The sequence below is a fragment of the Balaenoptera physalus genome (genome assembly GCF_965194825.1).
Source record: "Balaenoptera physalus genome assembly, chromosome: 11".
NCBI classification, from domain to species: Eukaryota; Metazoa; Chordata; class Mammalia; order Artiodactyla; family Balaenopteridae; genus Balaenoptera; species Balaenoptera physalus.
Window position 1 is genome coordinate 2,775,932 of NC_138896.1, and position 143,511 is coordinate 2,919,442.

The following is a 143,511-nucleotide window of genomic DNA, read 5'->3' on the forward strand; positions in this document are numbered from 1 at the left end:
TGAGCTTCAAAGTCTTCCCCTAGGAACCCTAGGAAAAAGGATTTGGACATTATGCTTTCCTCTGATAAATGTCAGGATCACAGGAAATGTACTGGAATTTAAATTCAAATTCATTAATTTAACAACACAGACCTACCTATGAATATAAAAAAAAAAAGAGAAAAGAATGTATAAAAAGTTATTTTAAAAGGCTGGTGTTAAATCCTTTTTTTCCCAGTTTTATTGAGATACGATCGACATACAGTTGGGTGTTGAATTTTCACTACAAGGCACACAATTTTAAAAACAATCTATTGTAAATGTGGAGGGGAAAATGTTGCTGAAATGACATCTAGTTATCTGTGACTCCACCCTGTATACAAAGACACCCTCCCCCATACACTCACAACATACAGAGGTCTACCTCACAAATTCGATAGCTAAGCTTTTTAAAAAATAGACTTCATTTATTAGAGTTTTAGGTTTACATACAACGGAGCAGAAAGTACAGAATGTTATCGTATACTCCCTCTCTCCCCATCCTCAGTTTCCCCTACTATTAACGTCCTAAATAGGTGTGCTACATTCATTACAATTAATGGACCAATGTTGATACATTATTAACTAAAGTCCATAGTTTACTTTAGGGTTCACTTTTGGTGTTGTGTGTTCTATGGATTTGGACAAACGTACAATGACATGTATCCACCATTATGGTATCACTCTCGTAAAAATCCTCTGTGTTCAGCCTATTCATTTCTCCCTCCCCTTGGGCCCCTGGCAACAACTGTCTCCATAGTTTTGCCTTTTACAGAACGTCATATAGTTGGAATCATACAGTATTCAGCCTTTTCAGACTTCTTTTACTTAGCTACGTGCATTTAAGATCCCTCCATGTCTTTTTGTGGCATGATAGTTCATTTCTCACTATCTTGGAATAGTATTCCATTGTATTGATGTACAACAGTTTGTTTATCCATTCACTTACTGAAGAACATAGCATACAGAGATCTACTGCACAAATTGCTGTGTTTGCAACTGCAACATAAAAAAAAATTTTAATACAAAATGCTCTGACTTCTAGGCAGATCTTACCTAGAAGGTAATTTTATCTGAAAAATTAAATCAACTTTCCCTAAACTTCAAAAACATTCTAAAGTCACTGAGAAATGACATATACATCAAAATTCTAGTTTGATCAGTCACGTAAAGACCTATAGTGAAAATTACAAACTCTGGAGTACATCTGGTGGAGTACTTTGTAACAAAATGTAAAGTTGAGGGAGATTTTTTTTGCCTGGTATTTATTTATTTATTTGGCTACGCCGGGTCTTAATTGCAGCATGCGGGATCTTTTTCTTTTTTTAGTTGCAGCATGTGAACTCTTAGTTGTGGCATGTGGGATTTAGTTCTCTGACCAGGGATTGAACCTGTGCCCCCTGCATTGGGAGCACAGAGTCTTAGCCACTGGACCACCAGGGAAGTCCTGAAAGAGGAATTACTGGGGCAAATGGCATTGACATTTGTAAGGATCTTGAAGCACATTACTAAATTCATTCCTACCAGCAGTGTATAAGCAAGCCCATTTCACCAAACTCTTGCCAGCACTGAGTACAGGAATTTATATAAGTACCTGGAATTTGAGAAAGCAAGAATGTGTAGTTATCCAATTTTAAAGAATAATAGGTTGCGGTTGGAAGGTACAATGAGGCTCTCGTCATCACCTAGCTCCACTCCTTCATTTTAGTTGAGGAAACTGAGATTATACAACTCACTCAAGGCCACACGCTATTACTTAGCTGCAGAGCAGTTAAGGAAATTGTTAAGTGCCTCCTAACTCTTTATGTGAATTTAACGGTTTTTCTCTAATGGCACCTAAGTGATAATGCTTACTGCCAATCACCCTAAAATAAGCATGGCCTTTAAAACCTTGCCTACACTCTTCTCCATCTACCCTCTTGCCCAGAACCTAAGTGAGTTTGGTCAATCTCATTCTTAAAATGCATGCACACGCCATGTCTCCAGAACATCTGTCTCCGGCTCTACTTTCACCCTTGAACTCTAGACTTGTCTATCCACTGCCTACTTCACATCTACAATTAGACATTTAACTGGCATTGCAGTGTGAGGAGTTCCTTGAACCTGCTCCCCAGCAAACCTGATAAAACGTATTTAAAACAATCACTTATAGTCTCTGGAAATTATCCTAAGGGCATGCAGCAAATGAAGAAACACTCATTCAAGAAAATCTACTATAATTTGGTAAAATCAGTGAGAGTTTGTGGTATTTGAACCAACACCTGCTCCCTCCTTCTCACCCTCCCAAATCAGAGAGACAGAAACTCCACCCCACATAGAAGGATGTGCTCTCACTCCCTCTTGCGAGAACACCAGAATCACAACTAGTTGCTGGACAATCATCGACAGGAGGACACTGGAACTCACCAAAAAAGATACCCCACATCCAAAGACAAAGGAGAAGCCACAATGAGATTGTAGGAGGGGTGCAATCAGAGTAAAATCAAATCCCATAACTGCTGGGTGGGTGACTCACAGACTGGCAAACACTTATACCACAGAAGTCCACCCACTGGAGTGAAGGTTCTGAGCCCGTCAGGCTTCCCAACCTGGGGGTCCGGCAACGGGAGGAGGAATTCATAGAGAATCAGACTTTGAAGCCTAGTGGGAATTGATTGCAGGACTTCAACAGGACTGGGGGAAACAGAGACCCCACTCTTGGAGGGCGCACACAAAATAGTGCATGCATCGGGACCCAGGGGAAGGAGCAGTGACCTTGGGGGAGACTGAACCAGACCTACGTGCTAGTGTTGGAAGGTCTCCTGCAGAGGCGGGGGGTGGCTCTGTTTCACTGTAGGGACAAGGACACAGGCAGCAGAAGTTCTGGGAAGTACTTCTTGGTGTGAGGCCTCCCAGAGTCTGTCATTAGCCCCACCAAAGAGCCCAGGCAAGCTCCAGTGTTGGGTTGCCTCAGGCAAAACAACCAACAGGGAGGGAACCCAGCCCCACCCATCAACAGTCAAGTGGATTAAAGTTTTACTGAGCTCTGACCGCCACAGCAACAGTCAGCTCTACCCACCACCAGAGCCTCCCATCAAGCCTCTTAGATAGCCTCAACCACCAGAGGGCACACAGCAGAAGCAAGAAAAACTACAATACTGCAGTCCGTGGAACAAAAACCACATTCACAGAAAGATAGGAAAGATGAAAAGGCAGAGGGCTATATACCAGATGAAAGAACAAGATAAAACCCCAGAAAAACAACTAAATGAAGTGGAGATAGGCAACCTTCCAGAAAAAGAATTCAGAATAATGATAGTGAAGATGATCCAGGACCTCGGAATAATAAAGGAGGCAAAGATTGAGAAGATGCAAGAAATGATTAACAAAGACCTAGAAGAATTAAAGAACAAACAAAGAGACATGACCAATACAATAACTGAAGTGAAAACTACACTAGAAGGAATCAATAGCAGAATAACTGAGGCAGAACAACGGATAAGTGACCTGGAAGACAGAATGGTGGAATTCACTGCTGCAGAACAGACTAAAGAAAAAAGAATGAAAAGAAATGAAGACAGCCTAAGAGACCTCTGGGACAACATTAAACGCAACAACATTCGCATTATAGGAGTCCCAGAAGGAGAAGAGAGAGAGAAAGGACCAGAGAAAATATTTGAAGAGATTATAGTTGAAAACTTCCCTAACATGGGAAAGGAAATAGCCACCCAAGTCCAGGAAGTACAGAGAGTCCCAGGCAGGATAAACCCAAGGAGAAACATGCTGAGACATGTAGTAATCAAATTGGCAAAAATTAAAGACAAAGAAAAATTATTGAAAGCAGCAAGGGAAAAATGACAAATAACATACAAGGGGACTCCCATAAGGTTAACAGCTGATTTCTCAGCAGAAACTCTACAAGCCAGAAGGGAGTAGCACGATATATTCAAAGTGATTAAAGCGAAGAACCTACGACCAAGATTACTCTACCCAGCAAGGATCTCATTCAGATTTGATGGAGAAATCAAAAGCTTTACAGACAAGCAAAAGCTAAGAGAATTCAGCACCACCAAACCAGCTCTACAACAAATGTTAAAGGAACTTCTCTAAGTGGGAAGCACAAGAGAAGAAAAAGACCTACAAAAACAAACCCAAAACAATTAAGAAAATGGTACTAGGAACATACATATCGATAATTACCTTAAACGTGAATGGATTAAATGCTCCAACCAAAAGACACAGGCTTGCTGAATGGATACAAAAACAAGACCCATGGGCTTCCCTGGTGGCGCAGTGGTTGAGAGTCTGCCTGCCAATGCAGGGGACACGGGTTCGAGCCCTGGTCTGGGAAGATCCCGCATGCCGCGGAGCAACTGGGCCCGTGAGGCACAACTACTGAGCCTGCGCGTCTGGAGCCTGTGCTCCTCAACAAGAGAGGCCGCGAGAGTGAGAGGCCCGCGCACCGCGATGAAGAATGGCCCCCGCTTGCCGCAACTAGAGAAAGCCCTCGCACAGAAACGAAGACCCAACACAGCCAGAAATGAATAAATAAATAAATAAATTTATAAAAAAAAAAAAAAAAAACAAGACCCATATATATGCTGTCTACAAGAGACCCACTTTAGACCTAGGGACACATACAGACTGAAAGTGAGGGGATGGAAAAAGATATTCCATGCAAATGGAAATCAAAAGAAAGCTGGAGTAGCTATACTCATATCAGATAAAATAGACTTTAAAATAAAGAATGTTACAAGAGACAAGGAAGGGCACTACATAATGATCAAGGGATCAATCCAAGAAGAAGATTTAACAATTATAAATATATATGCACCCAACATAGGAGCACCTCAATACATAAAGCAACTGCTAACAGCTATAAAAGAGGAAATCGACAGTAACACAATAATAGTGGGGAACTTTAACACCTCACTTACACCAATGGACAGATCATCCAAAATGAAAATAAATAAGGAAACAGAAGCTTTAAATGATACAATAGACCAGATAGATTTAATTGATATTTATAGGACATTCCATCCAAAAACAGCAGATTACACTTTCTTCTCAAGTGCACACGGAACATTCTCCAGAATAGATCATATCTTGGGTCACAAATCAAGCCTCAGTAAATTTAAGAAAATTGACATCACATCAAGCATCTTTTCTGACCACAACACTATGAGATTAGAAATGAATTACAGGGAAAAAAACGTAAAAAAGACAAACACATGGAGGCTAAACAATACGTTACTAAATAACCAAGAGATCACTGAAGAAATCAAAGAGGAAATCAAAAAATACCTAGAGACAAATGACAATGAAAACACGACAACCCAAAACCTATGGGATGCAGCAAAAGCAGTTCTAAGAGGGAAGTTTACAGCTATACAAGCCTACCTAAAGAAACAAGAAAAATCTCAAGTAAACAATCTAACCTTACACCTAAAGAAACTAGAGAAAGAAGAACAAACAAAACCCAAAGTTAGCAGAAGGAAAGAAATCATAAAGATCAGAGCAGAAATAAAATGAAATAGAAACAAAGAAAACAGTAGCAAAGATCAATAAAACTAAAAGCTGGTTCTTTGAAAAGATAAACAAAATTGATAAGCCATTAGCCAGACTCATCAAGAAAAAGAGGGAGAGGACTCAAATCAATAAAATCAGAAATGAAAAAGAAGTTACAACAGACACCACAGAAATACAAAGCATCCTAAGAGACTACTACAAGCAACTCTATGCCAATAAAATGGACAACCTGGAAGAAATGGACAAATTCTTAGAAAGGTATAACCTTCCAAGACTGAACCAGGAAGAAACAGAAAATATGAACAGACCAATCACAAGTAATGAAATTGAAACTGTGATTAAAAATCTTCCAACAAACAAAAGTCCAGGACCAGATGGCTTCACAGGTGAATTCTATCAAACATCTAGAGAAGAGCTAACACTCATCCTTCTCAAACTCTTCCCAAAAATTGCAGAGGAAGGAACACTCCCAAACTATGAGGCCACCATCACCCTGATACCAAAACCAGACAAAGATACTACAAAAAAAGAAAATTACAGACCAATATCACTGATGAATATAGATGCAAAAATCCTCAACAAAATACTAGCAAACAGAATCCAACCACACATTAAAAGGATCATACACCACGATCAAGTGGGATTTATCCCAGGGATGCAAGGATTCTTCAATATATGCAAATCAATCAATGTGATACACCATATTAACAAATTGAAGAATAAAAACCATATGATCATCTTAATAGATGCAGAAAAAGCTTCTGACAAAATTCAACACCCATTTATGATAAAAACTCTCCAGAAAGTGGGCATAGAGGGAACCTACCTCAACATAATAAAGGCCATATACGACAAACCCACAGCAAACATCATTCTCAACGGTGAAGAACTGAAAGCATTTCCTCTAAGATCAGGAACGAGACAAGGATGTCCACTCTCACCACTATTATTCAACATAGTTTTGGAAGTCCTAGCCAGGGCAATCAGAGAAGAAAAAGAAATAAAAGGAATACAAATTGGAAAAGAAGAAGTAAAACTGTCACTGTTTGCAGATGACATGATACTATACATAGATAATCCTAAAGATGCCACCAGAAAACTACTAGAGCTAATCAATGAATTTGGTAAAGTTGCAGGATACAAAATTAATGCACAGAAATCTCTTGCATTCCTATACACTAATGATGAAAAATCTGAAAGAGAAATTATGGAAACACTCCCAATTACCCTTGCAACAAAAAGAATAAAATATCTAGGAATAAACCTACCTAGGGAGACAAAAGACCTGTATGCAGAAAACTATAAGACACTGATGAAAGAAATTAAAGATGATACCAACAGATGGAGAGATATGCCATGTTCTTGGATTGGAAGAATCAATATTGTGAAAATGACTATACTACCAAAAGCAATCTACAGATTCAATGCAATCCCTATCAAATTACCAATGGCATTTTTTATGGAACTAGAACAAATCATCTTAAAATTTGTATGGAGACACAAAAGACCCTGAATAGCCAAAGCAGTCTTGAGGGAAAAAAACGGAGCTGGAGGAATCAGACTCCCTGACTTCAGACTATACTACAAAGCTACAGTAATCAAGACAATATGGTACTGGCACAAAAACAGAAACATAGATCAATGGAACAAGATAGAAAGCCCAGAGATAAACCCACGCACCTATGGTCAACTAATCTATGACAAAGGAAGCAAAGATATAGAATGGAGAAAACACAGTCTCTTCAATAAGTGGTGCTGGGAAAACTAGACAGCTACATGTAAAAGAATGAAATTAGAATACTCCCTAACACCATACACAAAAATAAACTCAAAATGGATTAGAGACCTAAATGTAAGACTGGACACTATAAAACTCTTAGAGGAAAACATAGGAAGAACACTCTTTGACATAGATCACAGCAAGATCTTTTTTGATCCACCTCCTAGAGCAATGGAAATAAAAAAAAAAATAAACAACTGAGACCTAATGAAACTTAAAAGCTTTTGCACAGCAAAGGAAACCATAAACAAGACGAAAAGACAACCCTCAGAATGGGAGAAAATATTTGCAAACAAATCAACGGACAAAGGATTAGTCTCCAAAATATATAAACAGCTCACTCAGCTCAATATTAAAGAAACAAACAACCTAACCCAAAAATGGGCAGAAGACCTAAATAGACATTTCTCCAAAGAAGACATACAGACGGCCATGAAGCACATGAAAAGATGCTGAACATCACTAATTATTAGAGAAATGCAAATCAAAACTACAATGAGGTATCACCTCACACAAGTTAGAATGGGCATCAGCAGAAAATCTACAAACAACAAATGCCGGAGAGGGTGTGGAGAAAAGGGAACCCTCTTGCACTGTTGGTGGGAATGTAAATTGATACAGCCACTATGGAGAACAATATGGAGGTTCCTTAAAAAACTAAAAATAGAATTACCATATGACCCAGCAATCCCACTACTGGGCATATACCCAGAGAAAACCGTAATTCAAAAAGACACATGCACCCCAATGTTCACTGGAGCACTATTTACAATAGCCAGGTCATGGAAGCAACCTAAATGCCCATCGACAGACGAATGGATAAAGAAGTTGTGGTACATATATACAATGGAATATTACTCAGCCATAAAAAGGAACGAAATTGAGTCATTTGTTGAGACGTGGATGGATCTAGAGACTGTCATACAGAGTGAAGTAAGTCAGAAAGAGAAAAACAAATATCGTATATTAATGCACGTATGTGGAACCTAGAAAAATGGTACAGATGAACCGGTTTGCAGGGCAGAAGTTGAGACATAGATGTAGAGAACAAACGTATGGACACCAAGGGGGGAAAACTGCGGTGGGGTGGGGATGGTGGTATGCTGAATTGGGCGATTGGGATTGACATGTATACAGTGATGTGTATAATACTGATGACTGATTAATATAAAAAAAAAAAAAAAAAGAAACTCCACCCCAGCCTGGTGTCACCCAAAACACGGGGCTCCCTGTCCCCCAGCTCCCAGACAGAGGGCCATCTTCTGGGGCTGTCAGCCTTTCTCGTTCTGCCCCCAGCTCCCTGTTCCTCAGGCTAAGTTCCAGGAGGATGCAGCCAAGAGGAGAGGACTTTCTTCTGCCCAGCTCCCATTTGCGGACTGAAGGCTTTACACGTCAAATGTGGCACCACTGGGAATACTGGGGCCCTGACTGCCTTTGCCATGGTCCCAAGGCAGAGGCACTGGGAGAAGGAGAGGACCTGTGGCTACTCTTGTCCCCTTCCACCGAGCGCCCAGCTCCTAACACAAGTGTCACTCAGAGAGAGGCATGTCATTGCTCCCCTCCCAGCTCCAGAGTCCTGGATCAGAGATTCTGCCAGGAGGGTACAGGAGGCTGTAAAACAGATAGCTCCTCGTCTCTTCCCAAAAGAAATGGCTTCATTTGCAACAGAGGAGAGGAAGTTCGAGCTTCCAGATGCTCTCAAAAACAGTGGAGGATGTGGGGAAAGACAACCCGGAGGAGACTGGTAGAATCATTGCACATGGAGGTTAAATGGTAGGCCAGCCGTTTCTAACAGAGAACCAGCGATAGAGAGACTGCTGGTAGGAACCCACCTTGAGTCAGACCAAATCTCAGACAGTGACCTTAGAAACTATCCTTTTAAATGTCCCTGAATTTGATTGGTTTAGTCTGTGGACCAATTTATGCCCTAGGGTAATGTTTAAAACAATACAGCAATCAGCCAGCACCTAGTGGACCTTAACACCTGGGTATGGCCAGGACAAGAAAGGGGCAAAGAGAACCTTTACAAAACCACTGTCATCCCAGAGTGACTGTAGGAATCCCCAAGGCTGCACTCCCTCAGGAACAACATCAGAGACTTCGCACAGCATGGGGTGAGGAAGGAATAGACTTCACTAGAATAACTGGGTCACTAAACAAATAGACAAGCATAATAATAACAAGACTGGAGAAGGGTGGAAACCAGTAACCAGAGTTGCTAAAACATGCCAACTTCCAACAAAAGATTACAACGCATGCAAAGAAACAGGAAAGTATGACCCCATACCATGGGAAAAAAAGCAGGCAATAGAAACCGCCTGTGAGAGTAACTAGATGTTGGATTTAACAACAGATTTCAAAGTAGCCACTGTAAACGTGTTCAAAGAACTAAAGGAAACATGGTTAAAGAAGTAAGGTATGATGACAATGTCACATCAAATACAGAATATCAATAAAGAAAAATTATTTTTAAAAAACAAGTGGGAATTCTGGAGTTGAAAAATACAATAAATGAAATGAAAACTTCACTAGAGGGGCTCAACAGTAGATTTGAACTGACAGAAAAAAAAATTAGTAAACTTGACAATAGATCAATAGAAATTATGCAATCAGAAAACAGAGAGAAAAAAGAATTTGTGAAAAAATGAACAGAGCCTTAGGATTGTGGGACACTCTAAAGCACACCAACATACATGTAATGAGATTGCCAGAAAGAGAGAGAAGAAAAAGGAGCAGAAAAATATTTGAAGAAATAATGGCTGAAAGCTTCCCAAATTTATTGAAAAGCTATAGAACAAAGAACTCCAAGTAGAATAAATGCAAAAGAGATCCACATATAAACACATCACAGTAAAATTGCTGAAAGCCAAACACAAGGAGAAAATCTTGAAAGCAGCAAGAGAAAAACAATTCATCATTTAAAGGGGACACTGGGACTCCCCTGGTGGTTCAGTGGTTAGGACTCTGAGCTTCCATTGCAGGGGGCACGGGTTTGATCCCTGTTTGGGGAACTAAGATGTGGTGTGGCCCCAAAAAAGTTAACCTCAATGAGATTAACAGCAGATTTCTCAGCAGAAACAATGGAAGGCAGAAGGCAGTGTAATAACATGTTCAAAAGGGTCAAACAAAAACGTGTCAACCAATAATAGTATATCCAAAAAGTTATCTTTCAAAAATGAAGATGAAATAAAGAAACTTCCAGATAAACAAGAACTGAGAATTTGCTGCTGGCAGTCCCACCCTACAAGAAATACTAAAGGAAGTTCTTTAGGCTAAAAGAAAGTGACCACAGACAGTAATCTGAATCAACACATAAAAACAAACAGCACTGGTAATTAGGTAATTACAAAAGACAGCATAAATGCATTTTTGTTTCTTCTCTTAAGAGATTTAAAAAACAACTGTATGTATTCATACAATGAATGGAATATAATTCCTCCATAGAAAGAAATGAAGTACTGATACATACTACAATGTGAATCAACCTCTAAAACAAGTAAAAGCAGAGATACAACTGGTCACATAATATATTATTCCATTTAGATAAAATATCCAAAATAGATGAATCCATAGAAACAGGATACTGCCTGGTGGTTGCCAGGGGCTGTGTGGATAGGGGAATGGGGACAAACAGCTTACTGGGTACAGGTTTTATTCTGGGGTGATGAAAATATTTGGGACTAGATAGACGTAGTAGTTGTACAAAATTGAGAATGTACTATAAAATTGAAAAAGAAAAATACAATGATTGCCTAGAAAAGACAAATCCATAGAGAAAGAAAGTATATTAATGGTTGCTTGGGAGCAGGGGTGAGAATGGCGAGTGACGGCAAGTGGGTATGAGGAAATATTACAGGGGTGATGAAAATGTTCTGACACTGGATTATGGTGATGGTTCACAATTATGTAAATTTGCTGAGAATGACTGAAGTGCGCACTTAAAATGGGTGATTTGATGATATGCAAATTATACCTCAATAAAGTTGTTTTTAAGATGCACACATGAAAAAAAGCAATTGTATAAAACAATACATTTTATGTATATAAATAATAAAATGTATTGTTGGGGCTATAACATATAGAATAGAAATGTAACATATTTGCTAACAGCAGTACAAAGGAGGTGGGTAGTAGCAAGGCTGTACTGAGCTAAAGAAATTACTCCAGATGGTAACTTGGATCCACAAAAACAAGAAATAAAGAGAAGCAGAAATGATAAATAAGAAGGTCATACATAATAAAAGCTATACAGTCGACCCTTGAGCAATGTGGGGTTAAGGGCACTGACCCCCCTCGCAGTTGAAAACGTGTTATAACTTTACAGGTGGCCCTCCATAGCCAAGGTTCTGCACCCATGAATTCAACCAAGCACGGATCATGTAGTACTGTAGTATTTATCGAAAAAAATCCACGTATAAGTGGATCCACAGTGTTGTTCAAGGGTCAACTGTAAATATGTATTTGCTTTCCTTTCTTCTATCAGTTTCCTTAAAAGATATAAAGTAATCATCATAACAATGTACTGTTGGGTTTGTAACATTTATAGATACAATATATATATAACAGTTATACCACAAAAAATAGGCAAATAGAACAAAACTATATTGGAGTAAGGTTTTTAATCTCATTGGAATTATGTTAGTACAAATTTGGAGCTAATTCTGGTAAGTTAAGATGTATGTGGTAAGCTCTAGACCAACCACAAAGGAAACAACTAAAATAGTGGGGGGAAAAATCACTTAGAAATTAAACCACTACATTAGAAAATATTCACTTGATTCAAAAGAAAACAGTAAAGGAGGGACAAAGGAACAAAAAGACATGAGATATACAGAAAAATAAAATCATAGACATAAATCCAACTATGTCAATAACATTGAATGTGAGTGGATTAAACAATCTAATCAAAAGGCAGAGATTAGAATAGATTTTAAAAAACAAGACCCAACTACATGCTGTCTACAGGCGATATACTTCAGATTTCATAGTAAAAATCATGCAAGCAGCAACCACAGAAAGTGGGAATGACTGTGCTAATGTCAGACAAAACAAACTTTTAAATTTTTAAAAAGTTACTACAGAAAAAGAGGGACATTTTGTAATGCTAAAAGTGTCAATCCAATAGGATATAATGTTTATAAACATGCGTGAACCTAATAACAAAGAACCAAAATACATGTAGCAAAAACTGACAGAAATGAAGGGGAAAATGGACAACAATAATTGAAGTCTTTAAGACCCCACTTATAATTAGACATCTAATAGACTCTGAAATCATAATATGACTGAAACAGAACTCTTCATTCGCCCCCAATCCCCACCTATTAAATCTGCTCTGTAAGTGGCAATTGCATTATATCTGCTCAAGCCAAAATACCTTTAAGTCACCGTCTCTCACACCCCACATCCAATTGATCAGTGAATTCTACAGCTTGTCCTTTCAAAATATATCCAGAATCCAACCACTTTTCCCCACTTTCACCCTGTTCTAATCCACCACCTTCACTCACCAGGATTACTGAGTTACACTCCTAACTGGATTCCACCTTTCCTCCCCTGGTCCCTGGCTGTCTAGCTCCTTAGAGCAGCCAAGAAAACATTCTAAAATAAATTATGCCATTCTGCAACCCTGCACTTACTCTGTCCAATAAATCTTAAGTGAAATCCAAATCCCACAAACTCCCTTTCCAGCTTTATTTCCTACTCCTGTAATCACTGCACTCTCTCCACACTGACCTCTTCGCTATTCTTGGCCCGTTATGAGACTGGGTTCATAATGCAATTGCAGTTTTTAAAATGTCATTAATATATGAATGCAAGTATAAAAAAGGGAGAAAGGCTAGCTAGCCCTATTATAAAATGTGAATAATAATTATCTACAGGGAGTAGGATGACAATTTTCATTTTTTCTTACTGCAAAAAGTGCTTCTAATTTATGTATTATTTATGTGTTACTTATGTAATAAAACCATGAAAAGCTGTGTATAAAACCCCTTATACCCAATGTAGCAATAGTATGTAACTACATAGAAAATCTGGAACTAAACAAAAAAATCAGAACAAAAGAAACAAACTAAAAAAAAAAACCAAAAACCTTGCCTATCGAAATAGCTAGTATTTATCAATACATGCTCCAGGGCCTTTCATTCATTATTTCATTTAATTCCTGTAATAATCCTACATGATGGGAACTACTACCCTCTCGTTACTGAGGTGTAGAGTGAAGCTCCGAAGGTTAAACACGTGGTGAAGCCCAGGTCTTCCTGACCTGAACAGTCACGTTCTGAACACCACTGGACACACTGCCTCATCAGTCACACACAACAGAGCAACACTGACCCTACTGGACACCCAGTAACAAAGGAAAGGGCCATCGTGTAGTTAGGAAGACATTTACTAAAGCTAGAATTATGTAAAAATTGATAGGCATGTTACGTGGAAAAGCAAACTATCACATTCCATACAGGAGTACAAGAAATTTTAGTATTTCACGTGGAAATAGGCCCCAATAGACCCATACATTAATTTTGGTTCCGTTTGGGTAATGGAACTCTGGGTGGATTTCGTTTTGTTTTCTTTTGCTCTCTTGTATTTTCCAGATATTCGTGAATGCATTGGAGCTGCTTTAAAACAAAGAACAAGAAACTGTTTTCATGTTTTTGTTTTGTAATAAAGGAAAAACTCAACCCAGTGTCTTCCCAAGCATCTACAAATCCCAAGTCTAGATCTTAACTGAGTCAAACCTTACGTGTTACCTAAAAGGTCGTCGACATTCTTTGAATTGACATCTGGGGAGTCTGCGCGGGCCAGTTTTCCTCAAAGGACTTAGGAAGCTGTTTGTTTGTCTGCAGCCCAAGCTATAACGAGCCTATGAAGAGCCTGGCGCGATCGAAGGACGGGGTAGCTTAGAAGGTCCAAGTTTAATACATCGCTCGGCACGGGAGGAACGTCACTCTAAAGCACCGCACTATTTCGGGAAGGTGTGTCTTGCAGGAAACCACTAATACTTGGAAGACGGTAAGAAAAAGTCCAGTGTGCAAAAATGCATGCTTGTCCCCAAAACCTTGTCCTCGGGCCAGAGAATGTGTCCGGCATCCGGGCGCTGCGGTCCCGAAGATCCGTCAGCAGCACCGAGCGGCCCTCACTGGTTCGCTCGCAGGCGCTAGGCTGGCTGGGCTCCGAAGGGCGGGGAGGGGCGGGGCTGCCGCTCTCCTCAGCCCCGCCCACCCCTTCCCAGGCGTACGCACGCACGGACGCACGCACGCACGCACGCGCCTCACTGGGCCGAGAAACGCGCGCTCGCCGAGGCCCCGCCCCTCCAGCGACTTCCGGTGGGCGGGGTCACCCCTAAACTCTGCCGCGGCGCGGGTCAGACCCAGCGGCCACTACCGCGGCTGCTTTCCGGTGCAAAGGTTCCCGAACTAGGACAGGAAAAAGTAGCGAGGCTGAGAGGATGGGCTTCAAGTTTGAAAATGAAAAGTTGGGCTTAAGTTTGTCGCTTAGTAAACGTTTGCTGAATGATTAAAGTAATAAGTGGATGTTTGCTTTAACTCCGCCTTCAAAGAACCCCGTTTTTCCCAAAACTTCAACGGCAGTATATAGTTCGGGCTGAGTCCTTGACAAATCCTGTCCTAGTGCACCCTCCGAGAGTAGTACCGAGCGAGCGAAATGTGTTTGCCAGCATCATTTTCTGAAACTTGATTTTTACTATGTTCTTGTTGAAAAACTTGGTTTGTCCAAGTCTAAACTTGAGCCAGTCATAATCAGGCTCCAAGCCTGAACCTTAGTTCCTGTGTTCCCCACCTATCCTTCGCCACACTCGGTATGCTTAGTTTAATGTCTACATGAAAGCTGCTGCAAAGAAACGCGGAGGGGGGGGGGGCGGGGCGCGGGAGGGCAGGGAGATCACGTTAAGACTGAGGAAACAGATTGGTTTATGAGTGTTCCACGAATCAGCAACAAGGAAGAGACTACAGCTTACAGACACAGAAAAAATAAGGAATTTCTGGGTGCCAATCCAGTGCTCTTTCCGTTACCTTTATTCGAAAGGAGTTTGAAAACCAAAGAGCTGTGTGGGTGGGTGCTCAATAAGGGGATGTTAAACCAATGACATTTCTGTGGGAAGCAGCACAGTAAGGAAGAGCACAGACTTGAGAAATTTCAGTTCAAACCGTGGCTTGGCACCTAGGAACTGAGTCATCACAAGCAAGTCACCTTACCTCTGAGTGCCAGTTTGCTACGCTTCTTTGCCTTAAAGTATATCATTCTACTTTATATCCAAGGTGAGATCTCTTACAGGCTTGCCCTCAATTCTAAGAAGAGATCTGTAATAAGTCTGTTACACTGTTTATTTTCATTTTAAAATTATTTATTTAAAAATAATGTACTAATTTTCTGTCATTTTAATAACATATTTGAGCTATTCTTAACACAATGACACATGGCCTTGCCTTCGTGGGACAGAGAATATAATAAACTGTAAATACAAGGCTGCCATATACAAAATACCTTTGAAAAGATATATAGGGATGAGAATCTAGAGGTAGGAACAATTAGTGGAACTCTGAAATCCCAACCTACACACTATTCGTACATAGATAAATATATGGTTGAAAATATAAACCATTCTTAACATATTTCTGAAAACTATTTCCTCTGAAAGAAGCCTTCTAAGTTATTATACCTGGATTTGATTTGATTATTAAGGAGAGAGAAATCCTTCATAAGGAAAACAACATAATTAAGGACCATATAAAGAAATGCAACAATGGGGGGGGGAAACCCACAAAAAATCAATAAATATCCAGGGATTGATTTAGTGTTCCATGTTAATAAAGTCCATGAGGGGAAAACGCTTAACATTTTAACACGTTTGGGATTCCAGCCACCCAGGGACTTATTTTGTAAGAATATTTGTAACTCTTCCTCTCTGAAAATCAAGAGATATATAAAAAGCTCAGATATTCCGAACTCTAATTTCTAGGTCAAACCCAAACTCAGTGGGTTATAAGAATAAAAGTGATCATCACCCTGCTTTCCGGTTCCAGAGTATGGAGAAAGATATGTCTCTTTTGAGAGACAGAGAACGTAAAAACCTCCATGGTATTGAAAGCTCTCCAAGAGACAGTAAATGTTTTCTCATACAATGTTTCATTTAATCTCATTATCGTAGATTCCATTATTATAGAAAAACAAAGTCACAAAGTTATTCGGACCAATTACAGAACCAGCGAAACTAAACAGGAGTAACGGATTCCTGAATCGTTACCCCCGTACTTAGCAACAGCTGAAACAAAGTTCAAAAGTTTCAAAGAAATGTATCAATAAAAATAGTTCCCTATGTTCTAGGTACAGCCCTACGTTTCCAGTACTCCTGCCTTTCTACAAACTTTCCCTTAATGCCGTTTCACACTGACTTATCTAGACAGTAAAAAGGCATTTAAAAGCAAAGTCATCTTGTTTGCCCCAGTTTGAGAATTTTAACCCAACTGTGGGCCCCACAATGAAACCAGTTCTCGGAACCGCGCCCGCAAGGCAGACACCCCCTTTCTCCACCGGGGTCCTGGAGCGTAACGTCGGTTCTAACCCAATCAACGCGCGCCCTTAAAACCCCAGCCCTCGCTGCCGCAGCCCCGCCCCGTCGCGGAAGTGCGTCATGACGCTCGTGCGCCCTGTCCCCGGATGCACTTTTATATCCGGATTCTCCGAGCAATTCTGAGCTCCACGGTTCCCGACGCTGTCGGCACATGCGCGACGGCCCTGCTCCTTCTTCCTCCTCCTCCAGTGGCTTCCACCGTCCGGGCGGCCACCGCCACCGCCGCCCAGGAGTCAGGAAGTTCAAGATGGCCGCCGCGGAGGCTCAGTCGCTGCGGGAACAGCCAGAGTAAGTAGTCTAGGAGCGCGGAAGGCCGGCGCCCGGGGCTGGCCGAGGGGGAGCGGGCGGAGAGCTGCCCGGGCGGCGGGCGGGAAAGTTCGGGCCCTGGGGCCGCGGCCAAACTTTGCCTCCCGCGCGGCGTCGTGGAGCGCGGGCGGGCGGCCTGCGCGCTCCGCTCGCCGGGAGGCCGCGGCTGCTGGGTCGAGGGCGGCCGGGCCTGCCGCGTCGTTGCCCCGGGAGGCGTGGGCGCGAGCGGCCTCTACAGGTCCCGAGCGCGCGGCTCCAGCGGGGGCGCGCCTGCCCGCCTGCCCTCCGCGGGGACGAGCGGGGCTCCCGGCGGCCTCGGTGCGGGCCCCCGAGCAGCAGGGCGGCGCGGGCGAGCCCTGAGACCTTCCCTCCGCAGGCGGTTCCCCTGGTGCTTCTGCTGCCCTTGTCAGCCTTAGGACCCGAAAGCAGGGAGGAGAAGGGGTGCCGGGGCCGTGCTCCTTGACCACCCCAGAGCTGCAGTTTGCGGCTGGCGGGGTGCTTCCTCCTGCCACCCTGTACTCTGTACTCTAGCATCCCCCCGATATCCCACCCCCCCTCATCCCCCCGTCGCCCCCCCCCCCCCCGCCAATTGCAGCAATTTGCCAACTTGCAAACTTGAGACAAAGTAGGATCAAGTCCTCGGTTTTGAGGCCTAGCATTTTTGGCCTGAGTTTATAGTGCTTCTTTGGGAGTACGAGTGGAAGAAGTGGAAATTGTTAGCTACTTCCAAACCCAAGCACTTCTTGTCTGTAATTAAGCTAGTATAAGGATCGATGCGGCCGAGCAAAAACAGACTTGTACATGCTGCAAGGGTAACCGTTGCTTAACTAAAAGCAGTATCTTGTTTTTCGTGTGTTCCTTAGGAAAACTCAAGAACCTAGAAGAGAATGGATTTTAAAATAGTATTCCTATAGCGACCTTTTTTTTGTATCCGCATTATCTGATTTTGTTTCCTGCTGTCTTAGGAAAGAGGTAGATACAATCTCCCAGCAACTTTGGACTGAGAGAGAGGAGAAATCTTTGCCACCAGCCGGCCCATCGCTTCATTGCTGTGCGTCCAGTTCTGGACTGCTCAGTCATTTGCTTTACTTAGCTAGACAGAGATATTTATGAAGTTTTTCATTAAAGACCTCTGAAAGCTGCTTTATTATCTTCACTTCAATTTGACTTAAAAGAGAGCAAATGGATTCCGAAGTTCTGGGTAGACTTTGCCTCTTTTTGTTTCTCCTCGAGTTCACAGTGAGGCCCAGTTCCAATCTTCATGACAAGATGGTCCAAATCTTAGGCAACGCGGCTGATTTTTCTAGTAATCTGTTTAAAGTTCTGTAGTATTATGTCCATTTATTTGATTTCAGGGACAGTTCAGATTCCTTTTGAAGAGTGGCTCAGCCGGATTTATTTACATATTCAAATAACACTAGATTTAATAATAATATTTATTTTGGCCCCTGCAGTATGAATGACCCTGAGATAGTCTTTAATTCCACCTCCCCCCTCCTTGACACTTGTTTTGCATGGAATGTGTGATCTGTATGTGTCCCACTTTCACTTATTTGAAAATGTTTTGCCATAGAAAATGACAGTTTGCTAAGAAAGCAGGTACCATGTTGGCTGCCCGCAGTGAATGCTGGAATGTAGTGTCTGAATAGTTTTTTTGAGGACACACTGAGGAGTTCACAGTTACATGGAGTCTATTCCAAATGGAACATTTAGAAAAGGTAAACGTATAAAATAGTTTTAAGCTCCCTGAAGGCTTTTTAGTGGCTTTTACATTTGTCAGTCTCTTTAGCTCAGCCTTTTTCGATGGTTTTAAGCGTTTAAATTTTTATATGCGTTGACTTACTTGCACTTACCAAGACCAGGTACTGAACAAATATTACCTCATTCAGTCCTTCTAACAACCCAACGGAGGTGGATACTGTTATTTCCCACATTTTACAGATGAGGAAACGGAAGTACAGAGAAATTAAGTTAGCTTGCCCAAGGTCACACTAAGTGACAGATGCAGGATTGAAACCCAGGCAGTCTAGTTCTAGAGCCCTGCTCCTGACTTTTGTACTGTTTGGTCCCTCGCTATACAGTGTGGCTCCTTTTAAAAATAGCCTTTAGCATTTGAAATCATTTTTATTTATTTCCAGTGTCCTAGAAAGGTCCGTTTTCATGATATGACAGTTCTAACTCTTTGAAACTTAATATCCCACTTGGAAAAGGTGGGGGGCGGGGCAAGGTTCGTTTTAAGACTAGTTGGTCTTTTGAATCCATTTTTATTTTTACATCTACATAGTCAGAGAAACAGGCTTAATTATTTTCTTTATAAAATGCAGTGACATTCATTTTGCTCCCCCTTGCCCCCAACTGCAAAGCATGAATTGAATGCTTCCCAAATAAGATGTTATTGAGAATACTCTTTGAAAAATATATGTGAAAGAGGAAGTTAAAATAACACTAGAGGGCTTCCCTGGTGGCGCAGTGGTTGAGAATCTGCCTACCAATGCAGGGGACACAGGTTCGAGCCCTGGTCTGGGAGGATCCCACATGCCGCGGAGCAACTAGGCCCGTGAGCCTGCGCGTCTGGAGCCTGTGCTCCGCAACAAGAGAGGCCGAGACAGTGAGAGGCCCGCGCACCGCGATGAAGTGTGGCCCCCACTTGCCGCAACTAGAGAAAGCCCTCGCATAGAAACAAAGACCCAACACAGCCATAAATAAATAAATAAACCCAAAGTTTAAATTAAAATTTAAAAAATACAAAAATTAAAAAAAAAAAACACTAGAGGTTGGTAATTGGTCACTTTATTTTAAAGTTGTTACATGGCTGTTTTCATTGTGCCAGATGCCCCAAGACCCTGGGTTGTTTGAAGGGTGAAACTTGTACAATGTATTTAACCAAACACGTGAATGAATACTGTTTAACACTTCCATACTGTCTGCACTTTGAATTCAGCTTTGTTTCCAAGTGAGATTTGAAGGATGTTACTCAGCTCTCAGTGAGTACTGGTTTATGACAAACCTGTTGTAGACCAGTTTAGTGTAGACACTAACTAGACCTGCTAGTTACTAGACCTAGTGTAGGTAACTAGACCTAGTGTAGACCTGCTAACTGTGTAGTGTTAGGCTGCAAAATGTAAACGTTAAAGTATAAATTTATGTATATGGGATTTATATACGTGTATTTATTGTTAATATGAACCATCCAAGAAGATGATCAGGTTTCTTTACAAGAAACCTTTTCCTAAAGCTTTAGAGGAAAGTTGTTGCTAATGAACCTAAATTAACTGATCTAGCACAAGCTCGTGCATTGATACGTTACGAGTGTCACTTGCTCGTTGAGTTCAAGTTTCCCTGATTTACCTAGTCAGACTTAACTCGTTATTTTCTTTGAAATTTGCCTTGAGAGATCAACGGAAGAGGCTGAAGGTCTGCTCTCTGCCTAACCCCAGTGTAGGAGAACTCCGGGGTTAGTTATTGAGGTTAACCTGGCTGGCCCTAAGGCGCTGGTAGCGTTTCATTAGTAGCCTAGTCATTATTTCTTGAATTAACATTCATTAAGTTACAAGGAAAACTGGGGTCACTCATGGGAATGACTGTTTAGTAACATTGGGTACCGTGAGGTCAGTCCTGGTTCTCAGAAGCTTTAGGAGCTAGATTTTCTTTTGAAGGAAATTACTTCCTGTGTGGGTAAACTCTTAAGAATTTTGATTTGAAACTCCTTGCAAGACTTGTAAATTATAGGAAGCATTGAAAAAGGGTTAAAAGAGCAGATTTTTCTGCGGGAGGTGATTAAATTTAAATCGTTTGAGGGTATTGCCGTCAAGAAATAGGCGTGTGCGCCGTATGGGGCACTGGGGGTGTTAGTGAGCGAAAACAGTGTTCACCGTCCAGAGCTGCGAGCGCGCGTGCAGACAGTGTAAACCAGCTGTAGTCCGTGACACTCTTTCTGTGTGTTACTCTACGTAGATCGTTTCTTTGACACGGCAAATACTTATTGAGTACCTGCTCTAGCTTAGATCATCTTATGGGCCTCAGGGATAGAGCAGCCAGCTAGACAGATTCAGATCCTGCTCTCATAGGGCTTGTGTTACAATAGGGAGAGACGAATAAGAATTCTATGAAGTGGAGGGCAGTTAAGCAGAGAAAGCGAATCTGTGCGCGCAAGGGTGGGGTAGCAGTTAAAAGGAACTGGCCCGGAGACCTGGCTGAGGAAGTGTGATTTGAGCAAAGGCCTGAGGTGGGCGAGGGGGCAGCAGCGCTGTGTCTGGGGGAGGCGTGCCAGGCCCTTTGGTGGGAGAGCACCTGCTGTAGGAAGAGAGCAGTGAGGGTGGGAGGGAACGAGGGGTTCAGGGTGGTGGACGGGTTGGGCTGATAGTATAGGACTCATACAGAGTTTAAGTTTTTGCTCTGAATAAGGTAGGAAACAGTAGTCAGTTTTCACTCAGAGTGGCGACATGACCTGACATTTTAAAAGCATCTTCGAGCAACTGCAAGAGCTCTGACTTTGAATGTAATACCAGCCTTCTCACCAGCTTGAGATACACATGCCCTTAGGCGAGTCCCGTCCACCTCCTTGAATGTGAAGTCTCATCTGTCCTGGGGACATAGGCAGAGGCAGTACTTCTTGAGCACTTTGTGTGACAGTTTTATATGTATGAACTCATTGCTGCGACAAACCTGTGATTTGCCAGTACTGTTATGTCCCCCGTTTTTACAGTGGAGGAAACTGAGGCACAGGGGAGTAGCTTGTCTAAGGTCACACTAGAGGTGTCCCATTGCAGGCAGCATTGGAACAAGGCCATTTGACTCGAGGATCCTTGCTCCCGCCAGGATTCCTTAAAATAACATTCTTAGTGTCCGTCTGCAGCTCCACAGTGCCCACAGTGGGGAGCAAATTTATCCAGTGTCTGAACAATAAGAACAACTTACTTTTGGGGCCCTAGGGTTGTGCTAGGCCTCGCTACCCTTGATGCCTGTTAACCAGCACTGTGCCGTCCTTACCGCGTGCCTTGAGGTGGGTACGGCTCTTTTCTCCATCAAGCTTAAACTCACCTAAGGCCACACAACTGGTAAGTAGTGAGACCAGGAACTGAGCCCAGGTAGTCTGACTCTGGAGACTTTACCACCCAACTATCCTTTTTTTTGAGGATACTTAGAGGATCTTCAGATGGTCTGTTTGTTTTTTTGCCACACTGTGCAGCTTGTGGGATTTTTAGGTCCCCAACCAGGGATTGAATCCAGGCCCTTGGCAGTGAGAGCGTGGAGTCCTAACCACTGGACCACCAGGGAATTCCCTAGATCAGGGGTCCCCAACTTCCCGGCCGCGGACCGTTACTGGTGCGCCGGTGCATGGCCTGGTAGGAACCGGGCCGCACGGCAGGAGGTGAGCGGCGGGCGAGCGAGCGAAGCTTCACCTGCAGCTCCCCATCGCTCGCATTACCACCTGGACCATCTCCCCCGCTGCTCCGTCCGTGGAAAAACTGTCTTCCGTGAAACCGGTCGCTGGTGCCAAAGAAGGTTGGGGATAGCTGCCCTACGTTATTTGAGTTTTAGCTTATTGACTAGAATTTTGTACTTTGGACACTTAGGTTTTATATACCTGAAAACCCTTCCCGACCTTAAAAAGGTTCTCTGTACCTACTTCTGTATCTTGAATTAGCCTAGTTCTCTTTTTCTCAAGCTTTTTTCCCTGTAACTCAAGGTTCAGAAAAATCGACACGTAGCTCACCTTCTGGACTGTGGGCTGGGAGACTGTAGGGAAGGGAGGTGGTTACCTGTATGAGATTGTAGCCTATACAAGGATCAAAGTTGAAATGTCTTTGTATCTTCACCCTAAATCGGTGATTTTCCCCCCTCCTTGATAAAGCCATGTTGGTTTTTTCTTTTTTAAACACAAAAATTACACTTTGCTTTTCCAAGTCTCTGAGAAAATTTGATGATCCTAGAACACTACTTCATCTATCCTGTGTCTTCTTATACCCTGTTTGAGAAAAGTGAGGCCAAACTAAAACCTGACTCAGCTGAAGACTCGGCTTCCTCTGCAGCACTGTTTAATACTTTCTCCTTTCCCACAGCGCGTAGTGCCAGAAATGGACATTGGCAGTCTGGCGCCCCAAATTCAAAGTTCTTGCCATGTGGTAGTTGTGTGTTCTCCATGTTCTCCACACCCGCTCATTGTTGTGAGCTGGTAACTTCACAAGCACACTCCGCTGTGTTGTGCTGCTTGCCCCTCCCCTCCCCTCCCCTCCCCTCATCCCCCAAGTGTACTGAAGACGGAGACCTGCTGGAGGACCATAACAGCAGCATCACTGCAGACCATCCGTCCAGTAGCTTAACCTTGCAGTTCCTGAGCCTCTGACTGTCTCAACCGTGTGCTCCCAGAATCCCATGCTATATCTTTTCATCTCCTGGAATTGGTCCGCTTGAGATCTTAACCTCCGTTAGAGCAGTCTCTTCCACAAGTTTGACGCCCTGGTAACATTGATCTTTTTTCCTATGTCTAAAGTACCCCTTAACCCTTCTGGTTAATTTCTTACTCATTCTTTAGCACAGTGTTACTTATCCTATTTTTTAATCCAAGTACCTTGTCGCTAAATTTCTCTCCCCCCAAAGTCCCTGCTGAACAGAAGCTTGGGTTTTTCTGTGATCTGCAAGATACCTTCCTTGACTGTTTCAAATTGATTTAAAGTGATCCTTCAGTGTTCCCATAATGCCCTTACTCGGGTCTTTATCATTGCAGTTCTCCAGTGTTTCATGTGACTTTCTTTTCCACCAGAAATTTCCTTGAGAGAGGCAAATATTGATCTTGTACATTTTTATTTTCCTGTTTTCTGACAATGCCTACATTACATGTAGGTGATTTTCTTTTAAATGTTGAGATTGAATAGACTCATTAATTTTTAACTTGCAAGGAGCTATTTGTAGTATATGGCACAAATACTAAGCTTACTAAAAGTACGGGAGTATGTAATTCGGAGGACTTGAACAAAATAATCCATGTCTTCTTCCAAAACTAGCGTGATGACCTGAATCTAGATAACTTAAAGTCTGGCTTTGGTCTCAAACTCTAGGACATGATGCTTTAGTATGAAGTGATTTTAATGGGGAAAGTTAAGTAATGCTGGTGCAGCCTGTGTTTAACCTAGGATTACTGAAGAGCAAGGATTTAGCAAAATAATTTGGAATCATAAACTCTAACTCAGTCCAAACATTTAAGCACAGAAGCCACCCACCTTAGACTAAATAGCCTGCTGAGCAAATGCTTGGCTGAACCATATGAAATTGCTGAGATAGGCTGTTGCTGGCGTGTTGAAGACTCTGCCGTGTTGAAGACTAATGCAGCAGAGGCCCCCTTGTGCGAGGAGGGCACGTCTCAGCACCCCCAGTGGAGGCCTAAAACCAGGGATGGTACCCGGCCTGAACGTACTGCTTTTTCCTGTGTGTACATACTTATGATAAAGTTTAATTCAAAAATAAATTAGGCACAGTAAGCGAGTAACAACAGTAACCGATAATAAATAGAATAATTGTAACAATGTACTGTCATAAAAGTTACATTTATGTGGTTTTTCTCTCTCAGCATATCATGCTGTACTCTCCCTTCTTTTGATGATGTGAGATGATAAAATGTCTGTGTGATGAGATGAAGTGAGGTGAATGACCTAGGCATTGTGACATAGCGTTAGGCTACTACTGACCTTCTGACCATATGTCAGAAGGAAGATCGTCTGCTTCCTGTCATCCTGGATTCTCAGCCGTGATGATGTGGATGGTTGGATGTCAGGAGCAGACGATGTCCATGGTGGGGGAACCCAGGCAGGATGGCGCAAAGATTTCATCGTGCTACTCAGAACAGAGCAGGGGTACTGCTGTACTACATGGTTGCGAAGTGGCCACTTATAGGCCTAGAGCCTAGAGTCCTAACTCCTGTCAGTTCACTTTGAAGTTTTTAACCCTCGGGATGTGTTGACAATATCAACATCAGCCATCAGCCGCCTGTGCACATTGAAGGGACTGCTGCTTTTGGGTGTAGCTCTGTATTGGCTCTAGAGATTTAAATATATATATATTTCTGAATCCAAGTGGAGAAGGAGATGAGTGTCCCAATATATGTCGTTATTAATGTTTTACGGAGGAAGAAAATGGGGGGGGGGTCCTTTGGTGTTGAGTTGTGTGGGAAATGCTGGTTTAAAAACCAAATTACTTGAGTGACTTTAAGAAAGTCAGCATTAACAATTTGTTGCACCTGGTTTGGATTCCCTTATTCTATTAAGTATAATTATGTTAACCTCCCGCATTATGTATTTCCTGTAATACTTTTGGTATTTGAGTTCAACCGTTAGAAACAAATTAAAGTTAAATCACTGTTCAACTCAGTTCTTGCCGTATACCTTTGAAATAAAATATTTCAGTGACTAATTTCATGTATCTTATTGAGATGTATTTTATCATTGCTATTATTTTGTTATGATTCTGAATGCTTGATAAATGATGTGACTTTTAAATGTGTTTGATACATTTATAGGATGGAAGATGCTGATAATTCTGAAAAGAGTGTAAATGAAGAAAATGGAGAGGTATCAGAAGACCAATCTCAAAATAAGCACAGTCGTCACAAAAAAAAGAAGCATAAACACAGAAGTAAACATAAGAAACATAAACATTCTTCAGAAGAAGACAAGGATAAAAAACATAAACATAAGCATAAACATAAGAAACACAAAAGAAAAGAGGTTATTGATGCTTCTGACAAAGAAGGTATGTCTCCAGCAAAAAGAACTAAACTTGATGATTTAGCTTTGCTGGAAGACTTGGAGAAACAGAGGGCCTTGATTAAAGCTGAACTTGATAATGAGTTAATGGAAGGAAAGGTCCAGTCTGGGATGGGGCTCATATTACAAGGTTATGAGTCTGGCTCTGAAGAAGAGGGGGAGATTCATGAAAAGGCACGAAATGGAAATAGGTCTAGTACTAGATCTTCAAGTACGAAGGGGAAACTTGAACTTATGGACAATAAAAATAGTACAAAAAAACGAAGTAAAAGCAGATCCAAAGAACGGACTAGACATAGGTCTGATAAAAAGAAAAGTAAGGGAGGTGTTGAAATAGTTAAAGAGAAGGCAACGAGGAGCAAGTCAAAGGAGAGGAAAAAGTCCAAAAGTCCCTCCAAAAGAAGTAAGTCTCAAGATCAAGCAAGAAAGTCAAAGTCTCCTACCCTTAGAAGGCGGTCTCAAGAGAAAATTGGGAAGGCCAGATCTCCTGCTGATGACAAGGTTAAAATTGAAGATAAAAGTAAGTCAAAAGACAGGAAAAAATCCCCAATCATAAATGAAAGTAGAAGTCGCGATCGAGGCAAAAAATCTAGATCCCCAATTGACTTGAGAGGTAAATCCAAAGACAGAAGGTCACGGTCCAAAGAGAGGAAATCGAAACGGTCTGAAACTGATAAAGAGAAGAAGCCAATTAAATCTCCCTCTAAAGATGCTTCCTCTGGGAAAGAAAATAGGTCACCCAGTAGAAGACCTGGTCGTAGTCCCAAAAGAAGAAGTTTGTCTCCGAAACAACGTGATAAGTCAAGAAGAAGTCGATCTCCACTCTTAAATGATAGAAGGTCTAAGCAAAGCAAGTCACCTTCTCGAACTCTGTCTCCTGGTAGGAGAGCCAAGAGCCGATCCTTGGAAAGAAAACGCAGGGAGCCTGAACGGAGACGCCTTTCTTCGCCAAGGTAACTTGACTGCAAAGCTGTAGTGCTGCAGATTTCAGAGGAGAAACTAGAACTTGTGGACAATAAAAATGAGATGGTAATGAGTTTTATAGTGTTACTTATAATCCTGTCCACTAACTATGTTAATGTTTGCACTTTTGTCAGTGAGTCTCTTGACTCTAGGTGATTTTTAAATATTGAACTTATTGACATTTTTAAAGCTCTTAATTTAGTATCTAATGTGCAGAATCACTCCTTTAAATCCAAGTAATTTGGCTGATAAGTCTCCGTATGCCCATTTTACGGGAAAGGAGATTGTATAGTTTCCAGAGTAGGGATTGTTCTTTGAGCAGTATGGGCTGAAATTTTTAAAAATGGAGGTATCAGTTTAAGGATTGTGATCTGTCCATTCTTTTGAATTGGCATGATTTTGAATTCTGACAATATGATTGGAACTACAGTTGTCTTTTTTGGTCCCCAAAATATAATTAAATTAAAAGTGGAAGTTTTTTTCTGTTACTAATTCATATACTTGTAATCTCATTGAAAAAAAAAATACCTCTTAAGTTTAGGAAGAATAGTGTAAGAAGTGATTTTATTTTTTATCAATAATAATGAAAATATTTCATATACATTTGGTCCATCAATTTTTTTCTCTTAAGTTCTCATGATTGTCTCTCATGAAGTGGAGTGATCCTCATACTTAATTTTTTTTTTGTCGTCATTTTTTTTCACATCTTTATTGGAGTATAGCTGCTTTACAATGTTGTGTTAGTTTCTGCTGTACAACAAATTGAATCAACTATATGTATACATATATCCCCATAATGCCCTCCCTCTTGCGTCTCCCTCCCATCTTCCCTATCCCACCACTCTAGGTGGTCACAAAGCACCGAGCTGATCTCCCTGTGCTATGCGGCTGCTTCCCACTAGCTAGCTATTTTACTTTGGTAGTGTATATATGTCCCTGCCACTCTCTCACTTCATCCCAGCTTACCCTTCCCCCTCCCTGTGTCCTCAAGTCTGTTCTCCACATCTGCGTCTTTATTCCTGCCCTGCCACTAGGTTCATCAGTACCGCTCTTTTAGTTTCCATATATATTTGTTAGCATACGGTATTTGTTTTTCTTTTTTTGACTTAATACAGAGTGAAGTAAGTCATACTTCATTTATAAATGAGAAAGTAGATTGAGAGGTTATCTAACTTACCTAGGGTCATAGAACTGATGAGTAAAGGCACAGAAGGGATTTTGCCGGGGAGAGGAGGGTGTTGTTTAGATTAGTCCAAAAGCTACTTTAGAAACTGATTCTTTAATGTCTTTATATTCAGTAATTAGACGTGCGAAATTACCAACCAAGTTTCCCTTAAAAGAATGTCGGCTTATACCATGCAAAGATATTCTGAATTCCTAGCCATCTACTGTTGCATGTTAATGTTTTCTGTGTATGGGTATAAATCTGAACTGGCCTTGAAGTTTAAATAAATCATCCTGTGTTTTGAGAAGCTTCAAGAATGCTATTTTCAAAGTGCTGTATCTTAAGAGATACTGTTGACTCTTTACTTCTAAGCAGTGTAATGAAACGGCTCTGCCTGCAGCTCTGTGGAGACAGTGTTGCTGGTGTTATCTGACGTCGTTCTTAAGGTCCTGTTCTCTTTCAGTTGCTTTCAGTTTGAAAAGGAAATTCTGAGGAGTTTATCAAGGACTAGAGTTGAATATTTGAAACAAATTTTTATTTTTAGTTGCAGAAGAGATACATGCTAATTAAAGAGAAATTTAAATCGTGCTGGAAGCCTGTAAATTCACTTTTTCCATCCCTCCTCTGCTGCCACTCCAAAGAAAACTGTCTCTAGCCCCTTGACTATGCACATACGATTGTATGTATGCGGTTTTTCTTAAGAATAGGATTCATACTATTTATGTTAACAGTGATTTTCTTTTTTCATGAAACACTTCTGTGACAATACATAAGGATCATTTTTAATTCTTCCTATATCAATAATAGCAACATGATATTTCACAGTGTAGATGTACCATAATATATTTAACCATTCCCTTGTTGAAACTGATGAAAGTTGAGGTTGGTTCCAGTTTTTCATGATTGTTTGCAAAGACATCCATTGGTTCTGTGTAAAGTTTCTTTTAGAATAGATTCATGGAAGTGGAATTGCAGTCTGAGATTATGTACATTTACATTTTAGAAAGTTAACTGCCACATTTCCTTCCAGATAAGTTATACCAATATTTACTTCCATGACTAGGTGGACTGTCCTTTTCCCTAAACTCTTACCTGTATTTCCTCTTCTGAGGTTAATGTTGATTGTAAGGGGGTTTTATTCTTAATTGATACATTAAAAATAAGGCTCTTAATTGCAAAGATGTCAAAAATTTAGAAAGAAAACAGTCTTCAAACCAAGGGAATGGAATATTATTACTTACTTGGGCAAGTTTTATTTGTTTATCTGAAATTAAAATCAGTAGCTTTAACAATATGAATAATCTTTAATAATTCTTCAAATTGTGAGACCAGCGGAAATAGACCTTCTATTGTGTGTCTACTATAACACCAGATGTCACTGTGATCATCTGAATTTTTGTTAAAAAACATATTAATCTGTGTTTACTAACTTTAGGTTAATGTGCCCTTTCTTAAAGTGTTCTTTACATGTAGAAGAAATTCATTTATTCTGATTTGATTTATTCTTCTTTGAACTTGTATTTGGTCCCCTTAAGAACACGACCTCGAGATGACATCCTCAGTAGGCGGGAAAGGTCAAAAGATGCCAGCCCAATCAGTAGGTGGTCTCCAGCCCGAAGAAGAGCCAGTAGATCTCCTGTTAGGAGGAGGTCCCGCTCCCCCCTCAGACGGAGCCGATCTCCCAGAAGAAGAAGCCGGTCTCCTCGGAGAAGGTAAAGATACCCGTTTGATCCATCAAACTCTGACTGTTTTTGAAGCTCAGTTGGTAGGTTTTCTTAACGAACAGTTTTCTCTGAAAAATTGTAGCTGTGACGCCATATAGTTTCCTGTTACCAACATGTGATATTTCACACACACTGATTTTTCTTTAATAGAGTTTTCCTTCAAATTTATATAAATCCGTGTTCATTAAAAACACAAATCTTTTTTTTTTTAAGTAGGACATTTTTTTCCCTCTGTTTTAAAGAGAGATAAATACTAAATGAGCTAGGCTTATGATTTTTCTTTTAATTAGCAGGCTAGATCACAGAGTAATAAATAAGTATCCTGTCATTTCATAGTTGCAGCTCTGTATTGATTTTTCTGTGAACTTGTATTTGGTCCTCTTAAGAACACAACTTGGAGATGATGTCCTCAGTAGACGTGAAAGACTCTTTGGGTGAAGATCTCTTTTAACTCACAGCAGTAGAAACCAGTCTTTATGTATGTATCTTTGAATGTTTTTGTATACTAGATTCTCAGAAGTGGAAATGCCTTGACAGTGTGTTTGTCTAAATTTTTTTAAGTTACTGCCATATGTATTGGTTTCATTAGTTTTTTTAATACTGTTCCTCACACGTTTCTGTTCTGCCCAGTTTCATCACATTTCTTGCAGATGGACATGGTCGAGGTTAATGTAATCATTGTGATCGTATACATACCGTTCATTCCAGAGCGAGCAGTCGGTGGGAGAGGGGAAGAGAGGACTTTCATGCTCCTAGCCTTCTGGCTCCAAGCTGACGGTAGTTTGCGTAGGATTTGCTTCCCTTTTCCAGAGTCCCTTGTTCTTCTCTTACGTTGTGATTCCGTTTCCTGTATCCAGTTTCGTGCTTTACCTCCTTGTTTGCTAATGCATCTCCAATAGCTTTTTGAGGAAAGTGAACAGAAAGGACAATCTTGGAGACCTGTGTCTCTAAAAAATGCCTGTTATTCTCATTGCTGATTTATCAAGGAATAGAATTCTAGTTTGAGATCATTTTCTTAAGAATTTTTAAATTGTTATTCCACTGATTTCTAGCTTCCCTTATTGCTATTCAGAAGTCCTCCTCTGATAAGTGGGCGTTTCTTTATAGGACTTGCTTTTTTCTCTCTCTTTTTATAAGAAATGTCCTGTGTTCCAAAATTTCACTGTAATAATGCCTTGATGAGCAGCTCCTTCTTTCCATTTATTTTGCTGGGCACTAGATAGGCCCTTTAAAGCAGGAAGATTATGGCTGCCTGTACCGGGAAATTTTCTCATGTTTTTGTTTGCTTTCTCCCCCATTTTCTGGGTTTTTTCCAATTAGACCTTATAAACTGTTACACTGACTTCCCCCTCTCATCTTTTTTTTTTTTTTTTTGAATTTTATTTTATTTTATTTTTATACAGCAGGTTCTTATGTTATTCCCAAACTCCACCACCACCGCCCCCCGTCGCTTTCCCCCCTTGATGTCCATACGTTTGTTCTCTACATCTGTGTCTCTGTTTCGGCCCTGCAAACCAGTTCATCTGTATCGTTTTTCTAGGTTCCACATAATATATGTTAATATACGATATTTGTTTTTCTTTTTCTGACTTACTTCACTCTGTATGACAGTCTCTAGATCCATCCACGTCTCTACAAATGACCCAATTTAGTTCTTTTTTATGGCTGAGTAATATTCCGTTGTATATATGTACCACATCTTCTTTATCCATTTGTCTGTCGATTGGACATTTAGGTTGCTTCCATGACCTGGCTATTGTAAGTACTGCTGCAGTGAACATTGGGGTTCATGTGTCTTTTTGAATTATGGTTTTCTTGGGTATATGCCCAGTAGTGGGATTGCTGGGTCATATGGTAATTCTATTTTTAGTTTTTTAAGGAACCTCCATACTGTTTTCCATAGTGACTGTATCAATTTACATTCCCACCAACAGTGCAAGAGGGTTCTCTTTTCTCCACACCCTCTCCAGCATTTGTTGTTTGTAGATTTTCTGATGATGCCCATTCTAACTGGTGTGAGGTGATACCTTATTGTAGTTTTGATTTGCATTTCTCTAATAATTAGTGATGTTGAGCAGCTTTTCATGTGCTTCTTGGCCATCTGTATGTCTTCTTTGGAGAAATGTCTATTTAGGTCTTCTGCCCATTTTTGGATTGGGTTGTTTGTTTTTTTAATATTGAGCTGCATGAGCTTTTTATATATTTTGGAGATTAATCCTTTGTTGATTAGTTTGCAAATATTTTCTCCCATTCTGAGGGTTGTATTTTCATTTTGCTTGTGGTTTCCTTTGCTGTGCAAAAGCTTTTAAGTTTCATTAGGTCCCATTTGTTTATTTTTGTTTTTATTCCCATTACTCTAGGAGGTGGATCAAAAAAGATCTTGCTGTGATTTATGTCAGAGAGTGTTATTCCTGTGTTTTCCTCTAAGAGTTTTATAGTGTCTGGTCCTACATTTAGGTCTCTAATCCATTTTGAGTTTATTTTTGTGTATGGTGTTAGGGAGTGTTCTGCTTTCATTCTTTTACATGTAGCTGTCCAGTTTTCCCAGCACCACTTATTGAAGAGACTGTCTTTTCTCCATTGTATATCCTTGCCTCCTTTGCCATTGATTAGTTCACCATAGGTATGTCGGTTTATCTCTGGGCTTTCTATCCTGTTCCATTGATCTATATTTCTGTTTCGGTGCCAGTACCATATTGTCTTGATTACTGTAGCTTTGTAGTATAGTCTGATTCCTCCAGCTCCGTTTTTTTCCCTCAAGACTGCTTTGGCTATTTGGGGTCTTTTGTGTCTCCATACAAATTTTAAGATTTTTTTGTTCTAGTTCTGTAAAAAGTGCCACTGGTAATTTGATAGGGATTGCATTGAATCTGTAGATTGCTTTGGGTAGTGTAGTCACTTTCACAATATTGATTCTTCCAGTCCAAGAACATGGTATATCTCTCCATCTGTTTGTGTCATCTTTGATTTCTTTCATCAGTGTCTTATAGTTTTCTGAGTACAGGTCTTTTATCTCCTTAGGTAGGTTTATTCCTAGGTATTTTATTCTTTTTGTTGCAATGGTGAATGGTATTGTTTCCTTTATTTCTCTTTCTGATATTTCGTTGTTAGTATATAGGAATGCAGGAGATTTCTGTGCATTAATTTTGTATCCTGCAACTTTACCAAATTCATTGATTAGCTCTAGTAGTTTTCTGGTGGCATCTTTAGGATTATCTATGTATAGTATCATGTCATCTGCAGACAGTGACAATTTTACTTCTTCTTTTCCAATTTGTATTCCTTTTATTTCTTGTTGTTCTCTGATTGCCGTGGCTAGGACTTACAAAACTATTATGTTGAGTGGTGAGAGTGGACATCCTTGTCTTGTTCCTGGTCTTAGAGGAAATGCTTTCAGTTTTTCACCATTGAGAATGATGTTTACTGTGGGTTTGTTGTATATGGTCTTTATTATGTTGAGGTTGGTTCCATCTTTGCCCACTTTCTGGAGAGTTTTTATCATAAATGGGTGTTGAATTTTGTCAAAAGCTTTTTCTGCATCTATTGAGATGATCATATGGTTTTTCTCCTTCAGTTTGTTAATATGGTGTATCACATTGATTGATTTGCATATATTGAAGAATCCTTTCATCCCTGGGATAAATCCCACTTGATCATGGTGTATGATCCTTTTAATGTGTGGTTGGGTTCTGTTTGCTAGTATTTTGTTGAGGATTTTTGCATCTGTATTCATCAGTGATATTGGACTGTAATTTTCTTTTTTTGTAGTATCTTTGTCTGGTTTTGGTATCAGGGTGATGGTGGCCTCATAGAATGAGTTTGGGAGTGTTCCTTCCTCTGCAATTTTTTGGAAGAGTTTGAGAAGGATGAGTGTTAGCTCTTCTCTAAATGTTTGATAGAATTCACCTGTGAAGCCATCTGGTCCTGGACTTTTGTTTGTTGGAAGATTTTTAATCACAGTTTCAATTTCATTACTTGTGATTGGTCTGTTCATATTTTCCGTTTCTTCCTAGTTCAGTCTTAGAAGGTTATACCTTCTAAGTGGTAAGAAGAGTAGCTATGGTTTAGTTGTCATCAGTTAGGCTGGGTATCTGAATCTTATTGATGGTATGTTAATTTTGTTTTAAAAATTTAACTAACTGTTTTTAAAGATTTGACTTTTAGAACGCTTTTGGATTCACAACAGAGCTGAGCTTTTGAAAGGTACAGAGAGTCCCTGTACTACCCCTACGCCCAGCAAACTCACAGCCTCCTCAACTTTAATTGACCTTTAAAATTTGTCTTCTCCTCAAACAGGGACAGAGGTCGAAGGAGCAGATCACGCCTGAGAAGGCGGTCTCGGTCACGGGGTGGTCGTAGACGTAGGAGCAGAAGCAAAGTAAAGGAAGATAAATTTAAAGGAAGTCTTTCTGAAGGAATGAAAGTTGAGCAGGAATCTTCATCTGATGATAAGTAAGAACGGAACTTTCCTATAATTTCCTTTTTCCAAATCAGAGAAACACTGTTTGACTTGGAAATCTTTAATTTCCATCTGAATATTTTAAGCAAATCCATTAACTTGACCCTGAATTTAAGTTCATCTTCTGTGCAGGTTTTATAGGTTATGTGACAGAGGTCATGGTTGTCTGAATTTTGGTTTGGCTGGAGTGAATATGGGCCGTCACTTTATCACGAGCCTTTCCTTCTATATTTTCATTAGGAACCATAGAGGTATCCTGCCAATCTCAGTTACCAGTTTTGGTGGGGGGATTTTTATACTAAGTTTAGACTTTCCGTTTTGTGTAAACAATACACACTTGCTATGCCTGTTACAGTGTGAAAAATGCAGAAATATTCAGTGCCTAATAAAATAGAGGGGAAATTTTTTTTAATGCAAACTTCGTTGTCTAAATGGCACATCTCAAAAATAAATGAGACGAATTTAGAGCAGTGGTTCTCAGCGGGGGGAGATTTGCCTCCCAGGGACGTTTTGGCGATGTCTGAAGACCTGTTTATTTCCACCTCGTAGCGGGAGGCCAGGGACACTGTTCTGCCCCCTGCAGGGCCTAGGATACGCCCCAGCACACAGAGCTGTCGTAACGTTAGCCGCGCTTGCGCTGAGGAGCCCTGGTCGGAGCTGGGAGATAAGAAAGTTGAGTGGAGGGAAAGTGTCCTGCGTAGACCTGGTACCTTCAGAGTGCAGGTCGCTTATACCTCTGCAGTGAACGTCCAGCAGGTTGTAGAAAAGGCTGCGCTGGGAGGGATCATGAAGAGGGCGGGGGTTCTCTGGGGGTACCATCTGAACCGGTCGGGGGCAGTGTTGGGAGGCAGAGCCACTTTCCCTTCAGATTGTATGCAAATGTCTACCTGTGCATTTTTGGTGGGGAAAGGATCTATCTATAGCTTTCAAAGGCTTCTGTGACCCAGAAAAGGTAGCAGTTTACTAGTGTGTCCCAGCCCCCCTCTTGTTGTATAGGTGTGAGAACAAGGGCTGCAGAGGTGAAATGACTTTACTACAGGGCACAGCTAGTGATGACTTTTAAACTTAGGCATCTTTCTTTTGTTCCCAGTCTCTGTGCTGTGAAACAGGTGAGGAGAAAAATGAGACATAGAAGGTTAAATTACTTGCCAGGATTCCAAACCAGGATAGTTTAAAAGCAAGGATAGAGTGGGGTGGCTTAAGATTTTTGCTCAAATGTACTGATGACCTACATTTTCCAGCTTTTATTTCTTTAAATGTATAAACGTAATGCTTTTGGAGTCTCTATGTTTGAAGTTAATTACACGGATGTGTGTGTAATTTTTTCTAAGCCTTGAAGACTTTGATGTTGAGGAGGAAGATGAAGAAGCCTTGATAGAACAGAGAAGAATACAAAGGCAGGCCATTGTTCAGGTACATGGTTTCAGTAACATTTTGATCAACACTCCTTCACCACTATTTTAACAAAATTAAGGATTTTTACCTTGACAATGCAGTGACAGTAGTAGCAATTGAATAGGTCTTGAAAGGAAGGTGGTTCCTTAATAAAATTGAAATAGTTAATCTTTTTTGTTATACATGGGATTCTGATATAAACCTCTTATAAGACAAAATTTGGAGTTTGCTTTCTTTTTTTTTTTTTAAGTTGATGAACAAGAAAACCCTCATAAGTGAGTATAAATAGGAATTTCCTTTAGCACAAATTTATAAATAACCTGTTAATATGTGGAAAAGATTTTTTAATGCCTTATAAAATGGCACATTTTCTAACGCAGATGTGAATGTTTAAATGGAACATCTCAATAATTGTAAGACTCCTTGAGAGCCGAGCGATGCAGGGATTGGGTGGGAAAGGGTGTCAGACTCAGGCCTAATGGTAAGGTGAGCTGCCTGGGAAGGGTGCCGGTTCTCCCTGCCATCCTGAGGTGAGGCCTGGCCACTCCAACCTTGGAGGATGGTGGTCCCTGTAAAGCGCCTTCTGTCACCATCATGTGATGGGGGTGAGTGATGGAGCTGAGAGGAAGAATTCTGGAAGATATGAAACATGCTTGGGTGCTGTTAGGAGGACAGCAGACAAGGAAAGGACAGTCGTAGCAGCTTGGGTAAACAGAGAGGGCAACCACAGCATTTCAGAGTGAGGGAAGGAATTTGAATCACCTGAGTATGTAGGGCATAACTAGAATTCCATAGGAAACTTACCTTTGTGGGGCACTGATGAAACTGGTATTAAACTGATATCCCTAAAGACTTGGTTGAATCTTTTTTTGTTCTTACCCAGGTCCACAATCCCTTATCTCCAACCTTTGGGGCCAGATGTGCTTCAGAACTCAGAAATATGTGAATTTTAGAAAGGTAATGTGGTGCATATATGTATGTTCCTTTGCCCCAACAGTGGGGTCTAGCACAGCACCCCATTATCAGCCCCTAGGAGAGTTGCAGTGAGCGAGGCGCGTCACGTTCACGCTGGGGAAGCTCAGACCGCTCAGAGCGCCACGTCTCTGCAGCGCAGATCTTGCCGCCTCATGAATGTGCACCAGACATAGGAAAGCGTTCAGAGTTTTGTGGATTTGGAATTACATATAAGGGATTGTGGATCTAATTCAGTTAAGACTTCAATACCTTTAAAACTTTTTTAGCATTCCTTGACACTTAACTTTTCAGTTCAGGCCCTCTTAGCACCAGATGTTGTGACAGTAATACTCTGTGTCGTTACCGCAGAAATACAAATACCTTGCTGAGGACAGCAACATGTCCGTGCCGTCTGAGCCCAGCAGCCCCCAGAGCAGCACTCGCACCCGCTCTCCGTCTCCTGAGGACATTCTGGAAAGGGTAGCTGCCGACGTCAAGGAGTATGAACGGGAGAATGTTGATACGTTTGAGGCCTCAGTCAAAGCCAAGCATAATCTCATGACAGTCGAACAGAATAATGGTGAGTCAGTTACAGTTTTGTTTCGACCATGCTTTTCTCTGAATTTGCACCCCTGTTACTTCATAAGGAGAGAGGTTATTTGGGGATGGGGACGGGAGGGGGACTAGGAAAGCTGTAAGCAGGACCTGAGTGTCGCCCTGAGCCCCACATGCGTGTTCACCGCCTTTGGTTTGGCTTGCTAGGCTATTTTCAGGCAAATCCCAGCCGTGATTTGATTTCATCTGGGAATACTTCAGTTTGTATCTGCTAGATAAGGACCTTTTCAAAAACATTACTTACACTTGATAAAATTGATAATTTTTAGATATCTGATGTCTAAAGTTGGTTGGTTGGAGTCAGAATCCAAATAAGATACACGTTATGTTTGGGGTATACATCTCTGAAGTCTCTTTTTTAATAGTTTTCTCACTGTGGTGTGGTCTGTCCCCCGCCCCCCAACGCCCCCTTTACTTGTGAAGGTGCTAGGGCCTGTGTCCTGTGAACTTTTCTACTCTGATTTTGTCTGGCCACATTCTTGTATTATTTATTTCCTCTCTCCTCCGTATTTCTTGAAAACTAGTAGTTAGTGTTAGAGACTTGAATAGGTGTCGGTTTAATTTTTTTGGCAAGAATGCTTCATTAACTGGCGGTGTACTCTTACATCACATCTGGTGGCACGTGCGGTGTGGTGTGGCTGTCCTGTTTTTACTGGCACTGAGGTGGTGTGTTAGGTAAGATACTCCACTGAAGTTTCTGTTCAGCTGTCCGCCTCACGCTTTTAGCGGCCGTTGATGGTCCCTGCTTAGATCCGTTATTTCATTGGGGGCAGCAGGGTTTCCAAAGTGGTGATTTTTAAAATCTCTATCATTACTTTTGAATTATTAGCTCTAATTTTGTAAAAGAGGAGGTTTCCATTCTTTGGTTACCCTGCAATATAGTTCGTATAGGAAAGGCAGGTTAAATACTTGATTATTTTCGCTTATTGACCAGTTTTTAGCATAGCATAGAGTTGGTGCCTGAGCAACCTCCAGAGGTGACCAGTGAAATTTTGGTTTTTTTGTTGGGTTTTTATTATTTGGTGTCATTATGCTCTTGTGTTTGGATCCACTGCTGCCATTTTTCTTTTTGAAGCTTAGATTGTTCTCTCTTCACCCTAGGAGGGAGCCCCCCCCCCTTTTTTTTTTTAAATAAATGAATTTAGGAACTAAAGAGAAGAAAGATATTCGCCGTGTATTTCTTCTTTAGGTCTTTTTTTTTTTTTTAACTTATTTTCATATTTATTTTTGGCTGTGTTGGGTCTTTGTTTCTGTGCGAGGGCTTTCTCTAGTTGTGGCAAGCGGGGGCCACTCTTCATCGCGATGCGCGGGCCTCTCATTATCGCGGCCTCTCTTGTTGCGGAGCACAGGCTCCAGACGCGCAGGCTCAGTAATTGTGGCTCACGGGCCCAGTTGCTCCGTGGCATGTGGGATCTTCCCAGACCAGGGCTCGAACCCGTGTCCCCTGCATTGGCAGGCGGATTCTCAACCACTGCGCCACCAGGGAAGCCCAGGGAGCCCCCCCCCTTTTTTTAAATTAATTAATTATTTATTTATGGCTGTGTTGTGTCTTTGTTTCTGTGCGAGGGCTTTCTCTAGTTGTGGCAAGTGGGGGCCACTCTTCATCATGGTGCGCGGGCCTCTCACTATCGTGGCCTCTCCCGTTGCGGAGCACAGACTCCAGACGCGCAGGCTCAGTAGTTGTGGCTCACGGGCCTAGTCGCTCCACGGCATGTGGGATCTTCCCAGACCAGGGCTCGAACCCGTGTCCCCTGCATTGGCAGGCAGATTCTCAACCACTGTGCCACCAGGAAAGCCCCAGGGAGCCCCTTTTAAATGGGTTTCTGGTGTCTTTTTGAGGCAAACCCTGCAGTATTTATTTAGCATGGCTGTTTTACTTTCTAGGACAGGGGCTTTCTGTAAAATATCCAATATTTTAGGCTTTTGTAATTATTTTAGACTTTTTTCTCTGGTCCAACTGCTGAGCTCTGCTCTCGTGGTGCAGAGCGGCTGGGCCAGCACAGCTGGATGAGCCTGGCCACGTTCCCAAAACACTGGATGGGCTGAAGTTCACGTGGTGTTCACATGTCAGGGCCATACAGGAACAAGCAAGGGGCAAATTCGGCCCAGTCTGTAGTTTGCTGACTCCTGTTCAAGGCAGTAAGACATCATAGGCTCACCTTGTGTGCATCTTGCCCCAGAGCAGAATCAGTTATTGTTGCAGGGATCCTTGGTTCCACTTAGTAGGAAATGCCGCTTGGAGACTACAGGGCACTTAGGGATGCCCATTACTGATGGGCCTTTTCAGTGGACCAAACTAGGAAATGCATACATTTTTGGAAAGGAGGAGTTCATACTGATTTGCCAATTCAAATTCGAGATTACAGGGTTTTTATTAACTTTCTTGACTTTGTATTTCTCTCTTTTACAGTAGAAAAACTTGGTTCCTAATAAACACAGTTACTTAGGTTATTTTGAAACTTTCATACGCAGAGTTATCACTGCGATTGTCAGTATTAAATGTACTGAATGCAGTTTGAAAATGTAATGGTTTTGTCCTTAGGTTATATTTCAAGATGTATACAAACCTGTGTTTGTTTTAAAGTTTTTTGAAGTAGTTCTCTGTACGGTTATATCACCAGTTTGGTTTGGTTTAGGCTTATTTTCATTTGCTTTTGATTTTTAGGAATATTTTGGGTTTTTAAAAAATCATTAAAACATCTTTCATATGTGCATGTGTTTATATTCTATCTACACATGCACACAAAAAATTATACTCATCTGTATGAAGTGACCTTCATTCCTTTTCACAGCTGCATATTACTCCAGTGTGATGAGTGCGCCAGTTTATTCAGTTAGTCTTCTAATGGTAGATGTTTGGCTGTTGATTGGAGCATTAATGATAATAGCGTTGTGCTTTAAGTCGTTTTTTTCTGCTTGTTACTGTGTCTTTGGAATGGTTTCTTAGAAGTGGGATTGCTGGGTCTGAATGAATATGTCATTTTGCTGTATACTTCCAAATTCCCCTCTGTAAAGGTTGTACAGTTTTGCCATCCCACAAGCAATGTCTGAGGGCTTTTTATCCAGGGCCTTGTTAACAGAATGTTGTCATACTTTTAGATTTTTAGCCAGTCTTATAGGATGGTATTTCATTGTGATTTTAATTTGCGTTTGAGATGGGCGTATGAGATCAGGCATGTGTTCATATGATTGAAGCCCTTGCATTCTTTTTTTCTAGGCGCTCCTTACATTTATTCTTTTGCCCAGTGTTTTAATGGGGTTATTAGGCGTTTTAGGAGAGAAATACGTAGATCTGTATTCATAGTGCGGGGTGCTAACCTTCTGAGAGAAATTGCAGTTTAGAGAGGAGCTTCCCTTGTAATACCTAATCGTTGCTTAGTTATTAGCATATTAATTCAACGTTAGTGGAAGTATCGATATTAAGTCTGTCAACTTTCTGAAGTGCATTCTCAGTAAAAAGTGGATAGCTTTATATGTCTTAGTGTTACAAAGTGATTTTAAGTTGGGTATTGGTGAAAAACGGATGTGCAAGAGGAAAAAAAAGTTTGAATTGCTGTTAGTGATTTTCCATTGATTTATTATTTGTGTTTCAATGTGTATCTCTTCATTTTTCAAATATTAATGCTAATTTCCATTAAGGTTCATCTCAGAAGAAGCTTTTGGCACCCGATATGTTTACAGAATCTGATGATATGTTTGCTGCGTATTTTGACGTGAGTAATTTTAAGTCATAAAAACAAAACTGTTAATCAAAAAATGGTATATAACAAATATGTATTTCAGTGGTATATACATATAGAGAGAGAAAGAAGGATAAAGCAAATTAATGCTAACATTTGGACAGTCTGGGTGAAGTGTATCTAGAATCTCTTTATACTAGTTGGCAACTTTTCTCTGTCTGAAATTAAATCAAATTTTAAAACAAGTACAGCAGAACAATCTGAGGGCTTCATAAAAGTTAAATACCAAATGACTTAAATGTGTAGTTATTTTCTTTTTAAACAACTTGCTTCTTGGATTTACAAGCCTCTGTGTATGTGTGCTGTAGTTAGGGGAGACGAGGTGATGTCAGTAATTTTCAGGCCTAGAGTCCACTTTGGGCCTCTACATTGTAGGCGATTGGGAACTTAAGGATTTGGAGCCTAATAGCAGTCATGGAAGAGTTGGAAATGTTATAAGGAGTGGAATAAGAAATTTTGTACCTTTAGCCATTTTATCAGTGGTTTTTCTTGAAAAGATTTTCTTGAAAAATGGTCTCAAAAGTAGCAGACCATTTCCATCATAAATTTAAAAGAACATGAGAAATACAGAGGCTTTGATGAAGGGAGGTGGGGGAGATAAACATATAACAGGGAGATTAAAAATAGACTAGGATAAGCAATAATGTCCAGGACCCTGAAGACACCGGTGATTGGCTTAAGTAACGTGTCCCGTGTGTGGTGTGCTGCCACAGGAACACGCAAAAAAGATGGGTTAAGAAAGGGTGAAATGATTTTGAGCCAGTTAAAGTATTGGCACCCATCATCCACCTGGGTGATGTTGAAGGGCTTTCTGGGTATCATGGAGAGTGATGTGAGTGATGTGCAGTGAAGACTCTTCAGAAGGACCAGATGTTCTTAACCTCATCCTCTAGCACAGCCAGTGACATTCCATCCATAGATGGGAGGAGACAGGGAGGGGGTGTTACGTGACTAGGGCAGGAAAAGAAATGTGAAGATAACTTGTTACTTTTTTTCTTGAGCATTATTGTGATACAAGAGACTTAGATAATCATGTTTCTGCTATGTTGCATTTACATAAGTCATAGTAAGAGTTTATTTAAGTTGGCATAAAATGTTATCAAATTTTAGCTGGTTCTGCCTGTTTTTCTTTTCAAGGAAGTGCTTTAAATGTCTGCCTGTTTGGTGGCTAAATAGCTCATGTTGCTGCCTTAATTTCAGAGTGCGCGTCTGCGGGCTGCTGGCATTGGGAAAGATTTCAAAGAGAATCCCAACCTCAGGGATAACTGGACTGATGCAGAAGGCTATTATCGTAAGTTCACAGTTCTTTGTTTTTAACTTTTTATTTTCTGTTGGAGTATAGTTGTTAACAATGTGATAGTTTCAGGTGTATGGCGGAGTGACTCAGTTATACATGTATCTATTCTTTTTCAATACAGTTCTTATTAATTTTAGAGTTCATTGTAACATCTTGTAAAAGTATGTGGCCTAATGCCTTCACACTTGGGAGGACTCTGAAAGTCACATCACAGTGCCGTCACTTCAAAAGTGTGGCACATCTAGCAGCTTCATGAACCCGTGTTACAGCCCAGAAGCATCACAAATTGAAGTGAGGTGAAGACTTGATGTGCAGCTTAAATCTATTCAAAGTTATTTTCGGCCATGAGATCATCCTCCAGAGGGAAGGGGCGCCAGTCACGCAGACCACAGACAGAAACCCTGCAGGGAGCACAGCTCTTCCCCCCTCAGTGTTAGGGTCGTCGGCGGTTGCTAGGAGAGCAGAAAGTCTTCCTGCAGTGGTTGGCAGCCGGCAACTTGAACCACATTACGCAGGAGGGTCACGATGGGGGCGAGGCCTTGAGTCTCCATGGTGTCCAGGAAGCCAAGTACACAGCAGAGATTTGACACAGTTTTTAAGTGACTGCACTGTGTATCCTACTTTTCGACTTTTATGATGTATCTCACAGTTTTGTTCAGTAATCTATTATGGTCAGAATTCTAATCTTTTAGCTTACCTTTTTAGGTGTGAACATAGGTGAAGTCCTGGATAAGCGTTATAACGTGTATGGCTACACGGGTCAAGGCGTGTTCAGTAACGTGGTCCGAGCCAGGGATAATGCAAGGGCCAACCAGGAGGTGGCCGTGAAGATCATTAGGAACAACGAGCTCATGTAAGTTCAGGAGACAGAACAAAACCTTCACCAACACGGGTGTTCACAAATAAGCCTGTTGTTAAATAGTGACCACAATCTGTGTAGGACAGGTATTGGGCTTATAAAATGACAGAGCAGCTCTGGGTATTTAGTTGATAGTCACATGTTGTTCTGTGTGAGGCACTAGAACCGTCGGCTGATTGTATTTAATTCATTTCAGTGCATTTCAGCACTTGCTTTGTGCACTGATGTCAGCTCAAACTCCTTCCATCTACCGCTTGTCTTATGACCATCCTTTGCTGTGAATAGCTTAAACTCAAGACGAAAGGTGAGAAATCAAAAGGTCAGATTGATTAGCTGTCACTGAGCATATGGTGGCCTGCAAAAGGTGTGAAATCAGATAGTTCTGGGAATTATTTGTATCTTTGTCTGTTGCCTCCTCTCTTTATGAGCAAGGAGGTAACTGCCATACCCATGTGCTTTAACGCATAATCTGTGCCACACACTGAGCTGGCATTAAAGTCAACTTGGTACTGGTTTGGAAACACAAGAAAGAAGTGTTTAGGTTTATACTGAAGTCTTAGGTTGCCTAGGCTTAGAAAGTTTGTTTGATGGAAGTCCCCAACTTCTGTATTATAGACACTAATTTTAAAATGTAGCCTATTGACAGATTATAACTAGAATTTCAGAGGATAATATTTGCATCAAGACATCTTGAGATAAAATGTGCAAGATTGATTTCCGTTCAAGCAAGGTGGGTTTATTCCTCGATGTTTCTGTTTTGTTCATTGATTATTTTGGAAATTAACTCCATGAAAACAGTATTTGGCTAAGAGTAAAGTATTGTGTGAATGATATAGAGACTTGTGTTCCTCAACAGTTCTATTATTAGTACTTAAAAAAAAAAAAAACAGACTAAACACATCACTAAATAAATACATATTATTTAGTTTTCCTAAATTCTTTTTTTTTTTAATTGGGGTATAGTTGTTTTACAATGCTGTGTTAGTTTCTACTGTACAGCGAAGTGGAGTTCCCTGTGCTATACAGCAGGTTCTTATTAGTTACCTGTTTTATACATAGTAGGGCATATATGTCAATACCAATCTCCCAGTTCATCCAACCCCCCCACCCCCCCGGCGTCCATACGTTTGTTTTCTATATCTGTGTCTCTATTTCTGCCTTGCAAACCAGTTCATCTGTACCATTTTTCTAGATTCCACGTATATGCGTTAACATATGATATTTGTTTTTCTCTCTCTGACTTGCTTCACTCTGTATGACAGTCTCTGGGTCCATCCACGTCTCTACAAATAACTCAATTTCGTTTCTTTTTATGGCTGAGTAATGCTCTATTGTATATATGTGCCACATCTTCTGTATCCATTCATCTGTCACTGGACATTTAGGTTGCTTCCATGACCTGGCTGTTGTAAATAGTGCTGCATTGAACATTGGAGTGCATGTGTCCTTTTGAATTATGCTTTTCTCAGGGTATATGCCCAGTATTGGGATTGCTGGGTCATATGGTAGGCTCTATTTTTAGTTTTTTAAGGAGCCTCCATACTGTTTTCCGTAATGGCTGTATCAATTTACATTCCCACCAACAGTGCAAGAGGGTTCCCTTTTCTCCACACCCTCTCCAGCATTTATTGTTTGTATAGTTTTCCTAAATTCTTGATGTATCCAATTTTGACCTAATTTTCTTTTTCATTTCAGGCAAAAAACTGGTTTAAAAGAATTAGAATTCTTGAAAAAACTGAACGATGCTGATCCTGATGACAAATTTCATTGTTTGCGACTCTTCAGACACTTTTATCACAAACAGCATCTCTGCCTCGTGTTTGAGCCTCTGAGGTACAGTGTCAAAACTTGTACATTACCCTGAAAACTCAGCTTCTTTACCTTTGCCAACCTCAGTTCAGATAAGTGCCGTGATAAATTTTCTGGGTATTTGATGTGTTTTTTCCAGTTGGCTCTGGGTTTTGTTTTTTAATTATTGGTGAAGAGCTAGCTTCTTGACAGTTGTTAATGTGTAGACAGTGATTGGCTGTGTACTGTGTGTCACACACTCACCTCGTGTGGCCTTCAGCTCAGCAGAGAGTTCTCTGAAAATTAAATACTTCAAGAAAGGATTAAGCCATAGTGAAAAGAAATGGGAATAGTGGAGTAGGAATATGACGTCCATCTTCAAAACTGGCTTCATGTTTATGCTTTCGAGCGGAAGCCCATTCCAAATCAGTAGGAATTTTAGCACTGCATACCTTCCCTTCTCTTCATTTTGAAAATTGTGTTGTGTACACACAGTTTCATGCGCTCTCATTTCAGTGTAGGATAATTTATCAAACGTTTGGGCTGTGGGAGGGGGTTCTTGAACAGAGTGTTTTCATTGTAATTCATGCTTTGAACTTGATTTTACTTTATGCTTGAAAATGGTTTTGCCTTTCTTAATTTCCATTTTGCATTTTAACCCCTAATTTTATTTGTTTTTTTCTTTCCTAAAAGTATGAATTTACGAGAGGTGTTAAAAAAATATGGTAAGGATGTTGGCCTTCATATTAAGGCTGTACGATCCTATAGTCAGCAGTTGTTCTTGGCACTAAAACTCCTTAAAAGATGCAATATCCTCCATGCAGATATCAAGCCAGACAATATCTTGGTAAGTCAAACGATCAGACTGCCTTGTACATCCATGTAACTTCTACTATAATGTGATTACCACTGTGTTCTAGAAGTGACGTCTTTGAAGAATAATTCAGTGTATTACCCATTACAAATGACTTCACCAGTTTTTACTCTTCTAGAAATTGGGCCATGACATTGTATAGTAAAGTACAAAGAGAGAGGAGGTAGGCTGCTGCCCCGGTTTTTTCCTGTTGACCGATGGATTTGATGAGTGCACACAGACCCCAAGAATGCTTTGATGTAGTAACGACGGGCTTCCTCGGGCTTCCCCGGGCTTCCCCGGGCTTCCTCGGGCTTCCCCGGGCTTCCTCGGGCTTCCTCGGGCACCTAGAAAAACGCTGCAGCGTTGCTGTTCTGAAATAAGGAGTGTTCACAGTCCTTTGTTCTCGAGTTTTATAGACTGACAGAGCAGAGCGAGGGACATTTAAGGGAGTTACCCTCTCTGAAGTAGATGCATGGGGTTGAGTTTAGGGTGTCCAGGAATAATTCCTTTTCATTTATTCTTTATGCTTTGGAAGCTGTGGCTTCTGGCGGCCACACCCAGGAAAGCTCGGTTGTTCTTGGGCCTTGTATGGAAAGGAGCCTTTCCCAGTCTTGACCTCTCCTAGCTCGTGCCTTCTGGTGTGGTAGATGCAGATTTCCCAGTGTTTATGTTTTTGAAACTTAGAAACACATCTCATCACAGTGGAGTGATTGGCGTGTGCGTGCCCCTTCCCTCCCCAGCCCTTTCTCTGTCATGCTGTCAGAGTCGGGGGCGTGTTCACAGCTGGGGGATTCTAGCTCGTCTGCCCATAACATGTTCCACATGTTTTAAGAAAGATACGATCCCGTTAAAGTTTGTTTTGGACTCCTTGTCAGTAACTCAGCTCTTAGTTCAGATTTCCCTTTCTCTTCTTTTTTAATATCTTAAAATATCTGCTTCCAGACCACCACATTAATGAGGCGTTCCATTTTGTACATGTGGTCTGAGTAGAAGGAAGGTGCTGCATCTCTAACGTCCCCCGAGGTTAGAGCGGCTGACTCGTCTCGGTGAACCGGTAGATACATACGGGTTGTAGGCTTGCGGGGTCCACTTCATCGCTGATTTTTACCTCAATGTTTCTTTCTCTTTTTTGAGTTGTGAAATACACCATCCATATCAAAGAACGTATAAACTATGTATAAGGTAAAGGTAATTACGCACTGAACATCTGTGTAACCACCGTGGAGGTTAAGTAATAAGACATTTGTTAGCATCTTAGAAGCTCTTGTTTTTAGAGCTTCATTTTCCTTTGAGTTAGTGCTAAACTAGTATAGGTTTTCACGTGGATTTCAGGTAGTTTGCCCTTCTTCCTGAGAACGGAACAAACAGACACCTGCAGCCACGTGGTGCTGTTTGTCAATGAAAATCCAAAGCTTTTAGCCCAGGATTTCAGCCGTCAGTCCGGCAGAAGTGCGCGTTCCCCGCGGGCGAGTGGAGGGAAGTGTCCGAGTGTGGGTCGCTGCTGCTGAGGGCATTTCACCCAGCCCGAGCGTTCCCCCGACAGACTCGGATTTTAAAGTGGCCTCGGGCTTTTCTCTGGTTACTGCAGCTGCACCCTTAAGTGGCTGAATGCAGTTTATATTTAAAAACTTTAAAAGTACTTTTCCTGTATTATCTTAATTCCGTGGATGTGGTCTGTAGTGGACCAGTCTGTAGCGCTGACCAGGCTTTATGATATCCCAGGAGAGACTGCCCGGGGCTGCTTATTTAAAGTGTTAATGTTTCTTTGGGGTGGGAACAGTAGGCCAAGTTCAAGTCCCAACTCGGAATTTGTGTGTGTCTCTTTTGAAGGGGGGAAGGGACTCTGGAATGTGAATTATCTTCACTTGTTAATCCCGAACATGCTTCTGACTCATGAGTGGCAGCAGCCATGGGAGCACCTCCAGCCTCTCAGCAGATGTCACTGTCACTGTGTATGTGGAAGTATTTACAAAGGAGAAAAGAGACATGACTAATACAGTGTTCGTGTTTATCCGTCTTGCCAAATATATTTAACATTTTCCTGACTAATACTTTCTTTACATTTAAGGGATTTAATATTTTTTAGACTCGAAGTGAGTGCTAAATTTGGGATGGTCTAGCAGCTTTGGATGAAGAATGTTTTTATTCTCTTTTTGTCCAAATTTAATCTGAATCATTCTGCTTTCATTGCCATCGTAATTTTCTGGCAAATGAAAGTTAACTTAAGTCAGTTGTAAGTTAATCTAAGTCTGATTTCTTCTCAGTGACAGTCTTCGTGTTCCTTTAGGCAGTAACTTGATTGGTTCGGGTTTCCTGGGGGTTTTTAGAAGATGCTTTGCTTCAATGCTTTCTGTTACTATTCCACCCTTTTCTAAATAGCTTTGGTTCAATTGACTTGGTATTATCTCTTATTTCCTCACTGAAGAAAGTTCTTTTACTAATTTATGATCAAATATTTGAGAGCTCTTAATTCTTCATAATTAGGAAATTGAATTATAAAATAATTAGAAAAGGAATTTTCAAGTGAGTGACTTTGTTCTCAGTATTGGGAATAACTTCTCAGAGCCAGTTTTTTTTATCTGATCATGTGTCTTAATTTCTCCTGGCGTGAGTTAAACTTCAATTATAAAATGTTTTGCAGGTTAATGAATCAAAAACTATTTTAAAGCTCTGCGACTTCGGGTCGGCTTCACATGTTGCGGATAATGACATAACGCCTTACCTTGTCAGTAGATTTTATCGCGCTCCTGAAATCAGTAAGTTTCTTCCGACGCTCTTGGACCTGGGCCGCCGTGTGCAGTGGGAGCAGCATGTTGACTGTCTAAGCTCTGTTCTCCGTCGCACTGCAGCAGCTGCTTGAGTCACTCACGAGGAAGGGAACCCTAGCCAGTTCATCCTCCTCAGGTGGGATGACCGTAGTTGCGGCAGGTGTGGAAAGCCCTCGGCTTCGGGAGACTGCTCTTACTTCTGCAGGGTCTGACTGTCACATTTGTGCATTGTCTGGGACCTGTGTTTTTCCCCTTCTTTTGCCTTGGCTGAGCCTGGTTAGCCCCTCCACCAAAGGCGAAATGAAAAGATAGAAGAGATACACACCTTCTTCTGCCCCTTCAGTTCCTTCCCCACGCCCTCATTTTTTTAAGGTTTTTAAGAGTCCCGATTAAGAATTAGTGGGAAAGAATCTGTAACTAATGTGGAAGTGAGGTACTCAGATTGTGGTTACATAGTCCGAGCTAAATTGATGCCCCTGTTAATGGAAGTAAACAGTAGTTGATTGTTTTTATCATCATGTGTTAAAACTTGTATTATGTTTTCAGTTATAGGTAAAAGCTATGACTATGGTATAGATATGTGGTCCGTAGGCTGCACCTTGTATGAACTCTATACTGGAAAGATTTTATTTCCTGGCAAAACCAATAACCATATGTTGAAGCTCGCCATGGATCTCAAAGGAAAGATGCCAAATAAGGTAGGATGTTAGTGTGAGCTTGTTTCCAAGGTCTTAGTGGTACCTTCCGATAGATTCGTGGGTTGCTGACACTCATCTCTAGTGGTTATAAAACAGTTTCTGAGAGGCAGGTACATGGCTACTCTGATTCCTTAGCTCTTTCTCACTTCTGGTGTTTAAATTAGTGGTTCTAATCAGCCAAGAGCTATCAAGAGAGAATAAGAGGATCCCATTTTCCTTTTCTTGTCTAAAGTCTGTCTTTGTGCTTTTCTTTACTCTCCTGAATTAAGCAGAAGTGTAGGGCCTATAGTTTAAGGTAGAATTGGAATTGAGGGAGAGAGGATACATGCAGCTGCTCTCACATCTCTGTCCTTGCCTTGTTCCACTGGTTGTCATTCAGCGATGGGCAGAGCGGCAGCAGGGCTCCTGCGAGCACACCTTTACGGGTAGCAGCTGCAGTGAGAAGAGATGCAGGTCCAGGTAGGCAGATGGTGGAGGAAGGACTCAGTCATCAGAGAATGAGAGGGGGGCTTGACGGCAGTCCGTTTATAGAGGTTGGAAGCTGCTTGGGAGAGGAAGAGGGTACCGAGAAAACTCACGGAAAATGACAAATCTTTTTAACCTGAAACTCACTCTTAATGCTTGAGCTGTAATATTTGTTTGATTAACACAAATCAAGAATTTTATAGGCATTTATAAAAATGTCTAAAGACCGTATCTTAGGCTTTTATGATTTCAGCTTATGTGCTGACTTTCTGAGAGATTTACAGATTTTTCTCCCTATAGGTCAGAAGCCATTATGTATTTTAAGTTCTGTCCAAATTCTGTTATGTTGGACTCGTTTAGACTGAGATACACAGAAATTAGCTATGTCGGTACTTGTTTTAACGAGGCCTGACCTGCTATCACTTTAGGGCTGTTAGAACATAATTTTTTCAGTGTCATTAGGTTTCTTAACTGCCAAGAGAGAAGGCCCCAATTGTGTGATATTTTTCCCAGGAACCACTGGTGTAAGTCTTTGCTTATTAGTCTTCAGTTTTGAATAGTGAAAGCACAACATGATATTTATTGTAATTGGTCTAAGTCACTGCCCGGGAAAATATAATTTCATGTTGTTAAGTAGTCTTAGGTACAGCATTTGTATGAGCTTTTCCGAAGGTGTTATTCTCTCGAGAACAAGGAATCGGAGATCATTCTCAAATAAGGAAGCAAACCCAGAGAGACTAAACAGGAACACTTGTGTGACTTGTGTATCGGGTCATCGGTAGACCAGGCTACCGATGTTGTCTAAGAGCTCAAAATCCAACTGTTCTGTTTTATTGCCAGATGATTCGGAAAGGCGTATTTAAAGACCAACATTTTGATCAAAACCTCAACTTCATGTACATAGAAGTTGATAAAGTAACAGAGAGGGTAAGTGTCCTTTAGGTGTGCTACATTAGATGATTATCTTATTGTTAACGGATTGCGTGCTGGGTGGTTCTAGGAGATGCGAGTATTTTAAAACACTAAAAATAATTCCTGTTGCTGTTGGCCAATTCCTGAATAAGACACGTCAGGTTATGGAAAAGATTTTAAAATGTTTGCCTAGTATAATGAGTTTATTTTTTATCATATTTAGGCCCTTTTCTCTCTCCTTGGGTCACTTTCTTGGTCTGGCTTCCCATCCAGCTTCCGTACTGCTGCCAGAGTGATCTTTTTAAAAACAAATCTGATCGTGTTACTCTCCCTGCTTAAAAATTCTTCCTTGGCGCCCTCTTACCTATAAGATAATGTATTTAACTCCTCAGAAAGACTGCCGTCCTCAGCGGTTCCCTGTCCTCGCGACTGCGTGGACCCCACCATTCCACACCTGGCAGTGGGCCAGCGGGCATGCTGCGTGTTCCAGACCTCCATGCCTTTGTTCACACACCATCCCGACCTTCATTACTTAACTATGGTTTTGAATTCTCATAGAATTCCTTTCTGTTGTCATTCTGATCTGTTTATAAAATTAAATTACAGAATGATGTTTAAACTATCATGGCTAACTTGGGGTTGACCTTGTTCATTCAAGTTTTTTAGGTTATATGTGTTTAGTAATTTATTTAGAGATACACATTTAAAAAATTATTTGTAGGAGAAAGTTACTGTCATGAGCACCATTAATCCAACTAAGGACCTGTTGGCTGACTTGATTGGGTGCCAGCGACTTCCTGAAGACCAGCGTAAAAAAGTGCACCAGCTGAAGGACTTGTTGGACCAGATCCTAATGTTGGACCCAGCTAAACGGATTAGCATCAACCAGGCCCTGCAGCACGCCTTCATCCAGGAGAAGATTTAAACGAGATGAAGACGCTCCAAGGGTTTGAGTAATTAAATACAAAGACTGAAGAAATTTCACAGCAGTTTATTAATGTATATAAACTTATAAATATTTCTCCAGCAAATTTGAGGAAGCATGATATATTTGAATTAACACCAAGGGTGATATTTCTTTTAGAAATGCTAGTTCATCTGTTTTGTGTCTTATGTGGAATTTCACTGTAGAAATGTTTCAATTGCCAAGACTGCACAGCATTACAGTGCTAATGTAAACGGTTGCAGTTCTCATAAAAGACAGAAGCACCTGTTATCAAATGAGTAGTAATACTGGGTGGTTGATTTATTTTTAGCAAACTTGGCTTCATTTTGGTCTTCAGATAAAATGGCCAGCATAAATGCTGTTTATATTCACGTTTTCCTAGGTGTGTGTGTGCAGGCCACAGCAGCATGCCCTGGGTGTAGTCAGTGCCGAAAGGGGTCTGTTCCTTCTTGAGCCTGCCTGCAGGGATGGTCTCCTCTTTTAAAGCAGGTTGTGTACAACATTCAGTACACTGAAGGTAAGCTAAACCATCAACATCACTGGTGTTTTAAGATGTTATTTTATTGGAACAATTGACAAATGAGGGATATTAGCGTTGTGGCAGAATTCCCTGCATGTGTGATAACTGATCTTGTTTTATTTTTTGGCATTGCAACTGTGGCATAGTTACAATTTCTGTTCTGTTCATCACATTTAAAATTTGAAGAGTATGCGCTTGATGGATAGAGCGCCTTCAGTGTACTGTTTCTTATTAACTTTAATTTTTTTTAAATCAACTTGCTATAGACTTTATATACATTTTGTTAAATACAGTTCCTAGTGACATAGAAACAATGCGTAGTTTTCATTTACTAATAACAAATGTTGAGGCCTAATTCTGGAAGTCCTCATATTTAAAAGTTAGATAGACAACATAATGAAATTTTTAACTATTTGTATGTCATTTTGAAAGTGTACTGCTTTATGGTAAAAGTGTTTTTCATTTGTTCATTGTTTTCATTATTTGTGATCATGTTGTCTTTCAATACAGGCATAAACCTTCCACTCTTGAACAAAGCAGCTGCTTTTTAAAAGCGGTAATTGCTTCTTTACCTTTTATTTCTTTTGTAAATGAAGCTTTTCTTTAAGAATGTGACTTTAAAGTGTTGTCTATTGCATAAAACAGTTGACACTCACTTATTGTAAAGTGAAGATTGTTCTACTGCATGTGACGTGGACCATGCAGATTTCTGTATGTTCTCAGTATGCATCACTAGGTAATAAAGTCTTTTGTGAACAAGGCATTTGTAGCCATTTTTAAAAGTTTTTGTCTTCAGTGCTGGTAAGTCAGATAAACGATATAGAGTTAAAAGCAACCTTGCGTTTCTTCCTTTAAGTCTTTAACTGAAAGAATTATTTGTTAAAGATGTAAACCTACCCAGAAGTTTATCATTTTATTAATAATTAGGATCCTAATTATTTCATCAAAAAATTCTACCAGTATTGTCAGCTTTCAGTGTAGTGAGGTAATTCCTGTAGGTTATGGGGTATAATTCAGGATTTAACTAATGTTTCTGCTATTTTCTCACTTTTCCTTCTGATGGTGCGGAAAGAGAAAAAGGAAAACGGGGCACAGGCCACTCACCGCCTTCTCCAAGGGGTCTGATTTGCTGAGACACCAGCTTCACCTTCTTAACAAGGTTATTTCTGACAGCATGTGTAGATAAACATTTAGCAACAATTTAAAACAAAATCATGTAAATCGGTTTGGTTTTGCAACATGAAGAAATTAGTATTTTTTAACATGATAGCAGAGAATTTTCAGAAATGTATGTAATCTTTTCTGTTTGGGTGGTAAAATTAATGCTTGTCTCCCTGAGGAATGTGGAAAATAATCAGATTTTAGGGGTTTAAATAATATTTTAAAATTGTAAATGGGATTTTTTTATTCACCCAGGCACCTAATTACAGCAAGCATGCACATTTTGGTGCATTCAAGAATGGAAAATCAGAGTAGCAGCATTCTTCTGGTGGGTTTTGCTCCATTTAAAGGCATGAAATGAACTACAGCCAGGAAGGTGATAGATGATACGATAGGCCAGCTCTGACTCTGTACCCCCGTCTCCTCGTGGTTTAGACGTAAACTGACGTAAATTTGACCAGGTGGTGCTCATCCTCAGGTGGTGACGCCCTGTAAACAAGGCGTCCCAGGTGCAGCCTTCCTACCTGAATGAAACGGGTAGTGATTTTCCCACCACTGTTTACTTTGGTGATAATATGCTGCATAGTCAAGTCTTTCCTAGTTTTTTTCACTCAAAATATGGATAGTTAACGTTTGTATGTTTCTGGTGATTTTCATGGCTTCATTTTATATACTTATTTAAGTAAGTTAACTTCCACTAGAGACAGTTCATCTTATGCCTTCAAAACTGTTACGTGTTCTTTAAAAAACAAAGTTGCTTGTTACTTGTTCTTTGTGTTTTAGGTGCAGCTCAGTGGAAGATGATGACAGCGGAAGACATGAGCTAAGGTTTCTGTCCTATAAAAGATTAAAAAAAAAAAGAATCCTCCATTTAATTTTTGTCTGGTTTTTTAGTTTTCAGCATTATGATTTGGGGTGCGTTACTGTGGTGCGCCTGTGTTCATTGTAAAGTTTTCGCTTTGTCATGCTTCCTGCCTCTCCCCCACTTCCCTCCCCTAGGATGAGAATAGGGGTCAGATCTAGCGATGTTGGCCACGTGGATGGTGAGATTCCGCATCACACTTGGTTGTCAAAATTGGTCCCCAAGGATCATTAGAAAAACAGTAGCCACCAAAACAGCATCCATCTGACGGTGTAGTCTTCCACATTAGGTGTCACGTCTCCTTGGCTGATGCACAGGGGTAGAAAGGAACCCTACAAGCACTCCTCAGCTCCTGGGACGCCCTCTTCTCCAGCTCACCCTCAGTGTCTGTGTTCAGCCAGTGCCCCGGTCACGGGCTTGAAATAGACCAGATATCCAGAGCACTGCCAGCGTTCCTTCTTAAGGGAAATGCGAGGGCACGTTCTGTCGATCTTTGAAATTCCCGAACTCAGCATTCCTTGATTTATCTACTTGAAAGGAACCCTGTAAGCAGTGTTTATCCACACACACGTAATTGTATTGGAGTCTGTAATGTTCTAAGGCAGAGAGACGTGGAGCTCTGCAAGCCCTCTGCTAGGTGGGCCCAGGGCGCAAACAGTCCTCCGCAGACGCGCAGTTGCTGTGTAGTTTCTCTCACGAAGGTTTTGCTGTATTTCACTTTATGGCAAAAATGGTGCCAAGTGATTGTGAGACTTCAGGCTCCGTAAGTCCTAGGACGTAACCCACAAAGATGGCATAGTTCTCTCTGTAGTTGGGGGAGTAGTTGAGCTTACGCATTTTAGACGCCGTTCTCTGGGTAGAGCTGTTCTCGAAGGTTATCAGAAATCAGGCTGGAACGTCAGGGTTTTGAAGGGAGTGTCTTGTCATAAACTTCAAGACCCTCCCAGCATCTGCGTTCACCCTCACTTTCCAGTCCTTACTAACAGCGTCCTGTTTCTGTCTTCGTTCCCCAGTGCCTGCTTCATTCCACTCTACTTTTTCTCAAAATAATGTTGTGTTTAAAAAAAAATATTTTTTTGCCATTATAATTACCCCTTTCTTTTCCTGACTAAAACAAATACTCAGGACATTTTTACAGTCATAGTGTTGTGGGTACGTGGTGGAGGCAGTGAGGCGCACAGGTCCCAGGTTCGCCCCTTTCTGCATTCTTCCCCCTCCCCTCACCTGGGCGACTCCAGCTGGCCGGGGAGAGGGAGAATCTCTGAACCGGGAATCACATGTCTTTAGATTCAGGCCGAGCAGTTGAGGGAATCCCCTTTGAAATGTTGAGATAGGAAAGAAGCCAGATGTCAAATGCACAGTTACTTTATATTAGTTATCATGACACTGTCAGAAGTTGGGCTTCATAAAGTGTTTTCTTTTTCATAGAATCCTAGTTCAGGCGTATATTTAACGTGAGTTTTATCATTCTTTTCTGAGACGAAACGTCTGTATAGAAATGCTCACTACAAATTCATGTGTTTTACATGTCAATTAATGTACACTAAATTGACTTTTAAAATGCTTTCCAGTTATTTTGATAGATATCACATGGTATCTTAAATTTTTCTTCTCCGATGTGTAGGGTAAGGGACTGTTCTTCTGAAGAATCTTTCCATTTAGTGATCAAGATACGGAAGCTCATCTCTGAAAATACTTGACATGTATCCTAATTATTCCCAGTGTCATTTGAATTGTAACTTGCATTTCAGCAGCAATGTTCCCAGTTGACTTATTAGGAAAATGTAATAAAACGTGCCTCTTGTTACCAAACTGCCTCCTAAGTTTTCATTGCTCGAGTTTGGTATCTTACATGTAGCTTTAAGTCAGAAACACTGTTTCTTACCTGATCTTCATAGATGTGCTTTGCAAAGTGTCCTGTGCTCAGATATGACTGGGAACCGCCAGGATAGGGGAAGTTCTCGGAAGACACCCAACAGGCTTTGCGAGGCTTACGAAGGGGAGGGTGGGGAGGAGGTCCCGCCGAGCGAGCCGGATCTGCCCCTCGGAACCTGCAGCCTGGAAACGGCCTGCAAGCAGCTAAGCGCAGAACACACGCCAGAGTCTGGTACAAGACTAAGGGCTTCGTAGTCATCTATCCAAAGTGATGGGCAGGGGTCATGGGATCCTGTTTTTATTAGGGGAAGGAGTATGTAGGGTGGATTTAGGTTGATGACAACTTTCATCATGGGCTTTCTTTTACGGATGAGAAACTCAGACTCTACCTCAGTTAAGACCCGAAAAGGAGCCAAGAAAAAGTGTCAGTGCTGGAGGGCTAAATGTGGGACTCCGCGAGCAAGCCGAAAAGCCAGATTTAACTAGAATTTCCTGAGCAGGATTACTCTGTACGTGTCTGTTACAGACTTTGCCAAATGTTTCTTCAAAAACAGTGGTAGAAGTTGACTTCCAACAGGTCTGGGAAATAGCAAAATGTCTTGAATTTGTTGATAACTACACGTCAACCCCCCTCCGTGGTGAGTTTTTCTCCTCACCCGTTTGTATGTGTTGCCTGTTTTCTCCCATCCTTCTACGCGGTGCCTTGTTCTAGGGACTCGGTTTAAGCACCGGAAAGAATCCCAGCGACTCTGCTTTAACCACGTGCATCATGACATGTTACATAATTACTAGTCCCTTTGCCTCATAATTGAAGTCAGCAATGCTGCTCACAGTTTTTACATAACTACATTTAGAGCAATTTGGGACTGTTAACTGAAAACTATCCAGTAGGTGTTTCAGTTCTTTTCTTTTCAATTTTTTTTTTTTTTTAGGTCCAATGGCATCCTAAATAAAACAGTCTGGTTACGTTGCCAGTAAGAAATTTGCCGTTACCCACCTCTAAGACATTAAAGCCCAGAATCAGTGTTCCCGCACCCCTCACTCCAAGAGATGAAACCCTTCAGTGCAGGATTCTCACGGAGCCCCCGGCAGACGCTCCTCCACGCCTCCTGCGCCCCGTCCCCCGCGCCCGCTCCGGAAGCCAGGGTGTACGTGCCTTACTCCACACCGCGTCCCCGGTGCCCGGCTCGTGCCTCCCGAGAGGTGGGACGCGGACGGTCTATCGTGAGCTGTCACATCCGGTGACAGTCCAGTGCCAGTGCCGGGGCAGCCCACTCCAGCCACTCTGCCCTCCTGTGCCCTTCCTACTCTCCCTGATACGTGCCTGAATTTGCCAGGCACTTCATTCAGTTGATCTCACGTGATTATATGAGATAAAAGGTATCCTACTCGCTTTACAAATTCGGTAAGTGAAGAACAGAGAGGTTAGGGAACCTGCCTAAGGAGTTGGGGCTGTTAGTGGCGGAGCCTGGGAGCGAGTGCCCGCAGCTGCTTTGCGAACGTCACAAGCCTCTGTGATGGGTGAAGTCCACTCCAGTCAAACGCCTTAAAGGGTGTCTACCACCTGCCAGGCAGTGACCGGGCTGCAGCAGTGGACAAAACGCATGTCCCTTCCTGAAGGGTTTACAAGTAAAAATTAGATCATTCCAGCTCTAAAGGTGAGGGGCTAAAAATCCAAACACGTAAAGAGGGAAGAAATGAGAATGGATACAAAGGGCTGGTACGTAAGGTTCAGGACTCAGAATTGTAGGCAAGAGTAAAGAGAGCTGGTGGAGGAAACGAGGAAGGTCACTGCAGGTTGGAACTGAGTGAAAGTACAAGTCCACGTCTGTATTACAATCTGTGAACGGGATGTTATACCATTTGGCTAACGACACTAATTATATGGGATTTAGGTAAAAGTCTATTATAATAAGGGATCCTGAACAACTAAGTTTGTTATTGCTGTTGATGAGGTTCCAGAACGTTCTTTGAAATTAACCTAAAAGCTAAGCATACTCTGACCCCTGCCTCTAAATACTACTTGAGCCTTGTTCTTTTCCTAACGATAGAATAGAGGAAACAAGCTACCTCGTTTCAAACAAGTTGCCTCTTCAACATTTATTTCAATTGTACTTTAATTCATCTCACCCATCCCTAACTCAAATATTCCATCTTATTTAGGGGGATGATATACAAAAGCTTAATACTGACTGCCTTAGTTGGGGGGAGGAGTTTGGGGGTGGGAAGAAGCCTTTCCCTTTTGGTAATGTTTGAAGTTTTTATCAAGTGTGTGTCTTTTTTAACATTTAATAAAAACTAATTTGAACTCACTAACCATCCACTAAAACCAAAGCCCACTACCCCCCAAAATATCCAGACTCTGATCCATGCATGTTACATCAGGTTTTCCCCTTTACAGTGTTTTTCAAGTATGTTCCAAGAACCACCTGCAATAAAATCACCTGGGATGCCTTTTTCTGCAAAGTGGATCCCTGGGCCCGACTCCCAAAGATTCTGTTTCCGTAGGCCTCCAAGAGAAACCAGGACTCTACTTTTTTGTTTCCCTGATTCTTAAGTACAGTAAAGTTTGTCAATTACATAGTTTCCCTTTTTCACCAGTTAATGACTTAACCTTTAGCTGTTTGAGCTTCATCTAACCAAGGTTAACACTTCCAGCAACAAAGAGCCGTGGGGAAAAATTCCATGAACAAGAGATTTGGGCTGCTCTGTGGACAGTGACCTCTTCCCGTTTTCCTTCAATATCCTAAAACTACTGGATCTGAGGGAAGTGGGTTGTTTCAAGCCTAAACCTGTAGCTAGGCCCCAAAGAGAAACGATCTTGCTTTCATGTATATGACAAAGGGCCTGGGGAAGGGAAAGTTTCTAAGGATTCATGGGAGGACCTAGAGGATCTTGTATGTTAATTTAACAAACTGGCAACTTCTTTAGTTTTTAATTGCCAAGCAAATACCCAAAGTTTAGGTCAAAATGACAGACAAAGATTTGTCGAGATGGTAAGGGAAAGAAGAAAGGGTACCAGTGGAGGAAAAAAAATCTCTGAGAGAGACAAACACCACATGATGTTACTTACATGTAGAATCTAAAAAAATGATGCAAATGAACTTACTTGCAAAACATAAACAGACTCACAGACACAGAAAACAAATTTATGGTTACCAAAGGGGAAGGGATAAGTTAGGAGTTTGGGATTAACAGATACATGCTACTATATATAAAATAGATACACAACAAGGACCTAATGTATAGCACAGGGAACCATATTCAATATCTTGTAATAACGGAAAAGAATCTGAAAAAGTATATACATATATATGTATAACTGAATCACTTTCCTGTGCACTTGAGACTAACACAACATTGTAAATCAACTATACTTCAATTAAAAACAGAAAAAAAATCCCTGGCTCTTATGATTGTTTAATAGAACAGAATAAAAGAATAATTGTACCAGCGATAAGTGTATTATGCCATTTATTGATGATGGAATTATACTGGGAAACAATCACAACAAAAGAACCATCTTGAATAGAATGGTTTTCTAAGTGAAACATTCCTTTGAAACATAACATGTAAGAGACTCAAATATGTCATCAGGGAAGCCCTTGGTTTATATGTAGACGTCTCAGCCGCGACTGTCTCAAGTTCCACTCCACAGCACATTCAGGAATATTGTGTGTGTGTGTGTGTGTAATACCTGTATCTCGGAATAAGGAACCATATTTTAGCCAGGCTTCTTGGAATAGACTTGCTCACGTTGAGATGCAGGAAAGAAAAGAGTTATTTTCGGTCAATGGGTGAGCACTTATCCTTAGCTATCAACGAAGGTGATTAACAGTTTAGCTTCTGAATACAGAATGGTCTGTTCAGTACCATGTCTTTTCGGTAAAGTTTCTTTCTGGTCCTTGGTGGTGCCTTAATTTCTTCCCTCTGATTTTCAGGAAAAGACAGAGGTATAGGTGAAACTGGTGTAGGAGACTTTGGTGGCAGACATCTGGTTGAGACCATTTTAACCACTGAGTTGTCTGCGCAGGAGCAGGCTTGGCTGAGAGTTCTTGGCATGGGTTTAAAATGGAGACCTTGGGGTTCTTAAAGTCGTCGTAAGCTGCAATCACCTGTTTTGTGGTGGGTGAGGTTTTCAGAGCCGGTCTAGAATTCCACCTGTATTTCCCAGCACGGCTGCAATTCCACTTGGGAGCATTGTATTCAAGCTTGCAAGAACCAGAATTGGTTTTCCTTTCCTCATGACTTTTCTCTACACAAGTTGGCTGAAGACCCACAGAGTCGGAAGGTTTGGGCTGTCTCATTTTGGGTGCAGCTTTGGAGGAGGCGGGTCGTTCGGCGGCTAAGGGAGCACAGAAGGACGTCTGCAGTCTCGGCTGTTCTCTCTGAATAGTCACGCGCTGCAATCTCTCCATGTCCAGTAAACGAGCTACCAAATGTTCCAGAGAGCTGTCGAGAGACTCCATTGTCATTTTCCAATTTTCAGATTTTGAGATGGCTAATTTGTGCAAGTCCAGGGTATTGAAAGGAGAGGGAAGAAAATCAGGATATGGAAATACTTCACTTGGTTCTTCTGTGAAAGAGTCTTCAACATTTTCTATTGTTTCTGGCTTTAAGTTCAGGTCCATCTTTTTAAAATAGCTGAGTAAAGTATCGTTTGCTTTTTCATTTTCTGATAAATCACTTTCATCTGTTAAATTTTCTTCCACACTGCTGTTTCCATACTTCAGATTCCAATTTGGCGCAGTTAAAAGTTCGCCACTGTTGTTTCCTAGAGTTGAGCATAAATTAATATGAGGCTCATTTCTGTCCTTAAAAAAGTCTCCATCAGCATAAGGCCAGCAGTGACTTAATGGCGTCTGCAGGGCAGGGCAACAAGCCAGTTGTCCACTGAAGCACTTGTCAGTGAGTGGTTCACAGCGAAGAGCCTTATGTGATTACTGGTCACATGACAGCCAGTTTCCATTGAAGATTTTTTGAAATCCCTTTAAAAATGATTTATTTAATAAATGGTTGGTTGCCTAGAATTAAAATGCTATTAAAATGATAATGAATAAGAAACCTTTATCAAAGACTAGCTAATGTTTGGTTCCCAATGGCATATATGTATCTATCTGTAACAGAAACATGTTAATTTTCAAATACGTTCTAATTATATACAGCTATATACATATTTTAAAGTACAGATTCAAACAGTAACTGGGCATCCCTTTGTACATGCACAGGTGACTAGATCATTATACCTACAAATGGCTAACTGGCTATGAATGGCCACTAGGCTGAAAGTGTCTAATTATAGCTATTTGCCTGTGAATATATTGTACGTTCAACTATGATGTCTGAAAAGGAGGCTATCCAACTCAAATTGAAATTATAGTGAAATGTTATTGACCCAGAATTAGATAAAAGGAAACTCTCAAAGAATGTAGTTAGGTTACTTAAGAAGGGCTTCTACTTTAGCCACTGTGGTTTTTTAAAAATTATTCTAACAAAAAAGGAAGCAAAACAATGTCTGTCAAACAAAAATTATCCCAGATATAGTCTATTGTAATTTTCATCGGATTGTGCTCTTTTATTTTAGGACTAATACTTCTAGGTATTATATTCAAATGAAAACTGCAAAAAAGCCAGGCCACAGAATACTGAGTTTACAGTTAGTATTTTTTTAAAGCTTACTAGAAATACTGCCATGGAAAGATCTGATGCGTTAATTGACATATTTATAGCCCCATTATCTTCCTGCTGCTTTTAAAGCCAATTTACACTAAAGACAACAAAGCAGTCTTGAAGGATTTTAAAAAGTACAGAAAATAATAAAAATTTATTTATTTAGCTAATAAATACTACAGGTTTACTGACTTGCCTCTGAAAAACCACAGGAAAATCACCTTAAATCTATAATTGATAAAAGACACAATCCATGTAGTACAGTTAAAAAAAAAAAAAGCATGGAATCTGGATGTGGAAGACCTAAGCTTGAACCCCTTTGCCACCAACGAGCAAAATGGAAGTTATAATACCCACCCTGGAGGTGGTCTAAGAAGCAGACAATTATATGAATGTACTTTGCAAATTGTTAAACACTAAATGAAAGCTGTCGTGACTTTTATTCTCTTTCCTTGTTGACAGCATATTGAGGAGAAACATCTCAGTAGTAAAATGTCTCCCTGACCCCAAGCTTCCAACTCTGCACCATCACCAGGCCTCCCCAGTATCAATCACGAACACCCACCAAACGCGTGATTCTGTTTAGTCCTCACAACAGCCCCATGAGGTCGGCAGTTCCATTCTCTACCTTTGACAGACGAGGGAACTGAGGCCCAGACTGGCTGAGGTCGCACATCTCGTAAGTGGTGGAGCTGGGATTAAACCCCGGCATTGGGTCCCACGTTCACGTCTCCAACCACTGCGCTCTGCCGACTCATTTACGTCCTCTCACGTCACTTGACCTCTTCCTTTGAGTTCCTTCTCGTAAAATCAGGCTTCCTCCCCCCATCACCACCCGCATCCCCAGGACGTGAGTCACTACGATCCCCTTCCCGCCTCTTGGTTCTCCCCTCAGTGTTAGCGCTAGGTGAGCTGTGTCCTGAGGCGCACAGCGGAGAATCCTCAGCCGAAGAGACAGCGGCTGTCCAGGGAACCACACAGTTGTTAAAAATGGGGACAAAAGAAGGGAACGCAACTCAGCATCCCCGTTAAATAATACACTATGTAAAAGCAACACCCAGCGGTGCTTGATACATGTTAATTTCCACGGTGCTCAATACACGTTAATTTCCCAATATCAGTAACCTGCGTTTTGAAGAAGGCTTCTAGCTGGTTCTCACGCACACCAGAGTTTAAGAACCAAAAAGTAAGAATTCAAATCCCAGGAAGGGCCTGAAGCAAGGAAGGGGGTCTGAGAGCGTGAACCAAGCTTTCACATCCTGGTTCAACCGTCTGTCACTTGTCACCTGCTTCCATGTCCTCATCTGTAAAATAGGGACAATGGCAACAGCACCTCCCTTACAGGACTGTCCTGAGGGTTAAATGAGTTAATACGCGAAGGAACGAAAATCATTCCTGGCACGTGAATTATTACTTTCCTATTACGGCTCCTTTTCACTCCAACGAGAAGTCCGAACCCTCTCCATCTAGACCCTCCTTGTAAAGGCCCAGTCACCTCTTCACCACACACTGTGCTGTCTGCCAGCCACGTCCTATTTTAGGGCGCGTCTCTATAATTTCCCAGTACTTGCGCACAGTACTTTTTTCTTCTGGTTGTGTTTTTGGCCTCGTACTTCAGCTGAGCAGTTAACTCATCTGTATTTAGATTTATTTCAGTAATTTAGGGGTTTACAAACATAAATATTCTCTCACCTGTTCTCCGTGGCACTTCCTTTGCTGAGAGGATAACTCCATAACCGGAATATCCCTTGTTTACTATTCTAAGAACAGGAGAACCATGGACAACATTTTAGTCAGTAACTGCATGCTTTTTTTAAAAAAAATAATACTTTCACAGTGTGATGAATAAAACCCTACCTGTGTTGTTTTGGGAGCATGCTCTGACAAAGTAAGTTCCAGCATGAGTTGCTCTACTGGAATTTCCAAATGGTTCTATAAAGCAGCAGAAGACTTTTAAACACATGACATCTCTGTTCCCGACTCTTGTTCTAAGAATGTATAGTTCTTGTTCTAACCAAGCAATATATAGTAAAGTCCTATAATACTCCCTCATGTCCATATAAATGGTTTTTACTGACCTCAGTAGGAATTAGTATAATCTGTTTATAAATATCAACTAAACAGTGTTAACTAATAAGCCTTGACTATCATTAAGATTGTCTTTATTTTATTAAGTTAACTGTTTTATATCTTGATCAAAAAAAGTAAATGAAAGATTAATTTTTTTCACTACTTCAAAACAAAATATAACCATTTCAGCTGCTTCAAGATATCTTAAGGGCTGAGACCACTTCCCTTTTGGCAGTGACTGGAAAACATTATCTTCGCTACAATGTTAATTTCCATTTATAACACTGTTATGCTGAAAAAAAGTAATATAGTAAGATATTTAATGACCAATTTGCAGCCTTGTAAAATAGTAAATAAAGGCTTTGACTTGTTTGAAGAACTCTATAGAAATAAAATTTAAAAGTTTAACTTTGAGGAAAGAAATTTTCTTTAAGGAGCATACATGGTAATGTTAAAATATTTTGTGAATTACTTAAAACCAAATATTTATCCTTACCTTGTTAATTTTGCCTGAAAGAATGTGTATGAAAAAAAAGACAATTAATAGGTACATAAAACTGGTGATATTCAAAACAAGCCCCCTTTAATATGAGTGGTTGTTCATATTGTAAATTAGAATATAAATTTTCATATATTTATAAATATAAGTATAAATAGACACATCGAGGATTTCTTACCACCTGTGGCACCATCCCTTTCAGGTGGGAAGTTTTTATTTTCAGGAATGGGTACTTCTGTATCCAAATTCCAGTGAGATAAGTTCTAAAACAATATTTGTTTTAGGATAAACTTAATGTAAGAAAACTTTAAAAGCTCAAATACATAATTTTACAAGTCCCTTGGTTAAAATATGACAAAAGGCACAAAGGTCCATGACCGGCCCCCCTCCCTCCTATAAAGGACACTCAGCATTTGTGAGGAGGGGGCAATGCTCTCATCAAACTACTATCAGCTGGATAACTAACACCTCTTAGGAAATGAAAGGCTTTTATAAGAATTTATGATTTCATTCACAGTTTGTTAAAAATAATGGCACACAAGTTTTCAAAACTTGTGATTTAAAAGATATGATAAAACGTCCAGTTCACAATGGCACAGTCACCAGATTTTATATATCTGAGTACCAGATCTGAAAGAGTATAAGAATCTTTCCATCAACCGAACAAAAGTCTCACATACTCCACACTGACCAGCCCACCTCTCATTCTAGACTCCAGACGCTGAGAAACACTTAGGAAATATTTTTTAAGGCAAAAAATGAATAAGGATAGGTACAATATCTATTGAGGATTTATGTTCCAGACACTGTGCTGAGTGGTATGCGGTAAAAGCATGGGGTGTGTGCAGGAGAGGGAGGTGATCATTTATCCTGGAAAGGGAAAGTGAAGGATGAACTCAGTTTTTTTTTTTTTTAATCTCAAATGAGAAAATCCTTTGCAAACTAAACTCCAAGCAATATACAAATGAAAGGTAGTACTAGGTATTATCTCTGCACTAAGGAGAAATGGGGACAAATAAGCTTAAGTACAGGATGAGGATTTAATTGAGCCACAAGGAAGTTCTCTCTCGATAGGAAGGAGAGTTGAACATTGGCACGTGGGCTGCAGATTATCTTTCTCCGGAGGTTCTCATGAAAAATAAAATTAATAAAATTCTCTGCTCTCTGAGATAACATGCATTGGATCTAGTCACCAGGGGAGCTCTTTAAAAATAATAGTTGAAAAAATGGCACAGATTCTGATTCAGTAGGATGAGGCCAGATATTTGTATTTTTAAAGTCTCCTGACAGATTCTCAAGCTTCTCTCAGCTCTGTAATTCTGGTTCCCTAAGGTACAAAATAACCTGTGAGAGAAATAGCCTTACCTTAACAGGATAAAGGGGAGCTGATGAAAACCATGCTGTTGAGGTCATAGAATAAAAGTAACCAACTTCGTCAGCCAGTAAGGAAGGCTGTCAGTAGCCCGTGAAGTCAGCCAGACTGCAAACTGCCTACAGGGTGGGCATTGGTTCTACTATTTGATATCCACCTGCCTTACCAATATTTTTCACAAAACACGTGTGAGAAAGTTTAAAAGGTGAGCACTGCCCGACGGTTCAAGGTGGCATGTTTCACCAAATCCAACTGCAATTAGAAATGCTTGGAGGACTTCCCTGGTGGCGCAGTGGTTAAGAATCCGCCTACCAATGCAGGGGGCACGGGTTCGAGCCCTGGGCCGGGAAGATCCCACATGCCGCGGAGCAACTAAGCCCGTGTGCCACAACTACTGAACCCATGCTCTAGAGCCTGTGAGCCACAACTACTGAGCCTGCGCTCTAGAGCCTGTGAGCCACAACTACTGAGCCCACGTGCCACAACTACTGAAGCCCATGCGCCTAGAGCCCGTGCTCCACAACAAGAGAAGCCACCGCAATGAGAAGCCCGTGAACCGCAAAGAAGAGCAGCCCCCGCTCGCCGCAACTAGAGAAAGCCCGCGCGCAGCAACGAAGACTCAACGCAACCAAAAATAAATAAATAAATAAATAAATTTTTTGAAAAAAAGAAATGTTTGGAGATTTACAAAGAAGCTGGTTAGCTTTTCCTTTGTTAAAAGACAAAAATTTTCAGGGAACTCTACTCAGTACTCAGTAATAACCTAAATGGGAAAAGAATTTGAAAAAGAATAGATGTTTATGTATAACTGAATCACTTTGCTGTACACCTGAAACTAACACAACATTGTTAACCAACTATACTCCAATATAGGATAAAAATTTAAAAAAAAAAAAAGAAAAAAATTTTCCATTCGGTATCCCAAATGCACCAAGAGGTGAAAGTCCAAGCTGCTCCCAGAGGGAAAGCAGCGGGGGACGTGGCAGGAAGCTTCCGCGGAGTGAGGCCTTGGCCGCCGGGGCTGCTCCCCGACGCTGCGCCCCCGGCAGCTGCCGCACCTCTCGGGAGACGGACGCGCGCAGCCTGGGGCCGCTGTCCTCACCATTTCTCCCCCCGTCCCGCTTCTCTGTTTCCGCACAATCCTGCACAGGTGTGGGCCAGGCACGCTGAGGGTACGGCACGAGGCTGATCTCAAAGAGCGCGTGAACTTCGGCTCCGCATCCAAAGGGGGTCAGGAGAAAGCGTAGGACGCGGGAGAGGGGGCCTGTGGGGTGAGGCGGGGTAGCAACAGGAAATTAACTGGAAGCCAGAGGCGATCAGACAAAAACGAGGGGCACAGAACAAGCCAGGTGGAAGGTCTAAGTGACAGAAGAGTAGGAAGTGAAGGTCTGAAGTGAGAAAGGAGATAATTTCAGACAGGACGATAAAACACAAATTAGAAAAAGTATGGTGAATTATCTGGAATTAAAACTCAGGGTCGTGAACTCTGCTCTTACTGATTTAAGCCAGGTGCTCCGTTTGAAAGCAGGATGAACCTTACGCACGGGCACAGCCGACACTCCCGCATGCCGCAGAGGTACCAAAAGGCCCACTGTTTTCCACCCGAACTATCCTGCTATGGCGCCCACTCCTGTTTAAGGCAGAAGTCTCCGAGAACTACTGTGTAATAAAACAAGTGAAGCAATCTTTAAGGCGTTGCTTAAACGGATTAAGGCATTGCTTAGGGCATGGGTATCCGCAAAAAACCACAAACTGAAGCCACCGCAGTACTCAGTGTCTTTGCTAGTCGTTCACAACTGTCTGTCCCCTAGAGGAAGGGTGGGTCCTGAGGACGCAGAGAACGCAGCTCAGGGATGCTCTGCATCAGTAAGAACCGACCCACCTGCGCCGCGCCCGGGCGGAAGGAGCGGGAGGGAGGCGCGCGCGGGCGCGGGGGATGCGGCGCCGCGGGGTGTGCGGGGTGAGAGCCCGGCCCGGCCTCTGGGACGGGGACCCGGGGCGGGGCCGGGGGGGGGCCTCCGGCAGGGCCCGGCCGCCTCTTACCGCTCGGCGCCGCTGGCCCCTGGCTCGTCCCCGGCGGCGTCTCCGCGGGCGCTGCCGCCCCGAGGTCCCGGCCGCTCCGCGCGCACAGCCTCCAACTCGGCCCGCCTGCAGGAAGGACAGAGGGCAGCGCGCAGCCGGGATACGGCCGGCGGGGCCGCGACCCCGACCCCTGACCCCCGACCTCGACCCCACCCGCGGCCCCGCCCCCTAGCCCCGCCCCCTCCCCTGACCCCGCCCCGCCCCCTCGCCGGACCCGGACCCCAGACTCCGGCCCTGTCCCCGACCTTGAGCACAACCTCGCCCCCGACCCCGGCCCAGACTACGCCGGGCCACGACCCTGATCCCGATTCCGCCCCCGCCCCGGACCTCTCCTCGGACCCGGGCCCCGCCCCGGCCCGGCCCCGCCCCCCGCCCCCGCCCCGGCCCGGCCCCCAACCCCCCGCCCCGCCCCCGGCCCACGCCCCGCCCCTGCGCCACCAGGCCGGGCTGTGTGTCCAGTGCTGTCCACGCTGCCAACATGCAGTGTCCCCATAACTGACGTGAGAGCAGGAAGGTGTCCCCGCCGAGCGCAAGCCCGCCTCTGGGCGGGTCCTCATGAGTCCAGATTCGATTATATGACAAAGCACTGACATTGGAGCCAGAAATGGGGGTGGTACTAATGCATTCTGTGCGTGTAACACCCCAGTGAGGCTGGTAGTACTGGTTATGCCTATTTTATTAATGAGTAACCTGGGCCTTAAATATATTAAGTAAGTTTTCCCAACTTACAATTACTTGAAAAATAGTGAGTGGGGTAAATGTGGGGTCCACGTATCCCCAGCTGACACTTCCTATAAATATATCTAGGTGGGAAAGATTTTTTCTGTTCCCTGGCTGGGAGACAGAAATGATGTGTGTATGTGCACATGCGTGTGTGCATTTCACACGTGTAGCTTACACTTCTCCCATCTTCCTTGCTCTCTGTTTCTGCTTTTACCTTTTGTTTCAGAACTTGAGATGCTTCCTGAGCCCTTTAAGTCCCTCTGAGACGTGTCATCCAGGAATACATCCTCCAAGATCCTCTTTTTCTTCCTTCACAGAACATACTCTTAAAAAGCCTCCTTTCCTATTATTGTCCCCGCTTGACACTTCTTCCTTCCTCTGGAAACTTTCTGAACGCTTTGCATCAGCATCAAAATCCTGCTTCCTTCCCCCCCATCACTTGTTGAACTGATAAAGTTTTTAGTGTCGCACGTTTAACACTATGGTGACAGCACAGACCCTGCGCGGTATTCACGGGGAGCCAGGGACAAGGGCCAGATGTGAAATGTCGTGGATATGGAGGAATGCAGGGAAACAACCAGAGAGCTTGGGTTGAGGCTGGTTCCAGTCTGGTTTGCCTCTAGACCAGCCTTGAGAGCCAAGGCATGAGTTGGACGTAGGCTGTTTTCCATAGCAGCTCAAGTCTTCGGCCCAGGAGAATGCACTGTCCTTCTTGACCATCCCAAGGCCCCCATGGGGATTCAGTTTTGAGTAGTAGCTTTAGCCTGTCTTACTTTCATCCTGTATCTCTTTATTAACCCAGTGAAGCAGGGCCAGGTTGACCCTGTCTCATGGCATTTAACAAACTCTTCTGTCAGTTACACCGGAGGTGGTCTGAATGGGTGGAAGAGAAGGAAATCCTAGGAAATCCAATCACCTAGTGGATAAGATGCCTTGCTGCCCACCTCGGTTTTTCCTGCTGTGACAAAGGTGACAACATTGACCACCAATAACTCTTTTGGAAAGCACTTTGATGTACATTCCTTTTCATTGTCCAGGTTTATGCAAAACGTCAGGAACAACAGTGCTTGCTTTCGATCAGTAGTTATTCTGGAGGGAAAAGCTCTCTATTTCAGCCTCCCTCTGTCAATCCCTTTCCTGGTTTACATTTCCATGCATTTGTCTCCACCTCCCTTGATTTTCCCTCCAGTATTGCCAAGCTCATGGCTGCTCGTGTTCTACAGTAGAATCTTGTGCAGCGTAATTAAGTACATGTTTTCAGAAAGTCAGGACAATCTTTTCTAATTAACAATGTGCATTTTTGTTCTCGAATAAGATGCTAAGTCAGTGGGAAACATTCCAATTTAATTATGGGCAATTTGTATTCGGTGTATTTAGATAACTAGTCTTTCCCATGGCCAATCATATTTATCCCCAATTTCGGATTCCATTTCTGTGAGCGTTTACCTTAAATAGCCTAACTTTCTTGTCTGTGTATAATTCTGCTCTGAGAAATATACATGGAAATGTTTTTAGTTAGAAGTTGTGTTTTTGTTTTAAAAATTAACCTTTAACACTTTTCTCCCTTATTTGGGAGGCCTCCATTTTGTCACAAAAATATAAGAGATCTTGATTAAAATCTATTTATTCCCAGAAGGCATGTGATAGTGACGTATATCAATATATTTCCAGATGTAAGATGAACGCAAACATCAGTAAATTCGACATCTGCATCTGTTGCAGCTTGGGCTTTTGAATCAGTTCTCATTCATATATTTCCACGTTTAGATTTTTCTGCAAGATTTGATTTCTGCAGTCCAAGTTGCTTTATACCTCTTCCTGTCCTTCAGATGCCTATTCTCTCTAGCTGTGTTTTCTTAGCCTTATATCACGAATTCACTTTGAATTTTGGTTTGGGTTTCAGGATCAGAACTTACTTTCTGGTGCCAGGAAAGCTGTAGCTTAGATCCTCTTTCTGATAGCTGGGACCTTCCCATCTCATCTGCTTGGAATGGAATGCTCTCTTTAGGATGCTCTCTTTCAGAAACTTTGAGATGATCTTTTCTCTTTGGATGTCACTGAATACCCTGCCTTCTGGAAGCCAGCTGATCTTGTCACATCCACTGTGGCAGAGCGGGAGGGGAAGGATTTCGGGAGACACGACAGCCCTCTTTGGAATAAAAAAAGGAATTGCTGTTTACCTAAAAGTTGTGAGTAAGAGATCAGCCTACCTAGAAAAACAACCCAGAGTCCTGCAGCTGCTCTGCTGTGGGATCAGTTTAGTTAATAACACACGGCACCTGCACGGGGCTGCTGGCCTTCAGAGCAGTTCAGCGTCATCACAGTAAGAGAAGGAGCACGGGCTGAGGAGGAGTCTTTCTGATCTTTTCTTGGGAGAAAATAACACTTGATCACAAATTCAGTTTTGAAAGGTCAATATACCTACCAGTCACTGAAGAATAGAACTGTAAATAAGAGGAGTTCGAAGCAAGATACACAATGGAAGGTTTTGTCTCAGCAGCAGCACCGCAGGCTGAGACCTGTTTGGCTGCTGTGAAGATCACACAGCTAGTTAGCAGCTGGGCTCAGCAGCCTCTACTCTCAGGTAAGACTGTTAACTCCCATCCCCGACAGTGTTCTTGCCATTGCACCGTAATCAGAGAAAATGAATGAGATTTGACTCCTTGAAGAAGATGTACCCATGGCAGGAAACATTTCTCCCTTGGACAGTTTATTTAAAAATAAACGTGATCATTGTGGCCTCCTGATTTCAGCCAAGGTCAATAAACTTCAGATCGCTAGAAAGAGTCCAACAGTTGTTATTTAGATCAATGGTTAAGAACATATGGATCAAATAGAGAACAGACTTGTGGCTGCCAAGGGGGAGGAGGGTAGGGGAGGGATGGAGTGGGAGTTTGGGATTAGCAGATGCAAACTATTATATATTGGATCGATAAAGAACAAGGTCCTACTGTATAGCACAGGGAACTATAGTCAATATCCTATAATAAACCATAATGGAAAAGAATATGGAAAAGAATGTATATATATGTATAACTGAATCACTTTGCTGTACAGCAGAAATTAACACATTGTAAATCAACTATACTTCAATAAAATGAATTAAAAGAAACATATGGGTCAACTTATGTGGATTGAAAAAAATCGATTTTAATAGATCACTTCCTTGGCCTGTTGAATGTCTTAAGACATGGTTTGTTCCTTCCTATTTATGTAAATGAGGATTTAGAGTAATCCACCCAAATCTGCTTGGAAGAGAGAAACTTCTGGCTACCAGAATATTCTACCCACCTCACCTCCACCAATTCCCTTCTCGCTCCAAAAACACCTATGAAATGATGAGAATCACATTCTATTCCAGTAGTTCTCGTTAGTTCTATACCATATTTTAAATATAGTTCTATTTAAAGTATGCCTTTGTGTTTACTTTTTAAAGTTTTACTTTTTTTTAAACTTATTTATTGGAGTATAATTGCTTTACATTGTTGTGTTAGTTTCTGCTGTATAACAAAGTGAATCAGCTATACATATACATATATCCCCATATCTCTTCCCTCTTGCGTCTCCCTCCCACCCTCCGTATCCCACCGCTCTAGGTGGTCACAAAGCACCGAGCTGATCTCCCTGTGCTATGCGGCTGCTTCCCACTAGCTATCTATTTTACATTTGGTAGTGTATATATGTCCATGCCACTCTCTCACTTCGTCCCCGCTTACCCTTCCCCCTCCCCGTGTCCTCAAGTCCATTCTCTACATCTGCGTCTTTATTCCTGTTCTGCCCCTAGGTTCTTCAGAACCTTTTTTTTTTTAGATTCCATATATATGTGTTAGCATACGGTATTTGTTTTTCTTTTTTCTGACTTACTTCACCCTGTATGACAGACTCTAGGTCCATTCACCTCACTACAGATAACTCAATTTCATTTCTTTTTATGACTGAGTAATATTCCATTGTATATATGTGCCACATCTTCTTTATCCATTCAATTAAGAAGTGGCATTTTGTATCTCCTGTGCTGGGCACCACGATACCATCATGATTTTTTTACAACCCTGGCCGAGGGTTCTTAAGTTTGGTAAAAAGCTGGCAAGCACTCCCAGCCTTTTCCGCGGCACCCTTGGCTCGCGTGGCTTTCCCCATTTCTGACCACTGTGGAGTGTGATTGTCCGGCCAGTTCACAGAACAGAGCAGTTACGGTGAGCCTGGCTTGGAACACGCTGAAACGAAGGAGACGCTCTAACAGACCTCATTGTTTACATTTTTGCCCCAAATCTGGGAGTAGTCCTTGGCAACTTCTGTCTTTTTTGGGGGCTGTGCTATCAGGTGTGGTGGTTTAAGATTATTTAGTACGTCTACTGTCCCCTGCTTTTCTTTGTTTCTTTTTGTTTTTTGATTTCTTAATTTTTTAAATTTATATCTTATTTTTAAAAATTGAAGTATCGTTGATTTACAGTGTTGTGTTAGTTTCAAGTGTACATCAAAGTGATTCCATTAGACATATATATATACACATATCTATTCTTTTCAATATTCTTTTCCATTTAGGTTATTACAAGATACTGAGTATAGTTCCCTGTGCTATACAGTAAGTCCTTGTTGTTTCCCTGTTTTATCTTTCCTCTGCTTTTGGTCCGCAATGAAGGATGGCTTCTACAGTAAAGCCAGAGCTGAGAATTTTTGTTTGTTTACTTTTGTTTCCTTGGTGTTAGTTTGGACATGAGAATAAGAAGCAGGTGAGCTTCTTACCTGCGTTAATCTGGACATTTCCCCGGTTGTGGACGGGAAAGCTCTTTCCCCAGTTCCGCTTGAGAACTGCGCTGATGTAACCACACTCCCTCAGGGCCTGGTCGGTCTGTGGAGCCTAAATTATGTTCACACAGGGTGCACGGCCTCCACAGGGGCCCAATGGGAAAATAACACTGACGTGTGCCCGCCGGGTCCCCCTTTCCTTTAGGAAAGCACCCCGTCTTCCTCAGATACTGTCCATGTCCAGACAGGAAACTGGGGTTTCTGCCTACAACCCCTGTCAGACTTGGGATATTTGTGAAAGGCTGATTTCCTCTGGTGGGAAGATGCAGGGTGAGCTGCCGGTTCCAGGCTAAGCTCTGGGCCATTGTGACCCTCGGAACGCTCAGGAGTCAGAGATCAGAAGACGGTTTCCATGGTACCTTCCTGGAGATGAAGGAAAGCTCGGAGAGAGAGCACTTGCGAGGGACTCCAGCCTTCAAGTTCTCCGTGCATTCTTCTCCGTAACTTAACGGGTCAGCATGGGAACAGCCAGGGACGATCAAGTTGAACTGAAACTCCCACTCCTTGAAAAACCTAAGACCCCGAAAAACTATAACCATCCTGAGGTTCTCCGTCACACCTTTGAGACTCTGTCTAACCTTCACAAGCTGCTTCCAAATCGTATGATGGAGCTGCTCTTTTCCTACAAGAGTGCAGAAGACAAGACAAAATGTATGTGGGCAGAGGGTAGGTGCCAACTCTTTTTAGAAAGCGTAGACTTTGTCGTGGTACCCATGGCCCCTCCTTTAGCCACGAGTGAGAATTCAGTCTTAGAGAGCAGGTGTGGTCCATCCTTGAGACCCATGGCCCATCTTGATCGTGCTGTGGGACCCCCTGCTCAGGGCTCATGTGCAGTTTACCCACACACTGACTTGACTTTCCCATCGCCTCCTCAGGTTCCTTCTGTTTAAGTTGGTCTTTTATGAACCAAGATAGTTCTGTCACTCTTCTTCAGGCAGAGCGTACCTGTGGAAAGATGGAAAGGGGACTGAATGGCAGATACCAGTAAATGTACAATTTCAGCTTTAGATCTGATTTTAAGATTAGTGAGAGAACTTCCCAGTTGAAGGTCAGGCTTTGAAGTTTATTCCCTGGCTCTATTTCCTACTCCTCCTTTCTGTCACCAGGATTGTACCACCCCTAGGGAAATGCTGGCCATCTCCCCGGGGCATTCTAGGCAAACTTTGCCTTTCACAGTATGGAGTGGGCTGCCCGCTCCGGATTCTGACCCAGAGGGTGATAACGGCTGACTCACAGAGCTGGGTGGAGCCTGCCTCCTGGGGGGTTCAAGGCCAAGTGAAGGGCAGAGGGAGATGGCAGCCACTTGTGCCCCAAGAACTTAGGGAGCAAAGTAGCAGCTGCCACAGTGATTAATACACAAGTCCTGGGTAGGAAGGTGGGTATTGGGGTAATGATTTTAAAACATTATGGCCAATTTGGCCATTTGTATTCTAATTAATCCCTAATCCCTGAATCCACGGTATTGTGAATCAATTGCAAGATCCAGATTACGCTAAAGATTACCTAAAAATCATCAAGAAAAATGTAAGCAACCTAATAGAATAGATAAGCGTTATAGACAGGCAGTTCACAAGATGAAACACAAGCCATCAATAGGCATGAAAGATGTTCAAGCACTCTGGTAATCAAGGAAGTAAAAGATAAACCAAGGAGATCCTTTTAGGCTATCATAGTGGTAAAATTTAATTATAAACATGTGGGGAAATTAGTATCCTCACAATTGATGGCATGTTCCTTGATTCAGGCTCTTTCAAAGAAACTGTCAAAATTTTAAATGTATGTTGCTGGCTTATTGAATGAGTTGAATTTGGTAAAGAGTAAGCAGAACGTAATTTTCTTCTTCTCACAACTGCCGCCTTGTACCCATTCTGTTGATCTTCGCTCATCACCTTTGGGTGAAATTACAAGCAGATCTCATAGCTTTCCTGGTCATGCTCAGGTAATAAAAAGTCCTCTCTCATATCCAAACTCTAAACCCTCGTCCAGTTTGAAGGCTCTCTGCTCTCCACTTCACCGGCCTGATTTAGACTCAGAAACTGGCAGCAGTTCGGGCCATGTGCAGGATTTCTTCTTCTTGCTCTGCCCCCTCCCTTGGTAGCTACTTTTAGGTTGACAAGGGTGAGGGTGGGAGGAATGGGAAAACTTTTCCTCGATTGGAGAAACATCACGTTGTCATCTGTCATTTGTGGTCTCTGGAGGGCGGCTGCCTTCAATCGCTGACCTTTTCCCTCCGTGGCATTTGTGTGGGTTCTTTGAGGGCTTCCACTGCTGGGGGTCTCACCTGCACAGCCTCCTGCTGACCTCTCCTCCACCCCCCCGCCGCCGCCCCGGCGTTGGCACGGTACACTTCCATCCTACTTCATCCCAGATTGCCTCAGCCTTTAACGGAGTCCTCTTGAAATCCTATGCAAGATAACTCAAAGCTGACTCCTTTCTGGGAGCTCGGAGGAAATTTGACCCCTGTCCTCTGACCTTCACCCGGCTGGTGAAAGTATAGCTAGTTTCCTGCACTGACCTCTTTTCTCTGTGGGCACAGGCAGCTGCGGTCCCAGCCCTTTACCATTAGACCTTTCTGGGTGTTACGGGTTGAACTGTGTGCCCCCAAAGATATGTCTAAGTCCAAACCCTCAGTATCCCGGGATGTGACCTCATTTGGAAATAGGGTCTTTACAGAGGTACAGATGTGATTAAGTTAAGATGAAGTCATACTGGAGCAGGGTGGGTTCTTAATCCAATATACTGGTCCTTATAAGAAGACAGAGACACACAGGGAGAAGATGGCCACGTGACGACAGAGGCAGAGATTGGAGTGATGCATCTGTAAGTCGAGGAACACCAAGGATCCCCCGCAAACCCGAGAAACTGGGGAGAGGCGAGGAAGAATTCTCTCCTGGAGGCTTCAGAGGGAACCCAGCCCTGATGACACCTTCCTTGGCTCTGGATCTCCAGCCTCCAGGCTGTTAGACGATACATTTGTTGCTTAAGCCCCCAGTTTGTCATACTGCTTTATGGCAGCCCCAGGACACTAATACACCAGGTGTCAGGGGACGCAGCCCGGCTCACGTAGTTCTCTTAAAGTACCTTCATTTGCCAGGAGGAGGGGAGATGCTACAGTACCCAGCACTACAACAGCTTTGCCTAAAGAAGTCTTCATGTGCCAAAGAATGTTTAGCTTTTTCTTAGACAGATAAGTTTGTTGTTCATAGCTGGGTATCTGGCGCCACTGGATTTTTTCAGACTGTGTGGCCTTGGGACAAAACTGAGACAACAGAAAAATTCACATTTTAACATCCTGCTATATATGCGTGCCCTTCAACTTAGCAACTGCACTTCTAGTTAGTGTCCTAGAGAAATACTGGCACCCGTGCACACAGATGCAGGAACAAGGGTGTGTGCTGAAGCATTGTTTATAATGGTGAAAAACTGTAAACAGCCGAATGTCATTCAACAGCCGAATGGTTAAATAAACCGATACATCCGTACTGTGGAATACTGTTAAAAAGAAAGTTGACATTAAAATATCTGTAAAACACACTGCAGAGTTTTAATAAACAAGCTGCAAAATAAGGAACAATGATTCCATTTTTGCCAAAAGAAGACTATGTATTTGTAAATGCAAATATGTATATAAATGCATAGAAAAGAGTTCCAGAAGAAGACACAGCAAATGCAGGGTGGTGCTTACCTCTCAGGAAGGATAGAGATGGGAGGGAGGAAGATGTTCCCTTTGCTGTTGACTTGAACCAAGAGGACCGCCTGGTATTTCTCCAGCAAAGACGGGTTTATTCAGGATCAGAAGAGAACCGCAATTCGGGGTCTGCAACCTTGGTGAACCACCAGCAAGTCTCCACATGGCATGGGAAGGAGAACATTTTATAGAGGGGAAAGGAAGTTAGGGGGGCAACAAAAATAGTAAACAAAGAGTCTGTGGTTGAGTCCTAGCAGGAAAGAGGGGAATCTTTCTTCTTTCTGGTTGGGCTCAGCTCTGGATGCAGGGGTGAGAGCTCCCCCTGCTGGTCTCCCGGCTCTATTTAACTGAGGTTTCTGTTCATTAATTTTTTACACTATGTATACTTCTTTGTTTGATTTTATTTATTCCAGTGGAAATCTTTCCCTGTGTCTTTAATTTTTGTAACTAAAATGCAATTTTAAAATCGAAAATACAGTGAGCATTTATGTGAGGTTGGAGAAGTGGGTTTTGATTTCCCAGTGATATTCTAGTTATATGTTGATTTAGAGTTTGTTCTCTTAGCCTCCCAGTGTAGACATGAATAGATATTGATACATCTTTAGCAACTGGCAGTGTTCCTGCCGTGTAGACTGCTGTCCATTTCATTAGATTTGAAATTCTGACAACCAAAGCAAACCCTATGCCCTTCCTATTGTTGGGGCAAGCCCGTGGGAGCTTCCGGGTGGCCCAGCTGTGCGGTCACTGAGCTAATAAACTGCTGCTAAGAGCCCTGGCCTTCGCCCGCTGGGCAGGAGCTGCATATTCCAGGCCTGCTCTTGCCTCACTTGGAGTGGTTTTTCTGGCCTCTAAGGATCAATCTATTCAGCAAGTCATTAAGCCATTTAGTCTGAATGACAACCTATGGTCCCTTGAGCCAATCTTTGTTCCTTAGGTCTCTGTCAATTACCCTGCCTGGGAGGGACCTTCAGGGATTCAGCCTGAGAAATAATGGGGGCTGGACGAGCACTGATGTAATTCCTAATCCAATGCAGGGTCACCCTGAGTCTCTCTGAGGCTTAGCTTCTCTTCCTACGGTAGGTGTGTAACAGCTTAGTTTCCACGCACCCAAATGGATTGCAGAGATGCTCATAGTACAGCCTGCAAACTGGCTTTTGCTTCTCAAATTCTTACCAGTTGGCAAAGAGATAAGAAGCTTACACTACAAGACAACTCAGCTATGTCACTAAACACGCTGCGTGGTTCAACTGACTCCCCTTCTCCTTCCCTCCCTCCCTCCCTCTCTCCTTCTCTCTCTCTCCCTCTTTCTCCTTCCCTCCCTTCCTTCCTTCTTTTTGGAGAAGATGGTTTTAATGAAGGAAGGAAGCAGTGTACTGCATTACATTCTGGCACAAGCTCTTTGTCTCACTACGGATGGGCGACTTGGTTAGGGGCCACCTGAGGTCAGTGTGAAGCAGTGGATGTGACGTCAGTGCAGAGTGTGGTTAATATCGCTGAAGATAAAAATAGTCCAGTTACTTACCGTTCCTTTGAGAATCATGCAGAGATTACACCAATGACCGTCAGTACCTGTGGTAGTACGAGCGCACCTGCTTTGTTTGTTCACTCACTCATTTCTTGCTGTGCATCTATTAGATGTCTAGAACCCGGCTACGGTCTAAATGTTGCTCACTGCTATTTTTGGAATGAAGAAATGGCAGAGACCTAAACAGCGATTAAGTGGCACAAATAGTCTTTCTCAAATTAATGACATCTTACTCTTGCTATGCAAAGATGGACAGGAACATTGAATTGTATTAACGATTGTTCTATTACCAGGTGAGAATTCTGAATTCTCTGGCTTAGAAAGGATCTTAGAAAGACATCAATTTCCCAAAGAGATTAATCTGACCCCCAAACCAAGCAGTATGCCCCTGTGGAGAAGAAAAGTCAACAACAATGCAAATCAGGGGTGGAAGAAATGCCATTTGTGGAATAAAAACACAAAGGAGCCTCCAATGTCAACCATAGTTGTCAGGTAGGTGCCTAATTTTTGCCCTATGCAGGCATATTTAGAGATGTATAGGATGACCACAAACTCTCTTTATGCCTTAAAAAGCTAAAAAATGACTTAATGTTGTCTTTGGCATATACGGTCAGTGTGAAAACAAGCATTGCTCTGTATAAAAGCACATGAGCCCCGTTTTCACACCTCCCAGTGTCTGCAGGAGCCCTCATTGGGAGAAAACTCATGGAGACTGGAGCAGGTGCGTAGGTTCCCCATGGGCCATCGCATTCCAGGTCAGTGAGCAGAGACCTAGCAGGGCTGGAGAGGGATTCCTAGGGACCCAACCACCGAGCTGTAGGGCTTTTATGCTGCATGAGTTGGGAAGCACCAGCCCACCCCAAGCATGACCAGGGACCTAGGAGAATATCATATGAGTGGTAGAACTTTGGCTTTACACCTAGTCTACAAGATTTCTTCTTTTTAACGTAAGCATGTACAGCTATAAATTTTCCACTTAGCACTGATTTTACTTTATCCCACAAGTTTTGGTATGTTGTGTTTTTATTTCATTTGTTTCACGATATATTCTAATTTCCCCTTTGACTCATTGGTTGTTTAAATGTGTGTTGTTTAATTGCCGTATATTTGTGGATTTTCCAGTTTTCCTTCTGCTGTTGATTTCTAGTTTAATTCCATTGTAATTAGAAAAAGATATTTTATATGATTTTACTCTTTTTAAATTTATTAACACTTGTTCTGTGGCCAAACATATGATCTTACCTGGTTAATGTTCCATGTGCACTTGAGAAAAATGTGTATTCTGTTGTAGTTGGGTGGAGTGTTCTGTACACATCGGTTAGGTCCAAAGGATCTATGGTGTTGTCCAAGTTCTCTCTTTCCTTATTGATCTTCTGTCTGGTTTTCTATCCACTATTGAAAGTGGGGTATTGAAGTCTCCTACTATTATTGTAGGCTGTTTCTCCCTTCAATTCTGCCAATGTTTCCTTATATATATTGGAGTTCTAATATTTAGTGTGTAAATGTTTATAATTGTTAAATCTTCTTGCTGTTTTGACCCTTTTCTCATGATATTATGTCCATATCTTGTAACAGCTTTTGAGTCTCCTCCCTTTTGGTTACTATTTGTATGGAATATCTTTTTTTCATCCTTTCACTTTTAACTTATGCATGTCGCTAGATCTAAAGTGAGACTCTTATAGGCAGCATATAGTTGAACCTTGATATTTTTTAATCCTGTCAATCTGTGGTTTTTTTTTTAAATTAATTAATTAATTTATATTTATTTTTGGCTGTGTTGGGTCTTCGTTTCTGTGCGAGGGCTTTTCTCCAGTTGTGGCAAGTGGGGACCACTCTTCATCGCGGTGCGCGGGCCTCTCACTATCACGGCCTCTCTTGTTGGGAGCACAGGCTCCAGACACGCAGGCTCAGTAGTTGTGGCGCACGGGCTTAGTTGCTCCGCGGCATGTGGGATCCTCCCAGACCAGGGCTCGAACCCGTGTCCCCTGCATTGGCAGGCAGATTCTTAACCACTGTGCCACCAGGGAAGCCCAATCTGTGTTTTTTGATTAGAGAGTTTAATACATTTCAAGTAATTATCGATAGGGAAGCACTTACTTTTGCCATCTTGTTTCCCATATGTCTTGTATCATTTTTTTGTCCCTCATTTCCTCCACTACTACTTTCCTTTGAGTTGAGTTGATATTTTTGTGTTGACACATTTTGATTCCCTCCTCATTTCTTTTTGGATATTTTCTATGGATATTTTCTTTGTGGTTACCATGGGGGTTACAGATAACATCCTAAAATCATGATGATCTGTCTTAAATTTTTACCAACTTAACTGCAAAGAAAAACTACTGATTTACAACTCTGCCTCTCCATTTGTTATTGATGTCACAGATTACATCTTTATATATTATATACCCATTAACACAGATTTATAATTATATCTTAAGCATTTGTCTTTTAAATCCTGTAGAAAATAAAAAGTGAGGTTACAAAGCAAAATTACAATAATAGTTTTATATTTGTGTGCATGTATTTACCTTTGCTGGAGAACTTTTATATTTTCATGGGGCTTTGACTTACTATCTAGCATCCTTTCATTTCAACTTGGACTCCCTTTAGCATTTCTTGGGGGGCACATCTAGTGGTAATGAACTCCCCCAGATTTTGTATAGGAATGTCTTACATTTCTCCCTCATTTTTGAAGAACACTATTTGCCAGATGTAGAGTTAGCAGTTGACAATTTATTTTGTTCTTTCAGCACTTTCAATATATCAATATATATCCATTGCCTTCTGGCTGCTGAGAAATCTGCTCATAATCTTATTGGGGATCCCTTGTATATGATGAGTTGCTTTTCTCTTTCTGCTTTCAAGATTCATGCTGTCTTTGACAGGTTTGATTATAATGTGTCTCAGTGTAGGTTTCTTTGTGTTTATCCTACTTATAGTTCATTGAGTTTTTTGCATTGCATATCATGTCTTTCCTCAAATTGTGTTAAGTTTTTAGCCATTATTTCTTCAAATATATTGCTCTGTCCCACTGTCTCTCCTCCTCCTCCTCCTGGAATTCCCATTGTGTGCATATTGGTCGCTTGATGGTGTCCTGTAAGTCCCTTAGTCTCTGCTCACTTTTGTTCTTTCTTCTTTTTGCTCCTCAAACTCAATAATTTCAAATGTCTTTAAGTTTGCTGATTCTTTCTTCTTCCAGTTTGAGTCTGCTGGTGAACCCCCCTAGTGAATTTTTCAATTCAGTTATTGTAATTTTTCATCTTCAGAATTTTTTAAAAAAATAATTTCCATCTCTGTTAATATTATTTTGTTCATACAGTGTTTTCCTGATTTCCTTTAGTTCTTTGCCCATGTTTTCCTTTAGCTCTTTTGAACATATTTGACAGTTGTTTTATTAAAGTCTTTGTCTAGTAAGTCTCATGCCTGTGTTTCTTCATGGACTATTTGTGGAGATTATGTTCCTTTGAATGGGTCACATTTCCCTGTTTCTCTGCACGCCTTATGACCTTTTCTTGAAAACTGTGCATTTGAAAGAGCAGCCACCTCTCCCAGTGCTTGCACACCGCTGTGCGAGACCTTGAAATGGTGGGCCCATGAGTCCTGAGATCAGCCCAGGCCTTTTCAGGTTTAACTGGGCATGATTCCTGTCTGGGCCTGTGTGTAGGTTTAATTTTTGTTTTTGTTTTTTTTAATCTCCCCCCCCCCCCCCACTGCTTTTAAATGTCTTAATTTCCCAAAGAGTCTCATTCCAGCTTCTTCTCAGGGTCTTAAATGCTCTATTGTCTTCCTCTGCTTGTAATCTCTTTCTCTGCATCCATGGGTGTGCAATCAGCTTGTACTTTTCATGTGTTTCACCGCCTTCTGTGGCTTCTAGCCCAGGACCCAAACTATGCCAGTGTTTCCATCTGATCTCTGAGTCAGGCAAGATAGCAACCAATCCCTCAGGCAGCCCAGACAGGCCAGAATGTTGCAAACAAGTTCCAGTCTGTTCCTTCCATCCCAAGAGAAGGAGGTGGGAATTAGACTAATTCCTTCCAACCACATCATGCACTGGAGTAGGTGGGGCAAGTGAGTAAAAATGTCACAAAATCTCCTATCATTTTTAATGTAATTTTTTTCTTGATTGGACATTCACTTGTTTGCTGTAGATGTCTGACTGGTTTCTGTAGTTGATTATTTGATGTTTCTGTTGGGCAATGAGGACCTGAAACTTCCAACATCTTGCTGATGTCACTCTGCTTATTTATTTTTCCTAGTATTTTTTCCTCTGTACTTCACATAGCTTAGTTTCTATTGATTTATCTTCTAGGTTCTTGGACTCCTTTGTCGTCTACATTCTGCTAGAGTCCCTCCAGAGAATTTTTTTTTTTTTTTTTGCCACATCATGCAGCTTGTGGGATATTAGTTCCCCAACCAGGGATTGAACCCGGGCCACCGCAGTGAAAGTGCTGAGTCCTAACCACTGGAATACCATGGAATTCCCTAGAGAATTATTTTTAAATTTCAGATTTTCAGTTCTAAATATTTGGTTATTTTGTAGTTTGTTTCTCTGATGAGAATTCATGTAGTTTTAATCATTTCAAGTGTGTTTTTCTTTACCTTGTGGAGCACAGTTATGAGAAAAAAAAAGTCTTTGTGGGACAATTCCAACATCTAAGTCATCTCGGGATTGACGTGTTGTTTTTTCACCTTAGTGTTCACATTTTCATGGTCTTTTGTATGTCAATAACTTTGGATTGTATCATGGACACTGTGAATATTATGTTGCATGGACCCTGCCTGGGTTTTGTTGAATTATCTGGAGAATGTTGATGGTTTTGTTTTAGCAAGTAATCAACCTGCTTAGGTTGAGACTACAAGCTGTCTTCATCTTGGGTTTGTGGTGCTTAAAATCCCAGTTTACTTCCCAAAGCCTTTACCATGTTGGTTTGAGCCTGTCCCACTTGTGAACCTAGGCTGTGTAGGTTCATACCTAGAATTAGGGGAGCATCTCACTCCTTCTCTGCTCTGGAATTCTCCTCTCCAGCCCCAGGGAATCCTTTTCCTGGTTAGATGTTCTTCTTGGCCTCACATTTTGTTTTGCCCATCACACCATGGCAACCACTGCACTGCTGCACAGTTGGGCCTGCCTTTGGGGCATATGTCCCATGCTCAAGACAGAGATCCCAGCAATTGTTTCCTAGTGTCCCACAATCTCAGAAACTCACGGGCAGATGCTTCTCCATTTTGATGCCTTACCACAATCCATCTGCTTTTGTTTAATTTCAGCATCCTGAAACCGTTGTTTTTCACCTTTTGTCCAGAGATGTTAGTTGAAGTCAGTGGGAGGGATGGGCGGCAGTTGGCTCATGGGGACACAGTGGAGCTGGGACTCTCTGACCCTTACTGGGACTCTGACTCTGGAAAAGCTACTTACATCTCCATGCCTTGGACTCCTTACTTGTAAATGGGTAGCAGCAACAGTTTACCTCATTTTTAATTTTTGGCATTGTTTTTTGAGGACAAAATGTGCTTATGGGCATTAAGCACTAGAAACAAATAGTAAGTGCTCAGGAAACATGAATGGGTTATTACTATGAATACATTTCCTATAAGACTGAACACTTTGGATTAGGATTACTGGAATAAAAAAATTAAGAACTAAGAAGTTAGAGGTTCGGTGGGTTGGCTATCTGGATGCTGATGCTTGAAGGAGGTTAAAAAGGAAGGAGGACATTTAGAAGAGCAAAATATTCCATGCCAATCCTATAGCCATTGGAATTAAACTCTTGTCAAGTGATACACATGGCAGCCATCGAAACAGAAAGTCACAAGGACAGTTAAGGCAGCTTTCAGGTGTGCTTTTTATAAAGTACCACATTAAATGAGAATGAAGACTATACGATAAATGAGGAAATAATCACTGATACAGAACCTCACTTTCCAACGAAACAATCCAATCACTTCATCCCTTTTTATCAAATTATGGGGGGGAGGGATGAAACTAAGATTCTAATTTATCCTCTAGTAATATTGCTCCTTCTGTTTGCTCCCCCTGCCAGATGGGTGAAAAAGAACATGTGACCCACTGAAGATCTTGACTCGGTCATCCAGAGACTGTCGGTGTTTGGGCCAATCAAGTCAGTGAGCCTGTGTGGACGGCAAAGTGCAGTAGTGGTTTTCGAACACATGGTCTCAGCCTGCAACGCTGTGAATGCCTTTCCGAGCAGGACGCCGGGCACAATGTTTCAGTGTGCCTGGCAACAGCGATTCACAGCGAAAGACGTAAGACTCCCCACTACCAAAAACCTATGTACATTCTCAAAGCTGGTTTCACATCATTTGTTTTTCATCAGGGCTCTAGTGAAGTATAATTATCGTAACTGATATTTTAGCACTGAAAAAGGCACAGCGAGGTTTACTTAGTTCAGGAACTGGAAAGCAGAAAGAGTAGCACATCCCTTCCTTGGAAACGTTTAGCTTTGATGTGATGGTCATCACAGCTTTGCTTTTTTGGACAGGAAGTTCACGATGGCATTCATGCACTCATCTGACAGCCATCTCTCCTGCAGGATACTGCTTTCTTCAGCATTAATTGCGTGTAACTTTTCTTTCTCCCTGTTTCTGATGACCTGTTTTGAAATTCTCATGGCCTGAAAAAACAAAACCAACAGTAAGGTTAAGAGGTATCCTAAGAGGAGTGGGATTATTCTAGAATTCTGATGCTTGTTTCTCTGTTGTTCATTTGATCCTGTGACACCTAAGAAATATGTGTAGATAAGGCACTGCTTCTCAAACGTTTGTGTGTGCACACATCCTCCCAGCAGGTGTGGGGCAGGGCTTGTGATCACACATTTCTAAGAAGCTGTAGATAGAAACCAAAGCTTCTGGTTCCAGGATCACATTTTTTTTTTTTTTTTATAAATTTATTTATTTACTTATTTTTGGCTGTGTTGGGTCTTCGTTTCTGTGTGAGGGCTTTCTCCAGTTGCGGCGAGCGGGGGCCGCTCTTCATCGCGGTGCGCGGGCCTATCACTGTCGCGGCCTCTCCCGTTGCGGAGCACAGGCTCCAGACGCGCAGGCTCAGTAGTTGTGGCTCACAGGCTTAGTTGCTCCGCGGCATGTAGGATCTTCCCAGACCAGGGCTCGAACCCCTGTCCCCTGCATTGGCAGGCGGATTCTTAACCACTGCACCACCAGGGAAGCCCCAGGATCACATTTTGAGCAGTGAGAACATGAGAAAATCAGTCACCAGCTATCACATATAAAAACGAAAGTGCTGCGTGGTCAGAATCTCCTCAAAGTTAACCTGTCTGGCTGCTCACCTGGATTCAAGGATGAAAGTGCTGGCAAAGGCTGCCTATCAACCTCCTCAAAGTGGTGCCCAGAAAGAGCTGCCCCCCTGTCTCCACAGCACAGAAATGGAATGCCTATTTGATAAGTTCTGTAAAAATCAGTATTTCTAACATTATTATGCTTACTTTTAATCTCAGATTTAGATGTGCTAAGAGTCAGCTAAGATGTCTTGTTTTTTAAATTGCTTATTCTCTTAAGGCAAACAGATGATTTCCATGGTTCTTACAAGCAAAACAAAACAAACAAAAAAACGAATACTAACATTTGGGGGGAGCTTTGAATATGCTTTCAGCCTGACCCAAACTTCTTTCTGAAAAGTGCTGTCAGGAAAAACTTCAGTAACAAGTCCTTGGGTACATGCTTCCCGGGCTGTTAACTTCTTCCCAAAAACGAGCATCTCTGTTGCCTGAAATGAAAAGCAGGATTGAGACGTTAACTCAGTGAAACAAGGCTCAGATAACTTCAGAATGAACTGCTTTCAGTAGACATGGGGACATCTCCTTCTGGTCTTTGAGGTCGCCAGTATTTCTCACTAAGGGAGAAACTGATGGTGCCACAGGCAATGGTTTGCCAACTGTGTGCTGAGACCATTAGGCTTTCTAGACAGTTTGTAGAGGTTGCCACTTCTGTGTGTGTCTGTGATGGGGAGCAAGAGCTGGGAGCCTGGGGCAGCAAGGCTGTGAGGCAGATGTTGATTCTACGACACATGGCAGCAATGAGTTCCTGCTTTACACACTATAAACAATTATAAAACAAAAAGAAAAATCACGGTCATAGGAAATGCCAACCAACATTCAGGAACACCAACTGTCAAAATTCCCTTCCCTGGGGACTTCCCTGGTGGTCCAGTGGGTAAGACTCCACGCTCCCAATGCAGGGGGCCTGGGTTCGATCCCTGGTTGGGGAACTAGATCCCGCACACCTCAACTAAGAGTCTGCATGCTGCAGCTAAAGATCCCACGTGCTGCAACTGAGACGCGGCACAGCCAAAATAAATAAATTAAATAAATAAATAAATATATATATATTTTTTAAAAATTCCCTTCCCTGGAAATTCACACAGTGGTCTGGCTCTGACAGTTTTCTTTACCTGCCCAGGTACTCCAATGAGCTCCACTTAACTGAAGGAAAGTGAGGGAGACGGATGTTCAGTTTCTAACAATACTGGGGGCACCAAATGGATATCCTTCCCTATGTTTGCAATTTCTCTTCCAGAAAAGCAAAGACTGTTTCAGAGTCAAATGTTCTAAGCCTTAGGGTTGGGCCTGCCCAAATTTTCAAAGTTCAAATCTGTATAAGAATTCAGGGCACGTGACTGAAGAAAGAGATTTAAAAAGGGAATTCCTTGGTGGCCTCATGGTTAGGATTTCAGGCTCTCACACTGCCGTGGCCGGGGTTCAATCTCAGGTCGGGGAACTGAGATCCCGCAAGCCACATGGCATGTCCAGAAACAAAAGAAAAGAGAGAGATTTTAAAAATATACATTTTTTTCAATGAAAACCTAATAGCAACGAACAGAGGCTCAGTTCCCACTCCCCCCCTTCCAGATCCCGAAGGATGTTTGCTAAGCCTCTCCCTTCCCCCGGCTCTCGGTCTTGTCATGATCCCCTTGGGGTCCTGCCCACCGAGGGTGGGCACCTAGGTTTCCATAACTGCAGGGACAGACCCGAGCGGCCACTGGGCCCCTTGGAGCCTTGCTGCCCTGTGGGACAGTCTGGAGAAAAGGCTGTGGAGGCTGGGAGCGGCGCTGGGAGCGCCAGGCACCCAGCTGGGAGTCGCCCCCAGTTTGGGGACAGAGCGTCTAAACTTCCCTGCAGACCAGACGCTTCCCACAGCCTGGTTCCTCTACGGTTAAAACTCTTGGAGTTGGGGAGCAAATAATTCGCTTCCGTCTGTTGTCTCTATTATCGAGGGAAAGAACAGAGAGTGTGGGGTTACTTTTGGAATGGAGATGACATTACATTTCGTTTTAAGGTTTCCAAAAATTACCTTGCTTGGGCCCATCATCTTCGGAAAAGTGTAAGAGGAGCATCCTTCCGGACTCTGGCCTAGGTGACTGAATGGAGTATGAAATGTTGCCTATTTGAAGAGAGAAAAAAAAGAGAGAAAAGAAAATCATCTCTTCACATGTGATTTCAAAAAAATCACTATTTGTTTCCATCCTCCTTACAATACTTAATTGAAGAACTTTTTAAAAATTTATGGTTATTGTATTATTATACAGGCAGACCTCCTTTTATTGTGCTTTGCTTTATTGTGCTTCGCAGATACTGCATTTTTTTTTTTTTTACAAATGGAAGGTTTGGGGCAACCCTAAGTTGAGCAAGTCTGCTGGTGCCATTTTCCCAACAGCGTTATTTTTTAATTAAAGCTGTTTTAAAATGTCTGATTGTTTTCTTAGACATTGCATGTTGCTATTGCATGTTTAATAGACTACAGTGTAATGTAAACATAACATTTATATGTACTGGGAAACCAAAAAAGTCCCGTGACTCACTTTATTGCGATATTTGCTTTATTGCGGTGGTCTGGAACCAAACCCACAGTATCTCCGAGGTGTGCCTGTGTACACGAAATCCACTCTCTTAACCTATGCGGTTTGATGAGTTTTAAACAAATGTATACAGTTATGTAGCCACTACCATGATCAAGATATAGAATATTTCTATCACCACCCCCCAAAGTTTCCTCACGCCCCTTCTGCAGTCTGTCTCTCTCTCACCGTTAAGCAACCACTGATCTGTTTTGTTCCTACAGTTTCACCTTTTCTAGAATGTATATAAATGGAATCACACATTCTGTAGCCTTTTCTCCTTTTGTGGGCTTCTGTCCTTAGCAGAAGGCTCGTGAGTCACCACGTTGTTACTGCACATATTAGGGTTTGTTCCTTCTTATTTCTGAGTAGTATTCCATTGTAGGGATGTGTCATAATTCGTTTATCCATTCACCAGTTGGAGCCATTGTGGTATTTCCAGTATTCTGGATATTATGAATAAGGTTATGATGAAGGTATATTTTCAACTCTCTTGGGTAAATGCCCAGGCATGCAATTGCTGGGCTGTGTGGTTCATCTTTCTGAGACGTTGCCAGACTGTTTTCCGAGGTGCAGCAGGGAGTTCCAACCACTCCACATTCTCCCTAAACCTGTGATTATCCTTAGTCTTTTCAATTTTACCCACTCTAGTAGGTGTGTCGTGGTGTCTCGGTGTGGTTTTAATTTGCTGTTCCCTAATGACTAATGATGTTGAGCATCTTTTCCTGTGTTTATCAGCCATTTGCATACCTTCTTTGGTGAAGTAGCTTGCAATACTTTGCCCACTATTTTTAAGTTGGATTGGTTGTCTTTTTTTAAAATTAATAAATTAATTAATTTATGGCTGCATTGGGTCTTCGTTGCTATGCATGGGCTTTCTCTAGTTGCAGTGAGCGGGGGCTACTCTTCGTTGCGGTGCGTGGGCTTCTCATTGCGGTGGCTTCTCTTGTTGTGGAGCATGGGCTCTAGGCACGCGGGCTTCAGTAGTTGTGGCATGAGGGCTCAGTAGTTGTGGCTCGCGGGCTCTAGAGCACAGGCTCAGAAGTTGTGGTGCACGGGCTTAGTTGCTCCTCGGCATGTGGGATCTTCCCGGACCAGGGCTCGAACCCGTGTCCCCTGCATTGGCAGGCAGATTCTTAACCACTGCACCACCAGGGAAGTCCCTACAAGTCCTTTTCTTAATGGTGTCTTTCTCATGTGTTTTTAAGAGCCATTTATACTTTCTTTTCTGTGGGCTATTTATTCCTCTCTGTCGTGTATTTTTATATTAATTTGTTGATCCATCACTTTAGACACATTTTAAAAAATATATTAGAAAGGTTAGCCTCTATTGTGTGAGTTGAAAAATTATTTCCTCAATCTGCCATTTGTCTTGATTTTGCCCCAGAGGCTTTTTGATTGGTTTTAAACATCAGAAACTACTTTAATATTGGTTATTTAGACTACAGAGTCATTTGTAGTTTTTTTCTAGATGTCAGAAATAGTTTTGTGTGTTTCTTGATGAATGAAAAGTTCTTATGAAAGGAAATTAACTTATAATCAACAATTCCGTAAACAGCATATTTAGACTTCATTTCCCATAATCAGGTATGGCGGGGTTTTTTTTAATGAATATTGCTAGAAGATATAAACATATAATGTGCAAAGCATACAAATCAAAATAATAAAAGTATAAAGTAAACAGTTATTAATGTCACCGATCTTCTCTTTTTCCCCCCAAAAGAAAGTGTATTGGAGAAAATGTGCTGAGAAGTCACAGCCTAAGGAACACAACCAGAAAACTGAAAGAAGCAGCCAACCTTGGTAAGAGCCACAAACAGGTACGTGGAAAGCTGATAATAAGCAGCATTTAATTTACTTATAAACATTATTATAAGCAAACACTGAGTTAATTTTCAGAAATGGAGCAGTAGATGTAGTTAAGGGTTAGATGCTGGCGTCAGGCTGCACGGTGACCCTGGAGCTTCTTAACTTCTCTGTGCCACGGTTTTCTCATCTGTAAAATGGGATGAGAGCACCTGCCTCGCAGGGCAGTTAACATGGGCGTTTGCTGACACATATAATGTGCATCAGCAGAGTGCCTCCTAGATACTGAGCACTCAAAGATCTATTACTGTTATGATTTCTGCCTTTTTATTAACTCAAAGAGCAAATGTGCTGTTTGCTGACAGAGAAGCTAATAGGCAGAGGCACTACTTATTGCCCATAATAAAGAATAATTTGGTTATATGGGTTAAATGTTAACCCACATTTAATATGGTATCTATTCATGAAGCCAGGAATGAGAAACCCTGTAAAATGAATTCCTCTCCACAGCTTCTTTCTTCTGTGTCTTTCCCTGATTTTAAATTGAAACTTGGTTTAATTCAGTTGGGTGAACCCTTAGCAGTGGTCACTAGTTGTCAAATATTTTACTTTGGGCCCAATCTTTTAGCATATGTAACATATACGCATTTCCCTCTGATTTCAATTTTAATTCAAACTGTATTGTAAGATGGGAGTCCTAGAAATCTTTAAAAAGATGATGTACATGACAGTCATTTGGAATCCAGTGGGAGAATCAGGACAAGATTCAAATATGATGATATCTGGCCTCCAAGTACTGAAGAATGAGACCCCCAAGTTCAGGTCAGGAACTCCTGATCCCACCCTGCTCAAAGCAGGTCAATTAATTGGTCATTTAACACACAGAATGTGACCGAAGACTGTTAATTTCTGCCTTTGAGCAGAAACTTCCACCTACAAAGGTTAGGTAGCCTAGCGTCTAGACTTCCATTTGCTATTTTTATGGGGAAATTATTAGTAAAAATTAGATCTGACAATATGCCCAATCTCATTGAAAGGAATCTAGTAAAAGATAAGCCAGAGTTAAGGACCCTAATATACGGTCCTATTAGTGGAGAAAATACCTCTAAACAAAACCAGGAATCTCTTCAGTGGTAAAAACCAAATGTTCCCTGCAAGGTTGTATGTACACTAGCAAATTTTACTGCCACAAAAGCAAAAGTCACTCTAAGAATCTGATAACCCTAAGAGGTCGTTATTAGTTCTACAGTAAAAGTTCTAAGATAAACGTTCATCACATTTTTGTTTACAAGGACAAATATTGGAAATATTCTAGGGTTCCAGTGTCAGGGACTGGTTAAATTAGATAAGCTAAATAACCCAAATGTTAGCACTGCTTATCTGAGTGGTGAGATAAGGAGTGACTTTTAAATTAACACTTTTCTTTGTACTTTTCCATATTTTTCAAAATTTTCTTTTCTTTTTTTTTTTTAAAGACTGTTGCTTTTTTTTTTTTTTAATTTTTATTTATGTATTTATTTATTTATGGCTGTGTTGGGTCTTCGTTTCTGTGTGAGGGCTTTCTCCAGTTGCGGCGAGTGGGGGCCACTCTTCATCGCGGTGCGCGGGCCTCTCACTGTCGCGGCCTCCCCTGTTGCGGAGCACAGGCTCCAGACGTGCAGGCTCAGTAGTTGTGGCTCACGGGCCCAGCTGCTCTGCGGCATGTGGGATCTTCCCAGACCAGGGCTCGAACCCATGTCCCCTGCATTGGCAGGCAGATTCTCAACCACTGCGCCACCAGGGAAGCCCTCAAAATTTTATTTTCTACTATGACATATATTATGACTGTAGTAGGAAGAAAAATTAAAATCTATATAATTCAATGGTGAACATGAGTTCTCTGAGCTTTGGTTTTCTTATCTGCAAAGGAGGGAGTGAAAGAATAATGCCTGAAAGTTCTTCCTTATTCTAGATTTATAAATTCCAGGATTCATTTACTTGGAAAAAATGATCAAATAACTCACTTGCATAACCTCCAAAGCAGCTATTTTTTGCTCCCTGCTAACAAGCTTTGAAGGTTCCTGACTATTTTAGAGTAGAAACGAACAAGTGTTGTGTAATAGGATTAGAGCATAGAGCCAAAAGAGCTGGGGCAATGCTCACAGCAATATTCGTGTTTAGGAAAATTCAAGTTAATAGTAAAGGAAAAATAAAACGTTGTCATATTAGACTAATTCTTTGGGAAAAATTTAAATTTGGTCCATTCTACCACAAACCATATGTAATCTGTTTACTACTAGCAACAATAAAGGTGTGGAAAGCAGCCGCATAGCACAGGGAGATCAGCTCGGTGCTTTGTGACCACCTAGAGGGGTGGGATGGGGAGGGTGGGAGGGAGGGAGATGCAAGAGGGAAGAGAAATGGGAACATATTGTATATGTATAACTGATTCACTTTGTTATAAAGCAGAAGCTAACACACCATTGTAAGGCAATTATACTTCAATAAATATGTTAATAAAAAAAAAAAAACAATAAAGGAGAATTCAGAGGATCTCCTTTTTACTTGTGTAACTTCATACATTTCTGGGAGCTGACTTACCCTGTCGGTCGCATACACGATATCAAATAGCCCGAGAAGGGTGACGGAGATTCCTACAGCTGGTCCGTTTACCACTGCAACCAGAGGCTTCGGAAAATCTATAAAACAGTCGACAAAATCCCTACAGACATGGAAATATAAAAGCATGTTTAAATATGCCAAAGTAGCATCACTGAAGTATGCAGGCGAGACAGGGTGAGTCTGGAACATGCTTTTCTGGCCAGGCTGGTGAGTTTCCCATCGCCCAGCAGTGCCTCTCTGCCCTCCCACCTCCCCTGCCTCTCGCACCAGGTTCCTCCCATCTGAATGCAATTTGAGGGAAACTCGCAGAGTCCCACAGGTCAGCCTTGGTTCAAATCTTGTGTTCTGGGCATCCGGTCAGGGACGTAAGCCAGCTGTAGACTCAGAGGCTAGGGTGGCCGCCAGCACGTGCTGCGGTATCACAGCTCAGTGGGCACCAGAGACGCAGCGGGGACTAATGAGGCGGGAGGAGACGCCTTCGCGCCCTCTGTGTTTTCCGAGACCATTTCAAGTCTCCTATGAGCAGCGATCATGGCAGTCACGCCTTCCTCTGGCCAGAGGAGAAGTTGCTAAATTCCTCTGCCTCTATATGGGAGAATTTAATTTGTAGCGGTAGTTGACTTGTATGCTTTCCAATCAAATGTGGTGTAGGGAGGCCAGGAGAACGGGTAACAGAAGTTACAGTGATGGAGCAAACGCCCTCTACTGATAGAAGTTTGGAGAAATATGCTTGCCTAAAGTCACAGCCGATTACACGGAACCTAAGAAGTATTTCTTTTACTTTTGCGCAGCTGAAGACCACATTGATAAGGATAAGCCCCCCGGGATGAGACAGATGTGCTCTCACCTCAGTAAAACAGCCCCGCTTCTGGCTCTCTCCTCCACTTCACCAGGGGAAATATCCGTGAAGTTGGTCAGATCATTCCCACTACAATAATAGTCCCCATTGCCTGTAAACAAAATCCATGGATCCACCACTCATTCGCTCTACAGTAGTCACTGGGCATCTTGTATGTGCCAGGCTCTGTGCCAAGCTCTGGAAATACACTGGTGGACCAGCTGGGGTCCTGCCCTAATTGACAGACTAGGGAGTCAGCTGGACCTTGATTTAAAGACACATGAATAACTGCAGGCAATGCAGCTATGATGATGCAGAGGGACACGAGGACAGGAGAGCAGGCAACGGGGCTCTGCTCTCACCTGGGGGTTCAGGGAGGGACTTTGCAAAGGCGGGAATGACTGGACTGAGACCTGAAGGACACGGGCAGGGGTAGATGCAAAGAGGGTGGGGGGAATATTCTGCAGCGGTGACAGCATGTGCAAAGGCTCTGGGGCGGGGGGGACCCGGCGTAGTATGGGCTGAGAGAAACAGATGCCTTTAATTTTCTTTTTTCAGTCCAGACAGACAAATTAGAAAACAGAATTTAGGAAATCTATATAACATGAATTAGAGAGGCAAGTCTAATTGATATAATTGTAACTCTATACCTTAAAAATCAAGAATGAACTTTTAATTTTTTAAAATTTCTCTTTTATTTAAAACATTTTTTCATTACTATTATTTTTTTGGCTGCACCATGTGGCATGCGGGATCTTAGTTCCCCAACCAGGGATCGAACCGGTGCCCCCTGCACTGGGGACACGGAATCTTAGCCACCGGACCACCAGGGAAGTCCCTGAACTTACTTTTTAATTGTTCCTGGATGATATAAAATATTGGCCATTTTTTTGATTCTTAATCTTCAAGGCAGAGATTTCAATATATAGCTAATATACACGAAATTTTAATAGATTCTAAAAAAAGTAAAATTAGTAAAACCAATCATTTCTGATTATAATATAAAAAACTAGGAATTGATAACAGAAATGGAAAACCAAAAAAAAAAAAAAATCCTTTCTGGAAATTAAAGGACCTATTATTACAATGTTTAGATCAAAAAGGAACTAGAAAACGAAAGTGAAGGATATATAGAAAATCACTACAGGAAAAGCACTATTTATCAAACAAAACTTAATCTTTCAGTTTTCTCACCTGTAAAATACGAGTAATAATAGGGCCTAACCTCACAGGGTTATTGCAAGAAAGCTTAGAAAAGTTAAGAATCAAAAAGCTATAAATGAATTAAAATGCTCAGACCAGTGCTCAGCAGACAGGAAGTATGATATATACGTTAGCCGTTATTACCGTTATTACGAAACCCAGCAACTTCACTTCTAAGAATATAGCCTTTGGATATTTTTGCACATTCGCTGCAAGACATATGTCCAAGGATACTCCTTGCAGCATGATTTTAATAGCAAAAGACTAAGTACAGTCTACCCGTTCATCAATAGAGGAATGATGAAATAAATTATGGAATCCCAAAACTTTCATACTTTGTAGTCCTGCAGAGAAAAACTTATATGTGTATGTGCTGACAGAGAACAATTTTTCGGGATATGCTGTTAGGAGAAGGTGGGTATAGTATGTGTGTATTATACGCTTCCTTTTCTGTTTACAAGAGGCGGAGTACACACACGTACACACATAGGCAGTTTCTGGAAGGCTCAAGAAAAGCTGAGTTTTTCTAGGAAGTAGGACTGGGGTTCCAAGGAGAGTGAGATTTAGTTTTGTTATATGCCATTTCATAGTTTTTGGATTTTTTAAAAAACCATGTGCCTGTATTATACGTTTAGTTAAAAAAATTTTTATGTATATGTATAGCTGATTGACTTCGTTATAAAGCAGAAACTAACACACCATTGTAAAGCAATTATACTCCAATAAAGATGTTAAAAAAAATTTTTTTTTAATTAAAAAACCAGAAAACATTCTTCTGTATCAAGCCAACGCCACCTCTAGACTGTTTTTGTTGTCTCCATTCTCCTAGGTGTATTTGTGAAATACAAGGGCCATGTTCAACTCTTCCCTTTCCTTCACCCCCTCTCATCAGCTGTTAGGTATCTCTTTTTCTCCCCATCTCTCTTTTTCACTAAAAGCTCTCTGATCTCTATATATTATATATTTTACAAATTTTAATGAAAATTAAAAGAAAATAAAATCACTCTGGGAATTCCCTGGTGGTCCAGTGGTTAGGACTCCGCACTTTCACTGCCAAGGGTGCAGGTTCAATCCCTGGTTGGGGAACTAAGATCCCGCAAGTTGCGTGGCGTGGCCAAAAGAGAAAATAAATAAAATAAAATAAAATCAGTCCTGCTTCCGCTGCGTCAACACACGGTAACAGCTCCCGTCTCCCAAGCACCTGCTGTGAGCCCTGCCCTGCACTGTCTCATGTCACCGCCTCGACCATTCCGTGGGGTTAGGAAGACACTGTCTTCTCCATTCAGGAAGCAGAGGTCGCCCACAGGTAGTAAGGAATGAAGCCAGGATTTAAACTCCAGTTGATCTGAGTCCTGACCCTCAGCTTGCACCACCACACGCAGGGCCCCTTCCAAGTTCAATGACTTCCACTCTCCGAGTTCTCGCCAGCCCAGGCCCCGGAGCAGCCATCGTATTTTCCACTTACTACCACAGTGCTGATATAATTGCTAATGCTTTTTATTATATCTTAAATATTTGCTACACTGTTGGTCTCCAGAGTTGTAAGTTTTAATACTTGTACAGTATATAGTCTACTGGATGTTCTATAATGTGCTTTATTATTCTGTCATGCAGCATATTTACAATGTTTTAACATTTTCACAATTATAAGTAATGCTGCAAAGATTATCTTTCTTGCGTAAGACCTTTCCTTTTTCTTTTTTTTTAAAACATCTTTATTGGAGTATAATTGCTTTACAATGGAAACCTTTCCTTTTTCTTGGATAATTTCCCTAAAATAAACTCCCATAAGTGGGATTCCTGTATCAAAGTATATGAACATTTTACATACTGTCAAATGCCCTTTCTTTAGCTACTTACACTTTTTATAGCCATTTATGCTGCTGTCAGCAAGGGATTAGAGGCATTTATTCTACCATAACCTTGTCAAAATTGGGTATAACATGAAATTTTGCTAATTCAGATAAGTATAAAGTGGTAGTTCATCATTTTGATTTGTGTTTGTGCTTATTAATCTGGTTGCATTTTCCTTGTTTCTTTAATGCCCGGACTTTCTCATATAAATTATCTGTTCATTTTACTCACCCGTTTATCTAATAGGTCTTAGTACTTTTCTTAACCAATTTGTATCTGCTTTTTACGTGATAAAGATATCAATCCTGTGTCTATCATATTTTTTATGTATTTAAGAATTAGAGTATCTTAGCACTAGGAAGGATATTAGAGCTTATTTACTCAATTTCCTACCTAGATGAAAATCCCTCCCAAATAGAAATTTAACCGAGAAATCTAAGAAAATGTCTCACCTGTTAAAACAGTTATGGCTGAATCATCCTTGCTTGCAGCCTCAAGTGCAAGCATAATGTCGTGATACATCTGTGTGAAAGGGGGAAGATGAGGAAAAGAAGAAAACTCTGAAAATGATAACCATCACCCAGGGGCTTCACTAAACATCAGTCTGCAAGCCCACCCTCTGCAAAGTGCCAAACACGTATGTTGGCTGTATTTATAGAACCAAAAAGGCAGCCCGAAAGACTGAAAGGACTTTCATTCCTTTTATGATTACGTGGTGTGTATTCCGTACCAAGTGCTATGCTGGGGAATATGTCCACGTTTTTCCCCCAAAATGAACAAGTAAGACACAGTCCTTGAGCTTTTGGAATTAACAGACGGGGATAGCTCTAAAATGGGCGGAAAGTACAAAGCAGCAGAAAGCTCAGAGGAGCTGCCGGTACTTTTCTAGGGTGGGTAGGACGGGGCGGGGAGCAGAGGAAGATTCCCAGGAAGCAGTTTTTCATTTGGGATGTCAAGAGAGAGCGTGAGCGTGGCAGGCAGTCTGGGAGTGTTATGGAGGGTGAAAGGCTGGACTCGGTCCAGAACAGTGGGCCCAATATTTCAAATCAGCAACGTCTCTGAAAATCTTGGACGTGTAGCTGTCATAGCTTTCAAGGCATTTAAAACAGGTGCAGTTTCTACCTTAGATGAGGGAGGGAATGGTGAAGAGGGGTGACATTTACAGATACACATCCCTTACTGAAAAAATAAACGCATGGATTTTACATAATGTATGAATGGAGGTGAAATCACTTCTACTGAGGGAGGGAAGGAGGAAGTAGTTCCATCACGACCACAGGGATGACGGTGCGGCATGACGGGGTAGGTGGGAGAGCCAGGCTGAAGAGACGGATCGGTCACGGTCTCAACTTAGATCTTCCTGCTTATTAGTCACGTGAATTGGAGCAAATAAGTACTTAACCTAATTATTTTATTGTTAGGTAGCAATAATGGTAGGCTCCTGGTGGGAATTGAACCTCTGTGTGGAAAGTACTGACACACACGCGCCACTCTGTAAAGAGTAGTTATTACTATTGCTACCATGAATATATAAAAATGAGTCAGGAGAAAAGGAAAAAGTTTTGAGACTCGAATGCTTTGTTAACTGCATAGTGCATATCCAACTTCATGGAATCCTTATTTAAGACTATTTTAAGGTAGTCTGCTTTTTCTACTACAATAGAGGTGATACATCCAGTGAAAAGGGGTTACAGTCCTTTTGAATTTTACTCCCAGTTCAGCACCAAGTATCCAATTAATTCTCTACTTTTTTTGTCAAGGGGAAAGGGCTGAAGTGGCTATTTTTTCCTTAAACTTCGATTTATTTTTTTTTTAAATGAGCTATAACTGACATATGTTTGTTTTGGGTGTATAACATAATGATTTAATATTTGTATACATTGTAAAATGACTGCAATAAGCCAACGTCCATCACCACACATTGTTACAATGTTTTTTCTTTGTGATAAGAAATTTTAAGATTTATTGTCTTAGCAACTTTCAGGCATGGAAAACAGTATTATCGTCACTGTGCTGTACAGTATATCCCTGTGACATATTTATTTTATAACTGGAAGTTTGTACATTTTGACCCCCTTCACCCCACACCTCTGACAACCACCAATCTGCTCTTCTCTGTATTTATAAGTGAGATCATACGGTATTTGCCTTTCTCTAAGCTATTTCGCCTAGCATAATGCCCTCAAGGGCCATCCACATTGTCACAAATGGCAAGATTTCACTATTTTTTATGGCTGAACAGTATTCCACTGTGTATACGTACCACGTTTTCTTTGTCCATCATCCATCGATGGACACTTAGGTTGCGGAAGTGGTTATTTTTATTATCGTTCTAGTTCAATGACCAATTCAAAGACTAACAGTGCCCTTGTGAAGCAGCTCATTTCAAGCAGAGCTGGGTTATGATCTGTTTAAGTTCTTCTCTCCTTTTTTCCTCTACTTGTACAAAATAAAGCTCCACGCAAGTAGATTAGTACTCACTCTCAAGTCTAAGTGACATGAAGATACGTCCAGGGAGCGTCTATGCCAACCTTAGAGAAGCCCTCTGCATCTTCTCTTACAGTGACGTGTGTTTCATTTATATTCACATCATTTATCTGTGTTTCCATCATTAGAAAAGTTGCAGTGCCTTCTGGGCATGTAGAACCTACCTGAAGCTCACAAATTCTAAATAATGAATGTCCCACTCTGCTGTATGAAGTAGCCACAATTATTAATCTTCTGCACAAATCAAACAAGAGCTCTCACAGAAACAGGAAGGATGCTGACACGCTATAGTTTTTGAGTGAAACAGACAGAGGAAGAAAAGAAAAGCAGGACGGACTCTTAGGGCAGGTCGTGTTACCTGAGGGGTGAGTGCATTTTTTTTGTCGGGCCGGTTCAATGTGATGGTTGTGATGCCGTCTTGGGAGGTCACCACCAGGGCGTCACTTCCCGGTTGCTTCCTGTCTGCTGCAGGTGTCACCTGGCCGGAGGACTCAGATGAAGCGCTCAGACTGGACACCAAGTCCACGTAGTTCTGCCTGGCGGTTTCCTGGAGACAGATGACAATTTCAGCCCATGGTCAATGAACAAGCATTCTGAGGAACTTCCTGTGCTAATAAGGACACCTGGCAATGAAGAAAGAATAGAGGTTCTGGTTCGGTAGAGGGATCTCAAGATCCAGAAGGCTCATCTGTAATGGCTTAATAATGAGAAGCAACCCCTTCCCTTAGGAGCACAGCAAATGGAATAAAAGCAGAACGACAAGTAACTGTACCTTGGGCAGACTGCCAAGAGCGTGCCAAGCATCCCACTTGGCCTTATTGATAAAGTCAAGCACACCTGGTTTGGGCACATTACAAGGTCCTTCAGTGGCCTGTGAAAAGGAGAGGGCAATTATTGGTCAAACGCCCATGCAAACTGGAGCCTTAAATAGTTAAGACCCATAAAATGCACGCTAAGGTGAATGCACCTTCCCCTCCCAAAGTACATAAATTGATTTGAATTTTCTTCTCCCTTTGCTGCTGTTGCTAAAAATGCACAAGCAAGAGAAAAAAGACTGGAGGGACAAAATATGCTATTGGCTATCAGTCCCTAAAATAAGTTATAACTGCCTGTGCATGAAAATAATGCAAGATTAGGGTTTTGGGAAAGTATTGAATACTTTTTAAAAAATCGTCATCGTTCATTAGTTTTATAGCGATGGTCACATTCTTCATACATGATCAAAATCTTCAAGCAAACAATCTTCAAAGGTAACTCGCCCACAAACATTTAGAACACAGAATGTATTCTGAAAGCCCATTCAAAAGAACCACCCTCCCCAACCCAGTTCCGTGGCAGATATCTGATAACTGAGCAACACAGCTGCAGCTGGGTAGGAGGGGGCAGGGGTGGGGTCATCAGAGCCGCTGGCCCTTAGGACACTTAACTGAAGGACACGCGAGCAGAAAGCAAAAAGCAACTAAAGTTTACTTGTTTGAGGGTAGGCGCAGTGAGTGTTTTGAGATGAAAAAAATATGCACTCAGTTATCTTCAGAGATGGCAATTTAAAACGCCATTTAATAACCATGTTTTTCAACTTCGTAATATAACTAGCTAAAAGAGGAAAGAAGAAAGAGGCTTTGAAAAACAAAGGCAGCAAAGGAGGCTAAGACTCTCCAAAGAAAAAGAGATAAGACTCACCTTGCAAGAGTTAGCCATCTGAGAAATGAGAGGCAACGCAGGCCGTAAGACTGCCCCCCTCCACTTCTGACACCAAGTGCAAGACTGGGGGGCTCCTGAAACCACCTTCAGGTTCAATAATCCGCTAGAATGCCTCACAGAATGCACTGAAAGCTGTTGTACTCTTGGTCACCGGTAATTAGGGGGAAAGGATACGGATTAAGATCAGCAAGGGAGGATGCAGAGGGTGGAGCCTGGGGGAGGCGTGTGTGTGACACCCCAGCCCCCCGCCAACCGGCCACTGTGGAGTCAGGACAGCGCACTCCTCCAGTGCCAGACTGACGCGTGACCACACACAGAGTACTGCCCACGAGGGAAGCTCATTCAAGCCTCGGTGTTCAGAGTTTTCACTGGGGCTCCACCACCTCGGCATGGTTAAAGTGTAAGGCATGGTTAAAGTGTAATCGCAGTCCCTACTCTAAATGCCACTGTTAGACTCTCCAGGCAAACAAAGACACGTCTGTCACTCTTGGCATTTCAAGGGCTTAAAAATTACCTCCCAGAAGCCAAGGGCAAAGGTCAGACCTCTTTGGGGGCAAAGTTAAATTCTTTACTATACACACCAGCATGAAAGTAAGAGAGGCTCATGTGCGTCACAGGAAGAGAAAAATAGAAAACACACAGGAACCCAGAGGGGCTGACTTCCCAGGACATTTTTCAGACACTGTAACTTAAAAACTTGAGTTTTAAAATTTTATAATAAAAAATTTCAAACATATACAAAAGTAGGATACTGTAATGAACTCCCGATTATTTGTCACCCAAATTCAGTAACTCTCATTTTTGCCATACTTGCTTCGTCCATCCTTTTCTTTCCTTTTTTGCTTCGTTATTTTAGAGAATGCCAAACACCATACTATTTTACCCCTAGGTACTTAGTATGCACTCCGAAAAAAAAAAAAAAAAAAAAAATCAACATTTTCTTATATAACCATGATGCCATTAAGAATAATTCCTAGGTATCACCTAATACTCAGTTCCTAATCAAATTTCCCCAATTGTCTCAAGACCACTTTTTCAGCTGATTTATTTTAACTAGTGGCCAAATAAGATCTACACATTTGGTTGTTATATCTTTTAAGTCTCTTTTACTCTGGAGTGATCCTGAGGAGTTACTTTTTGCCTTGATAATATTTTGAAGTCTAATATAATAAACTCTCATGTATACACTCTTGGTAGGAAAGGCAGCAACACAAACCCTAAAAGCCTTAAGGCTGCATTTTAGTACAACACGCAGCATGTCTGTCTGAGGACCCAACTGCTCAAAATGTCTTTATATCGCACCTTAGGCATTTACCTGCTTATACAGTGCATAGAGTTTCAGCTTCACTTCATTTCCTGGATCCTTCTTCAAGAGTTTCACCTGATTCATGGCGTTTTCAAAGTCCTTCTGGCTGGCTCTCATTGCTGGGCCACACACATGCAGCTGAAGTGCTGGGAAACGAGTGACCTGCAGAGGACTGCAAACAGGCAGGCTGACTATAATCGTTCCCAGCCCTTACACGCCAGAATGCTACGTCTCTCCAGAAATATTTTCCCTATACTTCCCCAGCCACCTGGCTGTGAATGGTTAGTGGTTTCCAAAACTGTCCCGAGATAAGAAATCAGTACAGAAGCTAACGGCAGTAATGTAGCCTTCAAATTAAACAGAGAAAAAGCAGCCAGAAGCCGAGGAGCCGTGGAATTTTGCCACAGGCAGGAAGCCAGTGAGAGGCCTGTGAGACAGAGGACAGCAGGAGTCCTGCGTGGGGTGTGAAGATCGCAAAGCCACTGTGCACAACTGAAGTGAAGGCAAAGACCCAATACAGCTGTTTTTAGAAGTGAAGTGGTTTTGATATAAGAATGACGTGAGCTGTGTCAGGCTGACATCTCATCTTTCTGGTTGGTAACCACTCGGAGCTCAGCGTCTGAGGGGGTCCTGCAGGGGACGTATTGCTAAGAGCAGATGAAGCGACTATGGGGAGGGGACATTCAGACTATAAATACCCAGAGTTCGTGAGGACCGTCCGAGAGCTTCAGTCTGGGCAAAGCTCCCCTCTGCTGATCCAAAGAGCTCTCCAAGACCCTGGGGCACTAGCTCCTGCCATGGTAAAGGGGACTCTTTTATCAGCAGTGGTGAAAGCCATGTAGCGGCCACCGAAGAATCAGCCTGCCTGGCCACACCAGCAAACTGCTCCAGCATCAAGGGACTTTTATTTTGGGGCTGGCAGCTGGACATCAGCTCTTGGATGGCAAAGTCAAAACTCTTCACTGGCTTATGAAGAGGCATTATCCTGTATGCTACTGGCTTGTGAAATTATTATTATTCCCGCAGTGAACCTGTGTTAAATAAAACAGTGGCAAAGACAATCTCAGTCTCTGAGTTTAATATGCCTGCCCCACCCCCAAACAAAATAAAGATACTGAGACCAAGGGGGTAAAGTACAAAGAATTCAGTCATTTGGGTCCCAAGGTCCAGAAAGAGTCTCTGCAGTTGAAACTGAGTCCCCCTGAAACCGAGTTTCCTTATCGAGTCTGTGAGTCATCCCTCTATCCAAAACTTTATTCCCTTTCTTGTCCCCTCTGACCTCAATCCTGGGCTAACTGAGCACTAATCAACCAGAGTCAGATGACTAAAATTGCTGCTGTCGATACATCGTTTTTGTACTAAAACTGCTATTATAGACATCATTGTTAAGGTGCAGACTCAGGTTGTTTCTCCAGAGCAGGATGAGCTCACAGACCCCTGTGCCATGGACCACGTGGCCAGAGAGTTGTAAACCAGAGACATCCAATGATTAATACATGTCACAAGAGGATAATTAACTTCAGCTTCTTTGTTCTTCCCCTCAAAAAAAAGCCTGTTAACACAAAGATCAATTCGGAGTGGACCTGAGGCTTCTCCTCTCACTCCCATGTTTAGTGCCCTGCAATAAATCCTTACTTTGCTGCAAACTCCTGCTGTCAGAATTTGGTTTTCTGCCCCTCAGGCACATAAGCCCTTTGCTCAGGCACAAAGTCACCGATCAACAAAGTATAAACTTTTATCAGGTCAATTCCTTACTCTCTGCTCAGCAAACGTGTGTCCCAGCACACACACAGGTGAAAGGAGGGGAAAATGAAGATGAAAGAAATATTCAGAGGAGAGATGAGCAGTTGCTGGCATTCCAGACAGACTGCACTTCTTTCTTAGGGAGGTGGAGGACCTACCTGGGGGGAATCTACCTGCCTTGGATGCTAGGCTGTGAAGCCTGCTGAGCTGACATACTCAGCCCTCACCCAGAGATGTCCAATGAGCCAGGTGCAGAGCAGAGACAGCAAGTGCTACCAGGTAAGTAACTTTTGAAGCACACACAGTAAGCAGAGGGGAGGGGAAAGCATCAATGCACAGCAGTGAGGTCACAAACAAACAATGGATGTTCACAATGATGACCCTGAGTAATAAAGTTAAGGGCATCAAAGATGATTAAAATAATAGTTACAAATAAAGCCCAAACCTAACAAATGTATCACCTCCTCTGCAATAATGTAACTTCCAAAGAGTTAAGTTCAAACCTTGAATTAGCCTCATTCAGTAAAATTAGCCTTCTATGAGTTTTACATGAATTGAACCCTTTTTTTTTTTTTCCAAAAAGGGAAAAACTCTGCATCTTACATGAATTTGGCACCTGACAAGTGACAAGCAGAAAATGAAAGGAAAACTTAAAATGTACATAAAGGACGAAATGTTCAAGTTCTCACAAAAGATGGCGCAAACTTATTTTTTTTATAATAGAGTTTTAAAAAAATTACAAAACCCGACCGCTTAATATATAAAATCGGGAAAATCATAACTCCACCCCCGAAGGCAACCAGCACGTTCCAGGGTTTTCCCCTTGCCGGTGCACAGCCCGGGTCTGGTTTCCACGTGGCCCGGCTGTGCATCCCGCCACCATCACTAGGCAGGACGTTCTCCACGAAGCAGACGGGTCACCCCAACCTGACCGCGGGGCGCGCTCCCACGGCGGGCACGAGCCCGCAGGGCCGCTCACGCGACCCCCCAACTCAGCAAAGCATCTCCGAGCCCGGCGGCGGGGGCGGGCGGGGACGCGCGCGGGGAGACCCGGCTCGGCCGTCCTGACCCTCCGGCCCAGAGGAGGGCGAGCGGGAGAGGGACACCTGACGTCACGCTCTGCTGGAAGCCCGCAAACCCTGCTGCTACCGAGACGCGATGACAGACAGCGCGCCCCCCGCAAGCACGGCGGCGTCCGAGGGCGACCTTGGGCCCGGGCTCGGCACTTACCTGCGCAGAGCGCCGGAGCACCACCGCCTCGCCAGCCTTCCGGCCACTCCGGCCATGGCTGCCCCGGGGCGTGGGCGGGACTGCGGGTGGGCGGGGGGGGGTGGGTGGGGGTGGGGACTGACTCCCGGACGGGGCCGGGACACCATAGGTCTGAGCGGGGCCGGGGCGGGGCAGGGCCTGAACGCGATAGGTTGGAACGGGGGCGGGGGCGGGGCATGAGCCCGGGGGGCGGTCCGGGGCGGGGCCTGAAGGCGACCGGTTGCCGCGGGGCCGGGGGCGGGGCCTGCGCGGTGGGAGGGGCCTGGAGTGATAGGTTGGGTCGGGTCAGCGGCCGGGGCGGCCGGAGTGGCCGGGGCGGGGCGGAGTGGCCGGGGCGGGGCGGGGTGGCCGGGGCTGCGGCGGGAGGCGCGTGGCTCTGCCCGAGGGCCCTGCGGGGCTGGCTGGAGCACCGGCGGACCCCGCGTTAGAGGCCGGAGGCTGGGAGGCAGCCGAGGGCGTGTGAAAAGCACGTGTTTGCACCGCAAGGTGAGCGGCTCGCAGACCCGGTAGAGCGGGGGCGTCAGACGGTCTCTGTCGAACAGTTTAAACCCAGCTTTTCAGGTCAATCACCGTCTGAGGGTGTTTTTGAGTTCTGGCAAAGCATTTAACAAACTGTTTTTATAAGGAAGAAACCCTGAGAGTTGGAAGGGCCTTTGTCGCCTTATCCAGGTCCCAGAGGAAAAAATTCCGATTTTTAGATGAAGGGAGTTGACACGTGTGGACCAGCTAGAGCGAGCCAGGCTCATTGTTATCCTCTGAGCAGGGAAATGCTGTCGTCCTGTTTTGCTGATGTGTAACGTGAGGTCCGCGAAGATTAATTAGGTGACTTCCCCGAAGACCTGAGACTTGCAAGTGGTCAAAGTCCCAAGTAATTTTATTATTTGTGCTTCATCATAGGCGGGGGCAAGACTGAAGGCCGGGTAGAACAGTTTGGACTTATTCTGAACCCTTTCTTCAGATGTTACAAGGTGATGGTTGGTAGGCTGAGCTGAGCCTCTCAAAGACCTGAGACCCTCTCTCAGGCTGACTTAAGTAACCCTCGGAGGTAATGGAAATGCCTGAGAAGAAATTGAGATACTGCAAGACTCCCTGGGCTCTGGAAGGTGAAACACCGCTCATAGAAATATTAATTTTAAAAAAATCCTTTACTGGTAAGCATATTTGGATGGTGAGACTTTTTGTAAGACAAGTGAAGTCTTCTCAGGCTTATGCCTACTATATTTTACACAGAAAAGTGGGGTATGCGAAATTTGCTGTTTTTGTCAAAGTATCATTTAAAAAGCATAGGAGCATGTGTCAAAGATTTACCTAACCCATTAATTAGGGAACCAGCAGGATGATAAAAAAGAATTTGAAACACTGGTTTATAGAGTCAGTGTAAAAATGAGTGCTGGAGTAGACCGCAGGGTTAGGTACAAAACTGGCTGATGTCCTACAGAGCAGTAAGACCTTAACCTCTGGGGCAAACTTTTTTTTCCCTATTGGACAAATCAGGTGCATCTCTACTAGCTGTCATTTACTGAAGACCCATTCTATGCCAGTGTTTGAGTGAGGGGAGATGGTGAAGAAGACAGACATTCCTGGCAGAGAGTTCATCTTGGGTCCACCTTTGGTCTGTTAAACTGTTCCCAGGAGTCCAGGCCATGCCGTTTAAACGTGGCTGCTATGGCCTTGTGGGTGGAGACCAGTACTCGGCAAAAGGGAAGCATTGTGAGTTTGTTCAGTGTTCCACCTGAGCGTGAAGATCCTTGTATCCATGCCCAGGAGGCTGCACTCTCTGTTGAGGCCAGTGGAGATCCACCGAAGGGAAAACCAGTGTTGTGTCTGGTCATCCAGTTCTTAGTGCAGTCATTTGCTCCCCGTATGCTCCCACTGTGTCCTCGGAGTGTAATGCTTCTGGAGAAGATTAAGACACGCGGAAGCCCAGCCAAGACCTCACCTAAAGCTCTAATCATCCTGTAATATGAGCAGGTTCCCCCAGTGCTTATGAAGGCTTTGGGAGGGGGATGTCCTATCTGGTTAGACCTTAGAGCGTTGATTGCAGGGGAGGGGGCTTCCTAGGAGGGCAGTTGATCCTGTTCTGCATGCGGAGAATCCCGGACACCCCTCGTGGCCGCAGGTGCTGGGAGGAGCTCTCCCTGCTGTGATGAGTCCTAGGGGCACAGTGCTGTGCTCAGTGTTGGAGCTAAATGTTTACTTTTGAACATTACAGAGTAGAATCTACCATGTTTGGCACTCCTGCAGGCATAGTATTATTTTAATTTCCGATCTTTAAACCATCAAGTGCTGTTATAATGATGTGTGAAAAGCCTGTCGTGCTCAGTCACGAGGGACATTCTGACATCGTTGTTTAGTTAACCGTGCAAACTGGGAGCCAGAAGCACCTGGGCTCCCTCTGTCTCACTGACCCATCACTTCTGTTGGTTGCAACGTCCTGGTGATCCTGTCTCCTAAGTATTTTTTCATTTCCCCCCCTTTTCCTCTACCACTGTCTTACCTCAGGCGCTTATCATGTTTGGGTTACTGTTGCTTAGATTACTGGGTTACTGTAACAGCCACTGACCGGTTTTGCTGATCTCAGCCCTGCATCTGCAATCCACTCTTTTCCTGCTTCCTGACTGATCTCCCTACCTTGTAAACCTGACACGATACTCATAATTCTCCCCTAATCATCCCCCCCTTGGCTGAAAATCTCACAGTGGGACCCCTTCGCCTCCGAACAAATCCAGACTTCTTAGCCTGACCTATAAGGTCCTCAAGACTTGGCCCTAGCCTACTGCCCAGTTTATCTCTCACCAACCCCACACTTGAACCTTTTCGTTACCGGTGAACTTGGGATGCTCAGCTTCTCTGACTCTCCGTATTTGCATGTTCTCTTGTGCCAGGCACTATCTTATCTAGGAAGTCTCCTCTGACCCTCCACTGCGTGTGTCCCCTCCTGTGATTTCACAGCAGATCTCCGGTGATCTCCTCAGGCTACTCTTTCTCAAAGTAGCTGTCACTGTGTTATGTGTGTGGTGAGTCACTTGTCTTATTACTCACCCAAGGGATACCTGGGGAAGTCTCCTACCCTTACGGTAAACCCCACTGCCCTTCTCCTGACACACTCCGTGACACAAAATACTCTGTGAATGTGTGTTAAAAGTTCTTATCTCTGCCATATTTTTCCATGCTTGATAATATGTTGTGAGTAAATTGCTCCCTTTTTATTAAGTTGTCAGAAGGAATTAACATCAGTGCTTTTGTGCTTTGAAATATTTCTTTTTCAGTGAGTGGTAGCTCACGGAGAAAGAATTTGACTATTGCTAGGTCCCTGCAGTAAAACAAACTAGAAAAAGTGGTACCAAGGAAACTATGGTATCATTAACTCTATAAATTTCTGGGGGGAAAATATGTTATGTCTTCCATTAGTCGTTAAAGATCGTTAGTCATGTTCTGTGTTCTGTATCACAACTGTTTCCTGCAATGACATTGCTTGAGGTCAGTTAAACCTATGCTGTTATTATGCTTTCTTTTCCTAATTAATGCTCTTTTTTTTTTTCCTAGTTAGGCTTTGTATCATCTTCCTACACAGCCTTGTATGTTCACATCAGAGATATTAATGGTAATCTTCTGGAATCTTACATGCTTTTGAGTGTTCTTTCCTAGTCCCAATAGTTATGATTTAGAGAAGAAAGACATTTCAGAAGTAAACATCTGGCTCACTGGTTTACCCCTGCCTTAGTTCTCTTAGTTCCCATCACCTGTGTGATGTGTTCATTCACCCAAGGCTGGTTTTATCCACTTTTTTGGGGGTGTTTGTGCAAACATTAAGCCAGCCTTGGGCTCTAGGATTACTTTTCAACCGGCAAAGAAATCTCCCTCAGGCATCCCCGTCTGAGAATGATTGGAACTGATGGATATTATTGTGTAAGAAATGGCAAGGTTTTTCCCAGAGTCCTCCCAGTTTCTCACGTTTACACCAAAGCTTAACTTATAACCTGTCCAAATGCATAGAAAAGAACAAGAACAATGGCCACAATAAAAAGTCAGCTGAAAAGAGCCACAAAAAAATCATAAGCTCTGTATTCAGCACAGTGTTACATAGTGTACATTGGCTCCAGGGTTTTGAAAGAGAGCATCCCTGTTTGGTGGAACAGAGGGCGTCCTTGCTGACCAGCAAAGGTGACCCAGACTCTCCTTTCTGTAGAAGAAAGTTTAAAGTTCTATTCATAAACCACCACTTTAAGACTTTAAAAAAAGATTGAAAAGACACAGTCAATCCTCACTATTCTCAGATTCTGTATTTGAGAATTCACCTAACTTGTGAAAATTTATTTGTAACCTCAAAATCAGTACCCCCCCCCGGGGCTTCCTCTGTTATTTGCAGACAGGTACAGACTTGAGTCTCCCTACACGCGTGTTCCCTGCTGAGACTGATCAAGGAGACCTCTGCCTTCTTGTTCTAGCCCACACTGTAAATAAATGTCCTTTGTGTGGTCTATTTAGTATAATGTTTTCCACATTTTTGTTTTTTGTTGTTGGTGGTGGTGGTGCTGGTGGTGATTTTGCTGTTTAAATGGTCCCCAAGTCTAGTGCTGAAGTGCTGTCCAGTGTCCCTAAGAGCAAGAAGGCTGTGACATGCCTCACGGGGAAAATACGTCGTTCAGGCATGAGCTACAGTGCTGCTGGCATGAGTTTGATCCTAATGAATCAACAATATATATTAAATAAGATGTCTTTAAACAAAAATACATATCAAGGTTCTGTGTTGATCAGTTGATGAAAATGTTGTGACCAGAGGCTCACAGGAACCTGGCCCTGTGTTTTTCCTAGGAGCCGTGGGTCAGTATCCGCTAATTCTGTATTCACTAACTACATCGACTTTGGAGAATCTAACTTCCGTGAATAACAAGAATTAACTGTCTGTGCAGCAGTCAGAGCTTGGGTTCTCCTAGAAGCAGACCCCAAGAAAAGAGTTTGTTTGGGAAATGATCCCAGGAAACGTTGGTGTGGGGTAGGAAAGTAAGACAAGAGAGCAGAGGCAGCCAATAAAGGGTGAATTATCAAGCAAATTACTTCCATAGGCAACTGATGGTCAACGCAGGCAGCTCTGGGAGCCAGTGAAGAACATGTGCCTTGGAGTTTAATTCCATTACAGTCCAAGAACAGAGTTTGTATGAATTCAGTTCCTTTAGATTTGCTCAAGTTTGTTTAGCAAACCATACGTTGAGAGCATATGGTCTATCTTGGTGAAGTTTCCACGTCCCTTAGAAAAGAATGTGTATTCTATCATGGTCCGATGGATATTCTCTAAATGTCACCTACTGATTTTCTGTCCACTTGTTTTGTAGATTTCTGAGAGAGGGATGTTGATGTTTCCAAGTACAATTGTGAATTTGCCTATTTCTCCATTCAGTTCTATCAGTTTCGGCTTCCTGATCTGTTGTTAGGTGCATACAAATTGATGATTGTATGTCTTCTTGATGAATTGCCTCTTCTATCATTATGTCTTGTCCCTTTTTATCTCTGATAAATAATTTTCCTTGATATGAAGTGTAATTTATTTGATATTAATATAGACAATACAGCTTTCTTTTCATTGGGATTTATGTGGTTTATCTGTTTCCAAACTTTTAATGTATGTGTTGGGTTGGCCAAAAAGTTTGTTCGGGTTTTTCTGTAACAGCTTATGGAAAAACCCGAACGAACTTTTTGGTCAACCCAATATATCATCATATTTAAAGTAGGTTTCTTGTAGACGGTATATAGGTTTCTTTGGTTTAGATCCAATCTCACCGTCTTTGTTTTTGAAATGGTGTGATGTGATGTGTTTATCCATGTGGTTGAATTAGTCCCACCATTTTGTGATTTTTCTGTTTGTTTCCTCCGCTTTTCCTTCTTCTGTTCCCCCTTTCTGCCTTCCTTTGAGTATTTTTTTAGTATTCTATTTTAATATATCAGTTAGTTTTTTGGCTGTATCCCTTTGTGTTTTTTTTAGTGGTTGCTCTAGGGATTATAGTACACAGGTCTAAGTTTTTACAGTCTAGTTAGAGTTAATTTTTTTTTTTTTTATAGCTTCAGGAAAAACCTAGAAGGCTTACAACCACATAGGTCTCTTTACCCTCCCCCTTTATCTTACGGGGTCACATGTATCGTATTTACATACACTGACAGCTTCCCAGACAATGTGAAATTGTTGCTTTCAACCTTCATACATATTTTAGAGAACTTAAAAAGGGAAAAATATCACTTAACCAGATATTTATCATTTTTATTGTGTTTCCTTCATTCCTGAAGTTCCAAGTTTCCCTCTGGGAACATTTTCCTCCAGCAGAAACTTCCTTTAGCAATTTCTCTTAGAGCAAACATACCAGTAGTGAATTCTTTTGTTTTCCTTCACCTGAGAATACCCTTATTTTACCTTCACCCCTGAAGGATATTTTCACTGCATATAGAATTCTGCGTTGGTATTTCTTTCAGCACTTTAAAGATTTCACTCCACCGCTTTTATGAATTCTAACAAGGAATCCTTTGTATTCTCTAGCATCTGTGGTATTTGATTATTATTCCCCTACACGTAATGTATTATTTTGCTATGGCTGCTTTGAAGACTTTATCTTTGGTTTTCAGCAGTTTAGTTTTGATGTGTATATGCATGGGTTTATTTATTTTTTTGAGTTTACCTTGTTTGGGGCTCACTGAACTTCTTGAATCTCTAAATTTATGTCTTTCACTAAATTTGAGGAGTTTTTGGTCATTATTTCTTCAAATATTTTGACTGTCACACATCTCTCTCCCCTTCTTAGGAACTCCAATGATATGGGTGTCGTCCCACAGGTCCCTGTGACTGTTTATGTTTCAATCCTTTTTCTGTCTGTTCTTCAGATTGGATCATTCCTATGGATCCATCTTCAAGTTCAGGGCACTTTTTTCTGTCATCTGCATTCTGCCCTTGAGCCTCCCAAGTGCCTTGTTTCTTTCAGACATTCTATTTTTCAGTTCTAAAATTTCCATTTGGCTCTTTCTTATAGTTTCTCTTTTTCTGCTGACAGTTTATCTTTATTTTCATTTTAGAAGTGCTCACACTTACCTCATGGAGGAAGGTTATAATGGCTGCTTTAGATTATCGACTCCTGTTGGTTTTATTTTACATTGCGTCATGTGTTCGGTCTCTTGCATTTGACCCCTTGGATTTTCTGTTTCTGATGCACCTGCTTCGGGCTGCCCAGTCCTGCACTGGGCAGTGCTGCACTTGATGATGCCATGTCTTGGGTTCTCAGCTAGGCTATTAGATCTCTGCTGATTAGATTAGGACCATTGATTCTCCTTCTTCAACAGCGTCTTTGATCGTGCTGGACAGTTTGAATTAAATTGAAGTAAGCGGATTCATTGTAGAAAATTCACAAGGCCAACCCAGCCAGTGTAATACTTTGTTTATTACAATATGATTATTATCTTGAATAACTCTTTTCGTTCTAAGCATCTGTGGGATTTCATGGGAAAGAAATATGGTGCACATTCCATACCACCCAGCATTTTCAGCCCAATTAAAATTGCAGGCAGCCTTCATGAATATCATTGTGTACTTTGCAGAGACTCCACAGGTACCCAGCCCAGATGGAATTAACCCATTAGTGTTGCTGTCAATCACAGGAAGTTGAGACAAAGTGTTTATTAACATTATTGACCTAAAAGGAAGGATCTGCCATTCATCTGACATGGTCACCTGCTTCATTAACTTACTGGCAGCATTTAGCAAGGCTGGAAAATTGATTGATTGATTGATTCATTCATTCCCGCCTTCAGCAGACATTTTTTTTTTCTTTTTGCCATGCTGTGCAGCATGCGGGATCTTAGTTCCCTGACCAGGGATCGAACCTGTGCCCCCTGAAGTGGAAGCGTGGAGTCTTAACCACTAGACTGCTGGGGAAGTCCCAGCAGACATCTTTTGATCGTTCATTATGTGTCAGGCGGCGGCAGCAGAGGGTTCTGCTGAAGTGCAGCTGAGCCCTGGGTGCCCACGGAGTGACGAGTTTGTTGAGGAGAAGCTGTGGGACGGCAGGTCTCCACACTTTCTGCTGAGGCAGAGAAGGGAGAGTGAGGCTCCAGTGGAACGGGTCCAGGAAGCCACAGGGGAGGGAGGGTCTTAGCACCCGTATTTGCTATAACAACATCAGTAGGAGTTCAGTAACTCTTAAGTTCAGTAACTTAAGCAATATCGGAAAGCCGCAATGTGCCACACCTATCATCCAACATTACCATAGAGGTCGGCACAACTATGTTTGTTATTTTACAGATCAAGAAATTGAAGCACAGAGAGCCTAAATAGCTTGCCCAGCGTCTCCCAGTTAGTAAGTGGATGATCTGCTCTGGAAGCTCAGACGCTGAACCACAACGTTTTCTCTGTGTGATCAGAGAACCAAGGACATGGATTATGGTGAAAACATACGTACAGAGTTTCTGGTGAGCAATACTTTTTTTAAAGCCAGAAAATACAAATATTGTGTCAAAAAAAAAATCAAACACCTTATTATTTTAATCCAAGTGAGTCTACTCTGTGTTAAATTGAATTCAGATAAATGAATTTGATATAAATGGAAAAGGATTACCGATTAGGGAGGTTTGATGGAATACTCTCAGGAAAATATGTTTATGGGTTTAAGACCATCTGACATTAATATGTGGAGATTTTTATTAAAGGAAATGGATGAAATCAATGAATTGTAATTATTGCTGATTGTTTTTTAAAATTCTGCCAAAATACACATAACATAAAATTTACCTTCTTAAAGCACTTTAAGTACACAATCCAGCTGCTTCAAGTACAGTGACAACACTGTGCATTCAGTTGCCAAAAGTTTTCATGTAGCCAAAATGAAACTCCGTACCCATTAAACGACAGCTCCCTATTCGTTCCTCTCCCAACCACTTCTCTACTTTCTGTCTGCGAATTTGACTCCTCTAGGGACCTCATGTGAGTAAAATCATACAATATTTGTCTTTTGCAATGGGAATATTTCACTTATCATGATGTCTTCAAGGTTCATCCACATTGTAGCCTGTGTCAGAATTTCCTTCCTTTTAAAGGCTGAACAATATTCCATTGTATCTGTAGATGACATTTCGTTTATCCATCCGTTGATGGACACTGCTTTCACCTTTTGGCTATTGTGAATAATGTTGTGTGAACTTAGGTGTACACTACTTTTAGTTCTTCTGGATATATGCCCAGTTGTTGATTATTTTTAACCAAGGTTCTCCAAATAGTTCTGAGTCTCTTTCCCAACAGATAAGCTATCTGTTATAATAAATAGGGAGAATAGGTAATTTCTGCAAATTTTCGGGGGGGAAAACCTCTCTTGGTTTACAAATTGTATGAGTTAGCTTTCCATTTGCTTTTATTTCTTTTCACTTTTTTTCTTATTGAAGTATAGTTGATATACGATATGTGCTTTCTGTTTTCTACTAGAAAAGTAAGACTAGAAAATAATTGTCCTTCATTGAACCAATTGAGTTAAGAGAGTTGTGATTAACTATTAACTCGGGCCCATGATTTCTGCCCTAGAGCAAGTTGAAAGGCTCTGAGAACATCCTTGCTTTGGAGGATGTCCCACCAGAGTGAAGACATTCAGCTGGAAAACGCTGCTGCCTTGGTCATCAACTCTCAGTTAAATACAGAGCACCGTCCAGACCACTGACTGGAGTACCCCCTTCAGGCAGAGGGCTGGAAGCAGTGCGGGCATTAGCTGCCTTAGTGTGGGAATGAAGGGACCATAAAAACCCTTTGGGCCAGTCTCTGACCTCTGATATCCTTCAGTTTCCATTTCTCTTCAGTGAAAAGAATCAGATTGGTCTGGGAGGAGAGACCACCTTCTTGTTTTGCAGGTCTTAGGAGAGTTGAGGAATCTTTCTTTTTTTCCCAGCCTTAATCTACATGGCACACGTGTATTTGGATTAGAAAGGGTGCCTCAGCCGGGCATATGCAACCCCACGAGAACCTGGCTTGGCGAACTGAGCTGGCTTGACTTCAGCCCTGCTCTTTGTCCCTTCGTCCAGGTGCCCTGAGATAACACGCATCCGTGCACACCTGTGCTTGTTTCACGGCACTCTGGTGGCCCTGATGTCAGGTACGTTGTGAGACAGTAAATGTTTTGTTCATTATGCAAAGTCCCTGGTTGTTTGGCCCAGTGAAGTGTATGGAACTCTTCCGCCAGGCAGACGCGGGAGAGCTGGAGCTGGGAGCTGCCACTGTGGTCCGGGGTGGGCAGGGGAGGCCTTGGGGCTGTGGAGAGATGTGGGTATGTGGCAAGTGGGGAAAGATGCTCTGTCTTCAGAAGATATTTTATCCGATTCCTGTTATGAGCCAAAGCCCATACTACCCAGTACAGAGCAGGCCTTTAGATCAGCAGTAGGCACTGTTGTAGGGTAGACACTATAGTATGCTTTTTTGATCTTCTTTGGGAATGCCATAGCAGGTAGAGAGCTCTAAAATTTTGTGTCTTTCAGAGGATTCTACTCTTTAATATATTCAAGGGAACAGGGACTCAGTAGAAGTGTATATTTTCAAAGAGAAATAATAGATAAAACATGAGATGATCATGGGATGTTTCACCTTTTCTGTCACTAATGCTGGGTATTTAAAGGCAATAAATTCCTTCCTAACTCAAATAAAGTAATGGCAGATACACCAAAGGCCATACATCTTTTTAATGTAGCTGGGGTTAATTTGCTTAATTGTATATTTCTAAGCAACGATTTCTTAAAACTTTGTACTCAATTGATTTTCAGAAACTAGGATCAACTTCTCTGTCGCTGCTCTACCTTTTTGAATTCATATTGAGTACTAATTGCAGATCTCAAGCCCATTAAGAAATGATTACATTGAATCTGGATAACTATATTCCTTTCTATTGAAATTTTCCACAGGAAAATGTTTACTTTTTCTGGTAAATTACAGATATTGAAAATTGCAGTTCATTCCTCAGCGTCTTCGGGAGGTGCTTATGAATGGTTACCATGAGCCAGGTGTGTCCTAAACACCAGGAAGATGGTGGTGAACCAGAGTCTTGCTTTCAGGGAGCTCACATTCTGGTGCAGGGAAGTGAAAAATAATAGACAAATAAAATAATTTCAATATTAAATATCGTGTAGAAAATACACCAGGGTCCTGATTTTAAAAGGTGCTGGCTGGGGCTTTGTCAAGAAAGATTTCTCAGAGGAGGTCAGGTTTGAGTTGAAAGCCAGATGATGGCAAGAAGCTACGCATACGAATGTCTGAGGGGAGAAGGTGCCCAGCAGAGGGAACCAGTGCCAAAGCCCTGCGGCAGGAAGAAGCTTGGGAGTTCAAGGAACAGAGGAGAGACTGCTGAGGCTTTAATCTAGCAAGAGGTGGGGAGGATGGACAAAGCCGAGGGGGAAGAGTAGGAAATGACCACATCACTTAGGACCTTGTAGGTTATGTTCAGAGTTATCCTGAGATTAAAGAGAAATTATTGGAAAAGTTTAAATAGGAAGATGTCTTGAAAAGGCCAGTCTGGAGGCAGAGCTGGAAATGGATGGAGGAGTGACAGAGCAGTCAGGGGTCAATTTAATTCAGATAAGAGATGAATTTGAACCAAGGTGGAGCAGTGAAGATGGAGAGAAGGAAGTCGACTTGGCATGTGTTTTGGACAGAGAGCCTTCAGGACCTTAGGACGAATGGATGGCTGTGGGGTATGAAAGAAGGATATGAGTTAAGGATAACTTCTAGGCATTTGGCTTGAAGATATGGTGGTGCTATTTAGACAAAATTGAAGACCAGGAGAGGGACAATGGAATAAAGTGGGAGTGAAGGATTCATCTTGACGTGTTACCATAAGGTGCATATACCAGAACGATGTTAGGGAATAATTGGAATAGAATGTGATGCAGCTGTTGTAAAAAATGCACTTTTGACTTCCAAGCGGAGGAGTTAAGTTGCAGTTAAGATACTTAAATTCAACCATAGCTCTTGAGCGCCCTCTGTGCTTGATACTGAGAGGGACCAAAGTGAAGCAGACAGCAACTCTGCCCTCAGCAGCTTTCCGTGTACTGTGGGATTCGGATAGCTAGGTAAGTTAACAGGAAACTTTAACTTGCAGGAATTTTAACTGCTGGAAGCAGCCCTGAGAGCCCCATGGCCTGTAGAAATGTGCCGGGGAGGTATGCACCTCCTTCTGAGGGCGGCTGGGAAGATGGCTGGCTGGCCTCAGGCTGAGCTGCACGGCTGCGCTGCAGCAGTCACTCACGCTGGCCTCGCCAGGCTGCCTCGGATCTTATCTGCATCTCAGCAGTGTCTCTGGTTTTAAGGTTTCCAGTGAGCTCAGAGCCATGAGGAGGTGAGGTCTGAGCAGGGCCCAGGGGGATGGGAAAGTCCTATTAGGATCTCCACTGCTGCATCTGCATCCTACAGATTTTGATATGTTGTATTTTCATTTTCATTCTGTTAAAAATACTTTCTAACTTTCCTTCTGATTTTTTTTTTAATTTTTTATTATTTTTTAATTGAAGTATAGTTGATTTACAGTATTAATTTCTGCTGTACAGCAAAGTGACTCAGTTATACATATATATATATATATACGTTCTTTTTTATATTCTTTTCCATTATGATATATCCCAGGACATTGAACATAGTTCCCTGTGCTGTACAGTGGGACCTTGTTGTCCAACCATCCTATATGTAATAGTTTGCACCTTTTGATTTATTTTTGACCCATGGATTATTTAGAAGTATACTATTTAGTTTCCAAATATTTGAGGATTTTTTTTTCAGAGATCTTTCTACTATTGATTATTAACTGTGGTCAGAGAATGTACTTTGTATGACTTGCATCCTTTAAAATATGTTGAGACTTGTTTTACGGCCCAGAATATGGTCTGTCTGGTAAATGTTATGTGTGCACTTAAAAACATGTATTTTACGATTGCTGCATGAAGTAGTCTATAAATGAATTCAATTAGGTTGATTTGGCTGATGGTGTTGTTCAGGTCTTTTATAGCCTATTGGTTTTCTGTTTATTTTTTCTACCACTTGTTGGGAGAGGGGTATTGAAGTCTCTCACTATTACTGTGACTTTTTCTGTTAATCTTTGTAGTTCTATCAGCCTTTGCTTCTATATTTTAAAGCTTCGTTATTACATGTGTAAACATTTAGGATTGTTATATCCTCTTAATCATTATCTTGACACCTTTATCATTATAAAATAATCCTTTTTATCTCTGATAATATTTGTTGCTCTGAAACCTACTTTGTCTGATATTAACATAGGCGCTTCGGCTCTCTTTTCATTACCATGAGCATGATATATCTTTATCCATCCTTTTACTTTTAACTTATTTACGTCTCTTTACTTACAGTGAGTTTCTTGAAGGCAGTGTGTAGTTGAGCAGTTTTTATCTTTTAATTCAGTACAACAATCTCTGCCTTTTAATTGGGGTGTTAGACCACATACACTTAATGTGATTATTGATATGGTTGGGTATAAATCCATCATCTTGCTGTTTGTTTCCTATTTTTTCCATCTGTTTTTGTTTGTTCCTTTGTTCCTCTCTTTTCTGCCTTTTTTGGCAGAAAAGATTGATTTTATTTTATCTCATTTTTTATTATATATTATCCCTTTTGTTGGCTTATTAGCTATCATTAGCTGTAAGTTTTTGTTATTTTAGTGGTTGCTTTAGGGTTGACAGTATACATCTCTAACTTTTATCACAGTGTATCTTTTTTTTTTTTTTAATTTATTTATTTATTTTTGGCTGTGTTGGGTCTTCGTTTCTGTGTGAGGGCTTTCTCCAGTTGCGGCGAGCGGGGGCCACTCTTCATCACGGTGCGCGGGCCTCTCACTGTCGCGGCGTCTCCCGTTGCGGAGCACAGGCTCCAGACGCGCAGGCTCAGTAGTTGTGGCTCACGGGCCTAGTTGCTCCGCGGCACGTGGGATCCTCCCAGACCAGGGCTCGAACCCGTGTCCCCTGCATTGGCAGGCAGATTCTCAACCACTGCGCCACCAGGGATGCCCGCACAGTGTATCTTCAGATGATATTGCACCACTTGACATATAGTATCAGAACCTGAAACTGTACACTTCCATGTATTTTCCCCCTTCGACTTTTGTGCTATTGTCACATCTTTCACGTCTGTGTATGATATAAATGCCACAATACACTTTTATTGTTAATTACCTTTTAAAGAGATATAAATAATAGGACAAAGAGTCTTTATATTCACCATGTAGTTACCGTTTCTGGTGCTTGGGTTTTTGATGTAGATCCAGATTTCCATCTGGCGGCATTTTCCTCCTGCCTGAAGGATTGCTTTGAATACTTCTTGAAGTGCAGATCTGCTGGCAGTGCATCCTTTCAGCTTTTCTACGTCTGAAAAAAACCTTTATTTTGGTTTAATTTTTTAAAATTTTAGAATAATTTTAGATTTACAGAAAAGTTATAAAAACAATAGAGCACCCATATGCCCCTCACACGGTTTCCCCGACGCCGGGAACTCACCTCGCCGCGGCCCCCGACGCCGGGAACTCACCTCGCCGCGGCCCCCGACGCCGGGAACTCACCTCGCCGCGGCCCCCGATGCCGGGAACTCACGTCGCCGCTGCCCCCGACGCCGGGAACTCACCTCGCCGCGGCCCCCGACGCCGGGAACTCACGTCGCCGCTGCCCCCGACGCCGGGAACTCACCTCGCCGCGGCCCCCGACGCCGGGAACTCACGTCGCCGCTGCCCCCGACGCCGGGAACTCACCTCGCCGCGGCCCCCGACGCCGGGAACTCACCTCGCCGCTGCCCCCGACGCCGGGAACTCACCTCGCCGCTGCCCCCGACGCCGGGAACTCACCTCGCCGCGGCCCCCGACGCCGGGAACTCACCTCGCCGCGGCCCCCGACGCCGGGAACTCACCTCGCCGCGGCCCCCGACGCCGGGAACTCACCTCGCCGCTGCCCCCGACGCCGGGAACTCACCTCGCCGCGGCCCCCGACGCCGGGAACTCACCTCGCCGCGGCCCCCGACGCCGGGAACTCACCTCGCCGCGGCCCCCGACGCCGGGAACTCACCTCGCCGCGGCCCCCGACGCCGGGAACTCACCTCGCCGCGGCCCCCGACGCCGGGAACTCACCTCGCCGCGGCCCCCGACGCCGGGAACTCACCTCGCCGCGGCCCCCGACGCCGGGAACTCACCTCGCCGCGGCCCCCGACGCCGGGAACTCACCTCGCCGCGGCCCCCGACGCCGGGAACTCACCTCGCCGCTGCCCCCGACGCCGGGAACTCACCTCGCCGCGGCCCCCGACGCCGGGAACTCACCTCGCCGCGGCCCCCGACGCCGGGAACTCACCTCGCCGCGGCCCCCGACGCCGGGAACTCACCTCGCCGCGGCCCCCGACGCCGGGAACTCACCTCGCCGCGGCCCCCGACGCCGGGAACTCACCTCGCCGCGGCCCCCGACGCCGGGAACTCACCTCGCCGCGGCCCCCGACGCCGGGAACTCACCTCGCCGCTGCCCCCGACGCTGGTGGCTCACATCGCCGCGGCCCCCGACGCTGGTGGCTCACACCGCCGCGGCCCCCGATGCTGGTGGCTCACATCGCCGCGGCCCCCGATGCTGGTGGCTCACATCGCCGCTGTACGGTATATGTGTCAAGAAGCCAATGTTGATACATTACTATTAACTAAACCCTAGACTTTATCCAGATTTCACTTGTTTTCCCACTAGTATCCCTCTCCTCTTCCAGGATCCCATCCAGGGCACCATGTGGCATTTGGTCATCACGTGTCCTGAGCCTCCTCTGGTTTGGGACAGTTTCTCAGCCTTCCTTTGTTTTTCATGACCTTTCCAGTATTGAGGAGTCCCAGTCAGGTATTTCACAGAATGTTCCTCAGTTTGGAGTTGTCCGATGTTTTGTTTATGACGGGACTGGAGTCATAGGTCTCTGGGGAGGATCTCACAGAGGTGAAGTGGCCTTCTTCTCGCATCATGTCAGGCGTGCTTTCTGCCAACACAGCTTCTCACTGTGATAGTAACCCCGATCACTTGGTGAAGGCAGCATGTGCAAAGTTTCTGCGGTACAATTACTACTTCCCCCTTTTCATACTGTGTTCTCTGGAGGCAAGAACTAAGTCCAGGGCTTCCCTGGTGGCGCAGTGGTTGAGAATCCGCCTGCCAATGCAGGGGACACGGGTTCGAGCCCCGGTCCGGGAAGATCTCACATGCCGCGGAGCAACTGGGCCCGTGAGCCACAACTACTGAGCCTGCGCGTCTGGAGCCTGTGCTCCGCAACAAGAGAGGCCGCGATAGTGAGAGGCCTGCGCACCGCGATGAAGAGTGGCCCCCACTTGCCGCAACTAGAGAAAGCCCTCGCACAGAAACGAAGACCCAACACAGTCAAAAATAAATAAATAAATAAATTAATTAAAAAAAAAAAAAAGAACTAAGTCCAGCCCGTGCTTGAGGAGGTAGGAGGTGAAGCTTCACGTTGTGGACAGGGAGTATCTGCTTAAGTGATTTGGAATTCTTCTGCAGGAATATTTGCCTCTTCTCTCCCATTTTAAAATTTGAGCCATCATTTATTTATATCACTGGGGTAGGCTGAATATTAGCCCCTCCAAAGATGGCCACGGCCTAATCCCTGGAGCCTGTAAGTTTGTTACCTTACACAGCAAAAGGGATTTTACAGGTGGGACTGAGTTAGGGATCTTGAAATGGGAGGTTATCCTGTTTTATCTGGTGGGCCCAGTGGAATCATAGGTATCCTTTTAAGAGGTAGGTAGGAACTTCTGCCCTTGTCTCATTGTTCGACTCTGCTCTCTGATGCTCAGTCTTGTGAACTTTAGCTGCCTTGGCCTCCTTGGACTCCCAGTTCTAATGTCTCCTCAGCTCAGCGAGACCCTGGGCTCTGACTGGGTCTCCCTTTCTGTACCAGGGTCTGGAAAATTTCTCAAGGCAGGAAGCTGGAGGTCATTGTAGACATCATTTTATTTGTTTCCCTTCTCTCTGGGGTGACTGTCCTGTGCTACCTGTTATCCAGGGTCTGAAAACCTCTGTTTCATGTATTTTGGCCATTTTTCCAGTCATCTCTGGTGAGAGGGTAAATCTGGTCTCCCTTACCCCATCTTGCCTGGAAGTAGAAGTCTTCTTATTCTTCCCACAAATAATTTTTAATGAATGGCTGAACTATAATTTATTTAAGAAGTGTCTGTTGTTTGTGATTGCTGAATGATTTTCATTGTATTGATGTGGAATCAGTTATTTAACGGGCAACCTATGGTTTGACATTTGGGTCAAGTTTTAGTTTTCCTTTTTATAAACACGTCTATGAGACTATCTTGCGGCCACACACTGTGACCTGCATGCTTATTTCCTTATGATATATTTCTAGATACGGAAGACTGGCTCGTGGGGTGTGCAGCACCTAAAACCAGTCTTGTGTTGTCAAGTTGTGCTCCAGAGAGATGGAGCCAACTTACATGTTGCCCACGTGTAACTTCCTCAAAGTCACCTTTCCTCTTGGCTTTTTCATGTCATCTTCTTTGGTACGAACCTCCTCATATTGGTGGGACCCTCTGTCATAATAATTCTGAGTTCCAGAATTATAACATCTGACACTTTGAAAAGATGAATATTTAGACCATTCCATTAGTCTTGATTAACCCTATAGTAATTATATTTCATATTTCTATGAAAATGTGTAATCTGAGCCATGAAGGAATTTTAAAAAAACACATGTCAATAGCTCCTAACCTCTCGGTTGGGCTATAGACTGAATGTTTGTGTCCCTCCCGATGTGACGGTGTTAGGAGGTGGGGCCTTTGGGAGATGATTAGGTCATGAGGGTGGGGCCTTCATGAATGGAATTTGTGCCCTTAGAAAGGGATTCCAAGGAGCTCTCTCTCTGCCTTCTGCCCTGTGGGGACACCGCGAGATGATGGTCATCTGTGAACCAGGAAGCAGGCCCTCAGCAGACGCTGAATCTGCCAGACCTTGACTGGATTTCCCAGCCTCCAGAACTGGGAGAAAAAGGCTTGCTATGTGACAACATAGCCCCCAGTCGATGGTATTTTGGCTACAGCCGACTGAGCAGACTAAGACAGTAGGCCCTCAAATTAGAAACATGTAGAAACGTGGGCCAATAGAACAACAGCAAAGAGCGGATGCATTCCACCTGTCTGATCAAACTGCAGCCAGAGGTGAGAGACAAAGCCAGGCTCTCTGGTTGGTGCAGGGAGAGCGGGGATGGGAGAATGGGGAAAACCAACAGACCAGGACCACACTCCAGTGCTGGCAGGCAAACTGTGTGTGCCCTGTCCCTTTTCACTGTGTATGTTTCTTAAGAAGGGTTTATATGTATTTTTTTAATTCCTATTTTTTTTTATTGAAGTGAAATTCACAAAACACAACATAAACCGTTTTGAAGTGTATAGTTCTGTGGCATTTAGTGCACTCACAATGTCAGGCCACCATCACCACCAGCTGGTTCCAGGACATTTTCATCACCCTGAAAGAAAACCCCATTAAGCAACTACCAGTCTGCGTGTGGTCTCTATAGATTTACTTATTCTGGAAATTTCATACAAGTGGAAGCATACAGTATGCTTCTTATGACTGACTTCTTTCACCAAGAATAATGTTTTCAAGGTTCATCCATGTTGTGACACGCATCAGAACTTCATTCCTTTTTATGGCTGAATAATATTCCATTATATGGATAGACCACAATTTGCTTGTCCATTCACCTGCTGATGGACATCTGAGTTATTTCCACCTTTTGGCCATCGTGAATAGTGCCGCTATGTACATTGACATACAAGTATTTGTTTGAGTATTGGTCCCTATTTTTAACCCAAGTGGGGACATTATATTTGCCTCGATATTTCCCACATTGCAGCTTTGGCTCAACTGTCTTGCTCAGGGGTTCTCAGTACTGTATGCACATCACCCATGGAACTTTTAACAAATGTATGCTGGCACCCCACCCCCAAACAATGAAATCAAATCTTTGAAAGCTCCCCAGGTGACTGTACCTTGTGGCCAGGGTGGAACAGCATGGGCCCCTTGCCCAGCGTTCTGATTTTACCATGCAGCAGACTCACCTGGAGGCCTTGTAAAAACACAGATTTTTGAGATTCTGTCTCGGTAAGTCAGGGGTGGCACACACACACGTCTGTATTTCCAGTAAGTTACCAGGTGATGCCGATGCAGGGGCCATGCTTTGGAAATCACTGGCCTCTTGCCCATCAGAACGGGGTGGGGGCATCAGGGTCACTGGGAAGGTCTGGCAACTCCTTCCTGTCTTTCATGCTTTGCTCTGGTTGGCAAAGGCAGCATCTGTATTTTAGAAACTTCCCAGCTCACTTTGCTCACCCCATCTCCTCCCACTTGCAGTTGAGAACCATCCTTCAAGCTTCCATGTATTTCTGGATACGGCTTCTCCATCCATCCTGTTTCCTACCCCTACCAGCCATGTAAGCCCTCACCCTTGTATTCACGTTGTTCTTCCGTCTAAAACGCCTTCCTCCTTCTGTTGTGATGCTTTAGTGGGTGTCTTTCACCCACTAAAGCATCACCCTGATATCTTCTCTGACGTGCTCCCCAGTCCCTGAATCCTCATTGTATCTACAAGGCTGCGAGGCACTAGGGTGTAGAACACAGTGTACTGTTTTCAGTTATTCATAGATTGTTTCATCTGGGCAATGAGTTGCTTTGTGTTTCTTTCATATTCTCCTTGGTACCTTTTCTTGTGCTATGTACTTATTAGGACCTCAGTATAAAGGAGGAAAAGATGTTAGAGTATTTCTCTAGGAGAGCATTTGCCCAGTCATCCTATTATACAAAGATTGCTGAGTGAGTGACCTTGAATTCTACCCAAGGGGCCTGGTTACCGAAATGCCTTGTCACAGGGCAACTTGCCTACAAAAGGCTCCACAGCACAGGGACCAAAGGCAGAGTTTTTGCAGTGGCCAGCTGTGATACTAGGTCTACTTTTTCTACATACAAACAGTGCACATTACTAATTAAATAATAAACAATTTAGGATTGTTATTTTCCTTGGAAACCACGCAGTATCTTCCACAGGGCAATTAGGAGAAAAATCCCTATTTTTCTCAGAAGCAAATTGGATAAGACATAAAATGAGGTGTCAGGTGTGGTGATACCTAAAGCCTTGAACTTTTTCTGACTTGTGTCTCTGTCCACTCACTGGGCCTGTAGTTCTCACCTAGAATTTTACGTGCTGCCCAACTAATGGCGTTGAGAAGGGCACTGTGGATGAAGCTCTGTCAGGGGTCAGCAGACTGTGGGGCCTGGGTCAGATCTGGCTCCCACCCCTTTTTTTAAAAATTTTATTTTCTTTATTTTTTTGGCTGCATGGGGTCTTAGTTGTGGCATGCGGGCTTCTCTCTAGTTGTGTTGCACAGGCTCCAGAGCGCGTGGGCTCTGTACTTTGCGGCGCACGGGCTCTCTCGTTGAGGTGCGTGAGCTCAATAGTTGAGGCATGCGGGCTTAGTTGCCCCGTGGCATGTGGGATCTTAGTTCCCCGACCAGGGATCGAACCCTCATCCCCTGCATCATTGGAAGGCGGATTCTTTACCACTGGACCACTGGGGAAGTCCCTCCCCCCCACTTTTTAAAAAAATTTTTTAAAATTATTTTTTATTTTATTTATTTATTATTATTATTATTATTTTGGCTGTGTTGGGTCTTCGTTTCTGTGCGAGGGCTTTCTCTAGTTGCGGCAAGCGGGGGCCACTCTTCATCGCGGTGCGCAGGCCTCTCACTATCGTGGCCTCTCTTGTTGCGGAGCACAGGCTCCAGACGCGCAGGCTCAGTAGTTGTGGCTCACGGGCCTAGTTGCTCCGCGGCATGTGGGATCCTCCCAGACCAGGGCTCGAACCCATGTCCCCTGCATTAGGAGGCAGACTCTCAACCACTGTGCCACCAGGGAAGCCCCCACCCACTTTTGTAAATAAAGTTTTACTGGAGCGGTCCCATCCATTTGTTCACCTCGAGTCTGTGGTGGTTTTCTCTGTACAAAGGCAGAGTGGAGTAGTTGCACAGAGACCGTGCATCAGCCTGCTGGGGCTGCCATAACAAACAACACAGACTGGGGGGCTTAGCAATGGAGATTTATCTTCTCACAGTTCTGAAGCCTAAAGTCTGCAGTCCAGGTGGCAGCAGGGCTGGTTTCTTCTGAGGCCTCTCTCCTTGGCTTGTAGACGGCCGTCTTCTTCTGTGTCCTCACACGATCGCCCCTTGGTCTGTGTGTGTCTGTCTCTTCTTGTGAGGACATCAGCTGTATTGGATTAGGCCCCTCCCTAATGGCCTCATTTTACCTTAATTACTTTTGTAAAGATCCCCCTCTCCAAATAGTCACACTCTAAGGTATAGGGTTGAGGCTTCCACACATGAATTTGGTTGGGGGCACGATTCAGCCCATTACAGACCGAATGGCCACAAAGCCTAAAATACCTGCCATCTGTCCCTTCACAGGAGAAGCTATTGACCTCTGTGATACACTTTGATTTCTCCTATAGAATGCAGTGAAATACAACTCCAGATGAAACCACCGGAGTTCTCCTCCTCCCTTTTCTCTTCTCTCCATGAGCAGCATTGGTCACTGCGACAGTGTCCTGGGCCACGCTGCCACATCTCTGAGCAGAACTTTAGTGGGTCCATTCCCATCAGAGACCAGAGCCACAACCGTGCTGTAATTAGCTAAAACCTCCACCTTCTGGAAGAACCGTTATTTCCTTACACCTACTGAGGCAGGGGATAGATGGGCTCCAGGCCAACTGGCCTCCTGTTCACACCTCCTGGGGGGGAGAAGAAGGTGGGCTCCAGGCCAGACATTCGTTACCAGCCCCCTGTTTACATTTCCTGAGGCAGGAGACAAACGGGCTCCAGGGTTTATAACCGGACTCCTGTCTATATTTCGAGATCTGAACTTTGATATGAAAACCAGCAACAGGAATAGGGTAGATAAGCAGACATTGGGCACTTTTACAGCAGGGACAGAGAGGGGCTAAACCCTGTTAAAAGATCAAGAGGTTGTACATTTCCCATCCTTGGGGCGAGGGAGACATTGCACATGTGCAGAAAGGCTCCTTGGGGGTCAAAAAGGAGGGGATGCCAGACCATAGTAAGTCTGCTGTCTCCCCCCCAGAGGCCTTTGTGATGAAATCCATCTTGATTGAGGGGTTCATGCACACCCAGGGGAGGGTCCAGAGGCAAATTAGCCATGGGGTCAAAACAATATGACTGGCCAAGGAGAAGACAAAGACCTGGAAGACTGCCCCCTTAAAAAGGATTTAAACCCCCCAAAGGCGCAGCTCTCACGATGCTCTCGCTGAGCTTGCCCATGCGTCTGTCCGCATGTTTTCTGCTTTCCTAATAAACACTTGACTTTCTTCTCTACCTTCCGCCACCTTGTCAGAGTCTTCCTTTCAAGATAGGCAAAGGACTGGGGACTTAGATTCTGACGGCTGGCCCCGTGCTCTAGCGGTTAAGATCCTGGTTTCCATCCAGGTGACCTGGGTTCGATTCCTGGTCAGGGAGCTAGGATCTTGCTTCCAGCTACTGCTCGCTGCTGCTTGCCGCAAGCTGCCGCGTACTGCCACCTGCCGCATACTGCCACCTGCGTCTGAAATCACTATATCCCTTTGTTTTCAACTTCCACCACCAGCATAAGCATTGGCCCTTTGGGGGAGCTTTTTTCATCGGAGAAGTGAACTTTTTATCCCTCATGATGGTTGGCTGAGCGTGCCAATGGGGGGAGAGAAGAGCAAAGTGGTTCCTCTGTAGCTTCTGCTACCCAAATGGGGCCCCAGAAAAATCACCTGTTGTTCACAGGACATAGACCTTTGGAGAGAACTCAACACTGTGCTGTGAACTAAGAAACTGACAAGCTTCCTCTGTTATTATCATTCGAGAAGTAATTCACCTGGGCCCTGGTCAGTGTAAGGTCCAAGAGAGACTCAGCCGTGGCATTCTAAGGCGAAGTTTAAGAATCTAGGTGAAAACTCCTATTATTTTCTGTTTCCTTTGGAGACTGAGATACGTTAGGTCTCCAGCTAGGACGGGGCTGCTCTCAGGCCCGTGTCCCTGGCATTATGACCCGTCTTCAGGAGCAGTAGAGACTCTATCCGTCCAAACCTCCTCTTTCTACTGAAGAGGAAACCAAAGCCAACAAGTGAAGAAAGACCTGAGGGAAGGTCACGTCAGATTGGACCTGACCCTGGGCTGGCGCCTCCCCTCTGCGCTGTCCGGTGTCCCTGGAACATGCCCTCTGGCCTGCTGCCCTCTGAGGCCACAAAGGGTCCCCTGGGCAAAGTCACTCGTTGCAGCAATTTGGAAGCTGACAGAGTGGCAGTGTCGTGGTGGAGTTAGGTCGGAGATGGAGAGGACTGTGTGTCTGTTGGGACATGAAGAGCCTTCTGAACGCGGGTGGCAGCCCATGGCACTGCAGTCAAAGTGCAATGGAACAGGTCCAAGGGAGCTGGTTTTTGCAGGTCAGAAGCGTGAATTTGCTGGAAGGACATTTGCAGAAAGAACAGGTGCTGTGGTGCTCCAGCGCTCCCAGGCTCTCCTGTAAGAGCCAAGGAGAGCCGCAGACGGTGGGACCAGCTCAAGGCACCAAGAGCCAGGGAGCAGGGCGCTCCGGCCTGCACGCAGCACACAGCTTCACCGTGGAAAGAGACGGGGCCGAGGTGGACATTCACACGGTCCTCCATTCAACTGTTGAGCTCCTATTGTATGCGAAGCCCTGGAGTTGTCACGCTGAGCGCAGCCCTTTGTAGCTTTTGGGAAAGGGAAGAAGGCAGACATTGATGAAATAAGCTCAGGAGTAAATGGAAAATCACGGTGGTGATCGAGGCCCTGGAGGAAGGGTGGGTGCAGGGTGGAGACTAGAGAAAGGGACCCTCCTGGAACAGTGAGGATACCGAGGATAGTGGTACAAACTGTAGCTGCCGCCCGGACTGAGCCTCCCCTAAGGGTCTGTTCCCAAGGAGTGCTTACTGTGAGGCGTGTGGAAGATGGTTTGTTGTGATTGCCGAGCGTTCGTATGAGAAAGGGGATCCCAGACTCAGCAGGGACTTCAGTGGCTTCTGATCGAATATCCCTGCAGCTCCAAGCGAGAACCGTCTCTACAGCATCCCTAACGGGGGTTACCCCGTCACCTCCAGGCACGGGGAACAGAACACTGTGTCACCGTTCTCTTAGGCTTCTTGGGACACAGGTCAGGAAGTTGGGGACAAATACTTGGCTGGGACAAAAGCAGTCCGAGAAGAGAGAAGTGAATACTCTGAGCTGGAATCCAGGCCTAGGGGTCCCCGGGACAGTGGGGCCGTGAAAATGCACATTCAGAAAACAAACCGCTCTAAAACTGGCGTATCACTGCCTTTTGGGAACGCCAAGGAAACGCCACGCAAGTGGACCAGAGTGCATTTGGAATCTAACAAATTCCCCTCTCCTCCCGCCATTGAGATTCCTATCCTGGTGTTTAATTGAGAATGATGTATTCAAATCAGTTCCACGCTGTGGTGTGCTTATTTTTTTTTTATTATTATTACATATTCCTGTTTTTATTCCTATCGTAAATATTTCTAGAAGTGGGTTAGAAGTTATGCACACTTCCATTTTAATAAATTATACAAGTGGTGCACTTATTTTTGGTATCAGTAGATGTCATGGTGGTTTGACATATTCGATGCCAAGAGCTAAGGCAGCACAGTCACCTTGACCGAAGGAAGGTCAGTGACTTGCTTCCAAAGCCGGGGACGGAAGTCACAGAAGTCCCTCTGCTGCCACATACTGGCGACAGCACTGCAAAGTGCTACAGGGTCTTTTGGGAACAAAAAGTTTTAAAGCACATTTATCTTTCCGAAAGGAAGCTTGTAGTTCCTTCCTAAGGCTCTATCTTGACTAAAATTAAAAATCATTTTTAAACTCCAAAAATTCTTACGCATATTTAACAAAAATCCGCACTGTAAGGGATTCATCATCACTTTCAAGAACCTAGAAGTTTTGATCAGCATTTCAGGGAGTAGACAGAAAATGACTTTAACAAAACAGTCTCTAAAAATGCTGCTGCATTTATCTAAAAAACATGTCTCTGGCTCTTCAGCACTTAAATTCCTTTATACCCCTGGGTATAGTCACCTGAAGGCTAGGGGCTGTCAAATTCGGTCCCCAGTTGGTGGTCTATAGCTTTTCCTTCTATAGCTTTCTCTTTAAGTGGTGTCGAAAAGGATTTTAAAAATAGTTGTGATTCTGATGTCTGGCTGATGTTTCCAGTTATAAGGAAAAATAAAAGAAAAGGGACATGAACTTCTGGCTCCCTAGGGGTGGTGGCTGTGCCGTATTAATCTCTGTCCATTGTTCCGACACCAGCTGGGTCGCAGTAGGTGCTCAGTAAGTGCCGATGAATGTGGAAGGGGCAAGGGGCCGACATGTGCATGGGTCCCTCCTAGCTGGTTCAGGCTGGATTGGAACTTTTTAGTACGGTCTCTCCCTGCCATGCTCTCGGGCGAAATGCAGCATGGTTGGAAGCCCCTGCCGCTCAGAGGTGGGCACTGAGGGGAGAGAAGGGGCACAGAGAGCCTGGGGGCGGGTGCGGCGATGGCTGCCCGGCTCTTTCCCCCTCCCCTTCTGCTCCAGAATGTGACACTGCTGGAGACGAGACAAGCGTGTCAGGGTTCTCTGGAGAATCAGAACCGACAGGACGTGAATATATACAGAGAGAGAGTTTAAGGAATTGGCTCACCTGACCATAGAGGCTTGGTAAGCCCAATATCCGCAGGGTGGCCAGAAGCTGGAGGCCTCGGGAAGTGTGTCAGTCTGATCCAGAGGTGTCTGTGGGCAGAACTCCTTCTTGTTCTGGGGAGGTTAGGCTAGGTTCTATTCAGGCCTTCGAGTGATCAGACGAGGCCCACCCACGTTATGGAGGGCAATCTGCTTTACTCAAAGGCTACTGCTTTAAATGTTAATCTCATCCGAAACACTCCTACACGGAAGCATCCAGAATAATGTCTGACCACCTGTCCGGGCACTGTGGCCCAGCCATCTGGACACATACGATTAACCATCACAGCTGGCACCAGGAGTCACTCAGAAGATGCGTTCAGTGGTCACTGGTTGGACATGGTGGGCCTCCCAATAGAGAGCCCTCTGGCTGTCGACCCGGAGCACGAAGCCCTCTGAGTCAAGGTGGCTAGGAAGGCTCTGCCTTCACCTGTGCCTTCACTCTCCACAGCACCGTACGGTGTAAGAGACACTGTCACAGTACATTTCCCAGGACGAGTTTCTGCCATCGTTTCTTGAAAATGGGACTGCACGGATGCATGTGTCTATGAATATGAAGACACGAGAAGTTATCCTCTGGGTCCGGGACTGGAGAAGAGCAAGGGGAAGGAGGCGGGGACCCCCAGGAGTTTCCAGACTTCCTGCCAGGATGTGCTCCCAGGCTGCTCTGGGTCAGGGCACACGGTAGTCTTGAGATGACCGAGCTTCATGGAACAGCCTGGCTTTCTATCAGGTTATGTTTTCACCAATTTGCTGTTTATGCAGCTATTTTGCAAACTCTCTTCAGTTACTGGGTGTTTAGCAATGTGACATATACACATGTGTGAATATAAATACACTTATTAAAACAAACTAAAATGAATTATGGAGGAAGAATTTTTTGGGGATAATTTCACGTCTTTACAGTGTGAAAACTGAAGACCTTCAGAGTGTTGAAAATACGCAGTTTTGGGATCCCAGGAAAAATGACTTCAGGAGTCCATTTAAAATTGTCTCTGTGCTCTGTAATGGCCTATATGGGAAAAGAATCTGAAAAAGGATGGTTATATGCATACGTATAGCTGATTCACTTTGCTGTACAGCAGAAAGTAACACAATACTGTAAGTCAACTACACTCCAATAAGAATTTAAAATATAAATAAAATCGTCTCTAATCTTTCTTCTGCCTCCACATCTGGCGTTAGGTCAAAGAGTAAATGAGGAAATTTACTGCAGTTGTCCCACTACACTCAGGTGACTGCGCTGTTTCCCTTTGTTAGCACAAGTCTCCCCGACGGCGTGGCGCGTGTCCCAAAGAACAGGGACTGAGGGCTGTATTCCCAGCACCTGAACTGTATAGACGGCCGGTGAATGTTTGATGAATAAATGAATGAAGGGATTATGTTGTCATTTTTGCTGATGTTTATTTATACCTGGGGGGGAGGGTCGATTTGGGGTTTTCAGACCCCGGGAAGCCTCCTGAGAACCTCAGACTCAACACGTTCTAAACTGAACTCACCATTTTCTTAACCCTCCCTCCAGCTGCTTCTCCCCCGCCTGTCCCCCCACCATGCGCGCACACTTAGTCGTCAAGCCAGAAACCCTGTTATGACCCGGACTCACTGCCCCTGTTTCCCACGTTCAGCTGAGCCCTGGGGCTCCAGCGCTTCACCTTCTTGGTCCCTTCCTCCCACCTTGCTCCCCATCACTCTTGACCTGGATCCCGCAATAGTTTCCTAATAGGTCTGTCTCCTGCCAGGTGCCCCCTCCCAGCCAGCTCCAGCTCTGGCAGGGAGCTTTTTAAAATACAAACCCCATCAAGTCTCCAACCTCCTGCCCCAAACCTTCCAGTGGCTCTCCAGGCTGTCAGGACAAAGCACAGCCTGTGGCTTACCCAGAAAGTTCTTCGTGGTCGGCCCCTGCCTACTCCCCTTCCTCAATCTTGTCACCCCCGACACGGGCCTTTTGCTCCAATAATCAAGCAACTGTATCTCCATAAAATTGCCTTCCTCCCCACATAGCTAATTTCTGTCCTACTTTCTGGTCTCTTCTTGTTTTATCATCAGCATCTCTTCCTGCTTATTCTCTAGGGGACGTTTTCTCTCCACCCTTATGTGCAGGAGTGTGGATCTGCCCGTTACAGGCTCTGCGCTCCCCTGGCCACGGGGAACATATGGGACTCAAGCTGGGCCCCCAGATCCTCATCTCAGGACTTGGAATGTGACTGACGTGCCACAAGGAAGGACAGGAAATGCTGGGAGCTCCTTCCGTTATCTCTGAAGCTCTGACTGATGGTCAGTAAGTCCTTGCTGGCTGGACCCCTGGATCCTTGGATCTGCTCTGCCCCTGTCTTTCCTGAGTCTGTCTTCAGATTCTTTCTAATATGATCTTGTTTTGCTTGAGTTGGCCAGAGTCAGATTCTGGGCTTGCAACCAAAAATCCCAAATCAACCCCCTCTCGCCCTGTACAGTGCAGCTTCTGGGAGCTTCCAGACCCCCAGCCTGACCGAGATCCCTCCATCTTCTGCTCCCAAAGGCCTCGCCTGGTCTCGGTAGCTGGTGAATGCCTTTATAGCCCTGATACCCAGCGCTGTCTCTGCCTCATCATTGGCACGTGGTGAGTGCTGGTTACACGCCTTCATTAAAAATAAACAGAGAAAGTAATCAGGAAAGCACAGTTTCACACAAATCAAGGAAATAGATGCTTACTTTTTCACCATTTTTAAATTTGATAACAGCTTTAATAACTTCCCACAAAAATATAATTTTATACACATTTATGCATTAATTTGGGTTATATGTCTTTTTTGAGCTTAAGGTATGAGTTGTGTGTGTGTGTTTTGTTGGAGGATGAATCTTCAAATCTCTCTCACATTTTTATTATTATTTTTGTTTTAATAGCGGGGGACTTTATTTTTTTACTTTTAAAAATTTATTTATTTGGCTGCATCAGGTCTTAGTAGCGGCACGCGGGATCTTTGTCGTGGCACGCGGGATCTTTCATTGCGGGCGTGCGGGCTCAGTAGTTGTGGCTCGCGGGCTCTAGAGCGCAGGCTCAGTAGTTGTGGTGCACAGGCTTAGTTGCCCTGCGGCATGTGGGATCTTCCCCAACCAGGGATCGAACCCGCGTCCCCTGCATTGGCAGGTGGATTCTTAACCACTGACCACCAGGGAAGTCCCTCTCTCACATTATTTATTTCCTTATTAAAATTTTTATTGGGGCATAGTTGATTTACAGTGTTGTGCCAGTTTCACCATTTTTAATGAAAATCTTAAAAAAATATATAAATCCTCTGTTTTAAACAACATAAACTGAACAAACTTCAGCCGTTTCTTGATGACTTGGTGTCTCCCCTCGGCTGCTCTGAGCTGGCATGCGATGCTGCCTTAGCATCTCCTGAAGTGTCTGTAGCCTCTCTCCTGTCGCCACTGGATTAGCCCTTGTTTGTCAGTGTTTTTGTTGATACGTTATTCAACACATTTTTTTATGGAAAGCATATCATGTGCCAGGCCCTGGGTTAGGTATTAGAAGTGCAAAGATGTGGCCACAGTTGTATTTGCAGGAGATCACAGTCTGGGGAGGGGTCAGGCAATTGACCAGAAACACAGACTAGAGATAAAGGTGTGTGCCGGTGCTGGGAGCACACGGGCAGGCACTTAATCCAGACAGGGAGGTGGTCAGAGCAAGTTTCCTTGAGGTGAGCCTCGAGGGAAGATGGGAGTTATCCAGGGGAAGAGCTTTCTGGGCTAGGGCTGGGCCTCTGTGTTGGGGACGCCAGCCCCTTCCCTTCCTCTGGGAACGGCTGCTCATCTACTCAACTCTGGTTCTCCGGGGCGCTGCCATGTTCCTGGGGCGCTCTCCCCTGTACCCCACACAGGCACATGGTACTGTGGGTGGGCTAAGGGGAGCCCCCATCCCCTTGACCACAAGTCAAGGTGGGCACGCCGAGAGTCCTGCCCCGTCTGGAATATTTGAATTGTCCCTGGGACATAGAGGCTCCTTCTGAAGGAGGTACTCCGGAGTCGGCCCGTGTGGAGAAAGCTCCGTAGCCAAGAGGGAGCATGGGGGCTACTGCAGGGAGACACAGACAGAGGTGCAGGGTCCTGACACATCCAGACGCTGACTTGTCAGCCCCGTTTTTCTCACGGCTTGCTGGTCGACCCTTCCCTGGCTCGCATGAGGCATTCTAGTACCTTCCAATAAATTCTCAATTATCTCATAAGTAATTTATAATAAGTAAGTTCCTAAGCAATAGCTGAAGCTAGTCTCAGTTGGGTTTCTGTCACCCACAATCAAAAGAGTTCTGACAAACGCAGTGTCCTCACCCCTGGGACCGTCACTCGTGAGTCCGTGGGAGCAGGAGGGCGAGGGCTGTCGCTTAGGAAACCAGCCTGCCTTGTGGTTCCACGGGCGTGGTGGGGTTGTCATGCCAACAGTGCAGACGGGTTTATGGATCGGATTCACTGGAGCCGTGTTGGAGGCCGTAGGGGCACGCAGGCTACATGACTTAAAGACCATCAAGGGGGGCTGCCACGCGCTCAGTTCGGAGACCTGGCCACCCAGAACGAACCCCGTTTCCCGCCCTTGCCTCGTCTTGAGCCCCGTCCCCTCGATCTCAGACCGCCCTTGGCTTCAGAGGATCGCAGCCCTCGTCCAGATTAGAGCTGTCTGCTCCTAACTCCGTCCTGGACCCCAACCTGCTTCTCTATGGCACAGCCTTGGGTGACGGGCATGCCCATTCACTAGTATGACTGCACTCTGGATTATCTCTTCAGCTTTGACTTCTTATGTCCAAACTGAAAACTTAAAGGGACCCATGAGCCATGAGGGGGCCCTACCTGTGTGGGAGCTGCTCAGGGGCCAACCAGACACTCAGCGGCTGAAAGACGTGAAATCATTTACGGTAACCCTTCCTGGACTTTCGGAACAGCTGCAGCCCAGCAGGCCACAGGGGATGATGATGGAGCCTCTGAAAAGTGAAAAGCAAAGATATTTTTTAGCAAAAATAGCTAAAAGGAGAAACATCTGGGGTTCAGGAGAGGGTAGGAGGGTAACTGGGGGGTCAGGGTAGCTACTGGGGCCAAACCCTAGTGAGCTGTCGTCTGAGTCCTCGATTGCCCCAAAGCTGGTATGGTCTGGGGGAAATGAGTCTTATATCCATCCTTGTTTTGAGATTTTCCAGGCAGCCCTGGATGAGCATCTACACCCGCAGTTGGGGCTCAGCCCTGGGTCCCAGGTGCTGACAAAGAAGTTCAACAAAAGCCTTGACTCCAGTCCTCATGGTGGGAACAAAGTTCAGTCTAGTTTCAATGCCAATGTCAACTCTGTCCTTGCACTTTGCTCTCCCCCCACAAGCCTCTTAGCGGCACAAAACAGGTCAGGAAAACAGCAGGTCTTCTGAGACACTTTCATCTCAAAGTGCAGAGCTGAACAGGCTTTCAAGGGTCAAATTCACCCAGACAGAAGAACGCCACACGGATTCTCTTGTCCCTTCCTAAGCTCTGCTCGTCCAAAAACGTGAAAGAGGTTTCTCCCCTCCTGGAGAAGTTTTCTGGAAAGGACTTTAATGGGCAAAGTGAGGAATAACAGACCTTGACCCCTGCAGCCTTCCCTCTGTCCCCTTCACACCGCTGGATGCTTACCTGATGCTGGGTCATTGCCACCTTCTTTCTCTTCCTGCCAAAAGAAATTTGGAGGAGAGATCAGACAAGATATTTTGGTGAAACAGCTTTTAAGTATAGAGTCAGCTCTCCCTTCTCTGAGGCGTAAGGAGCTGGGGGGCTGATCTCGGGTGGCCTCGGCCTGCAGCGGGTTGAAGCAGAATGTCGGTTCCCTGGCCAGAGACTGAAGCCAGGCTGCGGCAGTGAGAGCACTGGATCCTGGCCACTAGGCCACCAGGGACAGTAGCCAGTGACAAGGCCCTGGCTCGTCGGCTTTGTGGAAATGAATTTCCACAAAGAGACAGAAAGTAGTGAAACAAGTGAAGTGTTTATTAGGAGGGAAAAGAGCGCTTGTGAATAGACTCACACAGGCGGGCTCAGAGAGAGTCACGCCCTCCTGGCAGTTTGAATCACTTATGTGGGGCATTTCTTCCGGGTTTCCTCTGGCCAATCATGTTGCTTTGCCTGGTTCTGAGTTCGTATTTGGTTTATCTCAGGGTCCTCACCTGTGTGCATGCGCATCTCTTAGCCAAGATGGATTCCAGCGAAGAAGCCTATGGGTAGGTGGACATCGCCTACTGTGGGGTGGCGCCCCCTCCCTTTTGACCCCCAGGAGCCTTTCTGCGCATGTGTAGTCGGGAAGGTCTCCTTGAGTTCGAGAGTGAGGAGTATGTGGTCTCTTGTCTGGGCGGGGCTCGTCTCCTCCTCCCACCTGCTAGTCTTCACCTTGGAGCATCTGTCCACAGGGGGCAGACCCCCGCTGCTCAGCCTGGGGCCCATCTCTCTCCTGCCTCAGGGCCAGGGAAAGCTGTGAGGTCCTGTTCGGGGTAGCAGCCTCCAGGGCGCTGAGTGGGGATGTGGCTGGGAGGCAGTAGCCGGAGGGATCAGGAGGGAAGTGAAACAGCCCAGGAAATTCTCACACGGAATCCACCCTCGAATTAACAAAACATGATGCTGGGTTAAATTGGAAAAAGTCGGGAGAAATGCTGAATGCTGAATGACTCACCTTGAAAGAAGTCGGTAAGGCAGGTGCTAAAGTCTCAGCAGAAGCCTGGGGGGACCGGGTACAGGGGGTACAAAGAGTGGGAGCTGGTCCTCACCCAGGGACTGACACCTGGATCTGAGTCAGGTGAGGCGACCTCGGTGCAGCTCAGATGGCAGGAGGTCCCCAGCTCTATCCCTGTCAAGCCTGGATGTGACGGCTCCAAGGGACAAGCCCCTCCTAGTTCCGAGGGAAAGGGGCAGTGTTCCAGGCAGACCGTGAGAAAATCTATGGAGTATATTCCAGTGCAAGTAAAGGCATCTTTCAGAACTATCATGTAAATTATATACAGGCTGGTCTCCTGCCTGCGTATTTATTGAGACTCTGCAATGGAGTAGAAGCTGGAGGGTGGCAGCCACGGGGGGGTGAGACCTCCAGTGAAGGGGCCCACGACAGGCTGGAGGCGGCTAGGCAGCCCCCTGGTGTCGGCTGAGAAGCCTTCCATCCAGCTCCACGCCAGCTGCACCTCCCCCCGGTGTGTCTGCCAAGAACAGTGGGCTGAGAGGGTTACTGCAGGGTCTCGTCAGGCTAGAACGTAGACGGGGAGCCTGGAAAACGGGCTCTGTGCCCACTCACCCCCGATGACTCCCTGGCCCTGACTGCTGGGCCCCTGACCATAATTCGTGAGTCTCAAGCAACAACTCTGCAAACTGGCTTTTGATGAATCAGGCCTCTAGTGACTTTGGTCATTTGGTGAATTACTTTCTGGAGAATTGATCTTTGGAGGAATGCGGGGGACCCCTCCAGGGCCTGTCTCGGGTCTAGTGGACGCGTTGAGATGGGAAGGTTTACCCAGACAGAGCTCGGCCTCTGGGCTGAGCTGGGGCTTAAAGGTGATGGGTTGCGAGTGGGCAGAATTTTCCCTAGGGCTCTGTGCCCTGCAGTCGCCCGAGGCTGGGAGCTGCACTGCTGCAGAGCAGAGGGTGGGCATACAGGGGCAGGCGAGGCGAAGAGCCTCCGAGAATGGACTCGAAGTGAGGGTGCTGGGTCAGGGAGGAAGGGAAGGAGCTGCTGGGGGAGGGAGGGCGAGGGAGGGGTCCCACCGAGCACCGTGTGTCTCTGCTGCTGGGCTGGGCGTGTGGGCGAGCCTCCCTCCCTCACGTCCCTGCCTTTGGTTCTCTGCTTGCCAAGGCCGTGATGATCCGAGCCCGCCTACACCTCCCCGGAGGGAAAACGCTCCTTGGTCAGAGGGCCTGGTGGCTCTCCCTGGGCTCTCAGGCTGCTGTCTGTACCCGCAGCTCCCTGCTCTTATTCCTTCAGGATCACAGCCAGCTCGGCCCTTCCCACGGCAGTTTCTTCTTCTCGCCCTGGGCTGTTTGTCATTTTCTCTGCAAAGGTGTGCTTTCTGCTCCCCAGATGCCTGCCTCTCCCCACGCACCCCTCCTCTTATGAAATGAAGTTTAGGGACTTCCAGTTAAGAATTCTTATGTCTGTGCAGCTGATGAGCTGGGCGCAGGCTGGGGGCTCACGGCCACACCTCCCCCACCCCACCCCCGGGGAGGAAGGTGGAGTTCCCCTTTCCTCTTCTCTCTTTTCTGTACAATGATGGGAGTGCAGTTAAATATCTTTACATTCTCTTTTTTGTGTTAAAACATCTTTATTGAAGTATAATTGATTGTTAACCATATGGCCTTGAGTGACGTCTGGGGAGACCAGATGCAGATCAAGAGAAAGAAATCAGGTAGAGTTTTACTGTTTTGTTATACTCACAGCTCTCTGGAGACGGTGCCGCACACAGACAGGGCCACATGGGGAAGCACCAGGTCCATCAGGAGGCCAGGGAGGGGTGAGCTGTGTGAAGGAACAGGCAAGGCGGGGTGAGCAGGCATAGGATTGGCCAGTTTGAGTAATTTCAGAGGACTCTAGGGCACAGGGGGTGTCCTGGTTGTCTGGTCCCTGGTCCTGGGGTGATTAAAGCAGGTGGATGGTGGCCCAGAGTGTGAGAGTCTGATGAGGGAGGTGGTAGGGGTGTGGACTTAATTAGCTGCTAATTAAGAAGGGGAGCTGGAGCTTCCCTGGTGGCGCAGTGGTTGAGAATCTGCCTGCCAATGCAGGGGACACGGGTTCGAGCCCTGGTCTGGGAAGATCCCACATGCCGCGGAGCGACTAAGCCTGTGAGCCACAGCTACTGAGCCTGCGCGTCTGGAGCCTGTGCTCCGCAACAAGAGAGGCCACGATGGTGAGAGGCCCGCGCATCGCGATGAAGAGTGGCCCCCGCTTGCCGCAACTAGAGAAAGCCCTCACACAGAAACGAAGACCCAAGACAGCCAAAAATAAAAATAATAAATAAATAATTAAAAAAAAAAAAAAAAAAAAGAAGGGGAGCTGACCAGCTTCTAGCCAGGGCCTCAAAACGGGGTCAAGACGGTGTTAAAAAACTATATTACTTTGACCTAAAATAAAGTATACAGTTTGATGATTTTTGATATATGTAAACACCTGTGACACCGTCACCACAATCAAGATAGTGAACATATCCATCCATCACCCCAAAGGTTTCCTTGTGCCCTGGGGACCCCACCTCCCCAAGTAGCCAGTGATCTGCTTTCTGTCACGGTAGAGGAGTCTGCATTTTCTGAATTTTACATAAATGGAGTCACGCAGTATGAATTCTTTGTCTGATTTCTTTCACTCAGCATTATGACTTTGAGATTCAGCTGTGTTTTTGCATGTGTCAGTAGTTTATCCCTTTTTATTGGTGAGTAGTATTCATTGTACAAATGTACCGTTTACCCATTGGGTTAATGCACATTTGGGTTATTTTCAGTTTTGGCTGTTACTACAAATAAAGCTGCTATGATATTCATGCACATTTGTGCACATACATTTGTATGCATATATACTTTTGTTTCTCTTGGGTAAATACCTAGGAGTTGAATGGTTGGCTTGAATGGCCCACGTATATTTAACCTTTCAAGAAAAAGCTGTTTTCCAAAGTGGCTGTACGAGTGTACATCCTCACCGACACTGTGCAGGGAAAGGGCTCCAGCCGCACCACATGGGGTGCCAGCACCTGGTGTGCTCAGTCTTCTAAACGTTACTCATTCTAATGGGAGTGTAGCAGTATCTTATGATAATGCTGCTGTGCGTTTGCCTAATGACTTTGGATGGTGAGCATCTTGTCACTTGCTTATTTGCTGTCAGTAGATCGTCTCTGGTGAAGCGTGTGTTCAGATCTCTGGGGTGCGATTTTTCTTATTCGTTTAAATGAATTCTTTTGTTGAGTTGTAAGAATTCTTTATGTAATCCACATACAGGTTCTTTGTTGCATATATGTTTTGTATATTTTCTCATAATCTATGTCTTACTTTTAAAATTTCACATTCATTCCCTTTTGAAGGGCAAACATTTTCGTTTTGATGAAGTCAAATTTATTTTTTCTTTTGTACACTGTGCTTTTTGTTTCGTATTTAAGAAATCTTTGCCAAAACTAAGGTCAGTAAGATTTTCTTTTCTGTGTTCTTCTAGAAATTTTATAGTTTTAACTCTTACATTTAGGTATATGATCCATTTCCTTTAATTTTTGTAGTGGTGTCAGGTAAGGGTCCAGGTTGATTCTTTTGCATGTGGACATCTAATTGTTCTAGATTATTCTTTCCCCCTTGAATTGCCTTGGTACTGTTGTCAGAAATCAATTGACTGTATCTACGTGGGTCTGTTTCTGGGCTCTTCTATTCTAGTCATCGATTCCTCTTTTACACTAAAAATACAGCATCATATATTGTAGATTTATAATAAGTTTTTTCTTTTAATTAATTAATTTATTTTCGGCTGCGTTAGGTCTTCATTGCTGCGCATGGGCTTTCTCTAGTTGCGGCGAGCAGGGGCTACTCTTCCTTGCAGTGCACGGGCTTCTCCTTTCAGTGGCTTCCGTTGTTGTGGAGCACGGGCTCTAGGCACCTGGGCTTCAGTAGTTGTGGCACGTGAGCTCAGTAGTTGTGGCGCACGGGCTTAGTTGCTCCGCGGCATGTGGGATCCTCCCAGACCAGGGCTCGAACCCGTGTCCCCTGCATTGGCAGGCGGATTCTTAACCACTGCGCCACCAGGGAAGTCCCATAATAAGTTTTGAAATCAGGTGGAGCTGGTCTTCTGACTTGGTTCTTCCCTTTCAGAGTTGTTTTGGCTATTCCTACAGCCTATTCCTTTGGCCTGTGCCAATGCCACCCTGTTGTAACTCCTGAGGGGCGTCCTGAGTCTGCATGTTTATCAGGGCTGGTTCCTTCCCCGTGTGCTCCTAACCTCTCAGAGGCAGAGGCTGAGCCGCCCCACCTGCAGCTCCCAGCTCACGCATTGCCTGGACTCTCCTGTCCCCAGGAGGGTCTGGGGGCGCTGAGGACAGAGCTAAGCATGTGCAGAGAGGAGGACGGGAGAGGTCTGCCCTTCCTGCACAGGGCGTGTCTGACCAAAGGGTGTGCTGAGTGGTAGAGGTGCCAATGTCCACATGGAAAGATGCGGTCAGGTTCTGCCCAGAGGTCTCGAGATCTGAACACTTGAGGCATAAAGACACGTTTGTTTGGGGACCGGTGGTGAATAGCAGGGGGAGAGGGTGGGAGAGGTTCCCATGGCTTTTCTTTGAAATTCTTTCACAGCAGCATGGCAGGATTTGTATAAAGAGGGAGTTTATTGGCAGATCCTGAAGGAGAGAGAGAGACAAGGTTGTTATTTTCAGGCTGCCAGTGATCTTCCATGTGTATGGTGTTTTTTCTGCACAGATTACAGGATGCTTTACAAATGTTAAATGGCCAGACAGTCATCAATCCTTCGAGCATCCCCGTGAAATGAAGAATACAGTCGAATGGTTTGAGATGAATGCAAATTGCCTTCCACCTATGCCCCCCCCCCCCCCCCCAACAAATGGCACAGTAAGTGATGGAGGAAATCCATCACTCTGTGCCAGTGGGATGCTGATGGGGGCCCCGGAGCTCCCACCCAAGGAACCCCGGCCATTCACATTATGCCAGATGCTCTTTATCCAGGAGGGTCTTGCTAATAGCCAGACAGACATTCCTCTGACAAACCTATGCATCTTTTGGGAAAGAAGTCCTGCAACCTCTCTAGGTAATCCTGTTCAGATAGAAATATGTGATCTTTTTTCTATAAAATCTCCTTTTATTTTATGTACACATATGCACATTTATGTAAATTTACACATTTACAAATTGTTCTTCAGGAGACAGAAGGAAGAATCATTGACCACACAGGGTGAGAAATGGCTCAAGGCTCAGAGAAGCCCTGAGCTGCTAGGGGAACAAAAGTGGGGTCATGTAGGGAGAGGAGGGAGGGGCAAGGCAGGAACGGGCAGCCTGAACACTCCTATTGTCAGGAGGGCCTGTGTTCCGAACCTGACTACAGCGCCGAGGCCCAGAGGGAACCGCAGGAGCTGCACGGCTTGACGGCTCACTTTACCGAAGGGTGCCGCCCGCTGATAAAGATACCAGTTAACGCTGTTCTCTCCCGAAACTGAGATACACCCCTTTGATCTCTTCATCTCTTTATTGAGAATTCTTTTATCTCCCCTCCAATACACACCCTCAGAATCAAAAACATAAAGTGATGAAAACTTGAGGTCTCTGGGTGGACCTGTGAACTTCTCTATGAAGGTCCTTTCCTACGGAGCAGTTCCCCGCAAGGAAGAGGCTTCAGACTAAGACAGACTTGGGTCTAAATCCATCTCTGCTCCCTGGTCCTTGTGAGACCCTGACCAAGCTCTGTAACTCCCCAGCGTCAGTTTACTTATCTATAAAATGGAGACAAGAGTAATTATAATAATTATATATAAATGTATAGTTCTATACATGAAATTATAAAATATAAAACATAACTGAAATATTATTATATTACAAATATAATTTATAGATATATAATTATATATATATGTATAAAAATAGAAATAAAATAATTGCCTAGAGGAGTTATATTAGCTATGATCATTT

The 143,511-nt window shown here is 43.5% G+C and overlaps 4 protein-coding genes and 2 long non-coding RNA genes across 12 annotated transcripts; 3 read left to right on the forward strand and 3 right to left on the reverse strand.

The window, feature by feature from the left end:
* Positions 1-13,684: 13,684 nt before the first annotated feature.
* Positions 13,685-15,211, reverse strand: LOC309637921. The gene is made up of 2 exons (XR_014250867.1): positions 14,062-15,211; positions 13,685-13,929 (listed from the first exon to the last, which is right to left on the reverse strand). It is a non-coding gene; the product is annotated as an uncharacterized lncRNA (long non-coding RNA).
* Positions 15,212-15,543: 332 nt separating this feature from the next.
* Positions 15,544-55,925, forward strand: PRP4K (pre-mRNA processing factor kinase PRP4K). Of its 6 annotated transcripts, XR_014250852.1 has the most exons (19): positions 17,008-17,189; positions 25,720-26,919; positions 29,630-29,806; positions 34,115-34,270; positions 35,609-35,690; positions 36,996-37,206; positions 40,881-40,954; positions 42,182-42,272; positions 42,984-43,131; positions 44,833-44,970; positions 45,619-45,772; positions 48,423-48,537; positions 49,096-49,247; positions 50,553-50,639; positions 51,346-52,087; positions 52,601-52,646; positions 53,165-53,249; positions 53,507-53,579; positions 54,035-55,925. XR_014250852.1 is itself a non-coding variant. In XM_082413173.1 (15 exons), the coding sequence occupies exons 1-15, from the start codon at positions 17,053-17,055 to the stop codon at positions 51,547-51,549; spliced, it is 3,126 nt and encodes a 1,041-aa protein (XP_082269299.1). In that variant the 5' UTR covers positions 15,544-17,052; the 3' UTR covers positions 51,550-52,851. The 6 variants fall into 6 exon arrangements, 1 of the variants encoding a protein (XP_082269299.1); XR_014250849.1 differs by having other exon boundaries at positions 51,346-52,646; positions 53,163-53,249; XR_014250851.1 differs by lacking the exon at positions 53,507-53,579 and having other exon boundaries at positions 53,163-53,249.
* A 3,520-nt stretch (positions 55,926-59,445) lies between these two features.
* FAM217A (family with sequence similarity 217 member A) lies at positions 59,446-78,692 on the reverse strand. Its single transcript, XM_082413336.1, is given in 10 exon segments — positions 59,446-59,819; positions 59,823-60,004; positions 60,007-60,861; positions 60,864-60,976; positions 63,351-63,418; positions 63,516-63,590; positions 64,225-64,238; positions 64,406-64,490; positions 65,593-67,258; positions 76,899-78,692. Coding segments are annotated over 9 exon segments (1,491 nt in total). The 5' UTR covers positions 65,641-67,258; positions 76,899-78,692; the 3' UTR covers positions 59,446-59,768.
* Positions 78,692-84,792, forward strand: LOC309637980 (testis expressed protein 56-like; the record flags this gene model as incomplete). The annotated part of the gene is given in 3 exon segments (XM_082413447.1): positions 78,692-78,918; positions 84,468-84,486; positions 84,490-84,792. Coding segments are annotated over 3 exon segments (549 nt in total), but the record flags the coding sequence as incomplete, so codon positions are not given.
* On the reverse strand, positions 84,251-105,201 carry ECI2 (enoyl-CoA delta isomerase 2). 2 transcript variants are annotated; one of them, XM_082413345.1, is made up of 10 exons: positions 105,064-105,201; positions 102,100-102,262; positions 99,856-99,954; positions 99,442-99,630; positions 97,049-97,118; positions 93,549-93,651; positions 92,681-92,801; positions 87,751-87,840; positions 86,024-86,167; positions 84,251-85,058 (listed from the first exon to the last, which is right to left on the reverse strand). In XM_082413345.1, the coding sequence occupies exons 1-10, from the start codon at positions 105,117-105,119 to the stop codon at positions 84,903-84,905; spliced, it is 1,191 nt and encodes a 396-aa protein (XP_082269471.1). In that variant the 5' UTR covers positions 105,120-105,201; the 3' UTR covers positions 84,251-84,902. The 2 variants fall into 2 exon arrangements, with proteins under 2 accessions (XP_082269471.1, XP_082269472.1); XM_082413346.1 differs by lacking the exon at positions 99,856-99,954.
* A 282-nt stretch (positions 105,202-105,483) lies between these two features.
* LOC309638001 lies at positions 105,484-118,821 on the forward strand. Its single transcript, XR_014250939.1, has 3 exons — positions 105,484-105,588; positions 106,000-106,253; positions 113,381-118,821. It is a non-coding gene; the product is annotated as an uncharacterized lncRNA (long non-coding RNA).
* Positions 118,822-143,511: the final 24,690 nt, after the last annotated feature.

Bases quoted from the DNA above. Each gene is read 5' to 3' on its own strand.
- PRP4K (XM_082413173.1), top strand. From the start codon at position 17,053: ATGCGCGACGGCCCTGCTCCTTCTTCCTCCTCCTCCAGTGGCTTCCAC. The intron at 43,132-44,832 runs GTAAGTTCAGGA...TTTTCATTTCAG, and splicing joins ATTAGGAACAACGAGCTCAT to GCAAAAAACTGGTTTAAAAG. The intron at 45,773-48,422 runs GTAAGTCAAACG...AATGTTTTGCAG, and splicing joins TCAAGCCAGACAATATCTTG to GTTAATGAATCAAAAACTAT.
- ECI2 (XM_082413345.1), bottom strand. From the start codon at position 105,119: ATGGCCGGAGTGGCCGGAAGGCTGGCGAGGCGGTGGTGCTCCGGCGCT. The intron at 99,631-99,855 runs GTACAGTTACTT...ATCTGTCTCCAG, and splicing joins CTCTTGGCAGTCTGCCCAAG to GAAACCGCCAGGCAGAACTA. The intron at 85,059-86,023 runs GTTAGTATTCGT...TTGTTTTTTCAG, and splicing joins ATTCAAAGCTCCCCCCAAAT to GCCATGAGAATTTCAAAACA.